The 139,760-nt window shown below is 47.7% G+C and overlaps 11 protein-coding genes, 1 non-coding gene and 1 pseudogene across 28 annotated transcripts in view; 4 read left to right on the forward strand and 9 right to left on the reverse strand.

The window, feature by feature from the left end:
• The first annotated feature begins 7,373 nt into the window (after positions 1–7,373).
• LOC117843301 (uncharacterized) lies at positions 7,374–10,198 on the forward strand. Of its 2 annotated transcripts, none has more exons than XM_072291500.1 (5): positions 7,374–7,625; positions 7,775–7,944; positions 9,072–9,147; positions 9,566–9,633; positions 9,712–10,198. In XM_072291500.1, exons 1-5 carry the CDS (start codon positions 7,457–7,459, stop codon positions 9,832–9,834), a joined length of 606 nt encoding a protein of 201 aa, XP_072147601.1. In that variant the 5' UTR covers positions 7,374–7,456; the 3' UTR covers positions 9,835–10,198. The 2 variants fall into 2 exon arrangements, with proteins under 2 accessions (XP_072147601.1, XP_072147600.1); XM_072291499.1 differs by having other exon boundaries at positions 7,376–7,625; positions 9,563–9,633.
• Positions 10,199–13,334: 3,136 nt separating this feature from the next.
• On the forward strand, positions 13,335–17,052 carry LOC117843300 (subtilisin-like protease SBT3.6). Its single transcript, XM_034723870.2, has 11 exons — positions 13,335–13,750; positions 13,852–13,946; positions 14,034–14,131; positions 14,262–14,417; positions 14,516–14,627; positions 14,744–15,287; positions 15,384–15,481; positions 15,556–15,795; positions 15,894–16,008; positions 16,093–16,297; positions 16,363–17,052. The coding sequence occupies exons 1-11, from the start codon at positions 13,676–13,678 to the stop codon at positions 16,929–16,931; spliced, it is 2,307 nt and encodes a 768-aa protein (XP_034579761.1). The 5' UTR covers positions 13,335–13,675; the 3' UTR covers positions 16,932–17,052.
• Positions 17,053–17,096: 44 nt separating this feature from the next.
• LOC117843302 (uncharacterized) lies at positions 17,097–21,796 on the reverse strand. Of its 14 annotated transcripts, none has more exons than XM_072291508.1 (11): positions 21,622–21,793; positions 21,442–21,521; positions 20,820–20,933; positions 20,070–20,338; positions 19,810–19,966; positions 19,576–19,617; positions 19,373–19,443; positions 19,199–19,301; positions 18,847–18,968; positions 18,546–18,746; positions 17,097–18,475 (listed from the first exon to the last, which is right to left on the reverse strand). In XM_072291508.1, the coding sequence occupies exon 11, from the start codon at positions 17,721–17,723 to the stop codon at positions 17,313–17,315; it is 411 nt and encodes a 136-aa protein (XP_072147609.1). In that variant the 5' UTR covers positions 17,724–18,475; positions 18,546–18,746; positions 18,847–18,968; positions 19,199–19,301; positions 19,373–19,443; positions 19,576–19,617; positions 19,810–19,966; positions 20,070–20,338; positions 20,820–20,933; positions 21,442–21,521; positions 21,622–21,793; the 3' UTR covers positions 17,097–17,312. The 14 variants fall into 14 exon arrangements, 9 of the variants coding, with proteins under 9 accessions (XP_072147609.1, XP_072147606.1, XP_072147608.1 ...); XM_072291505.1 differs by having other exon boundaries at positions 19,369–19,443; positions 21,622–21,792; XR_011897380.1 differs by lacking the exon at positions 19,576–19,617 and having other exon boundaries at positions 18,172–18,475; positions 19,198–19,301; positions 20,070–20,135; positions 20,240–20,338; positions 21,622–21,787.
• A 3,571-nt stretch (positions 21,797–25,367) lies between these two features.
• Positions 25,368–26,878, forward strand: LOC140222005 (small ribosomal subunit protein uS4m-like; annotated as a pseudogene).
• Positions 26,879–34,433: 7,555 nt separating this feature from the next.
• Positions 34,434–34,919, forward strand: LOC117844356 (L10-interacting MYB domain-containing protein-like). The gene is made up of 2 exons (XM_034725080.1): positions 34,434–34,739; positions 34,833–34,919. The coding sequence occupies exons 1-2, from the start codon at positions 34,434–34,436 to the stop codon at positions 34,917–34,919; spliced, it is 393 nt and encodes a 130-aa protein (XP_034580971.1).
• Positions 34,920–47,724: 12,805 nt separating this feature from the next.
• Positions 47,725–48,243, reverse strand: LOC140221932 (uncharacterized). Its single transcript, XM_072291888.1, has one exon. The coding sequence runs from the start codon at positions 48,241–48,243 to the stop codon at positions 47,725–47,727; it is 519 nt and encodes a 172-aa protein (XP_072147989.1).
• Positions 48,244–64,927: 16,684 nt separating this feature from the next.
• Positions 64,928–68,516, reverse strand: LOC117841949 (uncharacterized). 2 transcript variants are annotated; one of them, XM_034722274.2, is made up of 12 exons: positions 68,355–68,516; positions 68,177–68,256; positions 67,552–67,657; positions 66,987–67,085; positions 66,817–66,882; positions 66,561–66,674; positions 66,130–66,204; positions 65,924–66,026; positions 65,777–65,824; positions 65,569–65,690; positions 65,275–65,472; positions 64,928–65,201 (listed from the first exon to the last, which is right to left on the reverse strand). In XM_034722274.2, exons 1-11 carry the CDS (start codon positions 68,430–68,432, stop codon positions 65,371–65,373), a joined length of 993 nt encoding a protein of 330 aa, XP_034578165.1. In that variant the 5' UTR covers positions 68,433–68,516; the 3' UTR covers positions 64,928–65,201; positions 65,275–65,370. The 2 variants fall into 2 exon arrangements, with proteins under 2 accessions (XP_034578165.1, XP_034578164.1); XM_034722273.2 differs by having other exon boundaries at positions 64,928–65,207.
• A 6,603-nt stretch (positions 68,517–75,119) lies between these two features.
• LOC117842708 (uncharacterized) lies at positions 75,120–77,995 on the reverse strand. Its single transcript, XM_034723212.2, has 4 exons — positions 77,127–77,995; positions 76,874–76,987; positions 76,645–76,786; positions 75,120–76,544 (listed from the first exon to the last, which is right to left on the reverse strand). Exons 1-4 carry the CDS (start codon positions 77,993–77,995, stop codon positions 76,398–76,400), a joined length of 1,272 nt encoding a protein of 423 aa, XP_034579103.1. The 3' UTR covers positions 75,120–76,397.
• Positions 77,996–108,122: 30,127 nt separating this feature from the next.
• Positions 108,123–110,155, reverse strand: LOC117842586 (protein SHORT INTERNODES 1). The gene is made up of 2 exons (XM_034723066.2): positions 108,936–110,155; positions 108,123–108,814 (listed from the first exon to the last, which is right to left on the reverse strand). The coding sequence occupies exons 1-2, from the start codon at positions 109,498–109,500 to the stop codon at positions 108,411–108,413; spliced, it is 969 nt and encodes a 322-aa protein (XP_034578957.1). The 5' UTR covers positions 109,501–110,155; the 3' UTR covers positions 108,123–108,410.
• Positions 110,156–123,550: 13,395 nt separating this feature from the next.
• Positions 123,551–123,689, reverse strand: LOC117846707 (small nucleolar RNA Z247). Its single transcript, XR_004638434.1, has one exon. It is a non-coding gene; the product is annotated as a small nucleolar RNA Z247 (small nucleolar RNA).
• Positions 123,690–124,861: 1,172 nt separating this feature from the next.
• LOC117845504 (PTI1-like tyrosine-protein kinase At3g15890) lies at positions 124,862–127,231 on the reverse strand. Its single transcript, XM_034726562.1, has 4 exons — positions 126,815–127,231; positions 126,446–126,611; positions 126,048–126,325; positions 124,862–125,968 (listed from the first exon to the last, which is right to left on the reverse strand). Exons 1-4 carry the CDS (start codon positions 126,892–126,894, stop codon positions 125,344–125,346), a joined length of 1,149 nt encoding a protein of 382 aa, XP_034582453.1. The 5' UTR covers positions 126,895–127,231; the 3' UTR covers positions 124,862–125,343.
• Positions 127,232–133,082: 5,851 nt separating this feature from the next.
• LOC117843797 (polygalacturonate 4-alpha-galacturonosyltransferase) lies at positions 133,083–137,389 on the reverse strand. Of its 2 annotated transcripts, XM_034724513.2 has the most exons (10): positions 137,089–137,251; positions 136,531–136,603; positions 136,383–136,408; positions 136,254–136,298; positions 135,538–135,733; positions 135,417–135,457; positions 134,982–135,316; positions 134,536–134,893; positions 133,841–134,428; positions 133,083–133,711 (listed from the first exon to the last, which is right to left on the reverse strand). In XM_034724513.2, the coding sequence occupies exons 1-10, from the start codon at positions 137,119–137,121 to the stop codon at positions 133,436–133,438; spliced, it is 1,971 nt and encodes a 656-aa protein (XP_034580404.1). In that variant the 5' UTR covers positions 137,122–137,251; the 3' UTR covers positions 133,083–133,435. The 2 variants fall into 2 exon arrangements, with proteins under 2 accessions (XP_034580404.1, XP_034580403.1); XM_034724512.2 differs by lacking the exon at positions 136,531–136,603 and having other exon boundaries at positions 137,089–137,389.
• A 1,209-nt stretch (positions 137,390–138,598) lies between these two features.
• LOC117843798 (protein STAY-GREEN, chloroplastic) overlaps positions 138,599–139,760 on the reverse strand; it is a 2,330-nt gene continuing 1,168 nt past the window's right edge. The window contains exon 3 of the mRNA XM_034724514.2: positions 138,599–139,376. Coding sequence (XP_034580405.1) covers positions 139,038–139,376 — 339 coding nt within the window. The 3' untranslated portion in view covers positions 138,599–139,037. The remainder of the gene's footprint in view (positions 139,377–139,760) is intronic.

The raw sequence follows: 139,760 nt of genomic DNA on the forward strand, positions 1-139,760 counted from the left end.
GACATTCTTGATGGGTCGTCAAGCTCAGAGTACTCGTACCCCTAGGTTTGACGAAGCTGCAACGGCTGTACCTGTCTCTTCAGAAAGCTGGTGGCTACGACTACTCTCGTCAACCCATCCTTCTTCAACTCAGCAATTTTGTTTAGCAACTCAGGTACTTGCATACTCTCAGCAGTAGTCGGCTCGTCGAGCCACCTACTACTATACTTTGGGTGGTGTCCAGTGATCTTGGGCAAGGATGGCTCGTGATCCTCAACATAAAATCATTTTTCTTTCCAGCCACCATGGGACTCAACCAGCTTATACTCCAAATACATATCAGAGTACTGCTCACGAATTTGAAAGCCGGCCCCTCCAATGACTTACATGTTCTCTTGACTTGGCTGTGGCTTCAAGCAAAACAACTTGCGGAACAAACTGAAATGGGGTTGGATCCCCAAAAAGGCCTCGCACAAGTGGATGAAAATCGAGATGTGCAGAATGCTGTTTGGGTTCAAGTGGACAAGTTGCAAAGAGTAGTAATCCAGGAGGCCTCGGAAGAAATTAGAAGTTGGGATGGCAAACCCGCGCTCAACAAATCGGGCGCCATCTCCTTGGGGTGTACCTCGAACATCCATGGGTTGTTGTAAGACGATCTGCAATCTAAGATCGCTTTATCTTTCAACAGCTTGGCATCGACCAACTCCAGTATCTCCACCTCCTTCATCATCGACCTTTTCGTCGCCAGGGCTTGATTGGGTGGTACGGTCTGGTTCGTTTCTCCACACTTTGGTGGTGGTAGTTGGGGCTCTTTCCCTTTCCCGGAAGTTTCCTTCTTGGATTCACCTTTACAAGTCTCTCTCTTGGAAACCTGAAGCTTCTTCCCCATCCTGGTCTTCACGAGCCGCTTCACGCGCATATGCTCAGGGGCTAAGTGAGGGAGGCGGCGCGGGCGATTCACGAATGGTGTGGGGTGGCACTCAAGGAAAAATTAGGGTTTTCTGAGGAAAAGGCTAATAGATACAAATGACAGCGTAAGAGGAGGGGATAACTTTCCCCTATCCCTTATAACCGTGGTGGAGTCTCTGCGGGTAATAGGCCGATGTTTTCGCTAATTAGCAGCAATTACGGCCTTATCCACACAAGACAGATTTTTTCAAACTGGCAGAAGCTAAAAGGTCACGATAACAGATTGAAAAGCCCTTATACCTCCCGAAACTAGTCGGGTAACGGCTCGAGGGCTGCGTATACCGTGCCCATTGGATAATAATTTCTTTTTCTTCAAAGATCAAGACAAAGATGGAACAAATGCAGATTGACCCTCAGCCTGATTCTTCGATTCAACCTAAGGCTCAAGGGCTACTCCATATGGAGTGCGATTTTCATCGCACTTCCATATAAAGGTTTGAAGACACTCAAAAACAACGTTAGATGAGGCTAGAGTACCTTCCAGCCGCATGACAGCACTGAAGTACTTGAAGACTTGGCCACGACCAAGGTACTCAAAGAGCACCAGAAACCAGTCGAGCAACGTCTGCAAAAGTACTCGAGGCTATTACATTTGACTACAAAGTACTCGGGGGCTTGTCAGGCATACATCCATGGACCCACCAAAAGTTTTGTGCAGATCCATATGAGGAGAAGTACACTGAGATATATCAGGACATGGAGACTACGATACAGGGTGGCATAGTCTACATGGACTACCAGGAGACTAGTCATAGACAAGAAAACTACTCTTCCGAGTTAGAGTAGAACTATGTAGTCGTATCCGACTAGTACTCTTGTAAAACAACTACCCTATAATCCTGCTCCCTCGGTATATAAGGGCGGACAGGGACCCCCTCAAAACAAGTTCACTCCAATACAAGCAAACAACACACAGGACGTAGGGTATTACGCGATCTAACGGCCCGAACCTGTCTAAATCGCGTGCCTACGTACACCATCGAGCTCCTGATTTCGGCGACACCCACCAACCAAAACTCTACCTCGGGTACTCCCTCGGTAGGTTGTCGGGTTAAAACATCGACAGACGGGTTGGTTATATATTTTTTCTCATTAGTCTAGTTACGGCTGTTAGCCTAGCCCTACTCGCTAGTAGCGGCAAAGGTTGGTATAAAAATACAATACACTATTGCATACATAGTTCATCCTTTCTTGCTCTCTCATGGTGCATGAAAAAATTTAACCCATCACATGGTGATTGTTGTGCTGGTTAAGGTGATCCTTTCTTAATGTGGATGTGTGTCAATGAAGTTGGTTGCAATGATGATGCTTGTTGATCATTACTATAGAAAGGGTTATAACTAACGGGTCATCACTGGCGGTTTGATCCAAACCAGTGATGATACATTTTCAGAGCCGGTTTGTGAGTAGCTATGCATGGTGGAGATTGAAACCTGTGGTGAAAATGTACACCACCGTTAGTTCCATCCACGAACCCGATGTGAAAATTAGAATCGGTTTTCACTACCGGTTTTCATGGTATAACCCGTCAGTGAACCGTAGCCCATCTATATCTTATCGACATCCGTCCCCTTCTCTCTGCCAGCCTCCCCCTCCTCCTTTCTATCTCCACCTGTTTACCTCTCCCTCCCCATCTCCGGTCCCTTCCGCCTGCATCTCCCTCTCCACCTCTCTCGGCTCTGCCCTCCCCCTCTGCTCCATTTGCTACCCCCCCCCCTCCCTACTCGCCCCTCACTGGCATTGTGGAGGAGCAGTGGCACACAAGGAGCCGGCAGGGATGGTGGCCATGAGTGCTGGCAATGGCGGCAGTGAGCGCGGGTGTGGGATGCAGCGATGACGACAGGCACAGGTGTCGAGCTGTGGTGCGGGCGTGAATGCAGGCATTAACGGCGGGCGTGGGCGTGAGATGTAGCGGCAACGACGAGGCTTCGTCTCCCCCACAATACTCTCTCTCTCTCGCTCGCTCGCTCTCTCTCTCTCTCTCTCTCTCTCCCCCTCCAAGATACTACAGCTGGTGGCGGGCTCCAGCAGCGTGGCAAGGCTCTGGCGGTGCCTTTTTTATTATTTTAATAGGCTTCACTGGCGGTGGTGGGACACTATCACCGCTGATTCAAATCCAACGGGAGGCCAAACTAGCAGTGATGTTGGGTTTAGGGCTGGTGGTGGTAGGCCAGTATGGAGTAGTAGATGGAAATGCGTGAGGCTAGCGCAGTGGTCTCATCATCGTGCAACCACCTAGCGAAGCTGTTTAGATTTGTCCTAAGTGTTCTCCTCCTCACACGTCCCATTGATTATGGTGGCTGCCTCACTATCTCTAGTGCCGGCATGGCCCTCTTTCATGGTGATTTTGTCATCATGATTCTTCATATATTCTCCTTCTACTTTAGTGCCTACAAACTATGGCTTTGCAGTCTCGCACAAAGCAGCGATTTTGCGTCTATTGGTGTTGCACAAAGCTAGCCTGTGTTTGTGGTTCAAGGTGCTCCTACCTGTATCTGCACTTCTATTGCCAGGTGTCTGATTTATGCACTTTGCCCTTGATGGCGCATGACTTGTACATCTCTGCTCTTCCATCTCACTATTGTTCTGTTTTGTGGCCTTGAGATGCTAACTGAAGTCCATCAGAATGCTAAGTTTGGTCTCGTTTCGAAAACTGCACGGACTTAAATTGGATGAGTGTTGGTCACGTCACAAAAGTTACATACTTTAGTTGAGAAAAGAACAATTTCCAAACAATTTTTTTGCATCCCATACTATATCCTATCAACATGGAATTCATGGATGATTCAAACATGTTTAATTCGCATCCCATACGATATTTTTTAGAAAATTTTCTTGTTTTAATTCCAAAATTACATAATTATTAATCACATTGATATGAACTCTTTGATCGAATTAGTCTAGACCATTAGATCATAATAAATTCTAACAATTTATATTCTTTTTTGACCTTAACATCCCTTTTCTCTCCTTGATTTTAATCGTTCAGTCAAAGCTGGTCGGAATCTAGAATTGTTTTCCCTATATATCGCCTCTGCTGAGCATGCGTGCTGCAAGCAAAGCAGGCAATTGGCTAGCCAATGACGGTGAATAAATATGAAATCGACTTTCGTCCACTCTTAATAAATATATAAGCCAAGCAAAATTGGATCTTGGTGCCATCATCGAGCTTTTGCACGAAACTATCCGTCATTACCATCAACCTCATGGACAAAACCATCCGCCAGTACTATCGAGTTCATGTATATGAAACCATATTACCATCAACCTCATGGAGCTCTTTAGGAAAATAAACCCTCCCAAACGGGCCCATAACCCTACCCCTATTTTATTCTATCTTTTTCGTGTGCACTTGCTCTACGAACTTTGTTATCTGATACACTAGCTTAAAGTACTTATTGGTTCAATTTACCCCTTAAACTATACTATTTGCTCAATTTGTATCCCCAAATACAATTTATCTTTTTTTTCCATGCACTACTACGAATGATAAAATTTTAGCTACCAAACTTTTGTTGACCTGGCTTAGTTTGACATGTGAACACTACTACCTGCTGTTAGCTTAGCTAGAGCGTTTATTACAAAAAGTTTATTATAAATTTTCAATATATAAAACACATAGTTATTATTCCATTAATAGGAATTCCATATTCTAATATTGTAGCAACAATGTAAATTGAACTATTTGAAAACATTTTAGTCATGTGCTTGAACCTTGGTAATTGGTTCCTAACAACTATAGCCTACCCTAACTTTTTGGGACTGAAAGGCTTTGTTGTTGTTGATGATGATGATATAACTTGAATTAGAAATTTATTTTATACCATCGATCCAAATAATACTGACTTAGCATCGACACGTGACTCATTGCATTAGCCATCGACGTAACTGTTGAAACAGAACTTCACGTGTTGGTGTACAAATCAGAACATATTGTTTCGCTGTTGAGGCAACTTTTAGAAAATTTGAATGCTTTAAAGGTAATCACCAACTATTATCATTGTTGTTTTTGGTTGAGAAAATTTTTCTCTAGATTAATGAGCCATAATGTCTGTGATGGCACACGTTAAAAACACAATAGTAATGAATAGACCTGAGCAAACCTCGGTCGGGCCGGCAAAAAGCCTGGTTTCTTTGGGTCCAAAATCTCCACCCAAGTCCGCCCATTAACTCCACTAGGCAAACAAAATCGGGCCCAATTTGGGCTGGGTTTGGGTTGGGCCACCCATCATTTTCTAGTGCAAATTTAATTCATTTTATTATTCAGCTCGGGCCTAAGCCCGCCCATTTTTTGGGTCATGAAAATCAACACCACGACCGGCCCTAAATGGATGTCGGGTCGGTATTAGCCTGTCGGGCTTGGGCTGGGCTGGACCTATTTTGCTCAGGTCTATTGTGATCTGAAATGGATATGTTTTATGATGCCACCTTTCCTTTCTTTTTTGAAACTTTTTTCACTTAATCGAAATCATGCTTACGAAAAATGAGTCCAATTCTGGTAGGAAATAGAGCTGGGTCTTTTTACGTTATGAAAATAATAAACTCAAAGTTTGACTGGAAATACCAAATTTTCAACTTAAAATCCAACGGTGTATATTCTTCTCTTTTTTTGATTAACGTGGAAATCTCTCGGCGTGACTTCTTTATTTCCTAACGATGTATATTCAATATTTGTCTTTAAATACATTTAATCCTCAATTATGGTGTAACAAACACTCACTTCTATTTTAGCCTAGTGGTCGATTGGATCTGTCCCGCTTGACGGAGCTCTTGGCACGTTACCTATTATTGTGTTATTTAAGGGTGCTTCTCGATCGGCCTGTATTGTGTAGCTTCATGGCTAGTCTTAGCTTCATGGCTAGTCTTTTTTTTTTTCAAATTACGTACTCATATACACGTACGCACACTCGCCCCTACGAACACACGCACGCAACCCTATCTCTATGAGCACCTCCGAAAGATTGAGCCGACAAATCCTCGAGATTGACTAAGTCACCACTGGCGAGATGCACTAGTACCGAGTCGAAACTTACCAGCTGAGCTACGCTCAGTTTGCACTTAATGGCTAGTTTGACTTTGCATACGATTAAATATTATTTTTATTTCTCCCTTCACGGTAATAGTGCTTGACGCAATGCTGATGCTTGCCGTGTTGCTAGCTGCGATGCTAAATACATAGCAGTCTCACTTTTTTTAAACTCTCCAAGGGATCCACGTTTCTTTATTTGACTTTCAACGATAGAGTTCTAATCCGATACTTACATGTTAGTAAACCGTGTATTTCTCAATTTTGCTATTTAGTAATTGTATTTTGCATAGTACTTATTTTGGTTCTTTGGATTAGTTTGCACTATTAGATCTTCATAAAATCCAACGGTGTATATTCTTCTCTTTTTTAGATTAGTGTGGTAATTTCTAGGTCCTCTCGGCGAACGTGGTGCATAATAATTATGTTGGATCTTTGGATTAATTTGCACCATTAGATCTTCATAAAATCCAACGATGTATATTCTTCTCTGTTTTAGATTAACGTGGTGCCTTCTTTTAACACTATTATATTAAGATAATAGATTTGCCTCCAACTCCAATCCGGCGATCCCTCCACGGAATCTATGATTTGTGTATGAAGAAGTTGTGGTGTGGATCAAAATTCTTTTTATTATTTTGATTTTCGAGCTGTGGTGAATCAGAATTCAACAACACCTGAGCAGCAGAGAACGTGTAATGGCTGGACAGGCACAAGTCAAGCACAATGGAATGCTGCTGCAATAAGCAAAATAAAATACTAAAAAACACACATGGATCGTAACTTCCATGAGCTTTGTATTGCAACAAACAGAAAGCACTGCTACAACAAATTTGAAATGGATGAGAACCAGAGGTGCAACAGGTAAAATGAACCACTCAAAAAATAAACCACACGTGTTGCAGCAATGATAAAAGCACGAAATATTACATAGGGCTGAAACATTCGTAAACAAGATATTTGATGCAACAATGGATATTCTCCACAACATTTAGGGATGCAGCAAATCCTTCTCTGTCCTCCTCCCTTTTTGTTGCTAGTTCTGTTCCTTGCTTGGATGGATTTTTCTATTCAGTGCATCATTGAAACTTGGCCCACTTAATGGGCTTGGAGGATCTTTCGGGTGGATCTGTGCTTGGAGGATTAATGGGCTTACGTGGCCACGGCAGAGATCGTGCCTTGTGAAGGCCCGACCTGGCACAAATACCCTTCCTGTGCCGAGCTCAGTCAGAGTTTGGCACGTCGGCCCGCACGGACGGCAGACAGCCCAATCATTCACAATGGGCCGTAATGGGCCCCTCCTACGCCAGCCCGATTCGGATCCGTCGGCTACCTTTCTTTCCTGAGCGCAAGCGAGGAACCCAAGTCGTGAAGGCGAGCGGTCCCACATGGCAGCCAGCGCGGATTTCCCATTGGACAGCTAATTTCGTCGTCACGGTCTCACGGAGGTAGGAGAGGAGGGTGGGGAACAGATCGACAGATATGGGTGAGGCATCGCCGGAGTCCGGCGCCGCGGCGGCCGGAGGTGCCGCTGGTCCGGCGCCGCCGCGAAAAGGGAAGTCTTGCAAGGGCTGCCTCTACTACTCGTCGGTGCTCAAGTCCCGCGGCTACAACCCCATCTGTGTCGGGATCCCCCGCTCCATCCCCCAAGGTCACAAAATCTAACCCGATGCGCCTCGAATCTGCAATCTATAGACCCATACTCGCTACCCAATCCACAAAGTTGCCTCCTTTTGGATGCTAATTTAGTGACGCCTGATCCGAAGATCTCACGAGGCTATTGATGATTTGGTGTGTTAGTTCCGAACTACGTGGTGGATGAGCCTAAGGAAGAGGCGATGTCTCAGGGGCATGATCTGAGGCAGTTCAGGTACGGGTGCGCGGGTTACTCCATGTACGTGGACAACAGGGACAGCAGAGGTGGCGAGAGCGAGGGCAAGACGTTGTTGCCGTATTGCCGGGGGCTTGAGGTTAGTTTTTCTCTCTTGTTTACAGTCTGAAGCTCTGAAATTAGCTATTTATGTTATGTTTTTTTTCAATGGCCCGATGCAGCTGCCGGCATCAGTATTTGATCTGTTTCTGTTAATTTTCGTGTATAGAAACATACCACAGCATATGTAGTTAGTGAATATGACATAATAAGGCTTACCAAATTTCTTCATACTTTTGATTTTGTAGATACTCATAGCCAATGTGTATTTTTCTGCATCCTTCTTTTTCATGCAAGCTCTGAAATTAGCTATTTATGTTTTTTCCCCAATGGTCCGATGCAGCTGCTGAGCTGCCGGCATGTGTATCTGATCTGTTTCTGTTAATTTTCATGTATAGAAACATACCACAGCATATGTAGTTAGTGATTATAACATAATAAGGCTCACCAAATTTCTTCATACTTTTGATTTAGTAGATACTCATCAGGCTAGCCAATGTGTATTTTTCTGCATCATTCTTTTCATGCAAGCTTTGTCATTTTCCCGATATATATCTCAAGTAGGAATAGAATTTATAGCTTGTAAAAGATATGTGAGCACTAAGTCCCCATTAACTGCATCGTGCCAATTAACTGTTGCCATTAGAGTTGCTTTTCTACTTGCATACATGACGAGGAGAATTGTCTTTTTACCTGATAATTTCATTTCGTTGTAGTGGATGTTGTTGCTTGTCCTTTTTCACGCCGCTGCTCACATTTGATTTATAGTGGTTTTTTTCTTCCTACCACCAGCAATCATATCAGACATGAGGAAATCCGAATCTTGACCTAACCCTGTAACTTGTAATGTGATCTCACTTTTGACTGCTTTGATTCCCAATCTCCCTGAAAAGATTCTTCTGTATACTCTCATGGATACATACGGGCATCAGCCCATATGACTCTTGTGAATCCTTGTGGCTCAATCCCACTGGATATCAATGAATGGTAGCTCTCTGTCAAACTCTGTTCTGGAGTATGCAGTGCTCTCTGAACAATGAATTAACTTTCTGCCTCCCAATAGTATACTTTACTTTTATGATTGCTATTAGGCTATGCTTATGTACATTTATCTAGTTGTGGAAGTTCTGTGCATGGTCCTAATAGAAGTGAGAAATGTACCTGCAGCTATTGGTGGACAGCAGATTGGTCGAGAAACAACCGTCAACTGCACAACAAGCTCCAGCACATGTTTCAAAGGATGGTATGTGGAGTTTTTTCTTTATGTTATATCCAGTCGTCAATTCTCATCTAACTTCATCCCTGGTAGCCTGATGCTAAAGTTGGAACTGATTGTGATCCACCAAACACATTAGTTGGGAGTTGGGACATGGACATACTTTAGAACCACAGCCAACTGCAGTGCTGTATTCAAAACCCAATATACATATGTGACCCTTTCATTTCTTTTGAATAAAATTACAGGGCATGAGCTGGTAGGATTCATGCTAAACTATTATGCCATATTGTTATTATGTTTAATCAAATTGATCTGTCATCTAGAAAGTTTGATTTGTCCTGTCTCTTTGTTTTATTGATATCAGCAAAACATATCTGCCATTGATCATTTGTAGCTATCGAACTTAATCCTAGTAATGCATTCATGTTTCTTTTCGCAGCAGCTACCACCCGCTCTCACCAGGAGGGACAACAGAGACCCGCGCACTTGGCGAGACAGGAATTCTTGGGAAGGAAAGCTACATTCTACATCTCACTCTTCTTGGTCCCCACTTTGTTAAATTGACTTGCTGATGAATAAGGATGGTGCAGGTTTAAGAGGAGTGCCGGACTGGTCGCTTCAGGTGTGGCCAAGAATCTAAACAAAACGGCCAATTATATCAAGGAAAATATCCAGGACATATTTTACCCTGATCGCCGCCCACCGAAATAGTAGCCGTGCTGATGGTCATCCGTGCACAGGTTGAGAGCTGGAGAAAAATGTTTCATGATGCAAACACTACAAAAGGCCTACCTGACAGATCATAATTTTACCATCCCAGTGAGAAGCAGCTCCAGTTTCATTGATAAGAAAGAAATGGTGCCTTGCTGGGACACCAAATTTCCTTTCTGTACCTGCATGACTTTGTAGTAGCCCGATGGTGTACATGCAAATAACTTCTGTTTGGATGACGTGAAAATGGAATTTCGGGTGTACTGATGAATAATGTCAACCGGTCACAATGGAACTCAATGGGGCAAGTTTCATTCTTCTACTGTTAACAGGAAGGCCATGGTATGTGCTATTGTTCACTTCAGCTGTTGAGTGTCATTTTTTTTTTTTTTGCCACATTCAGAATCGCATCTCATTTTCAGAGTTGCAAAAGGTACGTCGTTCCGTATTTCGGTCTATACTGAATCTGTCCGCGTGCACTTTTTTACTCCTTGTAGATACGCATACCGCATACGCCCCCGCGCACCTTTTCACTCGGATCTGGCATCTCATCTCTGCTCAGCTGCTAGTCTAGTTGAATGCGTTCAGAGTTGAACGGTCGTCTGCGCTGCCACCTGCCAGTGCCAGAACCAGAAGCCCAGAACCCACGCGCACGCACATGCTCTCCGGTCACTGTACCTCCCTCCTTCAGAGCTCATCATCTCACAGGCGCGGAGTGAGACCGGTTGCAGCTGCACCGGATCTGGTCCTTGTTTACTCCAATTGACCACCGGCCACGGCTCAAGCCTGAAGCAACTAGTGTCCAGTGCGACGGGTCCGTGTGGTCGTCCTCGTCGGGGCGGGGCGATTCAAACTTGGGCCGGCAAGCCCGGGGGCAACGGCCGACGGGAAACGGGCGCACGGCGCCAGGCGGGGAGCCTGCCCTGCCCTGACATCGCGTCACATCACATCAGTCGCATGAAATATCCGTGCCCAGTAAAAGTCCCACCTACTAGTGGCACCTGCCTGCCACAGCCTTCTCGCCCCGCCCGGTCGCCCCTCACGCTCCTGCTCCTGCTCCTCCCGTAGTCCCGTTCCTCGGCCACGGCTCAAACGCCGTGCTCCGGACGTGGCTCGGCCATTGCCCGGCGTTCTGGATCTCTGAATTCTGTGCAGGAAAAATATTATACTACGAATACGAACTGCTGGGTGCAGGGTGCTGACTGGTGCGTTCATGCTACGCTGAAGCTGGCCTCTGAGGATGAGCATTGACCTGAAGCTGGCCATGCACACCGTATCCTTTCAAACTTGTGCTGCCACTCTGTACTTGAGGCTGCAAACACAAAAGAAAAAAGGAGGAAATATCCCAAATGATTTGCTCAAAAGGTGCCAATTATTTGGCCTTTGTCAGTCGGCACTCGAGCTGCAGCCAGAGCCAGGCGCCAAGGAAAGCTGCCGGTCTTCCAAATTGTGAGGCGGCCGCCGGCCGGTGATCTCATGATTCTCATCTCATCCGCTCCCCCCAGTTCCTGGCGGCAGCCCCCTGCCCTCCTGCGGCTGCGGCGCACTGCCGGGCCACGCTCCTCCTGGCTGCCACCCATCAGCGCTTGGCAAAGGCATGGCATCACGAGTTCACAGACCCGACGCCATTAAAGGGACCTGCGGTTTTGAACATTCAAAAGGGGGGCAAGATCTAGCGGCGAGTGCTGCTGTAAAGTTCAAAAGGAGAAAGCATCAGAGCAGGGCTCGGTCATCATCTAAAGGATAGTTTGGCAGGACTCCAGCTCCTCCGAAAACAGCTTCGGCTCTAGCTCCTCGGCTGGAGTGGTTTCTTCGGCTCTAGCTCTTTTTGGAAAACCGTTCGGCAAAACGGCTCTTCCATATAGTTTAAAATGATTAGATAAGATGAAATACCCATAATACCTTTTCATTTTTCTTTTCTTTTTTTTCTTTACTTCTTATTTATTTTCCTTCTTTTCTCCTTCTATTTTCTTTTCCTATTTCTTTTCTCTCCTCCTATTCCTTTTCCTTTTCCTATTTCTTTTCTCTCCTTCTCTCTTCCCTATCCTCCCACGCCGACCTCCCATTCTTCTCTCTCTTCCCTATCCTCCCACTACCGATCCACTCACCGCCGCCGGAGCTCTCCTGCTGTCGCCGACGGCCGCCCCCCACCGCCTCCGCCCCCCGCCTCCCACTTCATCCCGGCCGTCACTATCTCCGTCCCCACCTCCCGGTCGTCTCCGCCCCCACCGTCGCCGTCGGCCGCCGCCTGCCTGTGGCCCCTCCCCCCGAGGGCAACGGTGGGCAACGACAAGAGGAGCCGGAGGAGCCACTATTTTTGACTCCTCCTCGGCAGTAAAAAAAAGGCTCCGGCTCCGTGGATGCTTCGCTCGCGGAGCCATTTCGTACGTTGCACTTTGGTAGGGCTCCAGCAGAAACCGCGGCCGGAGCCGGAGCTAGAGCCCTACCAAACACGCCCTAAAAGAGAAACCAAAGCTGCCGGGTATGGACTTGAAACCAAAGCACCACCCAAACTGATGAGTGATGACAGCATCAGGACATGAAAAGAGGTGCCCACTGATGATGAAGTCCACGCGTAGGTCAACTGGGTTGTCTCTTCAGTGCGTCTGTGTTATTTTCTACTTAATCCGTAGTTACCAGATGTGTTAGTGAAGATCCAAGTGGTGCGTTGGAATGTTCCTTCTTGAAAATGTATCTTAAGAGCCAGTGGTCTTGACAAGGAGATTGTTGTATTGTTTAGTTAACCTCTGTTCATCCAGATCCTGATCCTCTGCGGTAATGCAGATGCAAGCAGTGCTTTGTGCCTGCATGAACAGCAAGCCTGCATGAAAGGCCATCATACGGCTGTACAAGTTTATCTGATTGGATCTTCAGAAAAGGATCATTAAGCTCTCTGGCAGGCTTGCCTAATTATCCACTGGATCTTTTTTCTTTACATGAAAATAAAGAGTACGCCAGTCTTTAGACCGCCTGTTTGGAGGGTCGTGTTTCTTCCAAGGCAAAGCTAGAGAAGCGCTAAACGAGGAGGCAATGATCACACGTGTGGTCCGAGGCTCACGAAGCAACGATCCTACAACCCGTCCATGTGTCGAGAGATTCCATGGCCTTGTCGGGCACATCCCGTCTTCGGGCCGGGAAGCAAGATCCCCAAAACACCCAACCCTAAACCAAACTTACAAGGAAGATAACCAAGGCACTCAACCCTCACCAAAGCACTGTAACATTTTAACAAACGTGCCGGCGAGCCTACCGCAACGCATGCTTTCTTGTAATTTCCCTCCCCCCACCCATCACGAAGATCCGGAGAGAAAGCAACACGAGATGGCACCGAAATCCCTCCACCACCCAAGCGAGGAAGCATGGGGGAGCAGAGCACTCGGCGTTCCGGCAACGAGCACGACGCGTTCGGCCGAACGCCACACCACACCAGGGGCGCGCACGCAGAACACACAGCGGCCTGTGGCTGGCAGATAGGACGCACAGTCACTGAGCGAGCATCTCCATTAAAGAAACCGAGGCCAAGGAGCACGTCGTGGCGTCAGGAAAGGAGGGGAGAACAAAGCGTAAACAAACCAATCCGCGCCGCAACAGTACGGTGGTAGTAAGCACGGGATTTGAATCCAATCCAGCCAGGCAGCCGAGACCTGAGAAAAGCCTCTCCTTGTTCCTGTAGACTGCTGTAGTGCGAGCGAGGAGGCGGCCACGGCCCACGGCCGGCCACCCACACACCAACCCCTCTACCTCCTCCCTTTCAAACCACTCCACTCCGGCTCCGGTACCCGTCTGCGTCAGCTTCGTCTTGCTTTCATCCGCCTGCGAGCTGGTAACGCAGCGGCCAGACATGGCCGCCCTGCTCGGCTTCTTCGTCCTGCTGCTGCTGCTGTTGCTTCATTTCGGCCCCTCTGCCTGCAGCAATGTGAGTGAGCCCGAATGGCGTCCTCCTCGTGGTTCGGCTTCCCGATCCATCATGGGCGGTTCTTGCCTTGACACAGTTTCGTTGCCTTGGCGTCGCTGCAGGTGTACATTGTGTACATGGGGGAGAGGAGCCCGGAGCTGCAGCCGGCGCTGGTCCGGGACTCGCACCACGGCATGCTCGCCGCCGTCCTCGGCAGGTGAGTGAGCCCACCATTCATCGGCCTCATTCTGAGCTTCGCCTATGGATTAGCTGCAATATATCCTCATGGCGGCGAGCTTTGCAGCGAGCCGGCGGCCAAGGACGCCATCCTCTACAGCTACCGGCACGGCTTCTCCGGGTTCGCCGCCGTGCTCACGGACAGGCAGGCGGCGCAGCTCGCCGGTGAGCTCACATTTTCACTGACCTCGTCTTCTGCTCAGACCTTCGGCTTCCCTATGTGATGCTGACGAAGCCCCTGCTGCTTTCTTGTGTCTTTTAATTTGGCGGCTCCGATTAAATTGCTGTGTTGAAGATTGGCCTGGAGTCGTGCGAGTGGTGCGGAATCGTGTCCTCGACCTGCACACCACCAGGAGCTGGGATTTCATGCGACTGAAACCGTCGCCATCGGGTGGAATCCTCTCGGAGAGTAGATTTGGGGAGGATTCCATTATCGGCGTGCTAGATACTGGTGAGATTATTGTCTCTCCATTTTCTGTGGTAGCATTGGGATTAGGACTGGCATTGCACCGGTAAGATTGAGGCGTCCTGTTGGTCTGCACTTTTCAGGGATATGGCCAGAGTCGGCCAGTTTTAGAGACGACGGCATCGGCGAGGTTCCACGGCGGTGGAAAGGGCGGTGCATAGCCGGAGACAGATTCAATGCTTCTAACTGCAACAGGTTGGCCTGCACTTAATTTTCACCTTACTGCAATACTGCTTGCCTGTAAGAGATTTTGTCCCTGCTTGAATTCTACTGGTTGTCCTGGTAGTGACTTCAAATTCATGATAGGATAGGAAAATAATAGGCGCAAAATGGTACATCAAAGGGTACGAAGCTGAGTATGGCAAGATGAACACAACCGACATCTATGAGTTTATGTCCGCGAGAGATGCTGTCGGGCATGGCACACACACGGCATCCACTGCTGCTGGTGCTCTGGTAGCGAATGCGAACTTCAGGGGCCTTGCCAGTGGTGTTGCAAGGGGAGGGGCACCGAACGCTAGGCTGGCCGTTTACAAAGTGTGCTGGGCCACCGGAGATTGCACTTCTGCAGATATACTTGCTGCTTTTGACGATGCTATACATGACCGCGTCGATGTGCTTTCAGTGTCCCTGGGTCAAGCGCCACCCCTCCCTGCTTATGTTGATGATGTCTTGTCCATTGGATCCTTCCATGCTGTTGCAAAAGGGATTGTTGTGGTCTGCTCTGCAGGAAACTCTGGGCCTTATTCAGAGACCGTGATCAACTCGGCACCCTGGATTGTGACTGTTGCTGCTGGCACACTTGACAGGACTTTCCTCACAAAGATCACCCTTGGAAACAATAGCACCTATGTGGTAAGAGTTTCATCTGAATTTTGGGTTGAGACTTGAGGTTGTAATGCAAGCACATGATATGCCAGTATTTGTGCCTCACATTCTGATGTTATGCAGGGTCAAACATTGTACTCTGGAAAGCATCCTGCCAAAAGTATGCGTGTAGTCTATGCTGAAGATATTGCATCCAATAATGCAGATGATACAGATGCAAGGTAAGCTTTATCGTCCTCAGTCTCATCTGATAATTCTTTGAATTCATCTTCCATATTGGCTGATGTCTTTGCAGAAGCTGCACTGCAGGATCTCTGAATTCTACACTAGTGAAAGGAAATGTGGTGCTTTGCTTCCAAACAAGAGCACAGAGATCAGCATCAGTAGCAGTAGAGACTGTCAAGAAAGCTCGTGGCGTTGGAGTCATCTTCGCCCAGTTCTTAACCAAGGATATCGCATCTTCATTCGACATTCCCTGTGTTCAAGTAGACTATCAAGTTGGAACAGCTATACTTGCATACACTACTAGCATGAGGTATCCAAACATTGACCTATATATTTCAACAGTTGTAATAATCTAGCAACATGCTGTTATTGATGGCAAATTTCAAATAATTTCTTTTTTGTACACAGGAACCCAACAGTTCAGTTTAGCTCAGCAAAAACAATTCTTGGAGAACTGATAGGCCCAGAAGTTGCATATTTCTCATCTCGGGGTCCAAGTTCTCTGTCCCCCTCTGTTCTGAAGGTAAAACATCTCCTCCAACTGATCAAAATTCATCCTTAGTGCCTGTCCTAGTTGGTTGAGAAAACTCTGCACCTTCTTCTGCAGCCAGACATCGCCGCCCCAGGTGTCAACATTTTGGCCGCATGGACACCTGCTGCTGCCATATCATCCGCCATTGGATCTGTGAACTTCAAGATTGATTCAGGAACCTCGATGTCCTGCCCACACATTTCGGGCGTGGCTGCTCTTCTCAAATCAATGCATCCTAATTGGAGTCCTGCTGCAGTAAAATCAGCACTTGTCACAACAGGTAATGCTTCATCTGCTTCCCTAATCAAAGATGTTTTTGACCCTTACCAAGTCAATACCTTGCAGCCAATATCCATGACAATTATGGATTTGAAATTGTATCTGAGGCGGCACCCTACAATCAGGCAAACCCATTTGATTATGGAGGTGGTCATGTGAATCCAAATAGGGCTGCACACCCCGGCCTTGTGTATGACATGGGAACATCTGACTATGTGCGCTTCCTTTGCTCCATGGGCTACAACAGCTCGGCCATCAGCTCCATGACTCAACAGCATGCAACATGTCAGCACACACCGAAGACGCAACTGAACCTGAATCTGCCATCCATCACCATTCCCGAACTGAGGGGCAAGCTTACAGTGTCAAGAACAGTCACCAATGTTGGCTCAGTCATGTCAAAGTACAGAGCTCACGTGGAACCTCCGCCAGGGGTGGATGTGGCCATCAGCCCCTCACTCCTGACCTTCAACTCGACTGTGAGAAGGTTAACGTTCAAGGTGACGTTCCAGGCCAAACTGAAGGTGCAAGGGAGGTACACCTTCGGTAGCCTGACATGGGAGGATGGCGCCCACACGGTGAGGATCCCTCTTGTGGTTCGGACGATGATCAGCAAGTTCTACGTCGATGCATAAGCTAGTGTGCGTGCGTGTGTGTTACCATTCGACCACCACTGGTGATGGTGAGACGAACAAGATGTAACCTGCTAATTTCTCCCGATCCTAATGGCATTGGTGATTGGTTGGGGTTCCTGCTTGACTAGAATTCAGCTACTGATTGAGATGAATAAATCAATAAAATGCTCAGAGAAATTGAATCTTTCTTTTGATTGCTAATAATGAGTTTATCTTGTTACACAACAATAAGGGTGCGGTGACAAAGCATCTCAATCTAGCACACACCGCAGCAGGCAACAATGTTAAGAATTGGTAGCGGCGTATCTGACTCTGATGACTGAGGCAGCCAGTAATCTAATTCAATTGGGAACAGAAGAGGGCATACACATGACGGGCGGTTCAGGACTTGGCGCCGTCACTGGGCTTGGTATCAGCGGAGTCGTCCTTGACGCCGGAGCCCGAGGAGGCCGCCGCGTGGGCGGCGAGGGCCTTGTCGTACGCGTCGAGCTCGTCGAAGTAGATGTCCCAGACGCAGCGCACGCAGCCGCTGCCGCAGCAGTCGCCCGGGAGCGGCTTCTCGGGCGGCTGCGGCACCGGCGCGGGCGCGGGCGCGGGCGCCGGCGATGGCGATGGCGCGGCGTCGGGCTTCGTGGCGCCGCCGCCGTCGCGGGGGCCGGCCGAGGCCATGGGCGGCGTCCCAGGCGGGATGCAGTAGCTGCGGCAGCGGCGGAGGGTGAGGAGAGGGCGCGGCAGCGTGGGGAGCAGTGGCGGCGGGATCGGGGCCGGGACGCGGAGGACGGCGCCCAGCATACAGCCGAGAGGTCGCGTCGTCGGAAGGGGGAAGGCACGCGGAGGAGGCTGCTGCGTGATTGGGTCGGGAGTTTGGAGGGTCAGAGTCCAACTGCCTCAAGCCAGCGCGGACGAACGAACTGACACACGGCACGTTGCGTTTGGCTTGCCATCTCTCTCTGCCCATGGAAGAAGAGACTGAAGAGTCGAATTTCGATCGGTGTGACTTCTTTTCGAGGAAGGTAATTAGCAGAGTCGAATCAACATCTGAAGATAAAAAACGATCGAATTCATAACCACGAGGCCGCACACATCACACAAGAAAGATTCAGATCCACAGCCACAGAAGGAAACATGTGAGTTGGAGAACAGGTTAGATAGCCACCGAGAGTTCCACAGAAACTTCAGTATCAGGATTGAATCTTCTCTACCTTATTGCCACAAAAAGGCGAAAGAAAAGAACAGAGTATAAATCCCCAAATCTGCATCACTGAGTATATTTGATCATGCAATTTCTGTGTAGTGTCGCAGTTTTTCAGCTGACAGAAACTTTCAAAATTTCATTACCCCAACAGCAAATCTAGCTAGCCGTTAAAGGACAGGGAAACTAGAATGCGTGCCACTCAGGATAAGCGCACGCGATACACTGCAATCACGCACTGCTCCTGACTCCACATCGTTCGTTCTCGTGAGAGAGTGGACTGTCGTTTCAATCCATTGCGATCACTGATCACTTGATCAGGAGCCAGCATCAGGTGTATGTATCTGAAATTCTGAACTCAAAGGCAGAATCTGTTAGCGCGCACGAAAAAGGATGTATGCGGAAAAAAAGGTGGTACCTACCTGCTTCTAGTTTTCCGTCAAACGATTTCTGATCTTCAGCCCATCAGACTATGCTCAAAGAGAGCAAAACCTGTATCCTGTAAATGGGACCATCAGGCCTTAAATCGTTGGTCCTTGAAGCACTTTAACAACTTCCTTTGCTCTAGCTTGTATCTCTTTTAGAAACTCGACAAGAACGTGTTGCTGATAAGAACCACCTTCCTATAAAAAAGGAAAATAAAGAAGAGGGGAAAAGATGTTGAGAAAGATGCTGATGACAAGGCCCTGCTCTTTGTAGAATCCAGAAGTTTGTGAATCTTACGGTTCGAATTAAGACCCTCTCAGTTCTCTTACAAATAACAGCATAAAGTTCGTCGGGTGAAACATCTCCTTTTCCAACTGTAAGTCCATCAAGTAGCACCTTGTTCCACTCATTCTCATGTGCTGCATTGCACAATCTCTATTTATAAGATATCATAACTAGTAAATGCAAAAGAAAGAGAGAATTTCTGAGCAGCAACCAGACCCTGCATTACAGATTCAAGAAACTTTTCAGAAGCTACAACTTGCCCCCTTGTAGAAAGAAGAAAGGTACTCAGGACAACAATGAAGTGTAGACCTTCCCCAACATCTCTAGTTGAACAGCCTAAAAGTAATGCATAAAGAAAGAATACCTTTGTAAGCCTAACTCCGCTTTTGGAGAGATGTGGCCGCGTATAACTGCAACACCTTTTGCAACATAGCTTGAAGCCCTGGTTTATCTCCATCTTGTTTAGCCTAAAATAAAATTTGATCAATGTTGGGAACAATACACACTTGCTAGCATAAAAATCAAGATACTTACTTGCCTCAACTGAGCACTGACTTCCGACAGAAATCCCTCATCAAGCTGCCCCTCTTGTTCTCGGCGTGATATTTCCTGGGATGGCATTTCAATGTAGATAATGTGACAGAAACAAAATACAGTTTGACATCAAATCTCTCAAGCCTGAAAGAAATATTGGTTGAAAAGCAGAGACAATAGTAACAACAGGCATGAGTAAAGCATAACCTGAACCACATTCTCTCATAAGAGATGTGGACCTTTGCGGCCCTGACCATCACATTTGCACAACACATTTTGTCAGTTAATGCATATGAGTGTAACAAAGCTCTAGCTTTCAAAAAAAAGTGTAACAAAGCTCAACTTTACAGACACTGCAAATACAGAGACCATGACAGAATGCATGTAAAGGACAGCACCAACAGAAAGGATGCAGAAACATAGGAAGAGTTGTGGCCTTACTTTCTCCATCAATTTGAGAGTGTCTGGGTCTCTTGGTGGCCACTTCACATCTCCTTCATGAATTGCCGGACTGATGATTTCCTTCAGCACATCAGTTGACTGTTCAATCTTTTGCTCCATAGAATAAGGGAAAAAATTATCCGCATGCAACACATATCTGTGTAATATAAAAAGAAACACGAAAGGTTTACATGCTTCGCATCAAGACATAGGCAGCTGTATTATATGAGGACTTATGCATGATGGAACGTGGTTCTTACATCAGTCTTGTGAACAAGCCTGTCAACAATGTTCATGACATTTTCAGCCAGCTCTTCGTAATCTTTCTGAAAAGACAAAAGCGAGAAACCAATCACAAAGTTAGATCAATATATATAGAAGATAATAACATCCACAGGAAGGCAAACTGTATTCGTATGTGAAACCATGCTTTATCATCATCTGATTTGCAGATGTCAATTCTAGCTGCCAGCCGAACCCAGAAACCAGCATCGAATGCCAGAACATTTTCAACCACTATTTGATCAAGCTGTTTACAAGCAAGAACGGTGCATTAGTAATTTAATCAGGTGAACTCATTAATGCAAAAGAAATAAGCAAACAATCAAGGATTATTCCAGTCGATTTAACAGAGAATAAGAACTTGGTATTTGTAAAAATATAGTAGAAACATTAGTCTAATATAGTGAGACGTTTAGGCAAACTTCAAACACTGTACAAACATGAAGAACAGGAAGAAAACTAAAAGCAATCTGTGTAAGTCAACTAGCTTCTATAGTTCAAAAGTGTTCAAACAAACTTAGGTCCAGTCATAGGTTCATCAATTATTTCTCAGTTTGCCTCTGAAGATTTTGAACAAGATAAGAAAGCAAGGTCAAACTTGGCATGATGCAGACTAGTAAGTTGGAAGATATTAATAGAGTGAAGTCTGAATTGCAACATAGTTCCGCAATAAATGGTAATGTGATCTAATTATGGCCACAGGTTAGCCAGACAGACATCACATCTACCTCTCTAGGATTTGCATCCCTCAGCATATCAATCAGCCTATCCACTTCAATTGTCTTCTTCAGGGATTCTTCAGGAGCTTTATCAGCAGCGCATAACAAAGTGCTTCATAAGTTCTGAATTAAGAATATTCAACTGTCATACTATTGAATTCGATATACTACCGAATTACATATCGAATTCAATATAGAAATCTGAAACCATAGATCCTGACGATAGAAGGATTGTAATAACATAATCACAAATTTGCATCAGCAGCCCTTATCCCTTATCACATCCAAACTTTTAAACTGTAGTTCCAATTGAACGGTTACACTGTCAGGATCACAATTCAATGCTGAGGGGGGGGGGGGGGGGGGGGGGGGGGGGGGGGGAAGAAACCCATAATGACAGTTCCACTGCGATGCTTATCTTGTGTTAAGTTCTAAAAATTTTTAATCCCTCAATAAGAAAAATGCCCAGCAAGGCTAAGGATATGAGCCGAGAAAACACATTGTTCCCAATTAAACAGAATCAAACAATTGAATAAAACGCCATCACTTCTAATCCAGAAGCACCAACCAGGCAACCAAGTGCGTACAAGTAAATGCAGCTAAAAGCACAAATCAAGCACAGAACACGAACCGCCTCCGCCGCTCCGCATGGAACGCACTCAGCCCAGCGGGATGCACCAGAATCCCCCAACACCACCGACGGGGCAAACTCTGTTGGCATAAGCGCGGACAATTGAAGGATGAACGAGGTCGAGAAAGTCACGATTTCGTTGGGAAAAGAAATCAGGATGAACAGGGTGAATAGTCTAACCGCGAAGCGAGGCGGGGATGGATACGACGGCCGGAGCGACGTGGAGGTGGCGGCGGCTGTCACCATCGCCGGCCGGAGACGGAAGCTGGACGGAGGGGCAGAAGAGAGGGGGGAGGGAGTGCGCGCATGTGCGGTGTGCTCCACAGATGACAGACCACAGGTATGGAACTCGATGTCGATAGAGCTACCATTCCGCCTCTACGGACCAAAGTTTACGCCTCCAACACGGAGTAGCAGAAGCAAACTGCTTCCGCAATTCTCGCTTGTACGCGGAAAGTTGAGTTTACACACTGATTATGATCCACACTTCCACTTGCACCGTTGCACGGCAAAAATGTCCAGTTGAAGTATAAAGGGGGAAATTGGAAAATGATGCTCTACATGCTACTTGAAGATTTTTTATACTTCACCACATAAGATGTTTTATTGCAAAAATCGACCTCCTATTTAGTTGTGTTGAGAAAAATCATCCACCACATATGTACTAAGATTCCACTTGACCGCGCACTTCGTGCCGACCAAAGAGGGCAATCGGCGTGACCTACTCATGGGAGCTACTTGCATGCATATGCATTCCTCGGTTGCACCTGTGTACGCCTCCTACGACCCCAGCCCGTGTCGCTCAACCGACCAGGGCAAAACAAAGTTTTCCACGGACCAGTCCGGGGACTTCGTTGCGTAGGAAAAAGGCAAAGGCAAAAACACGTGCAAAAGAGAAACCCATGTCAATACAAATCCGCGACAAAGCCACGGCTAAAAGCATTTAAGTTCATTACATAATCCGGACTTAATGCAAGAAAGCGAAAACTTAAGCAACTACTCCGCAGGGGCTTCGGGAGGGACTTCGTCTCGGATCACGGCTGACGAGATCTGCCCGACCAGCTACTGCGCGCCAGGGGCCACCATCTCTCCGAGCTGCGTCAGCTCCTCGGAGGTGCGGTTCCTCGCGTAGCCGCTCCCAACGGCGGCAAAGTCCACGCCGTCATAGTGCGTGGCCCTACTCCCCTCGTCGAGTGAGTTCTGGGACCCTACGGTTCAGCTAACATACAGTCTCGGGGACGCAGCCCAGCTCTTCCAGATGGGCTTCGAGCGCAGGCTCCGCCCTGACCCCGCAAACCCTATGTTCGTTGGTGCGGCGGAGTATGCGCAGGCGTCCTTCCACGACCTCATGGAGATCCACTCCACGAGCAGCTCCTTGTTGGAGGTGGAGCTCGTCCACCGCGATATCTTGTCGAGAGAGTGCTTCATGGCGGAACTTGCCGAGCACACCCCTCCTGACACGCGGCGCGCACAGCCGATCCAGTGCACGCCGGAGGAGAGCGAGGTGTACCTCCACGGGAAAGTGGAACGCCTCGCTTTGAGGCGGCGGAGCTCGACGGCAAGCGCGCCCAGCTGGAGCGCGAGCGCACCGAGCTTGGCAAGCAGCGCGGAGAACAAGCGGCCGGAGCAGCCTGCGACCATTCCCATCGCGTGCATGAGCAGACCATGTACGACGAAGATGGAGTCCACTGGTTCGCCCGTGCCAGTCAGAATGTTGCCGCCACGGCAATGATCCTGCGTTCAATCCTTGAGCTGTAGGATCCCGAGGGCTTGCGCATCCATCGCGAGCTTAAGGGTCTGCTCGAGACCGCGATGGTCCATCAGGCGGGGAGCTTCCTCCAACGGAGACAAGAAGCTAACAGCAGCCACCGGAAGTGGAGTACAGGCGGCCCCTAGGGTTCCCACGCGCCCGCCGCACTCATAGATGGCTAGCAGGAAGCTGGCCAACCCGCGAGAGGGGCGCTAGCGCATTGTTTTAGTCAAAATGAGAATGACATCATTGCATACTTAAAAGACTTTTTGAGATACAAAGTTATATAACATTTCGGCAGTTAAACTGTAGCGCAGAGCCCATACATAGAGCTTATTCGCGCTATAGATCATTTGGAAGAAGTATCCCCAGCCAATGGAGGTCAAGGAGGCGAGCAAGCAGCGGGGAGCACAGGAGAAGCCAGCCCAGCCAATCCAGTTGATGCCCCCTCAGGTTGCTATTCATCATGACGCTCCTCGCCCTTTCGAAACCCCTCAGGCTATGGATCATTTTGCGGGAAGCACGAGGGTCGCCCACAAAGCGATAAACAGGAGGATGGGCATGCACAACGGATTTCAATTAGAAGAGAAGGTGCAGTTAGTTAGATGAATTGCTTTCGCATAGCAGCAAATGAAAATCTGAGTTAAAATAGGAATAGATAAGTTCCCGAGGTCATTGAAATGGGTGAAGTTCAATTTACTATGGATTTTTTCCATTCTCCTCTTGAAGCACACAAGCAGGAGCCTTTCTTCCAGGAGCCTTTCACCAAAGAGAGCAAAACAGTTCTGTAAGTGGCAGATCAAAGCCTGAAGTAAAGTCCCTGGTTGTCTTAGTATTCTAAGTAAAGCATTTCATTCTCCAAGCTTTCAGGATATATCTTCGTTAGCCTTTTGAATTCAGCTATCAGTGTGAAGATGAGCATCTATCTTTCTTTTAAGGATTTAGTGTGTGTGCTTGTTCTTAAGGGAACGTGCAAATCACCCAATCATATCAGGATGGATCCAATGGGTGTGATTTTTGTCTGTATTGATCACTTACCTACGCTATAAGAAGAAGGGCGTCATGAAAGAGTTTGGTGTCCAAAGCCACACCTTCTTTCCCCCATAGGAACAGAGGTCAGGAGCTGTCGGCAGGGCGCTGCATTCAATCTGACTGATGGCTCAAGATAAGTTGGAGACATACTTTAGATAGATAATTTATGTATTTCGCTATTTCGAATACCTAAACTCAAGCAGTGCTAATTTGCTAATCCAAGCCTTATCAATAATACCAACACGCCGTCTGATCCAAGATTAGCAACCTCTCTTTCTCTCATAGAGAGAACCTCACTGACGCATTCAGGGCTCTGCAGTTGAAGTGTTCCTACCATCCATATATAGGGAATCCACACCGTCGGCTTGTCGATCCGGGATCGCCCAGGATCGGGTGGAAGGTCGGAGAAGCCAGTCTTCAGTGGTGCTTACTTGGTAGGCGGATAGTAGATCAGAGAGGTAGGCCAGTAGAATATGGAGGTATTTTCGTTCTCTTGTTATTTTTTTATGGCTATAAGTCTTTCTGTCTTGGATTCGTAATGTTTGGCCATTAGGTTTGAATTGCCTTCTCTTTCTGTCTTGGATGTGAATTCTTTTACTTATCCTAAAATTAGGAGAGTCGTTGATATGGTCTTTCTTGGCTTTGGCTTTCAAAGTGCAGGTTGAAAAGAGTGCTCCATATCCATATATGTGCTTGGAGGGAAGGCCACATCTTTAATTGTATTCTTTTTGAGGTCATCCTCTTCAGCCTGTGTTAGTAGTGCTAGTTTTGAGTTTCTTTTTAGTACCTTCCCTACTTAGGGGTTCTATAGAAAGGCTTAGAGGATCCTATAGTGTCAGTTTATGTTGGAATTGCTTTGCTCTTTTCTTTACAGCTTAAGCAAATAAGCTTGAAAGAAAGTGCTTTTATTTGAGTTGAAATGAAAGAAGAAATCGTCTATCTAGACAGAGTATGTGTATTATTCGGTCCATGCTTGCCCTTCTAGGCCCTTTAGAGTAACTAGCAAGATCCACCAAAAAGACGGAACTACGGGTGAGAGAAGGAACTATGATAAAGCTTTAGTGGAGTTTCCTGGAATCCCTTCTGGCGAACAGAAAAGAGAGATACGAAGGAGTAATGACGAAAGGTTGATTGTTCGTCGTATGTTCAGTGATGGTGAGCCTTCAACCAATAAGAAATACCTGAAAGAAGATGCGTAGGCCTTCAATCATGGTGCAATGAATATCGTAGATAGAGTGATGGAAGAAGTTCGATCTCATATAGCTAGCTGGAGTCTTTCCTTTCAAAGTGAAACGATTTTCCTTTTACGTTGAGATATTTGAATTGGATTTTCTTTCACCACTACTATCGTAACGCACAGAAAACACTGACGTTTCCGCTCGCTTTCAACCACTGCCACTTTACCTGAGCACTGTGACGCAGTCGGTCAAGTATTGATTTTCTACTAGTCAAGGACTTATGAGAACTGAAAAGAAAAAAACTAGGCAAAGGAATTCTCAAAGTTCATTGAGTTAAGGGAGGACCATTCGTGGGGGGTTCGTGGAAGAGTTGGGTTCGATTCCCTTTATACGCGATGTGGCGAAAAAGACTGATTCAACGAAATATGCCATGCCTGCATTAAGATTTAAAACGTGTCGTCTACTTCCAGGAAATGTTCGGAACAGAGAACTTTCTCTAATCTAACGTCGCATTCTCCGAAGATTGAGGAACAAGAGGAGATCCATTAAAAGAAATCTTTCTTAGAGAGAAAATCTAAACAGTAACATCAAATCACAAACTACACGAAAGTTGTCCCTTTATTATGGGGATTTACCCATAAGGGAGATGCACAGAGGAAGAAAACGAACTTCATATATCCCTTTTTTACTCAATCAAGAAACAAGATCGGACGTGATTCCGGTTCGTCTCCGTTTTAGTGACACTCTTCCTCAAGCAAGGCAGCCGATAAGTCATCGAAGGGTTTGTTTGAATAATGGACTGGTAACCATTACTCATTTGAAAGTTTCCCACGGTGATCTAATATCTTTTAAAGAAAATGACACGAGAACCCGCGGTGAAGAAATAAGGAGATCTTTCTATATCGACATATCAGTTGGAAAAATCATAGGCAAATTCCTACCGGTCAGAATCTGGAGAAGAACAAAAACGGAATGGTTCCGCTTACTCACAACTCAGAGGGGATGCCGCTTACTACTCAAATCCGGGTTTTTGCAAGAGTTGCGTTCTTATATGCAAGAAGAAGACTTAGAAAGAACAAAGAAGTTTGGATCCGCAAAAGTATGCTTAGGCAGTTCCTTCGCTGAGCACAACAGAATGAAGAGGAATTTGTTTCATTTCAAATACTTCTTCTTATTGAAAAGAAGGAAGGAGGAAGAGGAAAACCGAAAAAGATCAATAAGTCCTTTTGTTTACAAGTCTTCTTTATATAGAAATTCGACCTATTGCTCCGGATCCCCGTTTACTAGGAAGATAAGAATCAAAAGGATCGAACTACCTACTCATTATTCGGAGGTGAATCATAGAACACTAAAAGCTGTGGTATCTTATGGACCTAACATAGGTCACATCCCTCACGACATAAGATTGAAAGATCCAAACCTTCCTCTTCGGAGTGGAAACGGACGTGGCCAAAACATATAAAAAAAGATCGGCCTAGTCGCTCATAGGGACATATCTATCCGGATAGAGGATAGTCTAGATCAATTTTTAGAAAAATCTCTCTCTATATAGATAGGTATCTCTATGGATAGAGATAAAGATAGGGATCCCTATAAATCGAAATATATGGAAAAAAGTGCACTTTTTGACTACTACTATTTCTTAGACTTTTTCAAGGAAACATCGTTTTTTCGATTTTGACTGAATTGGTCGGAGCGTAGACGAGCGAGCAGAGCCCAGGAAAGACCGCTTATCTTTTTTATATCATATTCTTTTTTTGGCAGAGTGGGAGCACTCGACGAGGCCTCTACGACAGAAGAGATTCTTCCCCGTTTCTGACCGGACGATTCCATCAAATAAATGACACCCTGTAGGCACGGTATAAAGAAGATACTACTTACAAAAAGCACGTTAATAGAGATTAGAAAAAGCATGTTAATAGAGACTGTCATTGCTTTGCTTAAACAAGAGATTCTCATGATCGGGCCTGACCTGGTTGACCCGATCAAACTATTTCACTTATGATCTGGCCTGGTTGACCCAATCATGATATTGAAGGATGGGACCTTTTCTCAAAGGTTGGAACCGTGGCCTCGGCACACAGCCGCTTGGGTAGGCCGAATGATGCACGTCGCATGATCCTAGCATGGCGCCACAAACGTGCGGAGTCCGATATATAGCATCGTCATGACCGCGATGACCACCGCGGCCGATACTGCGAGCGCTCACGCTCCCCGACCCCAGACGGCCCAGACCCAAAGGCATTTGGGAGAAGGATACGCTCCGCACCCTTCCTCGAGCGCTTGCCGGGGTGTCGGGGATGCTCCTAGGTGAGCATGGGGCCTCCTCCCAGTGCCACCTGAAGCTGGGAGGCATGGTCGGGCGCGACCACCTTGGGTGGCGCGGTCCGCTCAGATGCTGCCTCCACGCCGCCATCACCAGCGGCCAACTCCAATAACGAGGAGTTCGCCAGGATCATCACCTTCGGAGTCACCGCCCCAGCCGCCAAGCTCTCCCACTCCTCCTCTAAAGGAGTAGCAAAGGGCAGTAGAGCGATCAGCGGCGGTGGGGGAAGGGCCGCAGTGACAAGTGGGGCGCTTGTGGGAGCAACTAGAGCCGTCGGAGTCACTGCGCCAATTCCTTCACCGGTGGCCAGATGATTGGCTCCACAAAGCCCACCGACGAGGGCGACACTGCTAGACCGGGAATGAACTCCCTACAACACGAAACCGCGGATCAATCGGAAACTTAGGTGAAAAACACGAAGTTAACCTCCTAACCTGTCATATTGCCACAGAGGAAGGCGCGTCGTACGGCGCTGCAAGGCTAGCAGCCCCAGCTGAGGGCGAGGTGGCGGAGGTGGTGGGACTGGGATGTCCTGGGCCACGGCATCACCTTGGGGAGCGTCTTTGGGGACTTCGCGTGCAACCGCCTGACTTACCACCAGTTGAGAAGCCGCGGCGGCATCCCTGGGCTCTTGAGAAGGCATGGCCGCCAGTGTCACCACCGACCTTGGCAGGAGGGTCACGGCTCCTACACCCTCCAACGCCTGGGGTGGTGGCGCTGTTGCCACGCCTGCCGGCACAAGGTTCGTCGCCGAACGCGGTGCATCGACGCCAGGTCACCGGGCTGGCGCAGAGCTCCTACCAGCACCAGGAGCTTCATTCGAGCCCCCATCCGCTGAGGACGCGCTCGCCGCGACTGGTTGTCGGTCACTAGCCTCCAAGCTCGACCTACCATCTGGAGATGGGAGAGACACTAACCTTTGTGCTGTGCTAGGTGGAGCGCCAGGTGATGGCAGTGGCAGCTGCTCGGGGGCTCTCGAACCGTGACCTCAGCCAGCAAGCGACCACGATCTCCCGGAGTGACAGCCATCTGAGCGCAAGGAAGGCTGATCGACCCCTCGGCTGGAGTGGGCTTGAGCGTGCTTCGTGCTTGTTTTGGTAGCCGAGTCGTTGGTGGCCTGTTTCTAGGACGCACGGTTCTGCGCCAGGGCTACGCTCCTGCCTCCCTTCGCTCCAATCCCGACGGGAAGTCCAACCTGAACACCATGAGAAAGCTTCGGGTTAGATGAGAGGTCAAGGACGGCACGGCCTCACTCCTGCTCTCGTCCTCATCCTCATCGTCGTCCTCCTCCTCTTCTTCATCCTCCTCGTCTTCGTCAGACAGCAACCCCTCGTCGCGACTCGTGCCGCGGCACCTCGCGCTTTCGCGAATTTTCTCCTCCCAGGCACGGACCTCCCTATCACGTTTACGCCTCTGCTCTTGAGCAGCACGGAGCTTGGCAGCGGCCCGTTCGGCACCCCGAGGGTTACCGTCCGGGTCGAGAAACCTAGACACCAGCCGCTCGAGCCCCTGCGCACCAACAGCAGTTCGGGCCTCTACGCGCTCGCAAGAAAAATGGAAGGATTTGCATATTAAAGACCCAATACGTTGGTGCCGAGCTTGGTTCAGGCTTGGATCGATCCAATTGTGGATTTGTTGATAACGGCATTGGTAAATCATAGTTGGATTATAGAAGCCAACTAGATGGACAGGCACGAAGGACATGTGCAGCATACATTTATGAAGGTAGAAGGGCAGCATATAGATGACTAGACGATGACAAGGCACGTCAACGTGGCATGACGTATATGATGAATGATGAAATTGAGGCGCATGGAAAGGTTTCACTAGTAGAGAATTGGCTTTCCATGCGCCCCCTTTTGTCCCGGTTTAAAGTTGGCCCGGGATAAAAGGTTCACCAACCGGGACTAAAACTCGGTCACTGGTGGGGGGCTCACCAACCGGGACCTTTTATCCCGGTTGCAAAGGCTAGTGGGAAAAAAAGACTCTGAGAGGCCTTTTATCCCGGTTTGAAACACCAACCGGGATAAAAGGCCCCCCCCCTTTAATCCCGGTTGGTAACACCAACCGGGATAAAAGGGTCAAGAGCCTTTTATCCCGGTTTGTAATACCAACCAGGATAAAAGGGGGTCATTTATCCCGGTTGGTATTTCAAACCGGGATAAAAGGGTCCCCAACGAGGTGACTGGAAGGTGACTAGAAGGGGATTAAATCCTCGAACCCTTTTATCCCGGTTGGTGTTTCCAACCGGGATAAAAGGGTCCCCCACGAGTTAATACAAAAGGATAGCATCCCCTACATACTCAGATGTTGTGTGTAGGTGGGAGGGTAAGGAAGCTATGCGCGAGGCTGGAGGTTGTGGGTTCGAATCCCACGAACCGCGCACGCGCAAATTTCGCGTGAAAAATCGCGTGACTTGTGACTCGAGGTTTCTTTTTTTTTTTGCAGCGTCGACCGTGCTGTCTCGTTTTATCCCGGTTGAGTGACCCGGGATAAAAGACCCCCCCTTTTGTCCCGGTTGATTTATCCCGGATGCATTTTCGGGAGATTTGCACCCTACCAATCGGGACTAAAGGTCAATTCTCTACTAGTGTTTGAGGACCAAAACGGTCAATTTGGTAATTCAAGGACGAAATTGAACTTTGGTTCAAAGTCTAAAGACATAAATGGCTATTCTGCCTAACTTAGCACGATCTATCAAGGGCAGCAGCTTGGTGTTGCACATGAAATAGCGCTAGAATTCTAACTTCGCTTATGTGCGTGTAATAGACGTCGTAGTAGAAGGTAACAAAACAATATGGTAATTCCTCCATTCATAAATGTTAGGCATTTCTTTTGAGAGGGAAATGTTAGGCATAATTTGATCATGCAAAAAAAAAACAAATTTTATGAATTTTGACCTATAATTAGTTAAATTATAAGCACATTTAGTGTATAAAATTTGTATCAATATGTTTATACTAAAAACCATTTTAAAATGATATTGAGTCTTTAGTAATTGACATATTATAAGAGAAATTAAGAGTAAAAATCTACTTTGGAAGATTTTTCCCTATTTCAAATATGACTATAAATTTCTGGATGGAGGGAATAAGCACAAATAATCATATTGGTAAAGGACATGTTAGTGCTAGAAATTAGTGTTAGCTAAGTCCATTCGATAACTAATAAGTTTTTTTATTGAATTAGATTATAGTCGGAAATAGTACGTATGTATACATGTACACCGTACACGCGTCCAGTAGTAAAGCGCGTGTGATTATGCAAAGTGAGGGCAGACCGTACCTCCATTCTAGTTTATTAGAAACGTTTTGTCGTGCAGCCATGTGGCTATATGTTGTCTGTGGACTGACTTTTATTTTAAGAAAGAACTAGTTATATGTATGAACTGTGTGACCTTGATGATCTATGGCCCTTTATATAGCTGTGGATAATGTATTAAACATGATCATTGATACACGTGCCATTTGAGTACAATTCGAGTACAACAACTTTTGAAAAATCACATTTTTAAAACCTCACTATTTGTATTAGATGGGTACATTGAATTATAAAAAAGGCCCAAACTTGATTGACAGTTATCTCTCCAACTTCGCTGTTGAGAGGATGCTGGGCCCAAACCTGCATTTCATAGTTGCAAGCTGGGCCAAGCCGCGGACGATGCAGAGTTGCTGCAGATGCTCTTGGTCCTGCTTCCTCAAATCGTTTAATTACTGCATGCGGAGTCTGCTGGCGCTGGCTATATGCCTGGGCTTGTTTGGTTTGGATCCTGAGAAAGCTGGTGAGGTGTTGGATTTTGGTGGCCTGGGGTCGGATGGTGCATGGCATCTGCGAGATGAGTACATGTACAACAATTCAAGAGCCTACCGCAGTCCGGAGCTGCAGTTGGTTTCTTCATTTCTGGCAAAACGATCTGTACTGTTGCGGGACCGGAGGTTTCTATCAGTTTGGCTCCAGCGTAGTAAATGCCATCTACTCTTTCTTTTTTTGCGAGTAAATGCCATGTACTCCCAAGACTCCAAGAACATCAAACATGGCGAGGTGAACTTTTTCATGGGTAATTTTCCCCATTGGCCAGAACGATCACCCATTAGAGCCATCCAACTCCCCAAATCAAAGTTTAGCAACCCAACATCAAAATCGTGCTTCAGGAGATTTGCTATCCCAATAGGAAAAGCTAAATCTCACCTGAGTAAAATAGAGCTCCTCCTCACCTAATTTTTTCTTCACCCCATCTTCCACTAGCATGTTCTTGTGTTGCCCATGGCCAGTAAATAAGGCCTTGTTTAGTTGCCAAAATTGGGAGCGCCAAAATTACTGTGCAGCACTGTAGCACACTGTAGCATTTCATTTGTATTTGTGAATTATTGTCCAAACATTGACTAATTAGGCTTAAAAGATTCGTCTCGCAAAGTACAACAAAACTGTACAATTAGTTTTTAATTTCATCTACATTTAGTACTCCATGCATGTACCGCAAGTTTGATGTGATAGGGAATCTTCTTTTTGCATAGTGCCAAAGTTAGGAGTTGGGAGTGAACTAAACAAGGGCTAAAATAGCAACCGCAGTGTTTTCATGTCCATCCGTTGGCCTACTACCCGTAAGGCAAGACTACCAGTGCTTCAAGGAGCCCGTTCGGCAGGCTGCGGCTTCTCTTTTCCGGCTTAGCTTTTCAGCGGAAGCCGTTCGGCTGGCTGCGGCTTCTAGTCACGAGCGGAAGCCGTTGGTGTGACGATAACGCCGCACCGACGCACCGACGCGCCAGTGCCTCCCTCCTCTCGCCCCCTCCGTCGCTTGCTCCCCTCCGTGCCTCGCTCGGATCCGCCGCCGCGGCTCCCTCAGCTCCCCGCTCCGTCCCTTCCGCCAGGTCTGCGCCGCCGGCGGGCCCTCGGCGCGCCCGCTCCGTCGCGCTCGCCCGCCCGACGCCGCCGTCCGTCCTGCTTGTCGTCGCGCGGTCCGTCCGGCGCGGTCCGTCCAGATCCGCCTCCGGCGCAGCTTCCGCTCCGCCGCTCCCTCGCTGCCACGCGCTCCCCGCCGCCGGTGAGGCGTGGAGTGGCCCTCTCCCTCCCTCCAATCCGGCCGGGCGACGACGCCGTTCCTCCCGCTGGACGCCCCCTCCGTCCCTCGGTCCGGATCCGCCGCCGCCCGTCCCTCCGGATCCGTCGCCGCAGCTCCGAGCCGGCGCACGCGCTGCCGCCGCTGGTGGGCCGTCGGGTGGAAGGACCGTCTCCCGCGCCGTCGCCCCCTACATCCCCTTCGCTCACAGGTATGGATGCTACCCCATCCGTATGCCGCTAGTTAGCAAGTAGTGTCCTAATTACTACTAAGGCAGGTGTCAATCTCGATTCAATTTTTGCACCCAACAGCAAAAAAGTGTAAAATGCTTCCTGTTTTTAGACATGCTGTTGTGCAACTGACTTGTTTGAGTAGATTAATCAAGACTATAGAATGTCAAGTGCAATTGTGAGATCTTGCATTTTTTTCTGATCACGCAGGAGAAAGAGACCTTGCATTTGGAGCTTTTAGTTCTAAAGCTGCACCGGTGCTTATCTTTTTAAGATGCATCTTGATGGAAGAGCTAGTGAATTTAGGTTCCATCTATGTTTGCCATTTATTCAATGTAGATGAAAGATAACAACTGTAAGGGGCAAGTCAGATGGATTGTTTAGAATTAACACCTTAGCAGAAACTTGGTATTCCAAATTCGATTCCAGTTCCCATGTTGGTCGAGGTTTCTTTATCTTGTGGATTCTTTTCACCTCAGATATGTGTAATCTGCCTAAGTGGCTTGTACATCCACCATGTTGAACCTAGGTAGCATAAATCTCTTATGTTCATTTAACAATATGATCTCAGCATTATGTCAATCTCCGAAGTCTGAATTGTATTAGAATTTAGAACTGAATGGGTGGTATGTTCCTGAAGATGAGAACCTCGAAAAAAGTATTGTAAATTAAGTAATTTATTTTGGTTATCTAGGTAGCCGTTGAACCATGATCTTTTATGTTGTTCCCAAGTACATGTTATCGACCTTTTGTGCTCTGATGCAGAACTTGGCCATTGATTTATAGCAAACAAAGAATGATAGCTTTCTATGTCTAGGTCAATATGAAAGTGTTTTGGGATGGCAGGATCCACTTTAGGTAATTGTCATTCTTGAATGATCAGTAAGTCATTCTTGATCAGTAGGATGCCAAAAAAAAAACCCTTGTCTGTCCTACTGATCAAGAATTCATTGTACTGATCCTGACTTTGAACAAAAAAAATGTGGTGTACCCAAACATCAAGTCTAGGCAACTCTTGATGTTACTGTCGCCTAAGTTATTTCCCTTATCTGTATTTTACTCTAGTGTTATCGAACATGCAAGATTGGAATAGCAATTTTTTGCCACTGATAGTCGAAGATGCAAGCTGAATGTCACATTGTGCTGACCTTGTGATTTCTTTTTGTCACCTTTCAGGCTTCAGGAGGAAGGGTGCAAGGAACACAACACTGAGACAGATTGAAGGGTGCCCACACTGGCATCGTCATCGACTGGTTCCTGCTCCCCCCCCCCTGTGTGCTCGTACAATTTCCGCCACAAACGCCACAAAGCACCTGCTAAGGCAAGTAACAATTTCTTTATTTTACATTGCTTAGTTGTGTACGTAGGTCGTAGTTGTCCATAGATCGGTGCCATATAATTGCAGCTCCTGTGTGCTCAGATGAATAACCGTGCCAGCTGGGATGAGCCCACGACAAAAATTTTGCTGGACTTGTGCATTGAACAGAAGAACCAGCTCAACTGGAGCGATAGATGCCTCACTAAGTTGGGATGGAGGAATGTGCACTCCAGGTTCCGGGCAAAAACTGGATTGCAATTGGGAACGAAGCAGCTGCAGAACAAGCTCAGCAACTTGAGGAGGCAATTCTTCGGCTGGCGGGCATTGCAAACCTCATCTGGTTTAGGGCGCGACACACAAACTGGTGGTGTGTCTGCTGATGCCACGTATTGGGAGCAGGACCAACAGGTACGGACTTTGCGACGGCCCTAAGTTACTGATCGTCTTACTTGTACTGTTTTGTTTGCGATGCTGATATTTTACTTTGATGGGACATTGCAGGACACCCAGGCGAGGTCCCAGTCGAGTTCTGTGAAGCCTCCACCTTTCCTCAACGAGTTGTTTGAGTTGTATGGCCACGAACCCTAAGACAGGGGCACATTGCTGTCGGCCGGAGGTATTCGAGAGGACACACCTAGCATGGGGACTGAGTGCAATTTCGTGGACTTGGAGGAGGACCCCGCCCCTGCTAGTAGTGCTCGTGTCAGTGCTCGTGCCAAGTCAAAAAGGCCGGTCCGAGAGTTCTCTGTGGACAGTCCCACCAAAAAAAGAAGTGACAACTTGGAGCAGTACATTAGGGAACTATCTGAGAGTGTGGCCAAGCGGAGCCTGCTACGTGCGCCGAGTCTCCAGGAACAAATATCGCGTTGTCTTGAGATCCTAAAAGAAGATGGTATAGAGCAGGGGTCGGAGCTTCACAACCAGGCTATGTTTTCATTTGGGCAGAGCGCGGAGTGTCGGACCACGTTCATGGGGTTAGACACAAAAGATGCCCGATTGAGTTGGATCAATTTCTACTGGAACATGATGCACAAGAAGTGATGGTGCCCTGGTTATTTGTTAGCTTAGTTGCACTTGTGTTGTGTTGAACATTATTGTTAGCTTCTGTAATTTGTAGACGAGGTTGAACCTTTCTATGTGCGCCGAGTTGAACATTTTTAAGTTAATGATCGTTGAACCTTTCTCTGGTATGTTAGTGGTTGTTTCTGTTCAGGTGTATCTGACTGTTGACCATTTCTATTAGTTAGTTGTATCTGTTCTGTTGTACGTATAAGTTTTGTTGCTAAGTTACTTTGAAGTTAAATTACGTTCAATTTTTTTGCAAACTAGTTGTACCTCCTCTCAGTATACAGAACGTTGTTCACCTTGTCTTATAAGCTGTGTTTTCATTTTCGACAGGTACTTGAAGTATGAGTGGTGCAGAGGAACACAACAGTGACACCGGCAGCGACAGCAGCTCTGTGTTCGATATGAAATGTTTAGGAGGAGCTGCAGCCGCATATGCGGAGCTTCGCACCATTCATCGGGCTAGACGGAACCCGCCTGTTGAGCTGCCAGTTGAGCTGCCACGCCTGACGGGTCGGCAATGGGTGGAGCTGAACCTCCGGGACAGGAGGCGGTGCTTCGATAATTTTCGTATGTATCCCGACACGTTCCTTCAGTTGCATGACATGTTGGTTAGCAATCATGGGTTGAAAATGTCGCAAGGGGTAGAATCTGTTGAGGCGTTAGCTATGTTTGTGTGGGCATGTGCGACACAACAGGCTTGCCGTCAGATTAGAGAAAGGTTTGACCGGAGTTTGGACACAGTTAGTAGGAAGATGGCGCATGTGGCGAATGTAATGTATTCGTTTGCCCAGCAAGTCATCGCTCCAAAGGATAAAGCGTACTCTACGGTCAATCACAAGCTGACCCAATATGCACCGTTCTTTGATGGGTGCATAGGTGCTCTAGACGGTACGCACATTCCAGTAATTGTCGGGCGTGAGTCCCGTTTGGATTTCCTAAACAGAAAAGGATTCACGAGCTTCAACGTGTTAGCCATATGCGATATGGACATGCGATTCACGTACGTAGGAGCTGGGATGGCAGGCTCGTGTCATGACATGGCGGTTTTGCGTGACTGTATGTCGGCAACGACGTACCCACATCCACCTGCAGGTATGTGACTTCTAAGAGTGGCACATGTAGCTGGACTTGGAAAATGTGGTGCACTAATGTTGATTTTTTGTGATTACCTGCAGGCCGCTATTATTTGGTCGACTCGGGGTACGCCGTTCGCGAAGGGTATCTGGGGCCGTATAGAAATACCAGGTATCACCTCGAGGAGTTTAGCAGAAGGGCGGCGGACACATTGGAGGAAAAATTCAATTTTCACCATTCCAGTCTTCGCAATGTGGTGGAACGCGCATTTGGTGTCCTGAAATCGAGGTGGCACATTCTGCGGGAAGTTCCACTATATTCAAGAGAACGGCAAACCAAGATTGTTATTGCTTGTTTTGCACTGCATAATTATTTGCTGGACCTTGCCAATGACAGTTCTGCAGGATCGTCCAGGGCGCGAGAACCGGACTATGCGGTGTCCGAATGGGTGGCAGCTAATGCTACACCTGATATGGGCAGTGTCCGAGATTGGATTGCGGCGGGAATCTCGTTGATATAGACGCGGGATATATGTTGTGTACGTTCATGTTGTAATTTGTATGTACGAAATTGTAATATGTTGTTTGTACGATCGTACTCTCGAGTGTGTTTGTTATGTTTGCCGGCCACCATTTAAATGGTGTAGTTGCATTTACCGCTACAAATTTTATTTTCGAACGTAGCAGCGCATCCGTAGGGAAACCACTTTGGGAATTGCTAAGGATAAGCTGTCACCGCTCCCTCCCTCCTATCGGTACAGGAACAATTTATTTTCTATTTTTTTAACAACCTTATATTTTTTAAGTATCAACAATTCCCTTATGATTTGTAGTCCCACACCTTGTAATTGTTCATTTTGTAGAAAAGAGTACGTAAATTAGACTTGATTAATTGGTTTCCTGTATAAATTTCATTTGTAACCGGACTAAGTTTAACCTTGGAAGTCATGTGGGCCAAACGGCCCGTTACCAGGCACACCAGGCGGGCCAAACGGCCGTTAGCAGGCTTAGCGGCGGCAGCAGCAGCAGCTGTAGCGCTGCAGCAGCGGCAGCGGCAGCCAGCAGCCGCAGCCGCTATAAGCGCTGCCGAACGAGCTGAAGACCTCCCAAGCCTCTAGTCTCAACCACTCTCGTATCACTCAACGAATTTTTTTTCACCAGAATTTCCCTTCCATGTACTTCTATGCAGTACTAGAATAGTATAGTACTGCACATGTATATGTTCTTGGTGCTTGTACTTGGTTCAAACTCTACGTCAGCCGCGACTAGTGGAGTGTGCTGCCGTTCAGTTGCTCCGCAGCACCACTGGCCTCTGGCTAGGGCTCTGGAGTCTGGAGGAACCCTCAGCAAGCAAAGTCCCAGTGCTGTTGCTAATAAACGACAAGGCAGACTGGCCGTCGAGTTGCAGCTTGCGGCCTGCGGCAGGCGCAATCGAGGCGGTGCAGCGCGCGCCCGGCCTTCGCGAATTCCCAATGCGTTCCACCTTCGTCACTTCACGGTTTGCCTCGCGGGGTGGCCATACACCTAGCCAGCAACCGCCCTACTCCGTACGTACACGTACGCCTAGGGTTCGTTCGACGGCTCATGGCTACAGGCGCCAATGGGCTGCAGCCTCCGGCCTGAGGCTCGGACGGAGCAGGGAGGAAGCACGCACCGCACAGGGACACATGACTAGTACATGAGGCACAGTCACGTCGCGAAGCAGGACGTTGTCCTCAACAGCGCTCGCTACATTGGGCAACGGGGACTGAAGAGACGGGCATTTGCAGGGAGAGAGAGATGGCGTCGTGGCGATGGACATGGACAGACACAGAGAAGTGCAGTGAGAGAAAGAGGACGGGGCTATAAGGACTGATTGATAGCGATGGAGAAAAGCAAAGGGCCGATTGATAGCGATGGACAAAAGCAAAGGGCCGGGGGCCCAGCTGGAGTTTCGTCCTGCCCCGGCCTCATCACATCCCATTAATGGCAAGCGCAAGCATGGCACGGCCGACCTCATGCACGGCCGACCGTCAGAGCTGTGTACTCCCGCAGGGGGAGATGGCGACGACCGATGAGCACGGAGCACCAAGCGGCAACAACTCTTGTACTGCCGACCTATTCAAAAGCTGCGACGCCTTTTCATTTCTCGACAGGAAGTTTTTTTTCGTTTTGGCCCTACGCAACGTTGCTACTGATCGATTTCAAATTTGCAAGAAATTCTAAGAATGGATTCAACAGTTGCATCAGCAGCCCACAAGTAATGTGTGACTTGGCAGCCCCATGAATTCGCAACCAAGGTATATACGATGCCATTTTCATCCTCGAGCTAAAGTGTAATCCATGTCACATCGAATCTTCGAAGGCTAATAAGAAAGATTCATGTTAATTATAAAATTAATTACACAAATGGAAGCTAATTTGCGAGACGAATTTATTAAGCCTAATTAATTCATGACTAGCACATGTTTACTATAGCATGTCAAATCATGGATTAATTAGATTTATAGATTCGTCTCGCAAATAAACCTTCATCTGTACAATTAATTTTTTAATTAACCTATATTTAATGTTTCTAATTAATATCTAAATATTCGATGGGATAGGAACTTTAGTCCGAAAAAAACACCAAATACCCCCTAAGAAGGCAAGAACCGATAAAAACACATCTACAAATGACTTTAAAGCAAACCGCCGTTACAAAGGTTAACACTATTATTCTATGGATACTCTTAGGACGCTGGAAAAGTAGTTCGTAACGTAATTAAACCTCCCGGTAATATTGTGTAAGTAGTTCATATGAAAGAAATATATATAACAAAAGTCACATATAGCACTGTAGGCAGCCCATAGACATATAACAAAATTATTTGTTTTTCAAATTTTAACAAAAGTGAAGATAGATATCCTTTTCTACTTCGATGGCACTCTTCTTTTTCATACCACTGTGGCTCTTTCCACAGCTAAAAATTACCTGTTGTATGGATCCTATTCCTATGGATTGGTTTACTAAATACATTGTAGTCGCCCTCGTACAGATCAAACAACAGAGACTCACTAAATCGGGTGCACTTGCATTACCCATAGAAATTTCATATAAAGTTGCTGCCTTAATTTCAGAGAGTATTTTGTAAGTAGTTATCGTGGCAACAGAAAATACCTAAAATCATAGCATAAAATAACTTTGAGGAAAGTGTATAACCGGCTTGTCCAGTTGTATCATTTAGAATCCCATTCCACTTATGTCACTTAGAATCCCATACTCTTAATATGCACATCTAGCTCCTTCAACTTAGATTCGGATGTCGAAATGCACATCTAGCCCCATAAAATTCGCTTCAGGTGTCAATCTAGGTCCATATAATCTCTAAAAGTATTGTCATCCTAATTGAAATGATAAACCTTTATTTTTATATAAATAAAATTTAATTATAGTTAAATAAAGTGAAGTTCAGCTCAAAGCGTGCATAGAATATTAATATGTTGAATCTAGAATAATTGATGTGCGCATGACAGTCAGTGCTTATATTATTCTTGGAAGATTATTCAAATTTGAATAATCTGTAATTGCACTTAGGAGCTTATAATAGTCTCCGTAAATTACAAGGAAATTGGAAAAAAGAAAGCTAAAGAGGCAAGAAAAAAGTTTAAAAAATGTGCTAATAAAACAAATGGCTTGCTTGAAAGCATAAAATTTGATCCTACATCGTGTTCTATTGGTAGGATGGTAGTGCATTTGAAGAGTTTAGAAACCTAAATGACACACGGAGTGAAGTTTAAATAGGCAATATGCATTTTAAGAGTATAAAAATCTAAATACCATCCAAGTCAAAGTTTAAAAATTAAGATATGCATTTTAAAAATATGGGGACCTAAGTGACCGTGCACTTTACTTCGAAAAAACTTTTGATACAAATCAAACCGTTCACATCATTTTCACATGTATAAATCTATGCATACGGCATATCCGAGTTTTAGAATGCTGTGAATAATCTTCTAAGACAATATTGGCTAAGTTGAACAAAATCAGTCCGTTGATCTACAGAAGATCCAATAGTACATTAGTTCAACATGATCTGCAATAATTCAACGATTGAAGCCAAAGAAAATCGTGTTGTGCCTTGTTACTAGTAGCCATTACCACTAGCACCACCATTACTACTACTACCACGACTCCTACATTGCTAAAGATTGCTAGTACTTGTATTCAACTGTCAAGTGCAGGATGGTTTATTTTGCTCACCAATGTATATCCTCGAGCATTCAAATAAAAGTGCATGCTACAAAAACATTACTAGATATACCATATCATCATCACATTACACATAAAAGACTTCCAAATTATTTCCATGAGCCATAATAGCAAGTTTAACTCGTTGAACAATTCAGATCGCCTGGTGGAGCTAATCAGCTAATATTACCCGTTCAAGCTTACAACACTCAAGGCATCCACTACTTGGATCTCACACAACTAGTACCGTGAACTAAAGCGGCCCGGGGACATACTACACAACAGTGGCGCGTTAAGCTTCCGTAATGCTAAGATTCAACACAGAAACACACATGATAACGAAAGGAAAACACAGAGGTACTCTAGCCAGGTAACCTGAGCCGGGGCACATCCTATCTCCCATTCTATCCGATCCTCCAATGAATCCATGAACCGATAGAATGCAAGATAAGGCAGCCGGCGGCGCTCAGCAACGAGACGGCGATGGCTTCATCAATCACGTGGAGCGATGCGTAGCATGCGGCCGACGAGATGCGGCACGGTAGTCCGGCTACCGTCGCGGGCCGGCTCGAACCACACGGGGAGGAATTCCTCGTCGGCACAGTCGAAGCGTGAGTCGGAGAAGCGCTTCACCAGGTTGTCCAGTCCCTGCAGTTTCAGTTTCATGGGCCAAACAGAAACAAATGAGCCAAGCACAGGGCGGCGCATACGAAGAGCCGGAGGTAGCGGACGACGAACTACCTCGATGGCGCCGTGATCCACCTCACACGTCTTGCCTGAGCGGTTCACCTTCCAGCGGTGCCCGTGCAGGTGGTGGTGGAGACGCTGCGCCGCCTCCGGTGTCGTCATATTAACAAAGGCATAGCCCTTGTTTGCGCCGGTGCTGGGCAACACACAACGAGCAATTAGGTCCGGATGGATCACCAAAAGAACCCTAAGCAAGAAGAAGGCTGAGTGCTTGAGTAGCATGGGGGAGATCATATACCTGAAGTCCATAGGAAGATATAAGAAGTCATATTCAGACTTCACGCCGCCGGATTTGATGTCATCGTTTTCAATCGAGCAGTGCTGATCGATGATTTGCATAAGCCTCGTCCGCCTGCGTATGAGGGATTGAAGAAACCATCAGTTTCAAAGAAGGGATCCATTAGTGGAGCAGCAGTTGTGTCAAGTAGAAAAGAACAGCAAATCGAAGCTTCAACCGAAACGATCGAGGGGGAAGAAAATAGCAGCCTCACCTAAAATCGTTTGGAATGTTGCGGATCATGACCGTAGTGCTGTTACAAGATGAGTCGAAAAGCCGCCGTGCCTTCGGCTCGGCGCGGCGCACCGTGCCTCCGGCGGCCTGACGGTGACGACCAGTCGCGCGCCCGCCGGACCGCCTCCTCCGTGGCGGATAGACGTGCTTGTTGCCGGCGGACGGCGGCGGCGAAGGGGAACCGAGCTCCGGGTACGGAAACGTCGTCGGCAGCGCTGACGGCGTATCGGGTGGGCTCGACCGGACAAGCACCGAGCGCGGCGAGGGCTCGATCGCCGGCTCCCCCTTGCCGGCCCCGGCGACCTCCGCGCCGCTGGATGACGGCTGGGGCGCCGCCCGCCCCGCCCCTCGCTGCCTCGACGGCACGTCGAGCCGGGGCAGCGGCCTCGCTCCCCGGCGCGAATGGTGGTGGCGACCGCCCCGCCGGGTCGCCGCCACGCCCGGAATCTGTGGCTGCGGGGGAAACGCCGCCTCCGCCGGCGCAGCGGGCATGCCCATGGCCACCGGCGTCACCGGTGCCCAGCCAGCAGGGGACGGCGACGCGCCCGGCATCCCCACGCAGGGGCTCTGCGGGAATCCCCAGCAAGCCAGGGATGTAGCTGGTGGGAACCCCGGCGCCGGAGGCGCGACCAAGACCGGCGCCGGGTAGTAGAAGCCCACCGGCGGCACGGCCGCCACAGGGGGGCCCATGTAGAGCTCGAGCGTGGCCGGCGGCGCGACGATGGACACCTTCCTCACGTAGGGCGGAGCAGAAGCGTCGAGGCGCCGGGAGGACTGGGAAGCGGCCATGGTTGATCTCTTTGTTTGGGGAAATTTCTCGGGGAGGAGACCGGACTCAGGACTCTCCGGACGCGGCTGCGGCTTCTCTTATATCTGCTTAAAAATAAAAATGTTTGCCAAAATTGTTTCTAATGATTTTTTGAAATGGATGAAAACAGGAAAGAGTATACTTATCTTTTTTCCTTTTCCTTTTTTTTCTTTTTCTTTCCTATTCTTCCCCCTCCTTACCCTTCTCTCTCCTTCTCCTTATCTGTTATTGCCACGGCCACCCTCCAACCTCCCCTTTCCTTACCCTTCTCTCTCTTCCCAATTCTCTTCTTCTCCGTCCCGTCGCCCACCCTGCGGCCTCACGCCATCATCACTGTCGCTTCCTCCGGCCGCGCCCCGCCGCACCCTTTGCCCTCTCCGGCCCGGTACCGCTGGCACCCCCGATCGCGCCTCGCGCTGCCCCATTCGCTAGCACCCTACGACCTTGTAGCGTGTGCGCCACCTGGTCCGCCGACGCCCCCGACCGCGCCTCTTCCCCCACGCCGCCGGCGCCCTCCAGCCACGGCTGCTCCCCCCATGCCGCTGGTGCCCTCCGAACCCGTCACGGAAGGGGCAGACCGGGAAGTTTGGCTCTACGGTTGAGATGGAGCCACAGGGAGCCGGTATTTTTGGCTCAGGTCGACCGATTTGCTCCAGAGAGCGAGATTCATGGGGCTTTCTTGGTGAAGCCATTTTGCTCGTCACCCTTTGGCAGAGCTTCACTTGAAGCCGGTCATGAAGCCAGTGAGGGAGCCCTGCCAAAGGGGGTCTCAAGACGAGAGGAAGGGCGTTGAGAAGGCCCGAGCCGGCCGCAAGTTTTAAAAGGAGAGGGGAAGATGGGGCTTGTGTGCATACGGGGTCTGGATTGGTGCCGCGTGGAAGCTCGGGCAATCCAACGCCTGCTACGCCTACGCATGCCTGCTCTTTCGCCTCGCATGCTGCAGGACCCAGCGCCGTCGCTGCCGTTACTGGACGGGTCCACGCCACGTACGATCGAGGGTTGGGTATGGTGCGCCGGTGAGCAAGGGATAGAATCGCGAGTCCCAATTCCCAGGCGTAGGGCCAAACGGAGCAAGAGCTCAACCATGCCACCGTCGGATCCACTGAGTGGACAGGTGGCGCGCATCGGGCAAGAGTATGCACAACAGGGGATTTGTAGACCGGATGCACCAAAAAATGTTTTCCCCGAAAAGTGACTTAGAAGGTGTTTGGATCCTTGGCTAAAGTTTAGCCCAGGTCTTCTCGGATGTTTGGATGCTAATTAGAAGTATTAAGCATAGGCTAATGATAAAAATAATTGCATAAATGAAGGCTAATTCGCGAGATAAATCCATTAAGCCTAATTAGTACATGATTAGCACATGTGATGCTATAGTAAACATGTGCTAATTATGGATTAATTAGGAGTTGTGGAATTGGCCCAAGATCGCGTGCCGGAGGGACTGTTCCCGTTGGAATGCTTCCGAAGGTTCGAAAGCCCCCCTTTTCCCCGCATTGAGATCATCATCCTTTCCTAAGCCCTCCCCGGATGCAGAGACTCGGAAGGCAAGGGGCCATGGAACCAGGGGGAGCATCGGAGCCTCCGGGGGTCCTTCGGAATCTGTGTTCAGGTGTTTGTCGACTCCAAAGTCCCTGGTAGGGCATGACGGGAGCGGGACCGCTAGCAGAGTCGCAAAGAGGGTAAAGGGTCTGACCAAGCCATTCGGGACCCCTCCGGAGGTCTCCAACCCCTCCGGAAGCTTCGCCCCTCTGGGAAGGACAGGTAAACCGGGGCCTCTAGCTCCATCCCCCAGAGGAGGGGGAGCAGGAGAAAATAATTTTAACTCTACGCATCACCTAAAGGGAAAAGGTAGGCCCCTGCGTTAGCCCTAGGTACAAGGGAGGGCCATGCCTGCCCCCATATGGAAAGTCCTCGTACGGAGCCGCCACGTTAGCTCTGGGTACGGAGGACCTCCGTACTCAGAGGGAGTTTTGACCTCACTGCCCCTAGGGTCATAGCCCAAGGGGACCAGCTCAGTGAAAGTCGTACCGGGGGCATAAGGGTCTTTTGCCCGAAAAGGTCCCGTCCTTGAGGCTACAGATAGAAGGGCTACAGGCTCAAACAAGACACAATATTCTAGGCACTTAATCTCCTAGAAGCTCTTCTAGACAGTAGTCTTATCTAAGAACCACCCTTTACTGTTTGGACATTTCGTAACCACCAACATTAGGTTTAATGGATTTGACTCGCGAATTAGCTCTCATTTATGTAATGATTTTTGTCATTGGCCCATATTTAATACTCCTAATTAGCATCCAAATATTCGATATGACACGAGCTAAACTTTAGCCAAGGATCCAAACACCCCGAGCTAAACTGACTGTAGGACAAAACAGGAGGCCGGGAAAGTGACTTCGCTAGAGGACCCTGACATTGACGGTGGGACCAAACAGGGGGCAAAGTCTAGGGCAGAGGCCGGAGAGTTTGTATCTGCTGCTATTTCATGTGACCACAAGAATCGTCGGTCGTACGCATCGGTAGCCGAAGGTCTGTACGAGATGGATCTGATGTTTGTTACCGTGTTTTCATTTGGACGGTTGTGTTGTTTCAATAGATTTTCATCTGATGTGTGCACCTATTCAAACTGGACTATAATTCATGATCATAATCCAGTCTTCGCTTCTGGGCTGAGATGGAACGTGAATTTAAGAACGGGCTTCTGGCCTGGGTTCTGGCCGCCAGGGAACAGCAGGCGCGAATGATTACATATCCGCTTCATTTATTGCGCAAGATTTGCGTGGGTTCGAGCCGTACCGGAGCGGCGCAGCAAATGTTCCACCCCAGCTTATTCCTATATTTGACTGAAATTGAATCCTTGGCGTACCTAGATTTAGTAGTCAAGCATGGAGATATTAGGCCTTGTTTACTTCCCAATTTGGGAGTGGCAAAATTAGCATTTTGCCATAAATGCGCAACTATAGCGTTTCGTTTGTATTTGTGAATTATTGTCCAAATATTGACTAATTAGGCTCAAAAGATTCGTCTCGCAAAGTACAACAAAACTGTGCAATTAGTTTTTGATTTCGTCTACATTTAGTACTCCATGCATGTACCGCAAATTTGATGTGATGGGGAATCTTCTTTTTGCATAGTGTCAAAGTTGGGAGTTTGGAGGGAAGTAAACAAGGGCTTAGTGCAGTCCCAACCTATAATGTCATGGGTAGTGTCTAGAAAAGAAAGAGAGTAACTAATGTACATCTAGACACTACTTCCCAATCCCATGGTGTCTTTCCATAGAGAAGAAAATTTAATTTCTCGTTGCATTTCATGCAAATGGAGAAGGATCAAGTGTGGCATGCATTCTATACACCCAGAGATCAATACCAGAAAACTATAGCTACTAATTTTTGTAGCATGCAGTTGATCTAGCAGCAATGTGCAATCTGTTCATCCATAGCACCACAACAAAATGGCTTGACTGCCAACCGAATCATCTGTGAGAAAATGGCTGGACGGTTGTTTCTTTTTCTTTTTCTTTTGATCGCATTTGTGCAGCATCATCAGCAGAATTCCTAGTTGTTAATGGGATCCCTTTAGAATATGCAGCGGTTGGTGAGATAGCATAATGGCTCATTGGTCCACCAACGAAATGAAAATTTTCAGGCAGCTGACTTCCATTATGATAGTTCACAAATGGAACATTTGGACTCCTTAGAAGATTCATGAAACCATCCTGAAAAAATTAAACAACAAAAGGAGTCACTGTGTGAAATCTGTATTCAGTGACAACAAAAATATACGATCCTGCAAAATTCGATGCACACATACAAGATGCAAGATATTTAGAAAAATAAAGCAGACATAATATTGCCATTGTTGTCTGAAAATTAGCTCTTAACAGGCACATGTATTCATATGATTAACAAAGAGTCATTTAACAGGCACACAAACATGCAGTGGAAAAAATGGTGCTTGTGCGTCATCAGGGAACAGCTGCAGCCAGTTGAACAGCTTGCTGCATCCCTGCAGCAACTAAAAGTTGTGGTAAAAAATAGCAGTGGCAAAAATGGCACTAGTGCTAGTATGAAAGGGAATTATTCAAGACTTAATGTACAAACATTATTTACCCATCGCTAGAGAGTAGTACAGCAAACTACTGAATTGGAATTTAACATCATGGAAGACAATACACAATGGAGGGCAAACACGCAGATCTGCAGGTTCGTGTGTATGTTCCTGCAGCTCAAGCAGTTGACCTTGTAATCCATACATAGAGACTAAATTAATCATACCATTCAGACCTGTTAGGAGATGGTTGAAATGCCGGTGGCCACCACGGACCTGCAGCATGACCTCTGTTGAGAAGTAGATGGAAAAATAGCACACACCCTAATGAGGGGGTGATCTCTATATATATGACCAATATAGCTTGGAATACAAGAAAATACATCAAGTGTACAAGAAAAGGATAAATACATCCTAATATACACATATACTTCCTAATACCCGCCCGCAGTCGAAGCGGGGTGGAGAGCGACGACTCGCCCGCAGACGGAGCGGGGTGGTAAGGGTGGAGTTGCCACGGCACGTGACAGGTAGGGTGTGACCTTTACCGATAGTACTGGAGGAGTGAGAGGGAGAGAGTCGGGAAAGAAGAATACCATCCGAGGAAGACATGTGGCCGGATGCACCTGAGTCAACCACCCAACCGCCGTTCTGCAGCGCAATCTGGTTCAAGGCAGCAACTAGACTCGCCTGGTCCCAGGTTGACGCCTGAGTGGGCGCCTGAACAGGGGCCTAGGCGGCGTGAGCCTGCGGAGGGGGGCTAGGAGACCAAGGGCGCTGGCACACTAGCTCCCACCGCCCGACGGATGCTGACCGCCAACCTGCTGGAAGCCCGTGGCGCCGTAGGAGTCGGCCCCTGGACTGAAACAGAACCACGGGCCGGTGGGCCGTGGGGGCCCGCCGGCGTGAGAGCTGCCGCCGCTAGGGGGGGCCTAGAAGCCACCGCTGCCCTTCTTCTGCCACTTCTTCTTGCTGCCACCGCCGCTGCCAGTTTGGACAAAACCAGACGGTGGGCGACACCCGGCCGTACAGCTCGAGGACGAAGACGACAAGGAGGTCCTGGCGAGGAGGGCGGTGGAGTTGGAGGTCTTCTCCTCGTTGGTGAGGTGAAGTTCCTTCAGGGCGAGCATGCCCCGCACCTCGGCGAAGGATAGGAAGCCGGCGATGGAGTTGGCGGTGTCGTCGGCGGTGCTGGAGATGTTGGAGAAGCGCGGGTTGAGGCCGCGGAGAAGGTTCAGGACAAGCTGGGAGTCCTGAACGGGATGGCTGACGTCGCGGAGGACGTCGGCGAGGGTTTTCATGCGGCTGCAGTACTCGGCGATGGAGGAGTCGCGCAGCGTCATGGAGTGGAAGTCGTGGCTAAGGAAGATCCCCCGGGACTGCTTGTTGGCGCGAAAGAGACCCTCGATGGAGAGCCAAAGATCCCGGGTGGTCTGATCATTGTCGATCATGGTGAGGTCGAGGACAGAGTCATTGACGGAGCCGAAGAACCAGGAACGGATGCAGCAATTCGCTTGATCCTAGTCGGAGTCATAGGGACGGGCCACTGTGCCATCAATGTGCGACTTGAGACCGAACTTGCCGCACATGGACTTAAAGAAGGACGCCCATCTGGAGTAGGCGTTGGACTTCATCGTCAGCGTCACGGGGACGTGAGACCTAACGGAGACATTGGTGTAGGAGTGGACGGCAGGCGGCAGCACTGGGTACACGATGAAGCCACCACCGTCATGTTGACGCAAAAAAATTGGGCGGTGACTTCCACGTGCTAACACATGAAACCCGAGAGAATCTGCTTCGCTCTTGTGCGGGTTGTAAATCAGCGTGCGTGGTGAACGTGGGCGTGCCAGTCAATCTAACCTGCTGATTGATAAGGAATCGTGATGGCTAGGCAGCCGATATGAATAGATATGATCGGCTAGATTAGCCGATGTATGCGTAATCAATGCAGAGGAAACGCTAAGAACGTAACCTGAACAGTGCTATGCGAACAACACTTGAAACAGATCCGATCGGCTGTACGATAATCTCTTGACAGAAGAACAGGATAAAAAGGCGATAGAAGCTACTTCAAGCTGGATAATGGTGATAAAAGCTAAAATGACAAGATGAACTTGCAGATCTAGCAGATATCGATAACTTGATGAATAAATCTAGGAGAAACCACAGCGATGCGCCTGGAAGTTAAAGCCTAGAAATTACTCGGTAGACGCGGAACTCACAATCCAGCCGGAGATCAAGTTGATGCAGCCCCGCTAGTTTGGAAGAACTCGTTGAAGAAAAAGATAACTTTGGCGAAGTCGCCGACTTGAAAGTAAATTGCGAGTAAAGTAGATTTGTATTGATGTGTGTACATATCCTTTCTAGACCTCGCAGGGCCTCTATTTATATCCTAAAATCCCAAACTCCTTGTCCTGGTTGATTACGACGAAATACAAGATTTATTTGTAAGAAACAAACTATTTAAATAAAACGACTCGTGCACGAGTCGGACACGAATTTAACCTTTATTAACTAACTCTATACGTAATATCTAGAAAGATCTTCAGCCGAATCTCCAAAATCCCCGATCGGATAGAATCTCCTTTCTTGTATTGGCCAGGCCCTTCTGTCTTCATCGGCTGGGTCTCCATCGCCTTCCATCGGCTGAATCCCTCTGTTCTCATCGGCCGATCGCTTGTGACTTCATCGGTTGGACCACTGTGGCTCCATCGGTTGGGCTACTGTGACTCCATCGGCTGGGCTACCATGACTCCGTCGGCTGGACTGCTGTGACTCCATCGGCCGATTCCACCAGCCGTTGTTCCTTCGCCCTGTACCAGCACCTTCGCTACCTTTTGACGCCAATTGCAACACGTGTCAAAAAAGGGTGTCAACACATGCCCCCCAGTTTCGAAGTGAAATATATTTTTTGCTTCGAAATTGTCTTGGCCTCATTGTCAGGTAACACTTGCTTTGCCTTCGATATTTCACTATGATCGGCTGGAGCCATGAACTCCCTCAGCAGGATGAAGACCATGTTGACATCTGCAGCCGATTTATGATTCACCCTTATCATCGGCTTTCGCTTTGACGCGTCATACTTGGGATTTGACCCTTTTCCTCTCCAGTGCATGTCCTTCTTCTTGTTGTTGTTCCCATTGTCGCAAGCGCTGGATCCTCCTCTCCTGGGATCTGATCAAACCTTCAGGGCACCCGCTTTGAGTACTTCGCATCATCATCGTACTAAGGTGCACGCTGTCGTTCTGCCTTGCTATACATCGGTTATTCATCAGAAACTCTTTCACCGCCCCTTTTCTCCAACCGATCATGTGCATCGACTCTGTCCTTCAGCCAATTATGCACGTTGACTCTGCCCCCCAGCCGATCATGCACTGGAGCACGTTTGTCACCATAATCAGATCTGTCTCTGACAATTGGCTTCCGATTCCTGTCATGAAGGAGTGTCCTCTTGAACAATCGGCTATCTGGATGCAACCTATTGCACTCAGGACAGTTATCAGCTGATGGTAATCTGATGCCTTCCTCCCAGCAGTATATGAAGAATGGGCACCTCCAATGATCTTCATGGCGCTGCATCATCGCTTCCTCGTGCCTCATTTTTTCTTGCTGCCTTTGGAACTTGTTGAGAAACTCTTGAGAAGTAATCAGCCAGCGAGATCCCCTTGAATTCTCTCCTTCTTCTAATCGGCCCTTCCCCTTGATGTCATCAGCCGATACCTAAACTTTAGGATCCACGGATTCCCTCTTCTTGGTCGATTCTGAGGTCAACACTTTAGCATGGAGTGCATCCTTACCATCACCTTCGACCATATTGGTTGGGAAAGAACGCCGGGCAATCCTCATCGACTTTGCTGACTTTGTAGTGATTTCAAACTTAAGTCTCCCTTGCTCAATAGCCGATTGGATTTGCTGGCGGAAGACCTTGCACTCGTTTGTATCATGAGACGTTGCATTGTGCCATTTGCAATACTTGATCTTCTTGAGTTCCTCGACCGATGGGACAATATGATAGGGTGAAAGCTTAATCTGCCCTTCTTGTAACAATACATCAAAGAATTGATCGGTCTTGGAAGTATCGAACCCAAACTTTTCAGGTTCTTCCTTGTCAACTGGACATGAAATCGGCACCTTGTTTCTGACCCATTCAGTCAGGCTGGTTTCCACTTCTTCATCTGAATCAGAGCATTCTGTATGCACAATCCTTTCCTAGAAATCCCTTGTTTGCTCATACGGACGCACTTCCTGGCTTGACACCCGATGCACAAGTTGACTTAAACTTTCGAATTCTTGCGATGCATATTTCTCTTTGGGGTGCGGCAAAAGTCCTTGAAAGGCTGTTTCAGCTAGCTGGCTATCACTCAGGACCAAACTGTAGCATTTGTTTTTGGTCTCTCTGAATCTTTGTATAAAGCCAACCACTAACTCATCACTTCTTTACCTCAAACTAGTCATATCTGTGAGCTTCATCTCATGAACTTCAGCAAAGAAGTATTTGTGAAACCCCTCGTCCAGATCAACCTAGGAAATAATGGAATTAGCCAGAATTGATGTGAACCACGCAAAAGCTAATCCAGACAAAGACAATGGGAATAACCGAACCATCAATGCATCCTGCATAGCTGCTTCCCCACATTGAATAATGAATCGGTTGACATGCTCCACCGTAGAAGTATCATCTCATCCAGAAAACTTGGTGAAGTCAGGTATTTTATACCGATTGGGAAAAGGGAGCAGATCATAGGCAGGTGGATACGGTGTCATGTACTCGTAGCTCTGCTGCTTGGGTTCTAATCCGAACTGATTTCGCATCACCTCGGTTATTTACGAGGCTCAATCTTCTTGTTGATGTGCAACCTGCGGCTACTGTGGCATGACTGGCTGAATCATCGATTGAAAACCCAACGCTTGTTGTTGCTGTCGTGTCACAATTAGCGGCTGAGCAGCCAAGGCTTGTTGCTACATTGTGGCTAGACTATCGACTGAGCAACCGACGCTTGCTGCTGAGGTTGAGACTGAATTATCGGCTGAGAAGCCGATGTTTGCTGTTGAGGCTGTAGTTGAACTGTCGGTTGATAGGTCGATGCTTGCCACTGAGGCTACGGTTGAACTATCGGCTAATAGGCCGACACCTGCTGCTGGAGTTGAACTATCAGATGATAGGCCGATACCCGCTGCTGAGGTTGAACCATCGGCTGATAGGCCAATACCTGCTGCTGGGGTTGAGTTATCGGCTGATAGGCCGAAGTTTGCTGTTGAGATTGAACTATCGGCTGATAGGCCGATACCTGCTGCTGATGAAGGTTAATATGTTGCACCATGTTTCACCCTTCACCATACAACCCCATCGCTGATCCACCCTGATGAGGAATCAAAGTGTTGGCTCCCCCATTGATCTCTGAAGCAGCTTGGAGTTGATATTGAGGAGTCAATGTCTGTGGTACTTGTACCGTAGATGTGTATGATCCTGGAGGCATCCCAAACACAGTGATCGGGTTCCATCCGACTGGTGTCCCTGCTACCCCCCAGTGCACCGATGATGAAGTCAACGGTGATGGAGCATAGTACATCGGGGCCATCTGGTTCACAATATGCGTTGGTGGAGGTGGCGTGAATCGCATCAGCTAAGAAACCGAATAAGTCGTCCTATGCGCCATCATGATGTTTCCAGCTAGAGCTTGATAATCTTGGGGAGCCCTCCCAGACACAGCATTAATGACAGCGTTGCGAACGGCATTGGCCATTACTGCCGATTGATCGATCAACGCTCGATGAACGGCCTGATCTAACATCTTTTGTATCTTCTCAGGATCCTCAGTAATCTCCATGATATTCCTGTTTGACATATCAGCAAATTCCAGAATAGATACACCAAAATTGTTCGTTGTCCCACCGGGCGTGCCAAAAGTGTGTTGAAGCAAAAAAATCGGGCGATGACTTCCACGTGCTAACGCACGAAACCCGAGAGAATCTGCTTCGCTCTTGTGCGGGTTGTAAATCAGCACGCGTGGTGAACGTGGGCATGCCAGTCAATCTAACCTGCTGATTGACAAGGAATCGTGATGGCTAGGCAGCCGATACGAATAGATATGATCGGCTAGATCAGCCGATGTATGCGTAATCAATGCAGAGGAAACGCTAAGAACGTAACCTGAACAGTGCTATGCGAACAACACTTGAAACAGATCTGATCAGCTGTACGATAATCTCTTGACAGAAGAACAGGATAAAAAGCCGATAGAAACTACTTCAAGATGGATAATGGTGATAAAAGCTAAAACGACAAGATGAACTTGCAGATCTAGCAAATATCGATAACTTGGTGAGTGAATCTAGGTGAAACCACAGCGATGCGCCCAGAAGTTAAAGCCTAGAAATTACTCGGTAGACGCGGAACTCACAATCCAACCGGAGATCAAGTTGAAGCAGCCCCACTAGTTTGGAAGAACTCGTTGAAGAAAAAGATAACTTTGGCGAAGTCGCCGACTTGAAAGTAAATTGCGAGTAAAGTAGATTTGTATTGATGTGTGCACATGTCCTTTCTAGACCTCGCAGGGCCTCTATTTATATCCTAAAATCCCAAACTCCTAGTCCTGGTCGATTACGACGAAATACAAGATTTATCTCTAAGAAACAAACTATTTAAAGAAAACAACTCGTGCAAGAGTCGGACACGAATTTAACCTTTATTAACTAACTCTATACTTACTATCTAGAAAGATCTTCAGCCGAATCTCCGAAATCCCCGATCGGATAGAATCTCCTTTTTTGTATTCGCCAGATCCTTCTGTCTCCATCGGCTGGGTCTTCATCGGCTGGGTCTCCGTCGCCTTCCATCGGCTGAATCCCTCTGTTCTCATCGGACGATTCCTTGTGACTTCATCGGCTGGACCACTGTGGCTCCATCGGTTGGGCTACTGTGACTCCATCGGCTGGGCTACCATGACTCCGTCGGCTGGACTGTTGTGACTCCATCGGCCGATTCCACCAGCCGTTGTTCCTTCGCCCTATACCAGCACCTTCGCTACCTGTTGACGCCAATTTCAACATGTGTCAAAACACGGTGTTAACACGCCGTTGCCGGGTGCATCACCGGCAGGGGGAGCTTGGGGTGCACCGCCAGAGGAGCCGCCGGTGCTAGGTGGCGATACAGATGCACCACGATTGGCAGCAGGGGGCAGTCCAGGAGGCGGCACAAGATTAGCAGGAGGAGCGGTGGTGTTGCTGGACATGGAGGAGTCGGTGGAGGACATGGCGCACGATCGGGGTGGGGGAGGGGGAGCCGGTCGGGGAGGTGCAGCGGAGGGTGGGTGGCGTGTGGCGGCATAGCAGGGGGTGTGCCACCTAGGGTTGCGCGGAGCAGGGGAAGGTGTAGGGAGAGGAGGCCCACGATCTAATCTCGTGATACCATGTAGAGAAGTAAATGAGAAAACACCACACACCCTAATGAGGGGGGTGACCTCTATATATATAGCCAATATGGCTTGGAGTAGAAGGAATACATCAAGTGTACAAGGAAAGGATAAATACATCCTAATATACACATATACTCCCTAATAACCTTGAACGACAGGAAAAACACCCATGGCCAGAGCACGAGGTGTTGGAAGACCACCACCTTCTGGAGCACCAGCAGCTTCAGGAGAACCCCTAGCTCGTGGAACACCACCCATGTCAACGGCACGGAGTTTGAAGCACCGCCGGTGACAGGAACAGCGGCGGCCGATTTACCGGCAACTCGATTGGATTTTGATTGGCGCTTCTTTGGTTCAGGCCTATTCATTATTAGGCATGGCCTGTGACCGATTTCTTCCTCAGGGGTGCACGATTTGGGGATGGATTTGGCTACTCGTCGATGGTTTGCTGAACCATAACCCTAATAGATGCAAGATAGGGAGGAGGAGGGCAGACTTGGTGCTGGACTTTGCCGCCGAGAGGAATTGGAGCGCGGAGGAATTTTGCGTTGGTTTGGCTCACGAGGGAGAAGAAGGCTCGGGAGACGCAGGCGCACAGGACGGCCATGGCGGTGGAGAGGCGGGTGCACATGATCAGCATGAGGAGGAAATTGCGTGGGGGAAGAAACGAAGGGGCCAGCCCAACCCCGAAACCACTAGTTTCCAACGCCTTGAAACGGCTGCCAAGTGATGTCGTACATGCGACCCGGTGTCTTTTTTTCCTTCCCTCTCTTCTTTAACTATCTTGCCACATCACCAGTTTGCTGACATGGCGGCCTATTAAATGCTATGAACACCATCTGACCTGGAGGGTTGGGACTGCCCTTAGTGTTCATATGGTGTTCATGTCATATGAGCCGAATAACACTACAAGTAGGTAGCAAACTCCATGTGTAACGGCAGCAGCCAGGTGCCCAGCATTGCTGGCTTGCTGCTCTTCTAGCTTCTTCTTTCTTTGGGTACCCTAGAGCTGTTTTCCGATTTGTCCGTCCTTTTTTAAATCTGTATCTGCAGGATGTGATAGCAGAGTGGTCGTAAGGCTAGTCTCAGTGCACAATTTCATTGCACTGAGAACTAATTAACTGTGCCATATAAGTGTCATGGGGATGAAACTCCTCTCTCGTCAGATGAAACTCTCTCTATTAATTACCTTGCTAAATCAGCAATTTTGCTGATGTGGCATTGAATTTAATGACATGAAACTCTCCATTGAGACTTGCCTAACAGGTCACTCCACAAATTTTTAATTTACACAAATTAGTTATGATTTTTTTTAAAAAAATGGACCAATCACATTTGACACTAGCTAGAGGACTATATTTGTCCAGTTTTAACGGGTAGATGGTGGTGTAAGTCTGATTTTGATAGTTGGAAAATATATTATTGAATTTTTCAGTTTTATGGACCGTACCGGTAAAACCGTGCACTATATTTTGAAATGAACGCAGTAATCCGGAGCTGAAAACATGCTTCGCCGATCATTTATAATTGGAACTGCTTGCTGCATGTTTTACTCCTAAATTGCATCATGTTTTACTAAGGACAGTCTTAATAAAATTTTAATAGAAGTTTTATGAGCATTAAATTTATTGTCATATTTCAAAATTATTAACTTGGTAAGGTTATTATAAAGGGAGTTTCTTCAGAATAAAGAGGAGTTTTATCCTCGTAACTCTCATCGGTCAATTTCGTAACTATACAGAGACTGGCATAAGCATGTCATCATGTCATCTTTGTTTGATTGGGCAGCCGATCCCGACGTAAACCGCAACCGAGATGTCACGGCCTTTGCTGGGCGTGTGGAAGCGTGCCGATATAACGTGGCGTGCAGTAGATACTAGAGCCTACGTACAGGGTTTAGATCAAGAATCCCCCGCAGTTTGCAGCCCCTGCAGCGATACCTCCTGCGGATCCACCGGATTTCGAAACCGTGGGTGCCTCTGTGTGATTCTAGCTTTTTTTTTCTACTCCCTGCCATATTTTAATTTAAATAAATTTTTACGATGATGGCGATTTTGAAAGGTTCAGTGAAACCCACTAGATCCCACGTGGACACTTTAGAAAAGAGAGAAATCCTAAAAATTCTCATAAAACAGCAAAACATCTGAGCATCAATCAGTAGACTCAAATCATCATAACCATTGGATCTATTATATTTCTAAAAAATTATCCACCTATGCCATTACGAAGATAGCATAAAGTAACCTCTAAATCTATATCTAAATTACCCACCTCTGCCATTATATGAAATAAACTAAAGTAATTCCTAATCTTTATCAAAATTACCCACTTCTACCATTATAAATATAATTTAAAATAATCCCCTAAATTTGCAACTAAATTGCCGACTACTAATACATAAAAAAAACTTAAAATAATCTCTTAAATTTGCTATTATTAAAAATAACATGAGGTAACCCTAAATTTGAATTGAAATCGCGTTAATTAAAATATACATGAAAATATGATTCTAAATCATCTATTTCTTACATTATTGGCATATTATATAATAATTAAGGTATATACGCATGATGTGTGTTATCATTTATAAAGATATAGAGGAAGTGATGAAAATATAGATTTCTATGTTAAAATTATAACTCAAATTTAGGGTCCATTAAACAAATTCAAGCGCATACTTGCGATAAAGCGTGAAAAGTTAACCATTATAAATGTGGATGGAAACTTTATAGATTAACTAAAATCTATCACAATCGGATGAAGATATAAACTCTAAACCTATATCTAAATTATCAAGCTCTGCTATTATAAAAAATAATCTAAAATAACCCCATAATCTTCATCCAAATTACTCATGCATATCTTATAAAGCATCACTTAAAATGCCATTCTAAATTTGTATATAAGTTACCCACGTGTATCGTTACTGAAAATAACCTAAGTGAACACCTAAATCTTAATCTAATTATCTTTATGTGCATCATATAGAAGTGCCCAAAGATGAACTAATATATGATTCTAAATTACCTATTTATGTCATTATTAATATAGAAATAGTAAGGTAAGGTATATACGCATGATGGTGTTACCATGTAGACCATTTATATATGTATGCGAGGAAGTAATGTGATTTTTATGCTAAATGCAATATATGGAGGTGCCATACAAAATGAGAAAAGTGTGAATGTGGATGAAAAATTGTATGGAGTAATTACTAATTAAAAATCAATTACGACCGGACTAAAGATAAGTACATGTTTATATGAGTATTATGTTAAAGTATAAAAAAATGAAAGAGTAGTATGTTAACAATTTTAATTATTAGTTACAAGTTTGATTTCTAAATAATTTTTAAATATAATAGCATATAAAAATATTAGTCTGTGCAGGAGCACAGGTTGACGGACTAGTGTTACTAATATCTTTGTGTTCTCAAATAGCCCGTAGACTCGTGCAACTTTGCTTCGGTCAAACCAGTGACACGATTCAATTCCTATAATCTGCACTGCTACATACAGGATGGTAGAGCGCACATCCTTTTTCCCCTAGGTATGCGAAGCTGTTTACTGCTTCTCGATGCATTGGGAAGGAACCAAATAATCGTGTAGAGACCCCTAAAGATAGAGCCACAGGAAGTATAATCATGAGGATACTGCCCCAGCTTTCCCTCTCGTCAGCACGAAATGTAACGATGATGGACCGAGACCGACCGATTGATTGGATGTGTGGAAAATTTTGCACCATTTCTTCTCTTCCCTTCTCCATCTGTAGCATTTGTTTCGGATGGAATAGTGATGCAGTAACATTTGCTTCGGATGGAAGAAACCTACGCTTTATGAGCATTTGCTCTCTGATTTTTTTTTCCGAAGTAGTTAAGGGACATGATCATTTAGCTGCAGAGACTGAAATGACGGTGACCTACAGTAGCCCCGGCGCCAGTGCCATATGCTCGCAACAAATGAAGCAGCGGTCGTGGCTGCAAATCCGCACGTGAAGCCTTATGAAGTTTAGCACCTATCACATCGAATGTTTGATGCTAATTAGAAGTATTAATCATAGTCTGATTATAAAACTAATTGCACAAATGGAGTCTAATCCGCGAGATGAATCTATTAAGTCTAATTAGTTCATGATTTGACAATGTGGTGCTACAGTAACAATTTGCTAATGATGGATTAATTAGATTTAATAGATTCGTCTCGCGAATTAGCATAGGGTTCTGCAATTAATTTTATAATTAACTCATATTTAATCTTTCTAATTAGTATTTGAACGTCCGATGTAATACTGCTACAATTTAACACCTGGTATCGAACATCTCCGGGTGGAGATAGAGATGAGGAAGCAGCGCCAGGGGCCAGACCAGACGTGGCGGGTTTCGTTTCTGCCGGCGCAGCGTCGTTGGCGCGGGCCGCGGAGTGGGGGTGGCGCCTCCTCGAACGGGCCAGAGCTCTATCCACTGCCTGACAGGGCTGCACCTGCCTGGATCGTCGGGCTCGAGCGGGAAGACTGCGCCAGGTCTTGCCGTATCCTCTGTATATTAGCAGTGAAAGCTTTACATGTCTGCTCTTTTCAAAATAGAAATGTTGAATCGAGCAATCTTCCTCAAATGGGTGTTGGGAAGGGAAGAATATTGTACATTTGTACTAGCCATGACCTTTAGAAGTCATGGAAATCTGATGTTTTTCTAGCTAAAGTTATCTGGAATGTCTAGTTTGGTTCAAAGCAGCGAGATCAATACAATACAGAGACCGGTTCTTTCAAATAAAAAAAATACAATACAGAGACCAGCGGGGGAGCTCGACTGCTGGAGCTCACGCCACGCCACCGTGATCCACGGCCACGCGCCCTCCTACCGAGCCGCTGCCGGCAAGCGGCACGCCGAGCACGCCGCGGCGCGCGCGAGACAGCTCCGGCAAAATGCGGCCAGGGACCGACATGAACCACGCCACCCCCATCAAATCTGGTCGCGTTTTGAGCCCGTGCTGCGTACGGCTTGTCGCAAGATCGCCGCATGGCACAAGGCCCGGAGGTCGCCCTGCCCGTCGTGAGCTTTGTGTTGTGTTGTGGGAGCACGGGAGAAAGGAGCCGGCGCCGGGTGGTGGTCAATTCAGCGTGAGACCGTGAGAGAAGCCGATCAGAGGTCACACTTTTTGCTTCGGTTGGGTACGCGTCGCCGGCCGGCACCCGGCAGGCATATGGCCCAGATCGGCAAACGGGGAGCAGGAAAGTTTGGTTCCTGCTGGGTGCTTGTTGCCATTGACCATTGTCGTCAGGTCCTTCCGAATGTTTTATGGAACCTTGAGACGTGGATGCCGTTGGACGTGGAAAAGATCGTAGCGACGCTGGCACACCCTAACATCCGCACATGTATCTGTGAGAAAGATGTACTCCCTCCTATTCCTAAATAGCTGTCGTTTTCGCTTTCCGAAAAATAACTTTGACTAAATATATAAAAAAATTAATATTTATGATACAAAATTAATATCATTAGATAGATATTTGAATCTAGTTTAATAAATTTATTTGAAGATATAAATGTGCACGTATTTTTTATGAATCCAGTCAAACCTGCGTCACGAAAACCAAAGGCGACAGTTGTTTAGTGATGGATCTGCGAATGGACCATGGCCCCTTGATCCGAAATCCACAGTGCGTGAGAACTGAGATCGATCGCGAAAACGTGTTGATATAGTTTGTGCGATGCCCGGAGTTTTTTTAAAAAAAAGTAAACAAGAACGAAGTGACGTTGCATGGTTGCATGCAGCATGCAGTGGTACGGGTCTCTCTCTCTTTTCCAACTAGCGAATGGAGCCAGGCAGCATCGTGCCAGAATCGAGGTCAGAAAGGTCCTTTCTCCCTGCCGCGGCTGCCTGCGCGAAGCGCGATGAGCTCTTTGAAGCAATCATTTTGCCGCCTGCCGGGCGCCTGGCCGTGGCAGAGCTTCGCCGCTCTTCATGTCAACTGCAAAGGACAAAAGAGAGAAGGGATAGATCATAGGTGCGCGTATTTTCCATACTCGTGTATTCCACAGGCCCACTATTTTGGATAGTGTATTTCAATCCTGTATCTGAAGGTGTGCTAGTTATACTAGTAGTATCGCGGTATATACTACTACTAACAGTATCTGGTTTGGATATTCTTGTCTTTGCAGCTTGTCCGCACCTGTAAAAGGAACCGGAGAGGATTGCTACCTGTACGTAAGGCCACTCCACTATCCAGTTTTTAATCTCGATCAGTCACAACTCACAAGGACGGCCTTGCGATTAGTGTGTGTGATGATTGCTACACGCTTCTTGTTGCAAACCCTTTTTTAAGGACTAGCATCGCGTTGTAGCCGTAGTACACTTCACAGAGGTTGAGGAAGGACTAGTGCAATTTTAGCCTTGTTTAGTTCACCTCCAAATCCTAACCTTGGCACTATACAAAAAGAAGATTCCCATCACATCAAACTTACGGTACATGCATGGAGTACTGAATGTAGACGAAATCAAAAACTAATTGCACAGTTTTGTTGTACTTTGCGAGATGAATCTTTTGAGCCTAATTAGTCAATATTTGGACAATAATTCATAAATACAAATAAAACGCTACAGTGTTGCTATAGTAATTTGGACACCTTAAAGTTGGGCAACTAAGGCCCTGTTTGGCACAGCTCCACTCCATAACTCCAGCGACTCCAGGAAAAAAAATAGCCAAACACCCCAACTCCAAAACTCCATGGAGCTGCCAACTCCATGGAGCTGTAGTACAAATGGGGGTGGAGTTTTGGAGCACCTCTTTTGCTGCTCCAAAACCCCCTCTTTTGAACCTCCTCGTGGAGTTGGTGGGTAATTACCCACCAATGCCACTGGTTATGGAAAAAAACGGTTCGATTCTATTCTACAGTCACCCCGCGCATCTCATTTTCCTCATCCCGCGCCTCCCTCCGTCTCCTCATCCTGCGCCTCCCTCCGTCCCGACGTTTCTGCCGCCGCCGCCAAGCAGACCGGTGGCCGCCGTCCACCTCCGCTGCCGGCTGGACCAGCCCCGCCGGTAGCCGGCCCAGCCCCGCCGCCGGTCTCCTTCCCCAGCCCGGCCTCCTTCCTCCGCCTCCCGCCCGATCTGCACGAGGCCCGCCGTCGGCCGCCGCCTGCAGCAGGAGCCCCAACGCCGGCTGCCGCCTGGCGCAGGACCCCCCGCCGGCCGCAGGCTCCTGTCGCCGGAGGCCCCCCCCCCCCCCCCCCCCCCCCCCCCCCCCGCCGGCACCAGCCCCCCGACACCGGCAGCAGCCCCCCGTCGCCGGCCGCAGGGCCCGCCACCCGGAGACCCCCCCCGCCGGTCGCAGGGCCCTGTCGCCGCAGGGCCCCGGCCGCCGGCAGCGGGCCCCCGTTGCCGGCCGCAGGACCCGTCGCCGGCCTTCGCGCCGCTCCGCCGAAGGCCCGCCGCCGGCATTCGCGCCCGTCCGCCGAAGCCCCTCCGCCGGCCGCCCGTTCGCCCCGCCGCCGAAGATCCCCCGCCGGCCTTCGCGCCCGTCCGCCGAAGCCCCTCCGCCGGCCGCCAGTTCGCCCGTCCGCCGAAGCCCCTCCGCCGGTGAGCTGCTTGCTTGCTTCTGCGAGGCGATGGGAGCGCCGGGGCAAGGGAAAAAAAGAGGAGGGAACGGTGTGTCGTGGTTGCCGGGCAGCCTTTCTTAGGAAGAAGGAGATGTGGATGGAGAGAATGACAAGTGGGACCTAAATTGGGGGTAACAATGGCAATCCACACTGAAAATTGATTTTTTTGGAGCTGAGAGCACCCATCTAGCCAAACACCCCATTTTATTCTGGTGTTCTGGAGTGGAGCTGACTCCACCTGGAGTTCTGGAGTGGAGCAGCTCCATCCAGAGCTGGAGTCATGCCACACAGGTCTAAATAAGACTTATTTCGTTGGTTTCTCGTTTCTCAGTACGATGGTCCTGGAGTTGGCACGCTAGATTTCGAGCAGTAGGACAGTGACTTCTTCATCTCCTGATTTGTGCAGACTCCTGCAGGCTGCAGCAAATGCACACGACGGCCACGCAAATCTTGAGACTTGAGCGTCAGCTGCGGAAGTCCTGAAGCACGGGCACGCCCATGCCCATGCACGGGGCAGGCAGCTCGCTTGCTGCTGCCTGCTGGCTCGGCTTGCTGTGTTTTTTTTTTAAAAGCAAGGAGCCATTTTTGGGTGCTGCCTTTGTACTACAAGTAGCATCGTACAATATTTTTAGTGAAAGGACTAAATGGTTGCACGCATAAATGGCACTGGTACTTTATGTCGATTCTGATTTTGAAATGAATGTGTATTTGACCCTGGTGGCTTCACGACGGCCGCCCATATCCACCAAGTTATAAATGAGAAGTCAAATACATGTGCCACGGCTGCTCTCGCTGGATTCTGGAAGGATAGTGCGGTGTATCCGGCACACGCTTTTTGGCGCTGCCTTTTGAACCATGATCCCAAGTTCCCAGCAGGGTCGCTTTTTTATCGCTTTGGATGGACTAGCCGTAGGAGTATGCCCGTATCTGGCTCAGGGAGTAGTGCCAGGTGCTAGGATCTACTTTCTCAACAGCCGAGGCGGTCGCCGATCCTGTCATCGCGCCACTGCCACTTGATTGCTTCTTCAGCTCGGTGCTCGTCAGTCATCATACCCTATCCCTTCTCCTATACAGACTGCAGAGGGCAACCAGAGTATCAACAGTCTACGGTCTACCAAACGATGGAACTGCACGCAGCAAGAGATCAGGCTCGTAGCGTCGAATTTTACAGCATGGACATGACGGTATATGAATTGTGGAGATGATTGCGACGTACAAGCAGTGGACCTAGACATAGGCCTTATTTAGACCCCGTTTTCTTCAGGTGACTTATTTTTAGCACCCGTCACATCGAATGTTTAAATATTAAATTAGGAGTATTAAACGTAGACTATTTACAAAACCCATTACATAAGACGAATCTAAACGGCGAGACGAATCTATTAAGCCTAATTAGTCCATGATTTGACAATGTGTTGCTACAGTATACATTTGCTAATGATGGATTAATTAGGCTTAATTAGGCTTAATAGATTCGTCTCGCCGTTTAGATTCATCTTATGTAATGGGTTTTGTTAATAGTCTACGTTTAATACTCCTAATTAGTATCTAAACATTCGATGTGACACGTGCTAAAAATAAGTCCGTGGAAGAAAACGCCCCCTTAGTTACCCAAAATCACAACTTTGGCACTATAAAAAAGAAGATTTCCCATCACATCAAACTTACGATACATGTATGGAGTACTGAATGTAGACAAAATCAAAAACTAATTGCACAGTTTGGTTGTACTTTGCGAGACGAATCTTTTGAGCCTAATTAGTCAATATTTGGACAATAATTCACAAATACAAATGAAACGGTACAGTATGCTACGGTGCTGGCGCAGTGATTCTGGTTGTCCAAAGTCGGGCAACTAAACAGGCCCATAACCAGCACGCTCGAGTCCAGATTCAGACGCTAGTAGAAATCCAGTGAGCAAATAAAGTTTGGCAGGGCTTCGGCTACTACAACGACTCTATATGGAGCGGCTTCTCTAATGTAGATGGAGCCATTTTGAAAAGTGGCAAAACATATTTTAGGAATGGATGTAAGAGGTCAAATGTCCTATATGCCATTGGATATAAATTTTTAATAGGTTAATTAAATGTTTAATATTACTTTATAATTTAGGTCCATTTGAATTAAAAAAAATGAAAAGGGGCTCCTCCCTCCTTTTCTTTTTTTCTTTTTTTCCTTCACCTTTTCTCCTTTCTTTATTTTCCTTCTCCTTTTCTTTTTTCTCCACGTTCCCCTTCTGCCTTATCTCATTTTCCTCGTCTCCTTTCATTTTCCGCCGCCCATCTCCCGACCACGCGCGCCCCGCCACCTAGCTTCCTGTCGCAGCCCGGCCCTCGGGTTCCTCGGCGCCGCATAGCCTTGGCTCGCTGCCACCTCAGGCTCCTCCGCCATCCCCGTCGCCGCGCCGCCTTGGTTCGCCGCCCGGCCCCCCATCGCCCAGCTCTGTGTCGCCTCGAGTCGCCACCCGTCCCCGTCGGCCCGCCTCCCGCCCGTTGCCGCCGGCCCTAGTTCATGGCGCCGGCGTTCCTGCTAAGGTCATGTGAGGTGGGCCTCCCGCCCGTCGCCGCCGGCCCTAGTTCATGGCGCCGGCGTTCCTGCTAAGGTCATGTGAGGTGAGGAAAGAAGCGGCGCATGCGAGAGAATACGTGCGGTGCAAGGATAGAAGGGGCGACGGGCTTCTGTTGCGGAGGCATTTTGATCGTAATATTGACCAACTCGGTGGGCAGTTTCGTAACCGCGAGTCTGGGCGTGCGGGAGGAGCCGCCAGAGCCAAAAATAACGGCTCCGTCCTTCACGTTGAAAAACGGCTCCAGCTCCGGAGGGCTTCTCGCTAGGAGCCATTTCGTTTTTACCCTTTTGACTTGGCTCCAGCAAAAACGGCCCCAGGAGCTGTTTTTAAAGCTCTAAAGGGGCCCAAACAAGAGCTAGAGGCTGGGGCGTGCGATCTTTGGCATCCCCGCGGCACGCCAGCACAAAATCCACGGCCTTTGTATGGCACGGGAACGTATATTTGTGCGCTTCCTTTGCTCCATAATTCAAAAATGGAGAAAAAATGTGTGCTCCTATGAGTCTACTAGGACAGATTAAAGCATTCGCATTCAGGTACCTCAAAATGAGATGGACACCAATTCCACTGAAACTTCGATATCAAGATTTCCACTTCCCCACCTGTGTAGTATATTAAGCTTTTAAGTCAGACAAGACCCACAAAATCCCATTGCCCCGACAGAAACCACCCAGGCCTTCGAGATGAAAGCTGAATTCATACTGAAAATGGGCCATCACTCAGATGAGCACGGGCAGTTTGCTGTAATCGCGCATTTCTTCTGGCTCTGTATCTCCTCTCCATTTCCTGCGCTCCCCTTGTGCGATCTGGTCCGAGGTTCCGAGCATCAGGCGTATCTGAAACTGAAAGGTGGAATCTGTTTAACATGCAGAGAGTTCTCAATTGCATGCAGAAAATGGGGAAACGTACCTGCTCCTACATCAAACACCCTTGAAGCCACGTGGCCCATCAGACTATGATCAAACAGACAAAAAAACATGTATGTGTAAAGTGGATCAGCAGATTTTAAATTGTTGGTCCTTGAAGTACTTTGACAACTTCCTCTGCTCTAGCCTGTATCTCTTTTAGATACTCAACAAGTATGCGTTGCTGGTAAGAACCACCTTCCTGTCAAACAGAAAAAGAAATGAAGAAAAATTTTCAGTGTGAGAAAACAAGACACGGCCCTGCTCCCTATAGAAACCAGGTGCTTGCTACTCTCACCGTGCGAATCAAGACTCGCTCAATTCTCTTGTTAATAACGGCATAAAAATCATCCGGTGAAACATCTCCTTTTCCGACTGTAAGTCCGTCAAGCAACACCTTGTTCCATTCATTCTCAGGCGCTGCATTGCACAATCTGTACTGATCAGATATGATGGCTAGCAGATGCAAAAGAGAGAGAAAAGAATCTCTGTGTGGCAATACAGACCCTGTATTATGGATTCAAGAAACTTTTCAGGAACTACAACTTGGCCCCCTGAAAAGGATGAAACGTACTCAGGACAAAATGAAAATGTAGTCCGTTCTCAACATCGCTAGTTGAATAGCCTTAAAGTCATGCATAAAGAAAGACTACCTTTGTACGCGTAACTACGTTTCTGGAGAGATTTGGAAGCATATAACTGCAACACCTTTTGCAGCATAGCTTGAAGCCCTGGCTTATCTCCATCTTGTTTAGCCTAATAGCAGGTAAATATATACTGATCACAAGAAAAACAAAATTTAATTTACATTGAAATGATACACAACTTGCTAGCATAAAAAGCAGAAAATAACACTTACTTGCCTCAACTGAGCACTAACTTCCGACAGAAATCCCTCATCGAGCTGTCCTTCTTGTTCTCGGCGTGATATTTCCTGGGAATATCACGATGGCATAACAAAATCATATTAGAACTCGGGAAGAAAAATTGGCAATTTCTAGGTACACAACATCACACAGAAAATTGCATACGATCAATCAAATCTATGAAGCCCAAAAGAAATGTTGGTTCATAAATAGAGACAATGGCAACAACGGCATGCATAAAGCATACTCAGAATGAAATTATTGAAGAAGAGATGTTTGGATCTTTGTACTGACAATCACATGTTCACAGCGCATTTTTGTTAATTATTGCAGATAACAATGTAACAAAGACAATGGCGAAATGCAAGTAAAAGCCAAGACCAACAGAAAGTAGGCAGAAAACTAGGGAGAGATGTGGCCTTACTTTCTCCATCAATTTGACTGTCTCTGGATCTCTTGGTGGCCACTTCACATCTCCTTCATGCATCACAGGACTAAGAATTGCCTTCAGCACATCAGTTGACTGTTCAATCTTTTGCTGCACACCATAAGGGTAAAATTAGCAGCATGCAACACATATCTGAATCACAAAACAAATGCAAAAGTTTCCTCTCTTCACGTCAAGACACAGTCAGTGTTACTGTGTGAACACTTGTGCATGATGGAAACATGGTTCTTACATCAGTCTTGTGAACAAGCCGGTCAACAATGTTCATTACATTTTCAGCCAGCTCTTCATAATCTTTCTGAAAAGGCAATAAAGAGAAGCCAATTGCAAAGTTAGACTAATTGCGATAGAAGAAAATAACATGCACAGGAAGCAAAACTGTCTCCATATGTAAAACCATGCTTTATCATCATCCGATTTGCAGAGATCAATTCTAGCTGCCAGCCGAACCCAGAAACCAGCGTCGAATGCCAGAACATTTTCAACCACAATTTGATCAAGCTGTTTACAAGCAAGAAAGGTGTCTCATTAATTTATTTCCAAACTCATTGTGGCAAAAGAAACAAAAAAGGAAGGATTCCCCTAGTTGTTTGAATAGAAAATAAGAACTTAATATTTTAAAAGAATATAATAGACACATTAGTCTAATATAGTGACGTGATTAAGCAAACTCAAACACTGTGCAAGCATGTAGAATGGGATAGTAAAAACCAATCTGACAGTTTATAAGTCAATTTGTAAACTAGTTCTATACTCAAGTAGTTGATTAAACTTAGTTTGGCTCTGCGTATTTTGAAAAGGTAACACAGGAAGTGAACTCAAACTGAGCATAGTATAGACTAGTAATTTTCAAATTGGATTAAACCTACATGGTGAGGTCTGAATTGTATTGTAGGACAGCAATCACAGTTCAAAAAGGGTAATGTGATCAGATTACTAGCCAGACTGAAGATATAAATCACATTACCTCTCTATGATTTGCTTCCCTCAGCATATCAATCAACCTATCCACTTCAATGGTCTTCTTGAGGGATTCTTCAGGAGCTTTATCAGCTGCGCATAATAAGGTGCTCCTGTTTAACGAAATCATAAGTCTTTAATTACGAATCTTAATATTATCTTGAAGGAACCTAACATCCTGATGAATGCCGAGTAGTATTTTCATTAAGGCATACCTGAAATTTTTTTTTACAGCAAGGCATACCGAACATTAATAACAAATTTGTCTCAGCAGTTAAGCGCCTAAAAGTTATCATATCAAAACTTTCTAACAATAGCCATGCTAACTACTTGACAAATTGCAATTCCAAGGTCATTTAAAAGTTGAGCAACTATAAAACACAACGGCAGTTCTACTACAATGTTCAGACCGTGCTCACTGTTCAGTTGTAAAATTTCCCCGATTCGCTAAATTTCTTAATCCCGCACACAGCAATGCCACAGCAAGGTTAATCAGATGACCCAAGAAATCACATTATTCACCAAATCGTGCAATAGTGCAAAACGCCATTATTTCTAATCCAAAGCAGCCCACGAAATGCGCACAAGCAAATTTGACTGCAAGCAGAGATAGATAAGGACAGAACACGAACCGCCTCCGCCGCTCCGCATGGAATGCGCTCCCCCCGGCGGACCGCACAGGGATCCCCCAACACCACCGACGGGGCACACTCTGGTGAGTATAAACACGGATGATTAGAAGACGCCGACAACAAGTAGACACGAATTCGAGGAGGGAAATATCGGTATGCTCAGGGTGAAGCGTGTAACCGCCAAGCGTCGCTGGGATGCAGACGGCGGCCGGAGCGACGTAGAGGCCGCGGTGGCGGCTGCTGCGGCCGTGGCCATCGCCGGCTGGTACCGGAAGCGGAGTGGAGCGGAAACTGGCAATTGTGGCAGAGGGAAGGGGGGGCTTCGGGCGCGCGTGCGGTGTGCTCCACAGGTATGGAACTAGTAGATAGAGCTGGAAACTTCCGCCTCTTTGCTCTATCGTTAACGCCTTCTCAAGAAGTTTACGTAATACGCTAGCGCTGCTCGTTTGCGTAAACTAGAGCTTGTAAAGCTATCGTCAGCATATATTCTCCTTGGAATAGATGGAAAAAGATACCACCTACGCTGCAAATTGCATATCATTTTAGCTTTTCTAAGATCATAGTTAGTTGTACTAATCATACACTATATTCTATGTACCTAGAAAACTAAAACGACCTGCAATATAGGACGGAGGGAGTATTATTTTTCTAAATTTCCAACTATGCTTCACTTCGTCATGTTTGATTCTTCTAGAAATTATAAGGTATATGCTTCACTTAGTTAGAATAAGAACTTATCTAACAATTCCTTCACTCATATGTAATCTTTGTTTCGGAAGGTAGGCGGAGCAACACCTCCTTACTGCACAGAGACATTTTTTTCATCTAAAGAAATTTGGAGCTTTGATTTATACATGAAAGTGGGACAAATCAGAGGAGGAAACGGGAAATGTGGTCATGAAACTCTTGGATTCATGATAGTGTCAAATTCTTTATCCCAATATGTGACATCTACTTGTCTATTATCTTAATATTGAGTGTTAAAAGAAACCTCCAAATTTGCTGATAGGACCTAAAAATTACAACATATATTTGAAAAATTAAAGAATATATATCACCCATTTGGACTCGAGCAAGCTGCATGCTGCTGTGGTCGCGCAGTGCAGTTTGGACTTTGGACCGTGCTCAAAAAAAAGTTTGGACTTTGGACTCTGGAGAGTCTATCACAGAGAAAACAGTCAAAAGACTGCTACTGCGGGATCTAGCAAAAATAAAATAAAACCAGTAACTCCCATACACATTTCTGGCCAAGCAAAGGGGCAATTGACATTCAGGCTCCATTTTCTTTCTGAAATAACTTTTGGGCGTTCACCTGCCGAGAGCATGAGATCGGAAGTCCCTGGCATGCAGGTGCCGACCCCAGTGTTTGCTCACAACTCACGTGTCATGTGCCCATACCCAGGAACGGGGATGACTTGGCCCTTGTTTACTTCACCCCCAACTCCTAACTTTGGCATTATGCAAAAAGAAGATTCCCCATCACATCAAACTTGCGGTACATGCATGGAGTACTAAATGTAGATGAAATTAAAAACTAATTGCACAGTTTTGTTGTACTTTGCGAAACGAATCTTTTGAGCCTAATTAGTCAACATTTGGACAATAATTCATAAATACAAACGAAACGTAATTTGTCACCTCCCAATTTGACCAACTAAACAAGGCCTTGGCGACTTGCATTGCATCTGTCTGCTTCCTGTTTATTCTTTCGTCATTTACGCAAATGCCAAGCAGGGTAGCAGTGCTACTGCTTCCAGAGTTCCAGCCCATGCTTCTTCAACAACCATATATCCATATTGTACTGTGTGCACATTGCACATGTACAGTATGTTATTGTACATCAATCAAATTTCGATCTCAAGAAATATGCACAAAGCGACAAGTTATTGAGAAAAGTTGCCGAGAGACGCATTCAGGTGCTCCAGGACAAAGAAGAGAAGAACACTCCTGGCTTCGTGGTGCAGTACTAGCACCTCGCTCGGTATTGAGAGTCAAGAGCCCTGCAGCACCAAGCAAGTCCGGATCCCTCCCCTCTGCGGCAGTCCCTGTGCCGTCACCGGCCGGCGTGGCAGCGGCATGCAAGCACCGCCAGGTGCGCGCACCTTCTCACCAGTACGTCAGCCGTCGCAATTTCTCAATGCGTTCCGTAGATGGCTGCGGCCTTGGTACGGCCGGGCCGGCCGGCCGGACATCGATCGGAGCAGTGCCGCAGTGGAGCACCGTCACCGAGCAGGTGAGCACGCCGCGCGCGGAGTCACACGTCGCTGGCTCGCTGCGAGCCAGGGAGTCACGGTTCCCGAACATTGGCTGCATTGCGCTTGGGCGACGGCAGCGGAAGCGACGGGCATTTGCAGTAGAGGGGGAGTGAGAGGAGAGGCCGGGACGGCGACGTGATGGACTGATGTAGACGGAGATAAACGAAAGGATTTCCTTCACCGGATCTCACGTCCCATTAATGGCAAGCGTCATCCTACCTCAGCGGAATAGCGCGTCGCGTCTTGCACAGGGACGAGATCGATGGGCAGACGGCGAGGGCACGAAGCAACGAAGGAAAAAAAAAAAGGGCGTACGGCAGACTTCAAAAGTTGCCATACTTTGCGAGAAGCAAGATTTCATGGCTTTTTGAAAAATATCATAGAACATCTATATATCCTAAATAAAACCCTGATCCATAAATTCAGAAACAATGGCCTGCTCTGTGTGTGAGAGAGAGGATACGGAGCAGTGCTTTTCTTGCCCAGTCTTCCTTCTCCCTGATTAGTTGCTAAAGTTTGGAGGTGCCAAATAGCACACTGCAGCGTTTCGTTTGTATTTGTGAATTATTGTCCAAACATTGACTAATTAGACTCAAAAAGATTCGTCTCGCAAAGTACAACAAAACTGTGCAATTAGTTTTTAATTTCGTCTATATTTAGTACTCCATACATGTACCGCAAGTTTGATGTGATGGGAAATCTTCTTTTTACATAGTGCCAAAGTTAGGAATTGGGAGGGGCCAAATCCCATTAATGGCAAGGGCATCTGCGTCACTTCACCGGCGCAGCCCGTACCGTCGACCCCCGCCACGATCGTCAGCTACAGGCTACAGCACCAGCCATACAGGAGGGGAGAGGGGACACCGGACACGAGATGGCAACAAGCAAGACGGCACGGAGCACAGGGCGCAACAAACTCGCCCGGTATGGTTGTGGACTTTTTTTTTATAGAGCTGATTATATTAAGGGGGTGTTTGGGAACAAGCTGTTAAAGTTTTTAACACCTGTCATATCGGATGTTTGGATGCTAATTAGAAGTATTAAATATAGGCTAATTACAAAACTAATTGCACAGATGGAGTATAATTCGCGAGATGAATCTATTAAGCCTAATTAGTCCATGATTTGACAATGTGGTGCTACAGTAACCATTTGCTAATGATGGATTAATTATGCTTAATAGATTCGTCTCGCGAATTAGCACAGGGTTCTGCAATTAGTTTTATAATTAGCTCATGTTTAGTCCTCCTAATTAGCATCCGAACATCCGATGTGACACTGTTAAAGTTTAGCACCTCGTATCCAAACACCCCCTAATACAGAAGATGAAGTGTAGATTGGACGAAAAAAAAAAACAGGTTGGATTGATTCCTCAACGCATGTCTCACTACGCCCTCACACGCAACTTAACTTTACAACATATCGGTCAGTTGGGTTGGGACATCAACCGTCACCGAACTCCACTCCTCACAACACCTCGACAACAGAACCGAAGCCTTACCGCAGCTCGTAGCACCATACACATGGTCACGAAGTCGTCAAAACCTTACAATGATTGTGGACCTTGTGGTACGGTGCACTGTGCTATTGCCGGTATGGTTGTGGACTGGTGCTTTCGCACTTTCTACTATCTGAATGTATTTTTGAATGCATTGGACTGTCCTTTGTTAGTGATGATTAATTTGATGAATCCTGGATCATTATAAATGTTACACTAATTTCATGGAGCCAATACAAGAGTTGATTCGTGTTAATCTTGAATGTGACTCTATACTCTAGAGTTGGTTTATCGCCATCCAAGTATAGTTTTGTAGTGAGAAATTATAAAGTTAGAAACGGACGAAATTGATATATATATATATATATATATATATATATATATATATATATATATATATATAATCTTGAATGTGACTTTGGAGTTGGTTGACCATTCCTCTTTAGATTTTTTTTCTAAAATAGTTAGTCTGATCTAAATGAGGTAATCCCAAGACTTATTCACACTTCACACTCACTTAGTATTACGGGTGAAAACAGACATGGGTAATAATGGTTTATGATATCCATGCGGGTATGAATAATCCAAATCCGCTTCTGGATGTGCTATAGAATACGGTATTGTAAAAATCCGATGGGAATGGATGATCCAATCATTACAAGCAGATACAGATTATTTGAGTCGCATAATAGAATTGTTCATGGATATAATGTTAATCATCAAGGTTCCGATGGTTTGGTATGTAGTGTCTTGTTCACTTTAGGTAGCTGGGATTTATTCTTTTCTATTCTAGCAAGGATATAGTTGTGCCTTATGAACAATGTTATGTCTACCTTAGAACTTCTTAGCTCTGTTTTGTAATATGCGAACAATGTTTTACATCTGCTTATATGGTTGCCTAGGCCGCCAGCTTTAATTATGAATAAGAGTATTTTGTGCCATATAAGTTACACCTTTCTAACTTTATTTTGTAATTTATTAACCTTCTCAAAATTATATATGAAGAGCATGTTACCCAACTATTTAAGCCCACATTTGTTCCTATTCGATCTAACTCCACATCATTTTCAACATCTAAAAAAATCCACATTAGTATTTGTATCCATACAATATCCACTTCCCTCCAAATCCGATAACAAAAGCTGATTAGACTACGGTAGTGGCACTATTTCCTCTGTTCCGGACCGTTTTCTTCTTACCTATGGTCCCATGGTTTTTTGGCTAAGTGGTTTTTTTAGCTGAGAAAACATAAGGCGAACAATCTATGAAGCATATTTCTGTAAGTCAGATTAAGCTAATTGTAAGAGTGGGGTTGCTAGTGAGTAATTTGTTTTAAGAAAACTTCAGAAATCCTAACAGCATACTATCTCCGTTCTAAAATACAGATATCTTAGTTTCAACATTCAAAGTAAAATGGTTCTTGTCTAAATTTATCAAAACTTAATAATATTTAGAATGCCAAATGAGCATCGTTAGATCCATTATGAAATATATGTTTATAATTTACTTATTGTCATAAGTTAATACACTTCTCTATAAAATTTGGTCAAATATAGATTAATTTGACTTAGGACAAACCTAAAAATTTTATATTTTAGAACAGAGGAAGCGTGTCTTTTTCTAAAAAATACTTGACAAACTAACGCTTAAAAAAAGTTTACTTTGTATAAGGAGTTTAAACGTGTGAGACAACTTGTTTAATACATTATCCAAGCGTAAAATACACTAGGTGTCATCTAGGTTTTAAAATCTCAAAATTCATTTTTAAGTACATGAACTTGTATCAAAATGGCTTACGGGTCCCTAATCTCTCAAAACAAATTATCAGGTCCCTCAACTTATCTCAGGGTGTCATCCGAGTTCTTAAATTCTCAAAGTGCATTTTAATATTCTCCAATTCAAGGGCCGAGCAAGACACGCATGTAAGGTAGTTGTGAAGGCAGTGAGCGAGAGGAAGCATTGCCATCAGCGATAGGTAACAAGTTTTAAATTTTGAAAATGTATTTGAGAGTTTAGAGACCCGTATAAAATCTGAGGGCAAGTTTAGGAGGCTACACTTTGAGAATTTAGAATCAAGATGACACCTTAACTAAAGTTTAGAAACTTGAAAATGCATTTTTAGAGTTTAGAGACTACATTTTGATATCACAAGACAAGTTGAGAACCGCTGGTGTAATTAAATTAGTAAGGTTCCCAACACGTCCGTAAACACATGAAGGTATATCATAAACCTATTTTGTTGGCATCTCCTGATAAAGAGCTTTTGAGGCACACGCTTCTAAACCAAACTTCTCTAGCTGGACAGAAACTGATTTATTTCCAAGATACTTTTTGACAACGCTAGCTTTTAGCCAAGGCAAGTAATCTAGATTTCAAACTAACTCCTCGTCAGCTCACATCCTTGTAATTTCGCAGTCAGGAAATACAAAACAAAAACAACAAAATCTATAGTCTTTTGGAGTAAACATGGATTGAGATTTGTGCAGAAGTAAAATACTATTAAACTGTTCATCTATTCAGGTGGAGAACACGGAGAAAATACAGCCCAAGTGCCAAGTGCCTTAAGGGATGTTTGGATACGAGGTGCTAAACTTTAACAGTGTCACATCGGATGTTCGGATGCTAATTAGGAGGACTAAACATGATCTAATTATAAAACTAATTGCAGAATCTTGTGCTAATTCGCGAGACGATCTATTAAGCCTAATTAATCCATCATTAGCAAATGGTTACTGTAGCACCACATTGTCAAATCATGGACTAATTAGGCTTAATAGATTCGTCCCGCGAATTATACTCCATCTGTGCAATTAGTTTTGTAATTAGCTTATATTTAGTACTCCTAATTAGCATCCAAACATCCGATGTGACGGGTGTTAAATTTTAACAGGGTTTCCCAAACACCCCCTTATTTGAACCGACTTTCTGATTCCACCCACATCCCCAGATGAGTAATAATTCAGCTGAAAATCCAAGAATCAGACCAGACGAACCAGTACGATCAAAATGTTGCCTTCTCGGCAATCAAGGCAACTAAAATTGCAAGATCTTTTGAAGATCACAAGTAAGGGTATTCATGACTGCACCCAACGATGCTAAACTATCTCAGCAGTGTAAATTCCAAAACTTTTCATCCCATGCCTCTATAACTTTCAGAATCATTTCCCACAAGAAACAAGAGGCAATGTGATTAAATCAACTTGAGGCTGTTGTCATCAGCCAAAAGGCCTTGTAAGATTTCAATTAATCCCATGTGCAGGCGACACAACAAGTTTCTAACTGATGCTACTGGTCAAGCTCAACATCTGATCTACCGAGAGCCTGGCTTGCAACACTCAACATCAGATCACACACAGATAGTACTCATTAACAGCCTAACACGGCCCAAACATATTACACAACAGGGACCGTTTGAGCTTCGACACTATGCTGAAAGAAAAACACATGCAAATTGAAAGGAAGACGTACACATTCAGATTACTCAGGCAATCAAGCCGGCCGGGCGGATCGTATCTCCCGTTCTATCTGTTCCTCCTATGAACGGAGGTGGCGTTTGGATATAGGGAAACGAGTGGTGGGATAAGGAAATGAGGTCACGGAGATATCTTATCCCATGTTTGTATTAACGGAATGGGAAATAAATAGGGAAAGGGAATGGGAAATGAGAGCCTCTTTTACCAACGGTGTAATCCCAATGGAAGGGGTGGGTTATGCCGGGAAATGAGCTTTGCATCACCTTCCACAGTCCCGTCGACACCAACGCCGCGACCAAATCTAGCGTGGAGGCTACGAGGGCGTCCTCCGCTGCCTGACGCCGCCGTGCCTCACCACATGTCACTGCAGCTTCATCGAGTTGGGGAAATCGCGACCGTCTCCAGATCGAGCTGCTGCTCGTCGCACTCAGCGCCGTCGCTTGATCCGCCGGAGCCATAGCTGCAGCCGCCTCGCTACGCGGGCCACTGGTGGAGCCGAAGGCAGTCTCCTACCGCGAGCACCAGGATATGCAGCTCACTCACCTCGCATTGCGTGCTAGAGCCGGAGGCTGCTCCGCCGTACGGGCACCCAGAGCCGCAAGTCGCCTCCTCGTGCGGGCAGGGGGAGCTGCTTGCCGGCGCTTCTGGCTGTTGCCTAGCGCTAGCGCTTGGGGGCTTGTGGCTCTGGAATACGAGCACTCGAGCAGAGGCTGTGGAATCTGGACGAGCACTCGAGCAGAGGCCCAGGAGAAGCACCGAGAAGAAGATAAGGTCACAGCATTTTTCATTTTTTCCTATCACCTTGTGGGTCCCACAAACCCAAACCCAAACCCAAACCCAAAGCACAAACATATGATAGAGATAAAAGTTTCGTAACCCTGTCCCTGTCCTGCCTTGGCATGAATCCAAACGCCACCGGATAGAATGCAAGATACGAAGTGGCCGGGGGTGCAGCGATGAGACACAGACAAACACTGGCCATGACGAGCGGCGTTTCAGACTCTCAGACGGCCGACGACGAGCATCACGCCCTCAGCTGGCCGGGTGCCGTCCCGCGGAGGCTCGAACCGCACTGGCAGGAACTCCTCGGTTCCGCACTCGAAGGATGACCCGGAGAAACGATCCAGAAGCTTGTCAAGCCCCTGCTAGATGCAACGCCACGAGCAAGAGCCACCCGTCAGTTCCAAGCGCCGCGGCGGGCAATGCAAGCGAAGAAGAAAGGCGCTGGCGGCGGCGACGTACCTGGTCGGCGGCGCAGTCCACGGCGCAGGTCTTGCCGCAGCGATTGACCTCCCAGCGGTGGCCGTGGAGGTGTTCCCAGAGCCGGCGAGCCGCCTCCGGCGACGTCATGTTGACGAACGCGTAGCCCTTGTTGGCCAAGGTCCTGGGCAAATGCGGCAAACGAGGAAATGGGTCGGGAAGCAGAAGAGAGAAGATCGAGTAGCTCGCGGTCAAATGTGGGAGAAGTTACCGGAAATCGAATGGCACGTAAAGGAAGTCGTACTCCGACTTCACTCCCCCTGTGGGGATCTTCTGGTTCTCGATGAAGCAGTGTTCATCGATAATAGACATCAGCCTCATCCTCCTGCGCGAAAAGGAATCAAATATCAGATTTTCATTGAGCTTCAGACTCATCAACGGAGCAAAAATTGTGTAGCGATTAGCGAATCAAGGCAGTTCAAAGTACAAACTACAACCGAGATGAGGAAACATCGCAGACTCACGTGAAATTATTTGGTATGTTCCTGATCATTAGAGATGTTCGCTTGGAAGCGGAGTCGAACAAGAGACGAGGCTTGGGGACGACGCCGCCAGGAGCCGGCCGCTGTACACGACGAGGCCCACGCGGGCGCCTCCTTCTCGGCAGACCGACGGTCGGGCTCGCTGTACCGAGCTCGGCGGTGTGGGGAGGCACCGTTGGCGGGGCGAGGGCCGCGGTCGCCGGCGGCAGGCACGGCAACGGGAACGAAGATGGAAGGGAGGTCGTCGGCGACACGGGCGGGCTCGAGGTGACGAGCACCGACCGCGGGGACGGCTCGTTGGCCGGATCCTCCTCTCCGGCCCCAGGAGCCTTGGCGCCACAGGACGCCGTCGCCTCCTTCGCAACCCCGTGGCCTCCTGCACCAGCGGCCTTGGCGCCGCGGGACGCCGCGGTAGCTCCCGGACGAGACGGTCGCTGCATCCGCGGCGGCACCTCGAGACGCGGTGTCGCCCGGGCGCCGGGCACACGCCCGGTGCGTACGTAGCCTGAAGGCTGCTTGCCGCCGCCCTGCTGCGGCATCGCCCCCGCCGTGACGCTGGGCGTCCCCGCCGGCATTGCAATAGCTCCGTTCGGCGGCGGCATGAGCGGCGCCCAGGTAGGGTACGGGAACGCGCCCTGCATCCCCACGACGCCGGGGGCCAGCGGCATGCCCCAGCAGCCGGGGATGAAGCCGCCCGGGAACAACGCCTGCGGAGGCGGAGGCGGGTACGGGCTCGGGGCCCTCAGCGGGAAGAAGTCCGGCGACGGCAAGCCCATCCGAGGAGGGCCTACGACCGTCGCAAACGGGATGTAGGGCTTGGCATCGACTCGAAGGGGCTGGGACGGCTCCATAGCTGCTTGGTTTCCTGCTTGCGGTCTTGTCTTTCTTAAGCGATTTTGGGGGTTATGGGGCACAACTGCAGCAGAACCAGTAGCCTCGATATAAACAGGAAGAGGTGCATGACGAAGGGCGTGTTTTGATCGTTGGGTTAAAAGGTAGTCCTTTATATACCTTGTTTGTTTTTTTATTCCTAAAATGTCTGTCCCATCAAATATTTAGACTAATTACAAACCAATTACACATAGTCTAATTAGTCCATGTAGTGCTACAGTAAACATGTGCTAATGATGGATTAATTAGGCTTAATAGATTCATCTCAGGGATTAGCCTCCATCTGTGTAATTAGTTTTATAATTAGCTCATGTTTAATTCTCCTAATTAGCCTCTGAATATTCAATGTGGCATGAATTTTAGTCCGGACTAAAGATCCAAATACCCCTAAAACTAATTGCAGAAGCCCTGGGCTAATTCGCGAGACAAATCTAGGCTTAATAGATTCGTCTCGCGAATTAACCTCCATATATGCAATCAATTTTGTAATTAGCCTATATTTAATATTCCTAATTAGCATTAAACATGTGACGGGGCAGAGTTCAAACAAACACCCCCGAACTCTCATCGGGAAGGCGCGAGTCTCTGACAGCTGGGCCCGGTTGAGGATGGAAGTAGTATTACTGCGTGGGTGTCTATTTCATGTGTTTGAGTATGACATTGATTCTCTTTATTTTGTTTTTTAAAATATCTCGGACTATTCCACGTGGATAGTGGAATAGAGGAAACAGCTTCATCCGAAAAATTGTACGAGGATATAAAAAATTTAGGACATCAACAAGACTACTAGTAAATGCTTTGACCAATAATTTTGACAAAAAATTAATATCTCTGATAATAGTAATTAAATATATATATAAAAGATATTTTTTCACCATGAATCTAAGTATAATAGCATCTATATTATACTGTCAATATACATATAATATCTATATTAATTATCAAAGTTAAAATGGTTGACTGGCAGAAATATCTAAATACGAATTAGAGAGTGCAAGTACTTAGATTTGTATAGCCATCAAGAGATGGTATGACCGATGTTGATTGCATGCCCTACTCTCTTGGCCTCTTTCCCTTTTTATGATGTGGTATCACCGATGTGTTTTCGAAAACCACACTTTCAGGAGTATATTATATTATTTATAAATTTAAGGTTAATATTTTAAGATAGTGTTTTCAAATATAAATTTGATTTTAGATTGAGTGCCGGACAGACTAATAAGTTTAAATCGTAAGTTACTTACGAGCGCTTAATAAGAGGTAGTATTTCTAGCAAATTAAAGCAAGAGCATAATGTAATAATGTAAAACTCCTTAGCTTTTCTTTGAAATAAAATGCTTGTCGGTGCGGAATTTGGCCCACAAGTAAATATTAGTAGTTTTGCCATGCGTTAGATCGGATATGGCCTAGCACAAAATGACACAGAATTTATACAGGTTTGGGCAACGTGCCCTACGTCCGGTTCGAGGTTGGTTGGTCGACTGTATTCCTAAGCCTAGGTGCTCAAAGTTTGCAGTGGGGGTACAAACGAGTGAGGGATGAGAAGGGGGTGTCCGAGACCCAGTCGTGCTCTAGTCCGAGTGGAGGGGAGAGACCGAGGCTCAAACGTGCGCTATGTGTTGGAGAAAGTGCTCGCTATATTTCTCGTGCGTTCTCCTCGGGAGAGAGGGCCCGCCCCCTTTTATAGTCCAAGGGGATGGTCTTACAAGTCAGAAAGAGGGGGGGAGAGAGTACGGGCGCTGCCTAGTCTTGTCGTTTCCCATGTCGCCAGGTACGATATGGCCATCGCCCTCCATTCCTATTCAAGATCCGTTTGTGATGGGCAGGTAGCACAGTGTCTGCCTGACATGGCATGGCGGCACTGTGCGGTGCGTGCGCAGGGCGTGGTGGGGTACGGTCTTCTGTACGGTAGTTGACCTGAGTGCCTTTTCTTATCCGTTTTCACCTACTCACCGGGCCCATACCGAGCGGGCATCCCCGGTCGGTCATCCCGGTCGGTCCTGACCGTGTTGGTCGAGGAGCGATGTGAGTCGGTCCGGCATATCCCCGGTCGGGGGAGCTCGGTCGGAGTCAGACTGTGGTCCGGGCCCCGACCAGGCCTCCTGGTCGGAGGCGTCGATCGGTGGCCGGATCATGGTCTCGGCCTAGCGTTGCACGTCTGGGTTGGCCCAAGCGTGCATTATCGCTGCGCCTCTCGTTGGGCCAGGCGTTGTGGAAAACTGGGCCCATTGGGGACCCTGGGTCTATGGACTCGTCAGCATCCCCCGAGACCCTTTGGGGCTTTTTGAAGATGTAAAAGGGCTGTTGGATTTTGACCGGCAAGTTGCTGCCCTGTTAGGAGGGACATTTGGGAGCGTCGTTCAGCTTCGTCTTGTTGCAAAAAGGACGAGCTGCTTGTGAACACTAGCTCTGGATTCCTGACGATAAGAATAAACTTCACGTGGATAATGTATCGTCGCCTCATGCCCAGGTACCTTTATTGCGTAGTCACGGGCGCGTACTGTAACTCTCCCGGACGGTAGCCAGTGGCCCGGCTATAAATAGGACTGTCTCTGCATCTGGAGTCCTCATGGCTCGAGTTATAGCACTAGTTGGCTTGAGGCTTTTGCTCTTCGCCAAGGGTAGCTTCGTCTATACTTCATGATGCTAGAAGATTTCTCGTAATAGGTACCCAGGTGCTCCTTCCCTTTGCAGTCTCTTTGGGCATGTCCGGAAGCCACGATACTAGAAGATTTCTCGTAAGGAGAGGGCATCATGCATCCCGATCGGATCCTTCTCAGATCCTGGATAAGAGGACGAGGGCACCACTGCAAAGGGAGGGGAGAACTTTGAGCGCAGCTTTCTTGTTTTGCATGCGCTATTTTCTCTTTTCCCATCTTGACACTTCTTGCTCCGAGGTGTAAAGCAGTCCCGGGGCTGTTCATGCACGCTTTGCGTGATATTGTAAAGGCCTGGGACTTCTGTTTTCACACGCTTTGCGTGATAATGTAAAAGCATGTGGCTTCTATTTTTGCACGCTTTTCGTGATATTGTGAAAGCCTTTTTTGGCTTAATGAAAGTTTTCATCATTATTTGTTTCTTGTGCCCATCGCGCCATGGAGGTGTGTTGTCGTTGGGACTTTGGCGTTTTCCTCCTTTGTTTGCAGTGTTGTGTAGGGTTGCCGAGTAGGATCAGACACCCAGCCCTCGAGGAGAAGAGTGGCGAATGCCCCGGAGGCGCACTGAGTAGATATAGGCGCCCAGCCACCAAGGAGAGGACTAGTGAAGGTCGCGGAGGCACGCCGAGTAGACATAGGTGCCTAGCCCCGAGGAGGGGACTTTGCCGGTGGTCCGACTTCTGCAGGGTTCACGCGAGCGAACTGATGGGTCTTGCCCCCGAGCCTACGGCCGAGAGGGGAGTCGGTTGGAGGCTAAATCTTTCCAAGGTCGTGGACTCCTATGTCCCCACCGGTCGGTATGAGGTGATCCTTTTTGCGGGTCGGGGCGTCCGTCTGTGCATGTTCCCGATCGTGAGCTGTGTCGCCAGTCGGATTCTCGAGTCGGCATCTGGTGGCCCGACCCCATTGGGCTCGGTCGGGGTCGGTCGCATCTTTTCGCGCGTCACCCTGTCCGCTACTTCCGTAATCGGAGGGTTTGAACTAACGCCACTTGCCTCGATGGCTCGAGTGACGGGCTCGGTGAGCTCCTAACGGGTATGTTCGAGTGGAATTCGGGTCCGTCTTTCATGAAGAGTTCAGCATAGCCCTCATGTGGCATTCCACTGCTCATTGACCGGCCTCCTGGCATATGCCCGAGCCGTCTGACCGTCTCGCGTGGCCCGCTGGCCTCTCCTTGACGGAGATTCTGTGGGCATGGCTCGAGGTCAGGATCAAATGAGAAGTTGAGATGACCATGTTCGCTTCTGAACGGGTCGGGTGGAGGCCACTAGGGCTCATCTACTTTTCCCCCTGGCTCCATTTGACGCGAGGCGGCCTCGAGTCCTTCACGGACTGGCCTTCAAACCTCGGTCGGTCGCGGCTCATTTCGAATGAGCCGACTATTGCTTTGTGACACGACGCAAAGCAATGTAATGCAATGACTGTATGTATGAGATGAATGGATGAATGAATGCATTTATGCATGAGATGGATGAATGAATGAATGCTCTTGCAATGGGAAACAAAATGGAGGGTCGGTGAAACTACCTCGGTCGGGTTTTTAGGCGCCGCCCCATCTGCGGTTTTCGCAATCGAAGGGGTTGTGCCGACGCCACTTACCTCGATGGCTTGAGTGACAGGCTCGGGGAGTTTCTAACGGGCATGCCCGAGTGGAATCCGGATCTGTCATTTGTGACGGGGTCGGCGTAGCCTTCGTGTGGCATTCCACTGCTCCTTACCCGTCTCTCGGCAAATGCTCGAGCCATCCGACCAACTCAGGTGGCAATAGAATTCCATAGAAGTAGTTAGTTCTTTGAATATAATGAATTTCGTGAGGGACTGAGAGCCCCCGAATGAACAATTTAAGTTCTTTGTCATCATATGTAATCGTGAAGGGGAGCTTGTTCTGCCCGTCCTCATTTTTTTCCCTTAAGTAATTCAGCTTTTTGCTATTTTCCTTTCAAACCTACCCATTGACCGTAGGCTGCAACCTTTAGAACCCGAGCATGGCCCGCGAGGCTCAGCTGCTCGTAACCATAGGTCATGGCGGGGTTTGATCGGTCGGGGGCTGAAGTGTAAGTTACTTAGGTAGTCAAAGGAACGGGACACCCTTTCGTTTGGGCGCAGTGCGTGATTGCACGAAAGTAAGAAGGGAGTGGTACGACACCCCCGTGGAGCCCCCAAGCGACCCAGGCCGAGAGTGCTCGGGCTGGGGCGTTGTAGGAGCAAGTGTCGAATGGAAATGACCGTTAAAAACAGAATCAGGGAAAGAAACGACGTAACTGCTCAATGTTCCATGTTTTGGTGAGGATGTTGCTGTCGTCATCCTTCAGTCGCTAGGCGCATGGTCGGATCACCTCGGCCACTGTGTACAGTCCTTCTTGTTCTTCTTATTCTGCCGCGTGAAGGGGCCCTCATCCTAGATCTCACGCTTGGCCTTGCCCTTATCCCAACCGCCGCTGAAGACCGCCCTAACCGCCTCCTCGCCGGAGGCGTGGCTTGTGGCGATGTCGAGCAAGTCGCGGGTGGTACGGGACTTCAGGCAGCTGAGCTTGTGGACCAGGGTCTTGCAGGTTGTTCCGGAGAGGAACGTGCTGATGACATCTGTGTCGATGACATCAAGAAGGGAGTGCCACTGTCTTGAGAACCTGCGGTGTAATCCCACAGGGACTTGTTGGGCTCCTGCTTGCAGCTCTTGAAGTTCCAAGAATTCCCGAGACAGACGTACGTCCCCTGGAAGTTCCCAATGAAGACCTTCTTGAGGCCCGCCCAATCGTGGATGCTGTTGGGCGGTAGAAATTCGAGCCATGGCCGAACGAACTCCCCAACGCAGATGGGGAGGTACTGGGTGATGAAGTAATCATCATCCGCTCCACCGGCTTGGCAGGTGAGCCAGAAGTCTTTGAGCCATACACCGGGGTTCGTCTCCCTAGTGTACTTGGCGATGTTGGTGGGCGGTTGGAAACGCTGTGGGAACGGCACTTTCTAGATGTGGCGACAAAAGGCCTGCGGTCTCGGACCGTCTAGGCTGAGGCTTCGATCGCCGTACCGGTCGCTCAGTCGGCCACTACGCCTGGGGTGGGTCTCCTCGTACTACTCGACGGATCAGCTGGGGCTCGCGCCGCCTGCGCTCACCGCCATTCGGTGGACATCGGTGTCCTGCCGAGCCTGGCATCGAGTGTTGATGACGCTGTGAGCGTCACGGTTTGGCCCAGGTCACTCGCGGACGTGTGGACGCCTTGGAGTGATTCGACTGGTGCGGCCCCAATGCCTCGATCGAGGAAGAGGCCGCGTGCCGCTGTCGTGATGCAGAGCTCTCTAAAACTTCTGGATGGTGGCGGTCTCCACCAGTGCTCGGAGGTTCCGGTGGATCGCCTGCTCTTGGGGGTTGGCGGGCTCGGGGAGGCTGCGCAGTGCATTGCCGCGACAGCGATGTTCTGGCCGGCGCGGGCGAACTGAGGGGAATCGTCTCCTCCGGCCAGGATGTTGTGCTGGACCTGGCAGGCGCCGCCTCGAGCGCTGCTTGCCGGGTTGCGGGCGTGCGGCTTAGAGCGCTGTGTGGGGCGCGCCAGCGCAGGTGGCTACCGGCTCTGCCGCCGCTATCACAGCTCATCGTCATGCACCTGCGCACGCGCCAGGGCCTCCTCATGAGGGTCCAGGGAGAGGGGTGTGAGTCTGCTGGGACTCCTCCACCTCCGATGGCTGCCTCAGGGCATCCGCCACAACGCACTCCTGCGAGTCGCCGATGCTGGAGCCGTTGCTTTCAACCTCTTCGTCGCAGAGATCATGGAAGGAGGCGGGGGCTTAGCTCGCCATCTACACGAACTCGGACGTGAGAGGGGGTGGTGTCATGGCCCTCTAGAGCCCCCGCGCGTCCGCGTCCATAGGGGATGCGAGGCCATAGGGGAACCGGCCGCGTGACGAGCACGGCGGAGACACCGGGGACCCTCTGGAGAGCTCGCGAAAAGTGTTGAACAATGAGTACAGGATGATGTCTACATCACTCACCGTGGGGTTCAAGCCCAATGTGGACTCGAGGCGGAGTGCGAGCACCTCGATGTATAGGTCGTCGAGTGGCCCGGAGTCTGTGGAGGGTGCTCCTCCTCCTGGGGATGTCGGGGCGGGCGCCTCCTCGCGGAGGCAAAGTACGTCGAGCTGGTCGGCGACGAAGTCCAAACTCCCGAAGCGGAAGGTCTGGGATGGCGTGAAGACGGGTGGAACCCACATCCCCCTCAAGCGCGGGCGCGGGAAACTCCAGCGAGCCGAAGCGAATCGTATCGGTCGAGCTCGCCATGCCAAAAGTGGCGGGAAGGTGGGTCATCCGATGACCGAAGACGCGAAGACATGACGTGCTCCCCACGGATGGCGCCAACTATCGGTGCGAAATCTGGCCAACAAGTAAATGTTAGTAGTTTTGCCGTGCGTTAGATCAGATATGGCCTAGCACACAATGACAGGATTTATACTGGTTCGGGCAACGTGCCCTACGTCCAGTTCGAGGTTGGTTGGTCGACTGTATTTTTGAGCCCAGGTACTCGAAGTCTGCAGTGGGGGTAGAAATGAGTGAGGGATGAGAACGGGGTGTCCGAGACCCGGTCATGCTCTGGTCTGAGTGGAGGGGAGAGACAGGGGCTCAAACGTGTGCTATGTGTTGAAAAAAGTGCTCGCTAGATTTCTCGTGCGTTCTCCGCGGGAGACAGAGGGCCCGCCCCCTTTTATAGTCCAAGGGGACGGTCTTACAAGTCAGAGAGAGGAAGAGAGTGTACGGGCGCTACCTAGTCTTGTTGTTGCGCATGTCGCCGGGTACGGTATGGCCATCGCCCTCCATCCCTGTTCAAGTTCCGTTGTGACGGGCAGGTAGCACAGTGTCTGCCTGACATGGCACGACGGCACTGTGCGGTGCGTGCGCAAGGCGTGGTGGGGTACGGTCTTCTGTAGGGTTGTTGACCTGAGTGCCTTTCCTTATCCGTTTCACCTACTTCCTGGACCCATACCGAGCGGGCGTCCCCGATCGGTCCCGACCGTGTCGGTCGGGGGAGCAGTGTGAGTCGGTCCGGCATATCCCTGGTCGAGGGAGCTCGGTCGGAGTCGGACTGTGGTCCCGACCCCGACCAGACCTCCTCGTCGGAGGCGCCGATCGGTGGCCGGATCATGGTCTCGGCCTAGCGTTGCATATCTGGGTCGGCCCAGGCGTGCATTATCGCTGCGCTTCTCGTTGGGCCACACGTTGTGGAAAGCGGGCCTATTGGGGACCCTGGGTCTATGGATCCGTCAATGCTACGCTCTTTATTTTAAAATATAAGTTAATTCTAAGTGAAATTTTCTAATTTTGATCAAAATTATAGAAAAAATATATTAACATCTATACTCTTATTTTTTAGTTTAGAGAATATTTTCTATTTATAAGTCAAATTATCCCTATTTTAATTAAGTTTGTTGGAAAATAATAGCATTTATGATACCTAAATAGTATTATTGAATCTATTATGAAATACGTTTTTATAATATATTATTGCTGGTATATTTTAAAAAAATGAAAATACTTATATTTTGCGACAATAGCTGAAGCAATGTTCTGATTGCCCCCAAGGCCCGAAGACGCTGGGGAACACGTCTGCCATCGCGACGAGACGGAACACGAAATTAACAATGGATTTCTGTCATTCGTGGGCAGGGACAGGAGAGCACGGCAGCCTAATGGCGTAGGCCTATAGGCGCGTATGATTACAAATCCGCCTCATTAATTCACAGGATTCGAGTGTATATTCTCGAGGATATTTTGGGCGGCCGGGCCATACCCTCTCTAGGACTCTGACTCATGACTCATCTCTTCGTTCCAGGGGCAGCAAAACTGCAAAAGCCGAAGCAAGCTTCACGCCGAGCTTCATCACCGGAAGATTCCTGCAAGGCTGGAACGGAGGGCGTGGCTACTTTGAGCAGTAGTTTAATTTGTGGGAACAGGCACACTACAAGTAGTAGCACGACGAGGTAGGTGTCGAGCGCTGCAAGGCTGCTACTCTCGCATTTTCCATACTTTGCCAATCATGTGTGAAATCTATACTCCTGCATGCAACACAGCAACGGTTAATGTTTTGTACACCGGTGTAGGACGAGACGAGTAGCTGACAGGTTTGCTCGCAGTCGCGGATGCAGCCAGTTTCACTAGTAGTGCTTTCGCATTTTATAAGTCTTCGTTTATTGGGGAACTCCCGATCCACCGGATTACAGGGATATGTCCTAGGTGACGCTTAGTTTTCGAGAGATATAGATATTATTATGCATCTAGATACATGATATATCTAAATGCATAACAAAATCTATGAATCTAAAATAGTCAAAACGACCTATAATTTAGAACGAAGGGCGTACTTGTAAACTAATAATTTGGAATGAAGGGAGTACTTGTGAACTAATGGCAGTTGTGAACTTGTGAACGGATCTCCAGTGCCATGTTGGTGCAATGCTAGAATGGTTACATGCCGATTATCATGATTGTTCGATAAATTTATATTTTATTAAAATTAAATAAAACCTAGATGGAATGGCACAATCCACTCCCCCTTTCATTTGGTGCTTTCTTGTAAACATACATTTTAGTTTTTATCTCAAATCATGGAATTTTCTTAAATATGGACTTTTTCAAAGGTTCAACATGAAAATCTATTTACTTTTCGATTTAACTAAATTTTAATAAAATATAATTTGGCCCAATAATCATGATATTTGGCATGTAACCACTTTACGTGTGCACCAACATGGACCAAAAATAATAAGACAATTTTGAGATAGTATAACAATACATCTTTCCCAAATGGATATGCAAGTCATAATCACCCTATAACTCATGAGGTGTTTCAACCCATAGTGACCTGTGAACTAACTAGTCAAAACATTTGTGTTATGCATGAAAATATATTTTTTACATTCACGATATAACATTTATGTTTAGGTGTAGAAGTTTTAAACAATTTTGAAATCATTTATCAAGTATTTAAATTGTTTGAAATTTGGTGAAAACTTTGTGCTGGCGGGTACTTCATGCCGCCCGCCAGCACATAATAGTTGTGCTGGCGGGCGCTAATGCCACCCACTATGGCAAAAGCTTTGTGCTGGCGGGCGGCATTCCCAGAGGAAATGTGCTAGCGGACAGAGTTAGCTCCTGCTAGCACTGATGCCTCCTACATAGGCTTGAGGTGCACATGAAATTCTCTAAGTCCCGACGTTGTGAACGGAAATAACGTTGTCAGGCTGCCCGACTCCGCCGCGGCCCCCAAGCGCCGTCAGCCTCCTCCCCGAGCGTCATCTGCTCCTTTTCCCGTCCGCCGTCACGCCTCTCGGACGACGCCACTCCACCTCCTCCCCGACTTGCATTGTCGTGGCCTCCCCGAGCGCCGCCGCCGCGGACCCTCCTCCCCGTTCGCAACGCGCGGCCGTCGAGCCGCCTACTCTCCCCGTTCGCCGTCGCGCCTCCGCCGCTCCACCTCCTCCCCGACTTGCATTGTCGTGGCGTCTCGAGCGCCGCCGCCGTGGGCCCTCTTCCCCATCTGCAATGCGCGGCCGCCAGGCCGCCTCCCCTCCACGTCTGCCGTTGCGCCTCTCGGACACCGCCGCTCCACCTCCTCCCCGACTTGCATTCTTGTGGCCTCCCCGTGCACCGGCGCTGTGGGCCCTCCTCCCCGTCCGCAACGCGGGGCCGTCAGGCCGCCTCCTCCACGAGCGTTGCCACTACAAGCCCTCCTCCTTGTCCACAACATGTGGGTGTCGGGCCGCTTCCTCCACGAGCCTCCGGCCGGTTGTCTTTTTTCCATTTTGTTCAAGTAAATTAATTAAGAAAAATTTTGACTTTTTTCCATTTTGATAACATGCAATTGCAACATGATAAAAAATATGTTATGATTAGTTTATATGCATATCACACTATACTTTTTAGATAGGGATTGTGTTAGAAATTAAAAATTGTTACTTTTTCCATTTTTATTCCATGCAATTGCAATATGATAATAAATATGTTATGATTAGTTATAACAATGTTATGAGATCTAAACCAACAATTGTAAATTTCTTCCATTATTTTGGATAATCTTTTATTTTGAGCATTTTGCAAATTAATCAATTTTTGACGTAATTATCATTGAAGTTGATGTTTGTGGAACCACCTATATCTTATTACAATTTTATGTGGATAGTTTAGGCTAACTATAGCAAGTGGAAGTTCTTTTCCTCGTAGCGGTGGCAACCATGGAGGTGGCCGCCATGGTGGTGGCAGCCGTGGAGGTGGCAGGAGACAATCCATATTCGATGACGCTCCCACTACTCATTCAGGACTTCACTTCCATGGCCCCATTGACTTGCCATTCGGCGATCGAAGCAGAGGAACAATTCCCAACATAGTAATATTCTTTCCTTTTTTAATTAATTTTATTACTACACATGAATAAATTCTAAATTTAGTTACATACAATGTAGCTTATCAAACCTATTAGATGGATCAAATATGTTATCAAAACTATAGGTGGTACTTCTCCTATAGTGCAAATCGAGGATGTTGGTGAACCTCATTTGAAAAGAGTACATCTTTCTTTTCAATTACCTGTTCGAGATACATATTTCACCTCGATGTCACCAGGAGAGGCCATCGTGATGGTTTCAATTGCCGGATGGGGTAAAATAGCACCAAATAGGGTAACTTCTGAGAGGATCGTCGTGGAGGCTTGCCTAGAGCAACTTAAGGATCTTGGTACTTTGTGCCAGACTTTTCATATTTTCGAATAAATCAGCTCGAGGAGGGAGAAGGCAATGTGATTGTGACTCCTGAGAGGCTTTCTCGACTTAATCAATATGGCATGGTATGGAACGTCCTTTTAGCATTCTTTTAACTTTAGTTATGTTACATCTTTTTAACTTTCATCATGTTATTATGATCTTTTAGGATATATATCGTACTGCCATTGTGAAAGTGAGCTTTCGTGCGATTCTGGATGAAGTCTTGGAAAAGTTTGATTTGACTTACATGGGTTGAAACCTGATATTCACCCTATGTTGAAAGTTCCAGGCTCATCTCACTTTCTATAGGCCACATCAGTTAACATCTCCATTGTTCAAGATTTATAGTAGTGTATGTGATCATCTATGTTAAGCGAAGGAGAGTGCACTCATCCGTGCTCGAACTTATTTTGTTGAAGTTCTAGGCTGGACGATTGGAGAACTTAACTGTGTTCCATATCTAAGAAAGCGAGCGGGATTATGAAATATGTAACATGCAGGGTTGTACCCCTGCTCTTTTCTTATAAGATAATTAATAAGTCTTACAAGATAATTAATAACTCTTACAATATAACTAATAAGAAATGTTAATTTATCCTTTAATGATTCTTCCTTCACAGTCACTACGTAACCATAACTTCATGAATTTATCAATGCTTGCTTCAACACGCTTGATTCTACGTTCATGGTCTTTGAACAGGTCCAATTTCTCATACTGATTGTAATCCTCAATGTCCACTACACCTTCAACTCTAAGGATCAATTGTTTTCCGGAGATGGTAATGTGCTTCTTTGCATTCATAGGGTCGGTTATGTAGAATACATGTGCAACACGCTTAGCGAGTATCCATGGATCATCTTTGTAACCTACATTAGCTAGGTCTACAAGTATCAATCCATAATTGTCATCTGTAACGCCATTCGGGTGTTTGACCCATTGGCACCAAAAGACACGGATCTGGATATTCTCTCCATCGTCAAGTTTCCATATTTCCTCTACGAAATCGTAGTAAGTTATGTTCTGTCCGGATGTATCAATCGCCTTTATGCGAACACCACTGTTTTGGTACGCCACGCTTTTGTTGTCCTTTGCGATGGTATAAAATGTGTATCCATTAAGTTCATATATTCTTGCCATGAGGTGACATTGCTTGATGGGCCAGACGTCAACCTGGTCAATGTTACTTCGACTGTGGAATTTCCTTCAAATAGTTGCATATGGTCCTTCAACCATGATGGGAAACGGCGCTTTTGCTCTTTGATGATCCAATCCTCCGAGGGACCATAATTTTGTCCACGGACCTCATTTAGGTGTTGCTCGATGAAGGGCTCCACTATTGCCAGCTATTGTAGAACGCTTAAATGCACTTTCTCCAATTGCAGGTTGCCCTTGTCTATGAATCTTTTCATTCCAATGGTACATCTCCCGGACAATCTGCCCTCATGTCAAGATTTCAATAAACCAATAACCCTCTTATCTTTTATGTAATCTATGAAGCAATCAACACTCCTTTTGTATGGTAACACTCGATCATGCTGTCCTCTGGAAATGCCTTGTTTCTCATGTATCCATTGAGAGTTGACATGAACCGTTTGTATGATCACATCTGATGGAAGTACATAGGCTCTAGTTCAATTATTTGCTGGACCATGAGATGTTCCATGCTATCGAAAAAGGATGGAGGGAAGCACATCTCGAGTTGGGTCTGAGTTTTCGACACAAACAGTTGAAGCCTAGCCAACTTGACACAATCGATCACTTTCTGCGAAATCACGTTGAAGAAGTAACACATCCATGTGATAACCATCTTTACGAATATTGGTTTGATAGCTCGGATTGCAATAGCGAGAAAAACTGTGATCATCACATGGCAATCATGAGAGTTATAGCAGGCAAGCATCATGTCCTTCAATGAAACTAGTGACCGGATGTTGGATGAGAATCCGGTCAGCACTTTCAACCCATGCAAGCACTTGCGCATAGCCAATCTCTCATTTGGTGTTAAGTTGTAGCTAGCCGGGGAAGGTATTACTTACCATTAGGAAGTTCTTGCAGGTGGAGCTCTGGCCTAATTTGAAGGTCAACAAGATCCTTATGTGACTTAAGCCCGTCCTTTGCTTTGCCTGATAAGCCCAAAAATCCGATGGTACCATCGAACACATTCTTATGAAGATACATCCTATCAATGGCAGGGGTGCAGCGCCAGCTCTCATCGGTATGGCAAATACTCAAAGAAGATAGACATCTTCTTAAACGGCACGACTGCGACGTCTGTAGTTTCAGCTTGCTTCCTTCCCCTTTTCGAATTATTAGCACCACCTAATGACTTCTTATTGAGTTTGAACTTAACCTTCTTGCACATTTCAAATACTATTTTACCTATAGCCGATTTTGGAGAAAAATCATTCTCATTGGTACCATCGAAAAAATTCCTCATCCTGCGGTATTTGTGCATCTTCAATAGGAAGCGCATGTGCCACATGAACACTGTCTTCATAGATCCATTAAGGTACGCATATGATGTACCATCCAAGCAAACTACGCATGCTGTCTTACCTTTTACCTGACCTGTCAGAACAAATAGGGTAGGATAATGATTGATAGTAACAAAGATAATAGCCCTTAGTATTAAGTGCTACTGTCTGTACTCAACCCACATCTAAACCCCATCTTTCCAAAGTTTCCGAATGTCTTCCATCAATGGCTCAAGGAAAACATCCATATCGATGCCAACAGGTTGCTTCAGGTCTTGTATGAGAATGTTTAGCAAAAGTAACTTTCTCTTGTGACATAGCCATGGGGAAGGTTATATATGGTCATCAGCACTAGCCATGTGCTGTGCGTGTTGCTTCTTTCACCAAACGGATTCATGTCATCTGTACTCAACACAAACCGTACATTCCTTTTTTCATCTTAAAACTCTGGATGATTGGCATCGAAGATCCTTCACTGGCGAGCATCGAAAGAATGTCGAAGCTTTCCACTAGGCTTTACTGGGCGATCAACATGCTAAGTCATCATTTTAGCGGTCTACGGGTTTAAGAATAAACGTTTCAGATGGTCCACCACCGGCAAGTACCACATCACCAAGGTAGGGACTCTGCACTGAGTCATCGTGTCAGTACCTATACAGGACTAGTCCTCCACTTGAGCATCATCAGTTTTTTTTGCACCGTTCTTCCTCTTATTCTCGATGGAGGAACCGGCACGGTCCTCACAGAAATCGACAATACTTTTGTAATGGCTAGCATCGTAATTTGGACACTTTTCCAATATTGCGTACTCACCACAGTACAATATGCAGTGGTTCCTGCACGCGTGTATTCTTTGCACACGCATCTTCAATGGATTAATAATCTTCTTTGCTTCGTATGTGTTTTTGGCACAAAGTTAGGCTTCGGGAGTAAATTTCCCAGCAGAGTAAGGAGATCATTGAAACTATTGCCTAACCAGCCGAATTTAGCCTTCATGATCAGAAGATGAAGGACGAAACGCAACACTGTCCACTCCTTCCCACATCCCTCATATATACGGTTCTTTGTTGCCTTCTTGAGTGTCTCGAAATTCTCTAACCCTTTAGCACTCCCTAGCAACACTTCCGATTTAATGTGGCGCAACATGTCCTCCATATCAACATCACGTTCCTCGTCCACCTGTGGTTCTACACACGTCTCTGTTTGATCACCATTTTGATCTCCACGGTCATAATCATCATCCATCATAACATGATCATTTTCGTTTGCATCATCACCACCCACTTCATTAGAGCCAGTATCGATATCTATGTTGTTGAAAGTACCTCCTGCCTTACCATGGTGGGACCAAATTGTGTATCCACCCACAAAACCTCGCTTTATCAAATGCCTCTTGATAATATCAGTATCCTCCCATATAATATTGTTGCTACAGTCAAAACACGGACAACGTATTTGCTTTGTCTTGCAAATACGAGCGTGCTTCTCCGCAGCCTCTACAAACTTTGATACCTCTGACATGAAAGCATGCGAATGTCTCCGTATGCCATACATCCATACTCTATGATCCATATTTAACAACTTATGATAAATTCTATGTTATATTAACTAATTTAATGAGCTATGGGTCATAATTCTATAAACTCAATTAAATTATGGATGTAGTAACTAATAAGTGGAAGAAATATAATAAAAATCAATTCTATATTACCCTAAATGAAACCCAATTAAACCGTGGATGTAATAATTAATAAGATCAAGGAAAAATCAAACTCAATTATATATTAATTCAACCAACTTTATTAATTAAAACTATGGATGTAATAATTAATAAGTAGGAAAAATATAATAAAACTTAATTCTACAGTACATTAAAATGACAAATATATGGTTATAATATGACTATAGAATTTTATTTAAAAAATAATCCATATCTAGTTATTTTCTCTCTCTTCCCTCTTCTCTTCTAGGTCTAGATCTAGATCTAGATGATAACCTAATGAAGCTAGAAATGATGGATAGAAGTTGAAAACGAAGGTTGGATGTGCACAAACTCACGTTATATAGCTACCTCCTCCAAATAAATCAAGAGCAAAACCTTCCCTCTTAGATTTGGTGTTTTTTAGCTCTTCCCGAGCTCCTCCCGGGCAAGCTCCAAATGGAAGGTTGGTTAGGGAAGAAGCTGTCCACGTCCTTATCTGGACGAGGTCTGTGCTGGCAGGCGAAACACAGTGGCATCTGTGCTGGCGGGTGCTCCCCCGCTGGCCAAGGAAGCTTTGTGCTGGTTGGTGCTAATCACACCGCCAGCACGCTAAATTCCCGCGAGCCCAAATCAAATCTGGCATAGTGTGTCTTGTATCGATGTAGATGGGGACACCTATCGTTATTGACTGGATATGTATTTTGAATTTTGACGCACGGTTAAGTTCAAGGGTAGCCGTGGTACTTTGCCCTAGCTTATGCACCAAGTTTTGAATCACTCCTGATAAACCCGTGTAGCGCGCGTCTGGCTCGAGTGACGGGTGATCTACATTCGGGGTACTTCACAGGTTTCAGGTTTGCATCTGAGCTAATAGTCATTTGCACATTGCTCGCTGCATCTGATCAGCTGATTCCATGATGCTCCTGTTTCTGCACGCGGAACATCCTGCACGGATCCCCTCCCGTGGACCTCGGTCGATCGAGGTACGTTCATCGATCCCACCGGAGCCGAGTCGCTGGCTTCGCTGTCGCGCATGGTGCGGGCAGCACCGCATCTGTGCAGAGAAACCTCCGGTAACAAGTGGATCGGCGCGGTCGGCGCGCGCGCGCCAGTGGCGACAGAGGCCTGCGCCGCCGGTGCCGCTGCGGCCCTGCTCTTCTGCCTCTGCTCCCCGGGAGGACAAAACATGCAAAGGGGGGCACTGGCCAAGACGGAGAACGAGACGCGCGTCAAATCTGGTCGACCGATCGCGTTTTGTCCCGTTCATGCTGCGTGCGGCTATGCCCCCCGCGAGATAAGCGCACGGCACGGCAGAGGAGGACGTCCTCTCCGCCGGCCGGGCGGTCTCCCCCGGCGTCGTACGATCGAGTCCGCGTCGCCGTGGTCGGAACCGGATGGACATCCAGCTGCTTCTTCGGATAAATGGTTGGTTTGCCTGTTACTATTGGTAGCAGTCGCAGGGACTACATAAAGCGAACTACCGTCTGAGTAGTTCTTCGTGAGAAGAATATTCGCCGTGAGCGGTGGAGGAACTGTGATCCCCTTCTCCAAAATCTACGTGTCGTTCTGTTGGAACACAAGGGATCGATCAGCAGATCAGACCTGCTGCTCCATATCCAAGCGATGGTATAGTTCATTGTATTATTTTCTTTAACGTCGATTGGTCGATGCATGCATGGCACGACCGCACGATGGACTGATGATGGACATGAATGGACCAGACCAACACAGCCGCGGCGAGCAATGTGCTTGGACGTGTCCTGCCTGTAGCTAGCATTAGCCCAGCAAAACAAGCAACGAAGCGACGTTGCATACCTTCATTGCATGAACGGCGAGCCCGATAGCGTCCGGCCAAACCGAGGGCAGGAAGGTCCTTTCTTCCAGCCGCTGTCCCCCGGACCCGGAGACAGAGAGAAGGAGAGGCCGCGTCGTTCGCGTGCGCAATGAGCTTTCGAGCCATCATTTTGCCGGCTGGCCGCGGCGGAACGTTCTTCTCCGCTCTCCAAGTCAAACCACGCGGGAGCCGGGATTTGTCGCTAGCAGCAGCGATCCTGCGCTATCAATTCCGGTGACCTCTGGGCTCTGGCTCTGTTCACGTGTGGTGTGTATGTGTAGTGTACCTAGTAGGATCCAGTAGACAGTAGTACTAACGCTCTACGGTATCAGGGTCTTGGTGCACGTACACGTACCACGTACGTACAGTATTTGTGAGCGGCACTTTGTATTTTTGTGGTTGTGAAAGGAACTGATGGAGAGCCGCCCCTCCACTTCTCTAATTTTTTAGCTCCGTTTGGATATCAATATTGGAGAGTTTGGTATTGAATTGGGTTTAATATCAAATCAGGCTCGTTTTGGAAATAAGCACAATACCAAAACTATTATTTGGATGTAGATGAAATTGACAGACGGAATTCAACGAGATAGTAAATACCAAATCATGTTTGGATGTGCATACAGTAAAAATTTGGCTTTGACCCACCTTCTCTCCAACCAGACAGCTGCTGCCTCTCATCCTCCTTTGCCGTCACGATAGCCGCACGGAAGCACACTATCCTACCTTCGCCAACGTCTTCGAAGCTCACGCCCTCTTCTTCCTCGCCAATATCTTCCAAGCCCGTGCCCTCCTCCTATCACCCGCGGCGCCCCTGCCCCCACCTCCGCCTCCTCCAGCTTTGGCCCGTTGACCAGGTTGTGCGGAGCAGCCAGAGAAGCAGCGACTAGGGGAGCGGCGCAGGGGTGGAGCAGCACAGCACGTCGGCGGATGGGTGGCGCGGCTAGGGGTGGCAGATGAGGGTCATGGGGGAGGAAAACGGAAGACGAGCGGCGCAGGGGAGGAAGGCGGCACGCCGACGGACGGGCAGCGCAGCTCGCGTGAAGAAGGGGGTGTGAGAGAGACGGAGAGATGCGGGGGATGACGATTCTAAATAATACGGAGGGGTAGAGGTCGGAATTGCAGGACTTTGTGTTTGCAGCGCTGAATACCACTTGGCATTGAAGCTAAGGGCACGTTTGGCCGGGCTCTGGGAGCGGCTCCTCGAGCGGCTTCTCTCGCAGCCATGCCAAAGGGCGCGGGACGCCTGAAATGGCTTCGGCTCCGCCGGCGGAGCCCCAGGAATCTCGCTCTCTGGAGCCGTTTCGGGCCGGCGGAGCCAAAAAAAAAGGCTCCCGCGGCTCCTCCTCCTCGTTGCCCACCGTTGCACTCGGGGAGGGCCCGCAAGCAGGCGGAGGGACTTTCGAGCGGGCGAGCGGTGGCAGACGGTAGAGCTCCGGCGGGCGGCGGCCAACGGCGACGGCGGGCGGCGGCCAACGGCGACGGCGGGGGCGAAGACGATCAGGAGGCGGGGGCAGGGATGGCGATGGCCGAGGAGGCGGGAGGCGGGGGTGGAGGCGGCCGGGCGGGAGGCGGGGGCAGCGACGACCGGGAGGAGGTGGGAGGCCGGGAGTGGATAGGAGCGACGGTGGGAGGATTGGGAAGAGAGAGAAGAGAGGGAGGCCGGTGGTGGGAAGATAGGGTGGAGAGAGAAGGAGAGAAAAAAATAAGAAAAGGAATGGGAGGAGAGAAAAATTAGGAAAAGGAAATAGGAAGAGAAAAGAAGGAAAATAAAGAGGAAGAAAAAAAAAGGAAAAATGAAAGGGTATTATGGGTATTTCATCTTATCTAATCATTTTAAACTACACGGAAGAGCCGTTTTGCCAAACATTTTTATACTACACGGAAGAGCCGTTTTGCCAATCATTTTTTCAAAAGGAGCCAGAGTCGGAGAAGTCACTCCACCAGTGAAGCTAGAGCCGGAGCCGTTTTCAGAGGAGCCGGAGCTCTGTCAAACTGACCCTAAGTTTCCGATACTAATATCTAGACCATCCAAATGGTAGAATTGAGGGCACCTAATTCTAATTCTGAATTCTTACCTCCAATATCTACATCCAACGGGTTGTTAAAAGAATCTCTATCAGTCGTGCCTTGCGATCAGTGTACAATGATTCGAACATGGTTCTGTAAACTCCCGTTGCAGCGTTTTTCGAGAACGAGCATCGTCGGCTCCACAAAATCTGAAGCACGCCGATGCTATGCACCTCATCGCTCGGTCTCGGTGGTTGGCTCTGATACTAGCCAGTTGCCACTGCATAGTAGTCAATCCACGCTTCCGTATCTACTACTATTATATAAAGTCCCTGGGATTGGCGCAAGCTCAGGGGGTCAGGCTCCTGTAGCTTCTTTTTTTAATCACTGTCAAGTGGGCCATGCCTTTGACGAAAGCATGCATATCTCAAGACGCGTTTGATACGAGGTGCTACATTTTACTAGGGTTACATTGGATATTCGGATGCTAATTAGAAGTATTAAACATGAGCTAATCACAAAACTAATTGTATAGTTGGAGTCTAATTCGCGAGACGAATCTATTAAAGCTAATTAATTCACCATTAGCAAATGGTTACTGTAGCACCACATTGTCAAATCATGACCTAATTAGACTTAATAGATTCGTCTCACGAATTAGACTCCATCTGTGCAATTAGTTTTGTAATTAGACTATATTTTGTACTTTTAATTAGTATCAAACATCCGATACGACAGGTGCTAAAATTTAGTAGGACTATCACCCCCTAGAGTTCTGAACCATCCAGAGAAATCGGTCCTTTTGCTGGCATAGGCTAATAAATAATTAAGGTCTGCCTCGCTTGAAGATTGGGTGACATTGCCAATTGTCATTAATATCCGTGTGGATGGTGTTCTTATAGAAAGATAAAAATATATCATTCTGGTAGCAGTTATTTTGTGCTTGGATCATTGGATGCTATTTGTAGAGGACAGTTGGCATAGCAGCCAATACATATGCTTTTATAACCTTTCAAATGAAAATCTTAGCAACTAATTTGGATGCCTGATTATCTTATTGGGAATTGCAGTCAGCAAACCATAAAAGTATTATGATTACACATTTTTCTTATTTACATTGAGTAGACGCCAGAGCACATGGACACGTATGGATGTTTTACCTATAAAAATTTAATTATGCGGTTTATGGGTTTACTCTAAGGACAACTTTCTCTATATCAAATCCATACTACCTTGAAAATATTGAAACTTCTTAAATGTGAAATTTCTATTAGTTTAAAGTACAATCAAGCTCCAGTGATCTACTAATTCAGGCCATGTGTGAAATGTAACCGGTTACACTCCATTTTTTTTTTTTGCGGAGTCTACGGGTTTACTCTCCGGCATAAAAAATCTATATTTCTACTTGCAACCATATTTCGTTGTTTTTTCATATTACAATACATCGTTCAATAACGTCGACTGCTTCAGAATGGGCGTAGCGTAGCATGCCGATCCATCTAGTAGTACCTATGGGCTATAGCCGTGGCGTAATGTGAGCGTGGTCTCACTAGTTGCTTCTTCAAACATCAAAACCACAGACTTCCGACGACCAACAAACTCGTGGTCATGGGTAATGGCTAATGTATGCCGAGCGGCAGCTCTCCCTAGTTTGCAAGGATACGTACGATGTATCAGGCACCGTCTTTTTGCCGCCTTTTGAACAGGATCCCAAGACGGTCGCTTTCGTCGCTTCTTGTTGCACGGTTTCCGATGAACCTGGATCGGATCGACGTCAGGCACCCTGCACCAGGATCTCCTTTATCAGCAATCGAGGGCGAGCGCAGGCCACCGATGCGATCCTGTCATCGTCATGCCAGATTTGCTTCTTCAGCTCGGCGCTCATCGTCATCGTCACGCCGCTCCGACCCGTATATCAACTTGAAAAGATACTGCCGCGATCGAGTATACAGATGGGACTGTATTGTTTTATGGCTGCTAGTATATGATTTTATAACCAGCATCTGTATACTCGATCGCGGCAGTATCGTGAAGCTGGAGAATAAGGTTTATTTTCTGCCGTACTTCGTCAGAAATCCAATGCACCAGTACAGCAGTACAAACAAGGGCTAGAAGCCAAGACAAGCAGACGGAGATCCTGTGGTCAATAACCAGCTGTGCAAGGCAAGATGTTCAGATGGTGAGACCGCATGACCTCTTTGCCATCTGCAGCACGGCAGCAACCACTGCTCGACACTGCACTTCTGTTTGCCCTGGCATGAGAACCTGCTCCTGCTGGGTGAGATAATCTTGGAACCTGCACTTCTGTTGACACGGTACCTGGCGCGGTTTGGGTGCAATCACCAGTCAGAAATGGGTAGTGATTTGGCGCGTGCCGGCGTGCGTCGTAATGAGAGTCGTACCTTCTCTATTTTGAAAACCGGTCGACTATGGCCCCGTTCGGAGAACATCGGATTCTCAAAATCCAAAATTCATAATCTAGATTGCCCTCCAAACATGACAGATTCTGACTCAGATTCTACAATCTAGATTTTGGATTCTGAGAACTGCAGAAGCTGCTCAAAGATTGATTCTACCAGATTTTGCATGCATATTTTATCATTTTTTCCATCGACCTTCTAGATAATTATCCAATCTGCTATTGTCCACTCTTTTCGATAGCAAGGACATAAAAGACATCTAGGCTCTATTCGCTTCAGCTTATCAGCCACCAAACAATATTTTTCTCTCATAACAAATCAGCCGTTTCGGCTTTTCAGCCGGTTTATAAGTCCAGCTTCAGCTTATCAGCCACCAAACAATATTTTTCTCTCATAACAAATCAGCCGTTTCGGCTTTTCAGCCGGTTTATAAGTCCAGCCAAACAGGCCGCTATTTAACAAACTACCATGCAATCAGATTTTGGAATCTATGATTCAAACAACACCATCCAAATTTTGCTTAGAATCTGGATTCTCAAAATCCCTCTAAAATCTAGATTTTCAAAATCCACAATTGGATCCAAACGTGACCTATGTGGTAATAGACTAGTTTGGCTCCCACGTGCTAAAGTTACTTGTCATATCGTATGTTTGATACTAATTAGAAGTACTAAACATAGGCTAATTACAAAACTAATTGCACATATGTAGTCTAATTCGTGAGACGAATCTATTAAGCCTAATTAGTCCATAATTTGATAATGTGGTGCTATAATAACCATTTGCTAATGATGGATTAATTAGCCTTAATAGATTCGTCTCGCGAATTAGCCTAGGGATTCTGCAATTAATTTTATAATTAGCTTATGTTTAGTCCTCCTAATAAGCATCCGAACATCCGATGTGATACGACTAAAATTTAGCACCTGATATCAAACCCCCTCTATAGAGGTGCAGATCGCAGCAGCTGACCATGCCCAGTCCAAGCTTCTAGCCTTCTATATATATATATATATATATATATAAAGCTTCTAGCCTTCTATTGCTATACCTTTTCTTTTTAAAAAAAAAAACAAGAAGAAACACAGCTGCTTATTTCTCCAGAAGACATGGCCGTTTCACGTTCTCAGCCCACGTGGCCCGTACAAGACAAACCTCAAGAATCTGTACTAGATTTCTCCCGGCCCGAAAACAGGTTACCTTGTTGGGCCACTACGCCAGACGAATCATCATCATCAGTCATCACCTACCTCCTCCTCGCTTCTTTCTCCGGCCTGGCAAGCAATACAGACGGCCTCGCCATATGTTGGGCCGTTCAACCCAACTCAAATAACACAAGCAAGGAGAGTGTGAGCAAGAGAGCGCACCTACTACTGCTAGCCAGCCGGGTTGTTTAGGTCAGCTGTGGTGCAATGCAATGATGCAGCGGGAGGGGCAAAAGCTGACATGGTGGGGCCGACACAATGAGTAGCGTATTTCCCTTTCCTTTAGCTCCAAGCTTTTGCACTCACTCGCGTGAGGCATATTTGCGAGCAGCAGCGGCCGGCTCCATATCATGTCATGATCCCGTGATGTCACGAGACGGCCATGTCGATCGGGGGCCATCAAGAAGAAGAGAACATGGGGCCATGATTCCTTGGAGATGGCGATGAATCCTCGCTTGCTTGGGATCCTCTTCTTTTAGCAACAGGTGCGGCGCCCGATTAGTAAAAGGAGCCAAGTGGTCTGGAGAAAGAAAGGCCGCACGGTACGTCCATTCATTCACTTCGAAACGTAATAATAAGGCTTGGTTTGATCAGCTGTGGACACTTCAAACGGTACTAACTAATCACATCTATGATATATAAACTCATGGCCAAATTAAACTTTAAGTCAAAGATTATTAAGTTTGAATCTTAAGACCTGTGCCGTGGTTTTATAAAAGGAAATGGAGCTAGTACTCTACTACTATACAACAAGGCGATTAGGTGAAGCACCCAGGGGCTGTCAGAAAGAAGAGGTGTTACGTAGAAGAGATGTGCATGGGGAAAAAGGCAGAGGGAATCCTGCTATTTATATGTGCAGAACAAAGGGCGTTTGGAACAAATTCTTATCGTACGATTTGGCCTGGGAAAAGGGGAGAGATCAAAAGTTTGCCAACATACACATAGGGCTAGCCCAATAGTCATGACTCATGCGTGCCCATCTATCTATCCTAAATGTTTCATTCAGGTCAACTCCTCGCCTGTGATCCAGACTGTACACGACTCGTTATCCTGATGTTTTCATCTTTGCCGCCGGCGCTAATTGCTGAACTTGCTGCAACTGCTGTAGAGTCGACTTCAGATAGTGTTTCAGAGATACAGTAGTAGTCTACACGGCAGATGTATGGCCATGGGCAGGCAGACCTTTCTATCCTCTTCTTTGGCCATGACAACTGACAAGGTGAACTGGATGGTCTCTGCGGAAACAAAAGCAAAGGTGACGTCGACCTGAAAGCCCTGCGTGTACGCGTCCTGGAACAAAAGGCGGCCATGGCGGCATGGATTCCCAAGCAGCCGAGCCGAACCGAGCTACAGCTGCATGGGTAAAGCCGAGTTCAGAACGACGAACGCGGCCATGCAGCACAGCCAGCCGCTTTACTTGCGCGTAGTAGAAAGAAGAAAGGGAAAAAAAAGAACTTGCAAGTTGCTACAGTTGATGCCTTTGTTCCTTTCTGTCAAACCAAAGGTCACCGGTAAAGAAAGCGCAGGGGAGCTTTTCTCCTGAAAAACGAAGCGATCGATGATGCCCCAGCATGGAGGCGGAGAGCAATGGAGCCCCTGAGGCCTAGAGATACGGGCGATCGAGGCCTAGCTCCGGGTCGCATATAAATGGGAAGAAAAGTTGCACAGGGCCAGGGCTAACCGTGGTGCGTGGATGCATGTATGCCTTGTCCCATGGGGCTTTTGGTGTGGAAGAGCCGGAACAAATTAAAGGAGAGCCCTAGGCGGCCTAACCCAACGCAACCTTTCCCTCGCTCTCGCAGTGGCTCTGGCCTCTGAGAGACTGGGGGAGAGGGAAAAGAGAGACCGGCCGGAAAGCGGATGCCCTAGCTCATCTAGCTCTCACAAACAATGCCGCCGCGTTGCATCTGCGTAAAAAGATCACTGGCCGTATGACCCCAATGGCCACTCGGAGCACACCGCATCAGAGAATCCCGAGCTGCAGAGATAGAGAAGCACTCGTTGCTGCCTGCCGGCGCAATGCAGAACGGATGGATGATTTCATGATCCAACACACCCATTCTGCCACCACGGATGGTTGGGCCCGTTGGGGTCATGATCCGCGATCAATGGGGGGAGTTTTTTTTAACTTCCCGTGCGTGCAAAGGAATTTTGCGTGGTGGTGGAGCCGTTGCGGCTGCACGGTGACGGATCGATCGGTCGGCGGCGAGTTGTTTTGTCAGTGACGACGGGTGTGACATGGCGGCCGGCCGGTGAGACAGGCGGAGCCAATAATTGTACACGCACCGGCGCGTCGATCCCGGTCGAGATCTCTTGCGCCTTCCTGCGTGCTGGACCAGGCTGTCCGGGATTTTCGCATGCCCCAGCTACGTCCTGGTTAGTTACGGGTAGACCGGTATTAGGCATGTGGTTTCACCAAACCACTGCACTACGGATTTACAGAAATACAGGAAGGATTCCAGCATGATTTGTGCATTTTTGCCATGGAAGGCCCCAAATCTGAGAATTGTTTTCTAGAAATTCTGGAAGAAAGTGTGAAGGTCTCTAGAGATTATTCGAAAGATCCCAGATTATTGTACAGCGAACAAATATTATAATTTTTTGATAAAATTCATATAAAAATGTGTACTGGTCAACTATAGGTATTATGTATTGTATGCAATCCTATCTATAGCCTATAGGACATAGTCTTACAATACCTATATTAATCGAGCAAGTTGCACGAATTAATTGATTATATGTCGTGAATGAGAGATCAAATCATTGCAACGAAGGGTCTAATGCACAGTGTTCCAGTCCTAGAGCACAGTAGCACACATGCTTCATCCCGGTCTGCCCACTGAACTCAGCAGTGGCACACACAGCTCAGAATTTCTATGCCGGGGCTTAACGCTTCTGTGGGATTTGGCATTTTGCTTGGGGTGAGGGGCACGTGACCCCCGTCTCACCAGCAACAACTACTCGATGCACGTACTTCATGGGACCATGCCCTCTCCTCTCCTCCCCACTCTAAGGATTCCCAATGAAGAGCCCTACACGTCTTAGCCTGCATGCATCCATGACGATTTTACCCCCCTTTCCATCCTCACTTATCATGAGCAAGAACAACAGGAGAGAGAAAGAGAGGAGAGAGAGAGAGAGAGAGAGAAGGGGATGGCCGGATGGATGGAAACAGTGCCGCACACCATGCCTATTGCCTAGAGCAGGAAAAGGGGGGTAGTGCACTGTTGGCTCATGTGCCATCCTCCATGTGTTGGCAATGATTTTCTATCTTGGAAGGGCATGATCCATGCAGCAAGGAGCAAGGTGTTAGGACTTAAGCTGCCGTGTTATTTTTATTCCCCAGGCAATGAGGCGTAGCAGGAAGAAACAAAAGCAGGCGCCTCCCGTAATTGTTACTGCTGCAGTGCCGCAACCGTGGGTGGTGGCCACGGTCCATGGAAAAGGGCACGAGAGAGGGTGTTACTGCCAATTGCTTTAGAATCTGTCACGTCTCATGTTTTCCCCTATTCCCCCAGCGCGCAGTGGTACAAACAATGAGTGTAATCATTTGCGAGAATTCCACACCCCTTTCTTTGAGGCGGGGCAAGGCGAGGCGAGGCGAGGCGAGGCTAGAGAGCAAATAAAAAGTGCCCGGCAGCTCTATGCAAAGTAGCATCCTGTTCTTTTGTCTTCTCACACTGCTCACTTTGTCCTCGAGCCCACTTTCAGTCCCCTGAGACGTGCCTGCAGCCGTTGCCCGCCAACGTCATAATTCTTGCTTTCTATACTACCATCCAGCTGAGTTAAACATGCATGGACGAGCTAGCACACCATCTAATTCAAAATTTGAGCTAGGGTATGATGCACAGATGCTTTCAAAAAGACAATCGTTCAGGGCTACTACATGCTTAAGTAAAATTAATGAACCAATAGCTTGCTTGAACCAAATAATTACCAGAAATCCTAACTCTCTAGATTCTGCATGATTTTGAGTTAACATGGCTTACTTTCTCTGAAAGTACCCCTGTTTTTACTTCCAGATTCAAGTGCCAGCCCCATCCTCATCTCCTGTCTACGGAGTAGAGAGAGGCAGGCAACCAACTCTACGCGTCGCTTCAACAACTAATGCGTCTCTCACAACTAGGCAGCGCCACCAGACATTGGCTCAGCCAAGCAGCAAGCTGAGGGCACGCGCATTTTGGTGCTATCTCCTCGCAAGTTATGCATGGCAGCGACCAGCCAGCGTTCCGGCCACCAGTAGCAGTGGTCCATCCCGTCCATGGGATCAAGATTCAAGATGTCGCATCGTTGTTCTTTCGTCCCTCGCAAAGTAAAACGATCGCCGATACTGGGAATGGAAAACGGCTTTGTGCATTTCCTGTTGCAGCGGCTAGGATAATCTTATTCTGGTCTTAAAAAAAACTGCCAATGGAATGAAGCACATTTGTGCCAGAAAGGGTGCAAGAAAAAGATTGAAAGGGACCAAGGGATGAGGGCCGGGGAATATGCAAAGTTATTTTTGCAGATGGATTTGCACGAAGCGAAATATATTCATCGTATGCTATTGCTAGGAGTACGAGATACCCGATACACTCTATCCACTAGCTAGGCTTCCACGTTTCACAAGGATCAATAAGTAGAAATCAATGTTTTAAATCTACGTCTATTGGGTTTAGCGACACAAGTCTAAAACAGCTACTAAAAATGAATACGATCACACATTTTAAAACTGGCTCAAACCCTTATATCTGTCGCTGTAGCCAGAGATTTAAAACAAGTAGAAATCAATCCTAAATACTATATATGGATAAACAGGGATGCAAAATGAACACATACGGTACTGTTCAGTTCACTCTAAAAGAGCTTGCCCTTTCTTCAAAATAAATGTAAATGGCGTGACACGTACATTTTATTTGTGGACAAAAAACAGTGCATGTCAGATACGTGGAACCAGCACTCGAACTGATTCAACGGATTCATTTCTTCAGCTACGTACTTTGCAGAATTTGCATGCACGTGCTTTCCTCTAGATTAAATGGAGAATCGGCTGAGATGACAGCCCTAGTTTTGTCAATAGATTTAGCATTTGGACATTTACAAATTTACGACAGAAACAAGTTTTCTAAGTCAAAGTATTCAATTTGTCCACCTTTTGGGGCCCATCAAACATCGAAACAGAATGGCGCATTTTCAATCCTCAAAAATGCCAAAAGAGAAACAGATTGAAATGACAGGACCAACAGAAAGACAAACATACTGCACACCACATGGTAAATGGATAACAAGCAGAAGGTAGGAACATACAAACTAAAACCTTCAAAATTTCAGTGTATCATACTTGACAAGATAATATATACTATAAGAAATGAAACTACGAAAATTCCAAGGACAATAAATTTGTAACACAATATCAGAAGGATATTATCACTGAATGTAGTCTAGGAAAGAAAAACAGAAACATATATTTATTATCACAAATAATTGGATATATATAGATGTCATAGTCTGTATGTTTTTTATAATATTCGTGTTCTGTATAATTGTTTTAAAAACCTGCAATTAACTTAGTATTCCTATTGAAGAGACAACATAAGTCCATAAAAAGGCTACTTCTCAGATAAAATGCAAACTTAAGACTCAACGCAAAAGCACCAGATCATCTAAAATGGTCAAGTTGTAGCTAGGAGTTTGCTTTGGTTTGTACTATCATTAAAAGGAGGATTAAAGCTGAGCTGAATGCAACATTGAACCCAGCAAGGAGCACAGGAGGTGAGAATTAGTAAAATTTTGCATGAACTAGACTATTTCTGAAACAGTATGAAAAATAGGATGAAGCCAAAATTACATGTCCAATTAATCTGAAGAATCCTGTGGATTTATTGAAAATTAATAAAGCATTGCACTCTATCTTAAAATATAAGATGTTCTAGTTTTTTCCTAAGTTAAACTCTTACAAGGTCAATAGAATAATATATAAACATATGTAATATATATTTCATGATGGATTTAAAGAAACTGATTTGACATTGTAGAAGTTGGTGCATTTTTCTATAACTTAGCCAAGTTCAAAGGAGTTTGACTTAGAAGAAACTATAATATCTTATATTTTAAAACATCTATGTATCTTTAGAACTCACAATTGGCACTCAACAGCCACACCTAGGGATATTTTCAATGTATCTATAAATATTATTTATCTAATTTAGCGCCTAACCCAGTTTTCCTGATCAAACAATAATGCCAATAGCATCACATGTACAAAGAAAAAGATCTACGCCATCAAATTATGCTAATATGTTGAGTAAAGATATACTTGTATGCATACATTTCCTATTTTGTACAAGAGGGTTGTCAATGCACACATGCCAACTAAAACCTAATTAGCAAAGTGCAAGGTACTGCACGGTTGGTCTAGCAATCATTTCTTGTGTGATAGAAGCAAATAATATAATTTCTTGTGAGAAGACCAAAGCAAAAAAGTTATGCCCAAACAGGCTAATCCCCTGTGCAACAATAGTCGGGATCCAGGATGCTTTGCAAAGGCCATGAAGAAAACAAATATTCTGGACCTGACGTGATGGGATCATCGAGGAAACAAGATCATGTCAGAGACGAAGAACACGAGAATGTGCGAGCTCTCATCTCCAGATCTCCTCAGAGGTTCTATACTCGGAAACATAAAAGAACTCCTGAATCAAACAAGGGATCGGCGCATGGCTCGATCGGTCACAGCTTCCAATCATCGGATCATTTTGTCTCTACCATGAGCATATGATGACTCCACCCTCCTCTCCCTCGTCTATCAACAGGCAATACTTAACACATCACCATATCAAGGATTCACGAGCTACCAATTAAAGCCCACTAGGTTTCTAGGGCTCAGCTTTTGAAGAGCAAAGGTGCAAGTAGTAAAGCAAAGGGGTCTCTCCTTATGGAAGACACATGCAGCATATAGAAGCTACATGGCGAAAAGAGCAAAGAAGCCATATAGCGTCATAATATGAGCAAAACTGCACCACAATAACAAGAATTACCAACATCATCAGCAAGAACAACAAAAACAGTGCAAGAAACCATCTCAAATGTCTCATCAAGGTCCCTAACTGTCAGATTTCAACCATTTGCAGTGACCGAGTATATTGCTACTCACCTCATCAAATGATCCCAAGAAGCAACGAGTCTAAGGCGCGCCTAAGCTAGCTAGGCTCTAGAAGGAACATCAATTTATGCATCTCAATAAGAAGCTAAGAATTTAGGGAAGCTAACGAAATTGACAGATCGAGCGAGCGAGAGGCGGGGGTCATGGTGACGTTACTGCAGCGAGACGGCTGGCGAGCGCGCGCGCCGCCGGTCACTGCCTCGGGTGGCCGTGGAAGAACGCCGCGCCGGCGGGGAACGCGCCGTAGGGTCCGGGCGTCGGGTACGGGTCCATCACCACAGCCGATGATACGATGACATTGGCCACGCCACCGCCGCCTACGTCGCCAGCAGCGGCAGTGCTCGGTGGCGACCCGTCCCCGGCGTGGCGGAAGTGGTACTCGATGGCGCCGCCGCTGCCGCCCGGGTTCCCCAGGCTGTGAGGTCCGACGTCATGAAGGATGCCCTTGAACACGTGGCCGCCGATGCTGACGGTGGTCTGGTACGCGACCTCCGCCTCGGCCTGGTCGACCGGCCCCAGCCGCACGCACCGGAAGACCGCCTCCGAGCTCACCTCCCGGGGGAACCTCTCCGCGACCGTGACCATCTGCTGATCCCCTGCAAGCATGAAGCAGCACAAGACAAGACAAGAATTAGATCACGAGATGGATACGATTAGACGAAGCGGCCGGGGCGCGCGCAGGCAGGCTGATAATTGACGTGCATGATTGGCATGTACCCGAGGATGTGGTGGGAGTGGCGACGGAAAGGCGCGAGCGGGGGCGCTTGGTGGGGTCGCGGGACGGGCCGGCGCCTGCGGTGGTGGCGGCGGCGGAGGCAGCGAGCGCGGCGAGCTGCTGCTGGCGCTCGCGCCGCTTGGCGGCGGGGACCCAGGTGGACTTGACGTGGGTGCTGCAGCTGTACCCGCGGCTCTTGCAGCAGGTGCGGCAGCGCTGGTGCGCGCAGTCCTTCTTGGCCTGGTTGCCGCAGTCCTGGCAGCTGACCCCGCCGCCGCTGCTGCCGCCGCCGCCGCCCCTGGTGCCGCGCGAGGACGAGGACGACGCGGCGCCCGTGAGCGAGGGCGCGGCGCCGGGCGGGTCATCGGAGAAGCGAATGATGTTGGAGGCGTAGAACGGGTGGTGCTGCTGCTCGTGCTGCTGCCATAGCTGCAGGCCTCCGCCCGCGCGCGTGGCGTAGAGGAAGGACGCGGCTGCGGCGTCGGAGGGGTGCACCGGCGGGACGGACGGCGCGGGGGCGTCGCGGCTGTGGCTGTGGCCTCCTCCGCCTAGAGGGAACCCCGCCATGCGCCCAAATCCATAGGCCGCCGTGCCGTGCGCCGTGCCCGGCTAGGTGAAGGCGCAGCCAAGCTCCGCACGCAGCGCCGCCTGCCTGTCGGCCTGATCTCTCCGCTACAGCCGTCTGCTCGTAGTCTGCGCTGTGGGCGGCGAGCTCATGCGCTCTGGCACGGGATTAAAACCTGCGCGCTTGGAGGCAGCGGTGTGGTTCGTGGTGCGCGCTGCGGCTGCGCGGCCGGAGTTAAGACGGTGAGGCGACAGAGAGGACCTGCCACGCCGCCATCAGCCGGCGCGCACCTAAACTGCCATTTATTGCCTGCCCTCCCCCCCTCTCTCTCTATATCTCTATCTCCTTTGCGCGCCGCGAGAGGCTCCACACCAACGCGGCTGCTGCTGCTGATAGTAGAGGGATAGAAGAGAGAGAGAGAGGGATAGCGAGGGAGTTGCGAGAGAAGAGACGGAAAAAGGGGCCAGGGGAGAGGGTACAGTCGCCAATAGAATATGGAGGCAGGGCAACGCGATGGATGGCATGGCCCTGCCCCTGCCGTGCGGTGCCGCCTCCTGGAATGGAATGTGCTGGAGCCTGGAGTACCCGCAAGGATTGCCGCATGATGATGGTGGCGTGCTCCAGAATTCAGTCCTGCATGCATGTTTGTATCTGGATCAGCCGGCCCCTCCATCCTCCATTCCTCCCCCCCCCCCCCCCCCCCCCCCCCTCTCTCTCTCCTTACCTCCCAGCTGGTCAATGCAATATTCTAATCTTCAGAGCCATCTCCACACTTCACGTAAGCAAATGTTCGTGAGATCCTCCCCCCTTCTCACGGGGGACAGAGAAATTCCAGCGTGAGAATCGTTGTTTTATCAGCAGCACCACGGTCACTCGGTCAGAATAACAAAAAACTTGCGCCGAGCAGGCCCTGTGCGCGTTGTTTGCTTGCGCCGCCTGACTGACGCGTCGTCCCACCGACACCACCATCTGATCGGACACGGGCCTCGGCCCATGGACGCACACGCCCACGCACCCCCGCCGCCCTGGTCCGCCGCGCGGGGTCAAGACCGGGAGACACGGGAGCTGCTTTTGCTGCCGTCTTTACGTGCCACAGACAGCTGCTTTCAATTCCGCCGGCTCTGCTCGTCCGGCCCGTCCCGTCCACGGGGGAGCTCATGCTCGCGGCGCCGAGCCGGACACGGCGACCCCTCCTCGTGTCTGTCCACATCACATCACCCGTCGTCGCGGACTCCTCGTCCTGGTTGGACGGGTCGCGCTCCAGCCTCTCCATCCATGGTCCACGCGGTCGTTGCCCCTCCACCGTTCTTGTGCAAGTAGTAGTAGCCTTGCCGCGGCCCGAAAGCGGCTGGCGTCGCTGTCTCCTCGCGGCACTTAGTTTACTAGCGGAAATCACAGGGGTCGCCTCGCCTGTCACCGGGCATAATCTTCGGATTGGCCGCTTGGGCGTTGAATAAACGGAGGGGGCGGCAGTGCGTCGATGTCTCTGTGTGTAGTGTATGTTTGGTGATCTAGTCGGAGATACGCGTGACGTAGCCGGAATCCATGTCCCGCGCGCGACTATAGCTTGCTCGTGTACGCAACACGCGTAGTGGTCCAGTCAGCCGTTAGTCCCCGGTTTGCAGGGAAATTAGGCATCATGAGGTATGCCAGGACCGACGTGGACTTTTTATCCGGAGGGAAAAAAACCGTATTCTTAGTCACAATTAGTGTGACATTCTGCAAACAGGGTCTTCTGTCTCTAGGACCCCTGCTTGTGCTTGAGGAGATGCTTTCGGGTTGACATTCCCAACCATATGTTTTAAGTTTGCACATTCTGCAAAGGCTACTTTATTAGTAGAACATTCTGCCGTGCAGACTTCAGCAAATTGAATAGGCCGAACGAACCAATCCGGCAGCCAAACAGTGCTGCAGATTTGTGCTAGCCGTAGCCCCATATGATTGCAGAAAAGCTTTGGCCAATGCAATCGAAGTTACGCGTCGAATTAAAGCTTTTCAGCTGGAGTAGAATCGGATGACCACCGAGGGCGCATGCAGGTGCTAGCTAGCATGGCGTCCACGATCGAAAAAGCGGCGCCGGTACTACGGCGGCGTCGTGCGCCGCTGTTGTAGAGATCGGGAACCGGCCGGGATGTTGGGCAGCAGGATGGGAATCCAAGCCCTCCATGCCCCACTACAGCAACCTTCCTGCGCCAAAGATGTGGATCGAGGTCACGTTGTCCACTGTACCGGGCGATTCGGGCCACTATTTGGTCCAGATCGGGCACTGTTCGGGTCCGTGGAGGCCAGGTCCGGCCGATCGGATCACGATCGCGGCGGCGCTGTTCGGCGCCGGGTGCGTGGCCAGTTGTGGTTGTGGTGGCGTGAACTGGTTGGTAATGGACAGTGAAGAATTCGAAGCCGGAAAGGGCAGCAGCAGCAGCAGCCCGACGAGATTTTTACTCTGGCCGTGTCGGACCACGTACCGACCAATGCGATCGCATGCATCAAAACTGCGAGCTGCGCGCATTGAAGGCCGGAGTGCGTACCCGTGGGCCGGCCGGCAGGCGGCTCCATTCATTGTGAGCTCTGATCGCGAGCAGATCCAGCGATCCACCTCATTCTCGAGTCAGAGGGAACCGGTGTACGGCGGCCGTGTTCTTGGCCTGCGGACTGCGAGCAAAACAAGCGCAAGGGACAAGCCAACCGGTGCAGGCTCCTGAAGCTCGCGTGGGATCAGGCTTTGTCCGTTGCGACGCGTACACACACGCACCTATAGCGTGTTTCTGCTTTCGAGCCATCTGCCATCACGCCCCGGCCGCGCCAACGCCTGTACTGCCAGCTAAAGCTGGCCGTGGCGCACGGCACGGCAGATGCCGAGACCGGCGTGTTGCGCACCACCGAACCGAGAAGGCGAGAAGCAGCTGCCCGCTCGTGCTGCGAACGGCTTGCTTTCTGATCGGACATGTGCCGAGCCTGGCACGTTTGAATGCGCTGATGTAGTGATGTGAACTTTTCCTGTATGGTCTGCATCATATACCGCTCGTACGACCGCTATCGAAGGTCTTCAGGACCAATCGATGGTCATGACAAATTATATGGAGCACTTTATATACTAGTATAATATGACTTGGACAAAGTAGCGAACCAATTCTACGGAGCACTTGCAAACCGTCTGGTGGCATTTCTTCTCGATGCACGAACTACTACCGTTAAACTTTGAAAAGTAAGACTGTTTTTAGAGGGTGTTTGATCCTTAGACTAAACTAGTTTAGCTCAAGTCACATTGGATGTTTGGATGTTAATTAGAAGTATAAAAAATAATTGCATAAATTAGGGCTAATTCATGAGACGAATCTATTAAGTCTAATTAATTTATGATTAGCACATGTTTATTGCAGTATCACATGTGCTAAGATTTAATGGATTCGTAAATTAATCCTCGTTGATGCAATTATTTTTATCATTATCCATATTTAATACTACTAATTAGTATAAAAATCCACGTAACCAAATCCATGTAACCGAGCCAAAGATCCAAACCACCCCGCAATGCAACCAGAGTCCGCGAGGTGAAGATGCTCGAGGCAGCGCCGTTCTGGTGGCATGTCACTCACGTCTCGCCGTGCAGCATCGCAGCACGACCAGGATTTACTGAGCTGAGGCGGCCGGGACCGTCCCCGGTTTTCACTGCCCCCACAAGTACCGCAGCGTTTAAAAGGGCAAAGGCTCGGGGCGGGCGCGGGCGAGGAAAAAGTTGGGAACAGGATCCCGATGCCGCCGCGCTGCAGTGCCTGCTGCTGCGCTGAGAAAGTCCGGGCCCCAATAATGAAGCGAAGCCGGAAGCGGCCGGCCCTGCGCGCAGGCTGGCTGGCCGGCTGGCCGCAGCAAGCAGCCCCGCGCCTCGAGCCGTGCGCCGCTGTTACTCGCTGTACCCGCGCGCCCAAGCCGAGTTGACCCCGCGCGACGGCAGGGCAGCCGCCCACTCGCTTTGTTCTTTTTTTAACTGTGCCGGCCACGTCCGCCGTGCCTCCCGCGTGGCCGGGGCCCCCTCGTGGTCCCGCGGGAAGCCTGCGCCCCGCCGCTGATTGCCGCGCGCCCACGTCCCATCCGGCATCCGCCTTCCGCCGGGCGGCTCGGGCGGGCGGGGGCGCGGGGATGCGCGCGCGCGCGGACACGGAGGGAACAGTGGGCAGAGGCGGGCAGGGTCGGGGGGCGCGACAGCGCGACGGGTGGGGATCCCCTTGGCCTCCTTTCCCCTCGCGCGGCTCGTCCGTTGGCCAAGGCCCAGCGGCCAGCGCGCGCCGATCCCGACGCGTAACGAACTGGTGGCCACAGCAGCGCAACTTGCACGGCGCAAGCGTCCGCGCCTGCGGCTGCGTGCCTGCGTGCGACGGGATGGGTGCGGGAGACACGGCCGCGAGGCCGGGCTGCGGCGTGCGGCTGCTCTGCAGTGGCTGCTGCATGCTTCCCTCGGGACGCGTGGCTGGATTTGCGGGGTAAGCTGTTCGTACTGTGAGTCTGTGACTGACTCCGCGTCCGCGGGCTCGCGACTTGCGAGCGGATGAGACCGCCGGGCAGAGCTGAGCAACAGAGCAAGCAAACATTTCTGATCTCTGGTTTTCTCTGACGCCGCGTGCAGCCTGATTTCAACAGGTTCAGAAAATTACAGCATCAATTATTTAGTAACAAACCTTACAGAACATGCATGCTAACTGTTGGCTACATGTCATCTAACCGGGTGCGCACAGGAAAATGGCCGACACGACACACCAGCAGAAGGTCCTTCCCTGCCCATAACTCCACACACACACACACACTGTGCACCAATCAATCGTAGTAGTAAAACCCTGTTGCGCCGTGCCGCGAACAGTTTGGCGTGGCTGCGCCTTTTATGAAAGCGGCAGAAAGTATGTACTGGTACGATTAATATATCGGGAAAACGTGGAGCAAGGATCCTGTCATCGCCGAAGAGTTGTCTGAGAGAATCGGGAAAGGGTACTGTGTACGTTAATCCAGGAACAGGGCCCGGCCGGCACTACGTGCTCAGGATGCAACAAGCAGGTCTCCTGTTCAACCGTGCTTCCAAACTTCCATTTCACCTATCCCGAACACAGGCCTCCTGTTTCCACACAAGTGGTACGCGTGATCATGGCTCCTGACGAGCTCGTTTAATTCTTGCTTTTATTTGCATGCCCGTCCAGAAAAAAAAATCGAAAAAAGCCATGTTCATGCATGTGCCTATATATGTTGCGTACGTCTGTCGGCAGCAAGTGCAGCAAAAGTTGATAGTGCATGCGATACAACGTTAAACACATGCTTACATGTACGTGACAATGCTTACGCTAGCTAGCCTGTCTACAGGCTACAGGTGCCAAACCTACTGGATTATTCGTCGGCTGTGAATAATCACAGGGAGATTTTGCTAGCCTTTAGTTTGCTGCAAATCCTCCCATCATTGACCGATCGACCAAATGCGACCTGCGCTTTTGTCTCGAGCATATATTGCACAGCCCCCGGCCGTATCCTGCCTACCCAGTTCTTCTTCGATCGGTTCGGTTCACCCGGGAGTCAAGGTGAAGTCACGGATGGCAGAGAGAGATAAGAGAGTGAGAGACATACATGCATGTACTGGTACGTGACAGGGACGCGACGGAGGAATCGATATCTCCCCATCGGTTGACACCGAAAGTGCACGGGAAAGCGAGATCATATGCTCCATATGGACGCCCGGCCTAGCCGACTAGTCAGCTTGTTGTCTCGATGACTATGATGATAGCTCGTGTGTCTTTGTGGGCTCTACTTTTAGTTTTGGCGTGTGATCACGACGGGAACCTGTCGCACGTATTGCTCCGTGGTGTTGCCTCTCGCTAGCTGCCTCTTGTTATTGGAGGACCGGTGCTAACCTGAGTGCCCTTTTCAAGCTTCTTTTAATGCTAAGTGCGTCGCTTTTTGTTGGTAGCTAGCACTAAGTTACGTGCTTATGCAGGGAAAGTACTCATTTCAGAGATGTCCGAATTTTGTACTACACACCTTGGTAAAGCTTGGGCCCTATTCCTTTAGCCCCGGGTCGAAATCTATCCACTTACCATTCAGAGAGTTAGGCCCATTAGCGGTGTTAACGGGCCTCACAAGGATAAATATATGAATATGATATGGCCCAGTTATATTCATTCATGAGTCAATCAATGTAACAAACAAATAGTGGAAGCAGCCTTGGACCTTGGTGGGCACAAAAGGTGCTCAATTCTGGGCTTTCAAGTCTAAATTAAAGTTTTCTTGTCCCCAAAGAAAGAACAAGCATTTGCTGATCTATGTAGGGCTGCCATTTGGACACCTGACAACAAAATGTACTTGTTGTTATCGAGAGATCTCTGTTGGAATTGATCGACATACTAGTATCGCCAAAACTTCACAATAAAATTACTTGTTGGCAGGAGGAACGCTCTGCTGGAATTGATCAATATATGGAGTTCTGCTGATTCTGAATTAAATATCATATGCACCTGAAATAAGCCCTACTATATAAAAGGCATACCAATAATGCTGGTGGTTGCACTTAACTAGTTTTATTGACAAAGTCATACTTCAGGTCAGACTGCAAGAGGAAGACCATAGAAAATTAATGCACTCTTTCAGGCAACTTTCCATTGCTTAACCAAACAGGAAGTTTAACTAGATGAAGAACATTAAAACCAATTGCGGCAAGTGCAAGAAAAAGGAGGAAACGTGGTTGTCTATCTTGACTCGCTACGGTTGCACGTTTATATGTGGTGAATAACACCAAGAGGTTTACATGAATACAATCGTGATCACCTAGGACTCGGTTTGCTTTATAATCTGAATTACAATCTCTAAACAATATCTCTAAGCAATCCGAGTCTATCTCTAAGACAACAATTGTCACGCTTCTACACGAGTCTATCTCCTGGACTTTGTGCCGGTACATGGTAGCCAAGCTACCTAAATTACAACCGAAACTCTAACATCCTCCCTCAATCTAAACTTCTCTTCTTCTTGAGATTTAGATTGTGCTTAAAATCTTCTAACTTGCCGGCTGTCAAAGCTTTAGTAAAGCCATCCGCAACTTGATCATGAGTGGACACTAATCTAACTTGTAATTGCTTCTTGGCAACCCTCTCTTGTACAAAGTGAAAATCAATCTCTATATGTTTTGCACGAGCATGAAAAATTGGATTTGCTGAAAGATATGTAGCTCCCAAATTATCACACCATAAGATAGGTGGTTGTGTCAACTTTACTCCAAGTTCAAGCAACAAAAATTCTAACCAAATCAATTCTGCAGTAGCATTTTCCATAGACTTATATTCTGCTTTAGTGCTAGACCTTGAAACTGTAGCTTGCTTTCTAGCACTCCAAGATACAAGATTAGGATCAAAGAATATTGCAAACCCTCCAATAGATTTTCTATCATCAACACTACCAGCCCAATTAGCATCAGAAAATGCACTCAATGTCATTGAACTAGACTTTCTCATATGCAACCCAACGTTCAAGGTAAATTTAACATAGCGAAGAATTCTTTTAACATCAGTCCAATGAACGGACGTTGGCGCATGCAAAAATTGACATACCTTATTAACTAAAAACACTAGATCAGGCTGTGCGAGGGTAAGATACTGAAGTGCTCCAACAACACTTCTATAATGTGTACTGTGTTCTGGTCCTAATGGTTCTCCTTCAAAACTTGAAAGCTTTTCGGTACTTGATAATAGCGCTGATGCACCTTTACACTTAGACATACCAACACGTGTTAGAATCTCACGTGCATACTTATCTTGTGACAACAACAATCTTTCTTTGTTTCTTTGAACTTCAATTCCCAAAAAGTAATTCAAGTCACCAAGATCCTTTAGAGCAAATTCTTTCCTCAAGTCCAATAACAGAGCCGAAACAGCTTCATTAGAATTGCTAGTGATAATAATATCATGAACATATATTAGCATATAAATCAACACTCCTGATCGTTGATAAATAAATAGAGAATTGTCCGACTTTGAGGCCAAGAACCCAATTTCAATAAGCTTTGAACTTAACCGTGCACACTACGCACGTGGGGCTTGCTTCAAACCATAAATTGCCTTGTCAAGTTTACATACCAAGTGTGATGCACCATTCTTTTCAAACCTAGGTGGCTATTTCATGTACACCTCCTCTTCCAGAACACTATGAAGAAACACATTCTGAACATCCAACTGTCTTAAGCACCAACCTTTTGAAATTGCTAAAGACAAGACGAGCCTTATAGTAGCAATCTTGACAACTGGACTAAATGTATCCTCATAATCAATCCCATATCTTTGACGAAATCCTTTTGCCACCAATCATGCCTTGTATCTATCAATTGTTCCATCAGCCTTCCTTTTGACCTTAAACACCCATTTGCAGTCAATTAGATTGCAGCCACTCTTGGGTAGCTCAACCAGATGCCAAGTATTATTTTTGAGCAGTGCGGTAAACTCCTCCTGCATAGCTTGCTTCCATCTTGAATGGCTTAGAGCTTCTTGCAAATTTCTAGACTCTCCAGTAGCACAAAAAAGTCCATAACGAATAGTGGCATCTGTAAATTTCTTGGGTTGAACAATGCCATGTTGAAGTCATGTACGGCGCAGCGGAGGTGCACCATTTGCTGTTAATTCCCGCGGCACAGCAGATCCATCAGAGGGCATAGAAGATCCAGTAGCGGGCACCTCTGGCGCGAACGGCACGGGCGAGCCACGCGTTAGTGCAAGAGATGCAGCTAGCGCTCACGCGGTGCGCGCTGTGGGCGAAGCGGGAGCGCGCCCTGGCAATGCGGAGACCGCACGGTCACGGTCAGCCTCCCCACGCGGCGCACCCGGGTTGGAGAAAACGAGCGCTGGCGGGCGGACATGCACAGGAGGACCAGCGCTAGAGGCCATGCTGGATGCGGGAGCAGGCGGATCCGGTTGGGAATCGGAGCCGGGATAGTCTGCGGCTAAAGCTCCAGCACCGCCAGCTTCGAAATCAAATGCACCACTGCCTTCTGTTTCAACGTGAGGTTCTGAGTTTGCTGGGGCTAGATCCTGTACAAAATCAACTTCTTCACCAAGAGAGTTAGTAGCATTAGTCACACAAGTAACATCCCCATGATTAAGCAAATGTGCAGGTAACAAGACAATTTCTTGGCGCAATTGAGCACCGGCATTGGGATTAAGTTGGGAAAAAGGGAAAAGCTCTTCATCAAAGACAACATCACGGGAGATATAGATACATCCTGATGACATATCAAGGCACTTGAAACCTTTATGCATGGCGCTATAGCCTAAGAAGGCGCGGTGAGTAGAACGGAAAGCTTGCGGGAGTTGTATGGTCGTAAATTTGGTCAACAAGCACAACCAAAGACAAGAAGAGATTTATAATCAGGAGTTTCATGAAGAAGACGAGTAACAGGGACATTATAGCCAATGACTTTGCTTGGGAGGAGATTGATGAGGTAGGTGGCAGTAAGAAAGACATGATCCCAGTATTTGAGAGGTATGGAAGCATTGGCAAGAAGGGAAAGCCCTACCTCAACTATATGACGGTGTTTTCGTTCGGCCACACCATTTTGTTGATGAGCATGGGGACAAAAAACACGGTGAGAAATTCCTATGCGTTGGAAAAAGGAGTTCAATTTTTCATATTCTCCTCTCCAATCTGATTGCATAGACTTAATCTTGCGATTGAATTTTCTTTCTACAAGTTTCTGGAAATTTTGAAAAACTTGGAAGATATCAGATTTTTTTCTTGAGCAAGTAGATCTATGTATATTTGCTTAAGTCATCAATGAAGCTAACGTAATGTGGCGGAACACCTCGAATTAACTTAGCTAAAGCACGATTAAGTCGCCTAACACACGAATCTCATGCTTTAATCAAGTTAACTCGACGATCCGTCGGATTTCATCTGATAAAACCACTTAGACAGGACCGAGTTAGCATAGCTCACACGAAGGTGAGTGGTTTCAGAGAATACAATAGATGAAATAATTAGTCCAACGATTTCTTACACACGGGTTCGAAAATCAGAGTTTTACAAGGTTCAAAAGCAACGGAAAGATAAAATAGCGGAGGCTAGCGCCGGGGTCGGATATCCCTGATGAGGCCGATCAGGACATCAATGATCCCGCTCCTCGCCGTCCGAGGAGGGATCCCACTCGACCATCCACCCAGGAGGAAGCTGGGACGGCCAAGTGCCAACAGTAGCTCACTCGGAAGCTTCAACTTCACCTGAAAAGAGATACCGCAACAAGGCTGAGCTTCTAAGCTCAACAAGACTTAACCGACCGGTGGGAAAACTACTCCACCACTTCTAGACATGCAAGGTTCTTTGGATGAGGGGTTTTGTTTGCCAAAAGCAACTATAGTAGGCCCTTACTTTCAATGTTTTAGCTTCGGTTCTAAGTTCATTAACCAGCCTACTTTTGCAACTTATGCTAAGCAAACACAGATCCAAACATTATGTGTATAAGCTCAACATCAAGTTCATATCATCATCATGTTCCATCTTTACTCAGTGTAGCATAGCGATCAAGCAGTCTCAAACTGTGAGAGGCAGATGAATCGATTCGAGTTCCTTAACCATGCATGACGAACCTAACCTCACGACATCCGCGCACCACCGAGGGTCGCTTCCTGTGTCGGCCGTCCCCATCAATCCCCTGACCCATGTCGGGTCCACCTCTCTTGGTGCAAGGTTCCACAGACCCGGCCTCTGCCGTTCCGTGACCACACTTGCTTCCACATGCGGCCGTAGGGGAAACTCTATTCCAGAGACAGTGGATCAAACCACTCACGTCCAGGTTCAATCAGGTACTAGGCTTCCCCATCCCATACTGGGTATGAGATTAGTACTTTCAAACACTTGATCACGAACACCAACACTTTCCGACCTTAAGCAACTTCTTATAGACAGACGGGGCGATCCACCGACCACCAAAGAGTTTACCAGGCCCTGCCCCGTCCACCGTCCTTATAGTTGTAACCAGAAGGAGAACAACCAACTCCTATAACTCGCGAGTGACAGGAATTCACTCGACTTTTACCGAGCCCTATTAAGCATTGCAACTACTCGGACTTATCAGGCTAGTGTTCAGATCAAGGAAACTAAGTCATGCACCTATGGTTTCAAACAACTCCTATAACGTAAATGCACATACATATGAAGGTAGGCATGTGCAAGTTTAGAAAGTTGGGTTCATGCTCCGGGGCTTGCCTTCGAGCGAGGTGGAGGCAAACTGGTCCTCTGCGGGTTCTGCTTCAGCTCCTGCGGTCGGCGGCTCAGCTACTGCTCCGTCTTCTAGCGCCGGATGCAGCTCGTATGTGCCATCGGCGAGATTTAGCTCTACACGGAAGTGCAAATGCAGGGGTTAAATATTTAGATGGTTATTTCAACAACACTTGCATGTTTTAGCTCAGACACTTGTAGCAAAGCTACAGGAAAGGTGGGGAAGTCCAAACTTCAGTTGATGGAGAACAGGACAAAAGGGTCGGATTGAGAGAAACTTATGATCTGACCCTTAGACCTAAGGAATAACTATACCGGGATCCTCAGACTTAACACAGAGAAGTCCCCAAAATTTTACACAGATACCCTCGGGTCAAAGAAAAAGATACAGCCGAGCCCTCGGGCGAGGCGGATAAGGGTCGGCGAAACAGACAGGGTCGGGCGAGACGGAAAAAGGGGTCGGGCGAACCGGGAAGGGGGTCAGCAGCTTACCTTTAGGCCTACTGGTGAAGTCTTGGGGTCAGGAAGGAACAGACTTAGGTGGAAGGACTAAGGCGCTAAGGCTTGGACGGCGGCGAGGTTCGACGGTGCTCCGGCGGCAACGGTGCTTCTTGTGGAAAACAAGCAAGCTCTAGCACCGTGCGGAGGAAACATGCGGCTGGTAGGTTGGGAGAAGCGGGTTTGAGAGGTGAGGAAAACTTCCTCAAGAGCTTAAGCGGCAGTGCTCAAGTGCGAGCAAAGTAAGGTGCAGCGAGGCAGCGATGGCGAAGGAAACTCCGGTAGGGGCTCTGGTACTCCCTTTTATAGTTGCGCAGAAGAGAAAGAGTTCGGGCAGCGCGAAGATCAGGTTGAAAAGGGTGGAGTGCTCTGCCTTGGTGGCGATTGGGTGGCGCCTCCATTTGCTGGCGAAGCGGAGCTTCGAGGATAGGGCCTTTGGTCATTGGGCAATGGAGACAAAGCCGGTGCAGGCGCGGTTTTGCCGAGATTAAGAGTTGGCGAGGGCGAGCATGGTCTGGTCGCGTCTAGTGGCGGATTGTGGGCGGCGACTTGACTAGCGTGTGACAGTAAGGAAGGCACTGCAAGTGAGGTCGCAGCAGGCGAGGTGACAGGGCGAGCGGCGGCACTAGCGAGCGCAAAACAGCGGCTTACCGGGGCACGTTACTGGCGAGGCGGAAAAAGGAGTTGTCTCTGCCAGAGCCGTGGTTGGCGAGGGCAGTATCATCGTGGAGCGCGCGCGTGGGCGGCGCGACTGTGGGGGAGACGGAAAAGCCGGAAGGCATCGGGGCGCGCGGCTGGGGATCCGGGCAAGGTGATGGGTGCGGGATGCGAGGCGGTCTGGCGCGGCAGCGGCAAATCCTCTGTCGCGGCGGTGACAGGGCGCTTTGGCGCGGCCGGCGAGGGTGCGAGCGAGATGAGGCGAGGCAGAAAGGGCTGCAGGAGCTTCCATGTGTGATTAGGAAGGAAGCGCGATGATCTATCTTGTCGCGGCCGGCGACTGGGCGAGGCGGCGCTCGTCAGGGAGGTCGAGCCACGCGGCAGAGAGGCTCTGAAGTGGGGCGCACGCTGGCTCTAGCGCGTTTGACTCGAGAGATCCGAGGGATCTGGTTGTGGGTCCACCATTCAGTCTCTGGCTCTCCCACAGCTCTAAGATTTTGGAGGAACACTGGTTTCGGGACTTAGAGAAGAGCTGTCGTTTGCCGGGTTGGTGCGATTTTTGGATTGTTTGCCGGGTTGGTGCGATTTTTGGATTTTCAGGGGTCGGGCTGATGGAGACTGCAGATTTGGGATTTGTCTTGAGATCAACTTGGCTAATTTAACCAAGGTCGTTACACGTAATAGCTGTGCGGACCAATAAATAGGGGCGCCGACCCCCACACATCCGAAAAGATCAAGTCAAGGGGAGATTCAGATGAACTATTTGATATAGAATATGGAAGTTGACGGCTCTTGGCCATCTGATAAGCATTACAAATAGTTTTTGAGTTTTGATCACTAACACAAAGGAAGCTTATTTAAACAAAGAACTTACTCTGTGATAGGAAAAGCAGCATGCCCAAGTCTACTATACCATCGTGTAGTAGAGGGCTTATGGATGACAAAAACTTGTTTGTTGGAATCTCCTGGTGCTAGATTAGATCCTAAGGGATAAAGGCCTCCTCGAGATCTACCTTGGTGGATGACTCTCTTTGTTTCCTGATCTTTGATACAAAAGAAGTTTGGATGAAATTCTATAAAAGCATCATTATCTCGGGCTAGTTTATGAATGGAAACTAGATTCTTGCTAGCACTAGGAACATGGAGAATATTTTCAAAATAATATCTTTCCTAGGGGTATGTAAAGTTGTATAACCAATGTTACTAATTTTCATACCTGTACCATTGGCCGCATGCACTTGATCACGTACATTGTACTTGTCATGAATTATCATCTTCTCAAGCTCACTTGTGATATGGTCTGACGTGCCACTATCAACATACCAATTTGAATCATACCCATAGCCGGCCATGGTTGCCCCTGCTGTTTTCTGACTTGGTTGCTCATCATCTTCATCATATCTATACCAACAATGATTTGCTTCATGCCCAACTTCTTGCAAATCTGACATACGATCTTGTTAATGCGGACACCTTGTTTGGGCGCACCAAAGTTGCTAGGGCTGGAGCTGTTATTTCCACGACTAGAACCACCACGACCATTATCGTTGCGACCACGACCACGGTTGTTGTTGCTATTACGACTGCGACCACCATAGCTGCCACGTCCTCTACCTATCATATTAGCTAACGACTGAAATTGTCCTCCATCTTGTATCATCTCCATGCGTTGATCAAATGTGAGCAATTGAGAATACAGATCGCTCAAAGAAAAAAACCCAACACGACCGAGCATAGATGTCACAAAGGGATTATAGTCAAAATCAAGACCATTCAAAATAAAGTGGATCATCTCGTCGTCATCTATAGTCTCCCCAACCGTGGCCAATTCATCTTTAAACGAGCACATCTTGGTGAAGTAAGCGGACGAGGACATGTTACCCTTCTTGGTCGTGGAAAGTAGAACGCGTAGATTTGCAATCCGCGCTTTGGAGTGCGCTGAGAACATCCTCTCAAGCGCGCCCCATGCTGCTGCTGTAGTTGTCATCGCCACTGGTGCTAATGCATCTTTGGTGAGAGAATTCAGTAGATAGCTTAGTACTTGCTGATCTTTCGCGATCTAGGAGTCGTACCCAGCGTTGTGGACGATCTCCTTCTTGCCATCCACCGTGACCACCTCCAGAATCTTGGATGGCGCAGGGGTAGATCCATCTAGAATCCTCATGAGTTAAGCTTCTCGTATAGCAGGAAGAAACTGGACCTTCGTTGTCTCAGGTTAATTTTTTCGAAACAACTCTTAGCGCCAGCATGGGTGTTGACGTCGACGCCATGAGATATTGGCGAGAGGTTTCTGTCTTGGGTTGCTGACGCAAGAAAAAATCTGCACAGGAGCTTGGCGCAGGAAGCAGGTTGTGGCGCTGGCGCAGGGAGGAGAAGATTCTGATGCAGGGGATTCTGGCGCAGGAAATTTCCCTGGCGCAAGAATTTCTGGGTAAGGTTTTTTTTTATATTTAGGAAGAGGATGCTTTGATTACCACGTAAAAAAAAAGGAAGAAATGTGGTTGTCTTTTATCTCGTCATGTTTACACGTTTATATGTGGTGAATAACATCAAGAATTTTACACGAATACAATCGTGATTACCTAGGATTCGGTTTGCTTTATAATCTGAATTACATTTTTAAAAAATATCTCTAAATAATTCGAGTCTAAGATCATAATTTTCATGCTCGTACACGAGTCTATCTCCTATACTTTGTGCCGGCGCATGGTAGCCAAACTACCTGAATTACAACCGAAACTCTAACAGCGAGACCCTGGACAATAATAAATTTACAAAATTTGAACATCTATACCACTTCTGAACACCAGCTCCAGAGGTCAGTCGAAGCTCAATTATATTTGGACTAAATAAAAAAATGTTTAACACCTGTATGATGTTTCTGACAGTCAATGTTCAAATGCTCTTGGACGGAACGCCCGTTGGACCACCTTTACTTCTTTGAGAATTCCACCATTAATTTGATAACTACAGAAGACCATATATATTATCCAAGCACCCATTGCGGCTGAATTCATCTGTTCTTCGGCGTTTAATTTCTGAGTCCACTCCTTACAAATGGCATCAGGCTGTGCTGTGCACAAACCCAAGCTACTAAGCTTGTACAGAACAAAGATTGATTGTTAGCTTAACCATTTCTGCACATCTGCTAGCTCCAATTTATTATATCAAACAAGAAAACAAATGTAATTAACAAAACCCACAACACAAGCAAACAAAACTTTGCAGGCCGACATGATTAACAACTCTTGATTTCTCCACCAAACATTATCACCGCCAATTGCGTAACCTCATCAATTAACTATGCAATCTAATTGGCACTAATCATTTGCATAATTGCACCTCGATCGCATGTGATAACATGGCTGAATCTCTGAGACTTTGATGCCTTTGGCTTTGATCTGGGTGGGCAACTAAGCATGCATGCATGGCGAGGAGCATGAATTCAACACACGGACGATCGATCACCTCAGCTTTGTCAGCTTCCAGCTGCTCCGCCTGTCCAGGGGCTCGCTGCTTCCGGTGACGTCGTCCAGGTCTGTTGTCTCCTCGCTGCTCGCGGCCGCCACCGGGACGATCTCCTTAGTCGGCCGCCGCTCGCCGCTGAACCTGAGCATCTCGACGACCTCGGCCATGGCGGGTCGGCTCTCGGCGTTGCTCTGCGCGCACAGCATGGCGGCCTCGACCACGGCGCGGAGCTGCTGCGCGTCGAACCGCCCGGCGAGGCGCGGGTCCGCGATGCGATCCCACTTGCGGCGCTCCACCAGCGGCGCCGCCCACTGCACGATCTCGCGCTTGACGCCCCCCGGCAGCTTCTCGAGCGGGCGGCGCGCGCTGACGAGCTCCAGCAGCAGCACGCCGAAGCTGTAGACGTCGCAGCTCTCGGAGACCTTCCCCCACATGGCGTACTCCGGCGCCAGGTAGCCCAGCGTGCCCTTCACCCGCGTCGTCAGGTGCGACACGCCGTCCGGGATGAGCTTGGCGAACCCGAAGTCGGCGACCTTGGGCACGAAGTCCGCGTCCAGCAGCACGTTGCTCGCCTTGATGTCCCGGTGTATGATGTGCGGGTTCGCCTCGTGGTGCAAGTACCTGTAGGGAAAGGACGGATTCTAAGCAAGACGAGATGGCATCGTGACCGTGGCCGGAATGTGTTCAGATGATGACTCACGCGAGGCCCTCGGCGGCGCCGATGGCAATGGCGACGCGGCGTGCCCAGTCGAGGGGTTGATGCTGCTGGGAGGAGGGGGCGCCGCGGTGGGGGTGGAGGTGGGTGAGTAGGCTGTGGTTGGGCATGTAGTCGTAGACGATGAGGCGCTCGTCGCCGCCGGCGTAGAAACCACGGAGGCTGAGGAGGTTCTTGTGACGGACGCGGCCGAGGATCTCCACCTCGATGGCGAACTCCATCTCCGCCTTCGCCGTCATCGCCTTCAGCCGCTTCACCGCGATCTGAACATGATGTGGTACACCAATTTTAATATTTCTAAGGATACACGCGCCGGCCGCCGGCGGCAACAAACGAATTACGACATGTAAATTGACAACACCATGGACGGATCGTGCATGCACCTCGACGCCCTTGGAGGTGCGGCCCCAGTAGACGGTGCCGAACCCGCCCTCCCCGAGCTTGTTGCTGTCGTTGAAGTTGTTCGTCGCCTGCAGGAGCTCCTTGAGGCTGTATATCTCCCATGGATACTCCATGCTCCTGTTCTTGGGCGTCCTCGACGGATTCGTTCTTGAATTTCATCCGATCCGACCCAGGACGGCATCACAAGAAGGTTCATCAGCCCAACCGAACGCCTCATCAGAGACACAGTCGTGTGCATGCACCGGCACACATATTGCACCGGCACACATATGCAATTTCTAGTAAAAGCTTACCAAGAATCACGAGGTACACTAGTAGACACGCATGGTTCATGATGCATATATGCGTACCTGCGACGACGACCGGCGGGCGCGGCGGCTGGTTCCGGCTCGTCATCGCCGGCGACGCAACAGAAGCACCTGTTGATCATCTCCACAGGCCGATCGACGGGTCACGCGCGCCGCAGAGGCTGGACACGAGCTGCAACCGGGAGCCGAGGAGGAGGACGACCGATCTGGATGCGGATGTGGATTGATGCAGGTGAGAAACCGAGGCTGGAAGAGGAATGTTTCCAGGGGCGCCTAGCTCGCTAGGTCTGGCCTGTTGTTGTTTGTCTCGCTGGCTACAAAATTGTCCTCCTCGTGTTTGCCTCTCCTTGGAGACTTCACTCCTCTAACAGTGACCTCCCCCTCCCGTGTGAAGACGTGGTGAAGAGTGTGGTCTCTAGAAGCCAGAAGAGGCATCACCTTAATCTCTTGTAACCTCAAACTAATATAATGGCAGGTGTACGGGGACTGAAAGATACTGGTATATAGACCTTGCAGTTCCATTCATATGCCTGGCCGCTACTGTTCGTCTGAATATCAGATGGATTGCATGCCACGTGAGTACATGACCCGTGCGCGCTAACGACCAGCGACCAGGTCAGTCAGAGAGTTGAACTTGGCAGAGCAGTAGCACCACGTCATGATTCATGGCAGGGGTCTCGGTTCAGACTGCCTCTGAACTTTCCTTGTTCCTTTTCATGCGGCTCGGTGCATTTGTTTGTTATATAGTATCCCTGTTCCCTGGCTATTCAATAAGGCGGCAGTTTGCCTCTTTCCCTGAGCAGACCAAGTGAAGCGATCTAGCGCAGGCAGCAGAACAAAAACAAAGGGAATTAGTAGTACTTACCACACCTAATCTGCCAGTGACTGCTGCCGCTTCTATTTGTTTATGGATGAAGATGTCAATTGGATTGGTCAATGAAATGAAAATCCATGGAAAGCTCGCAGCAAGACCTGCCAATAAACCACTTGAGAAAAAGAAAATGAACCCCATCTGCAGAATGGAGAGGAAGCAACAGATGTTAGGTTCAGAGCCAAAATTCGGTGTTATTTTGTCCGCTTGCTTGCTTGATGATAATCGTCGTACTCTAGTGTCTCTATGCAAATGCACATATCTTAACTCAGGATTATGTCAATCAGGCTGCATCAGCAATCTCACTCTAGCTATCAATGACTAAACAAGAGGAGACAGCACATTATGCATAAAACAGAAAAAAGCACCAACAGTTATTTGGTTGCCAGATGCAATAAGAAAAATACGGGGTGATACTGAAGCCCAAGTGACTGAAAACGATGTTTGCTTGACTCTACATTTCATAGCCCTTGGATCACAATCACGCATGCCCAGTGGCAAAGCTAGAGCAATTAGAGCAGTGTGCGTTTGCCTTATGTGTGCATAGAATTGAGCTCTAGGTGATGCTTATGTAAGGAATCGGTGCTCGTAGCTTAAGAGGGGGAGGGGGCGAATTAGGCAACTTAAAATCTTAACCTACGGCTTCCACTACTTTTGCATCAAACTTAAACTAGATCATGCGATCAAGATGTGTGCAACTATGGTTGATCTAGTGTGAAACCTTCATCCCAAAATAATTTTTGCAACCTAGAGCCAATTCTAGCAAGATAGTACACTAAGAAAGTAAGGGCACGCAAGTTGCAAGTATGAAATATGGAAACGTAAGAGCTAAGGATGAGGGGAAGCAAACCCTTGACACGATGATTTATCCCGTGGTATCGGTAGGCACTAAGCCACCACTAGTCCACGTTGTTGAAGCACTCACACAAGAGTATTGCTTCCCAGTCACCAAGTCTCTCCCGGGACACCCCTTGACTTGCCACAAAGGCTTGGCCACTAAGGCTCACACTAAGTTCCCCGGTCACCTTGATGCCGTCTCCACAAAAGAGCTTCTCCACTAAGGAAGGGGGGTCTCCACGTTCCCCGCACATGGTCGTCGACGCCGCTCCACACCAAGCCAGAGGATCGAAGACTTGCTGGCGTTGTACAACTGTGGTTCACTCCTGCAACCAATCACAAGGTAGGCACACCTTGCACTCTCCCTTTCTCTAGGCCTATCCTAGCACTAATCACTTTCCTAAGCTTGTGCGAAGCCTTAGAATAATCACTTAAGCACTTTTGGTGGCTTGGACGTGTTCTTGATCTCCGATGGATTCCTGCACACTTCAGATTCATCCCGCCACTTCAAATGGGTGAGTAGAGGGGGTATAAATAGCCCAAGGCCTTAAAGAGACGTTGCTCCAATGGCTAGTTAAAGTGTACGATCGGATGTTCCGATGGTATATTTTTGGGTAGCATCAGAACATCCGGTACAATTAGCCGTAGGCTCCCCCGCGCCCAAGTTCTTCACTAACACATCAAAATTCATATGATGCTTCATCCAATGGTACCATTGGAACTTCCGGTGCTGAATGGTTTTTGCCCAAAACCTCTCCAAAACTTTCCAAAGTAAATTGCTTCGTCCGATGCTTCTAACTTCTGACCATCGGATCATCCGGTCCTATAGGATTTCCTCTGCCTCCTCTGCGAATTGCTCTGATGCTTGTAAAATGATCCTCGAAGGATCATCTGGTGCTTCCTAGAACTCAAGTTGATTTCCCCGTTGTACCAATTGCTCCAACGCTTGCTCGTACGGTTGCTCCGATAGACCGTCAGATCATCTTTGGATTTTGTCTATCATTTGGATGCTTGAATACCATAGAATAATTCTAAATAGCATGGCTTGGTCACTTGAATACCATAGCTTGGATACTTAAATGCTATGATTTGAACCTTGCTATGGTTTGGTTTGCATACTTGTAACCTAGAAAACCTACAAGGCACATGCTTGACAGGCTATTAGTCCTTATGATTATATTGTCACTCAATCACCAAATTAATAAACTATGGTCTAATGAGGTCATATTTACTACAGCTTATATGGTGAAAGTTTAAACCTAATCACTATTTTTGCAAATTTTGAGGGGTTGCATCAGCACCCCTAATTACAATGTAGCTTCGTCCCTGCGCATACCACGATCATGTTCCTTCTTTGCGTGTCTTCCACCTCTCAGGAATTTGAGGATTTATTCCTCTCGTCAAAACCTGCACCCCCCACACGTCTCGGTTTTCACCAGTCTACAACATATTCAACATTTTTAAATTGTTTTTTCAATTCCTAGTTCTCTTAATTATTTTGTCAACTGATCAAAGTTTGTTTAGTCGAATTTGGAAAATCCTTGAGGGGAAAAAATTCATAACCAACATTTTTTAATAAAAATTATGTTGGCCACTTAGTCAGTTAGACCAGATTCATATAAACTTGGCTATGTGAATAGAGAAGGCTGATAACAGTCGGACCATTCGTAAAGAACACTCGAGAACAGTGCCCTCCATCATGCTATCCCGTTCCTTTTGACTCTCCACCGCCTTCACTGCTTGCCACCGGTCATCTATCAATGGACGTCCTTTGAGCTTAGGACGTCCAATAAATACTATAATGATAAGATATTTGAAGTTTAAGGTATGATATTTTAATAGCCATCAGCCATCTATTGATAGAAAAATTCTAATTTTCAAGCGATTGAAAAATAAAATATACTCCCTTCATCCTTAAATATATGATGTATATGACAAGTTAATTAGTTTAGTGATAAGTTCTAATTAGCTTGTCCTAGACGTCATGTCATATATCTAAGGATGGATGGAATATTTAAAAATACCCGTTGCCATCATTTGACCTTCAATAATTTCTCACAAAAGCCCATTTAACCTATTGAACAACATGTGCAAATATGCCATGCTGCCCAAGTCGCCAAAATATGATCTAAAATACTTTAGCATAACTCTCACTCTCTTCGCATAATGAACTTATTTCTCATTAACGTTGATCTTGGCATATTTTATAATGGCAGACACATCATACACATATCATCACTGGCCTTTATATTTTACTAGCATTACTCTCGATCTCTTGGTTTGGTACTTTGGTGTAAGCAAAATAGACCGGCCGGCAGCACTGTTTAATCCGAGAGAAAGCGGCCTGACTATTGTTTGTCTAAGAATGATGCGATCAACGTCCATACTACGGTTGGGCCATGTCATGTGTGGAAACCAAAATCTCAAGCCTCACATACGCTGCGTCGCTGCCTTCAACCGTGACGACTGACATCTCGACTTAATATAATCTGCAACTCGTTTCGTACAAGTCACGAGCACGTACTCCTTTATTCGGAGATCGGAGTAGGAGAACCCAAGGCAACCCAAAGCGTTACCCCAAGCCTGCACGTCTCGAGCCTCTTGTGCTACGGCTGATGCCGCAAGCCCCTGCGCGCCGCCCGCTCAGCACTACCCGCGGATTGGCAGCTGACGCACACCGTCCTGTTCTTTTCCCCGGTGCTGAGCGGCGCCAAGCGGCCCAAGCCACGGCCTCGTTCTCGACGAGGAGTGGGCCGTCGCGGCCATGTTCACGGCGGGCGCGTCGATCGACATTTCAGCGCGTGCGGCAGCCCTGCTCTGCCTCCGATACCTGACGTTCGCAGCTGCGCCGTGAGGATCTCCAACCCCCTCGCCGGCGGCCGTTCGATCTGCCGCCGCCGGGCACGATCACGCGGCACGACCCCCGCGCGTACTGCCTCGACTTCGACACAACCGCACAGCGCTCCGCATCCACAGGGAAGGGGGTGGAAAATGGACGTTACACCTGCCAGACATGCTAGAACTTGTTCGGATCGTCGATCTGTTCCGGAATGTTTGTTTTTTCTTTAGTGTCTTTTAATTTTTTTTAGTTGTATTCTGCACTTCTCTGCATTTGGCGATGTTCCGGAATGTTTGTTTTTTCTTTAGTGCCGTCCAATTTTTTCTGAGTTGTATTCTGCACCTCTCTGCATTTGGCGCAGTATGGATGGGATATAAAGTTTCTTTACATCCTGTATGGATAGATATAAAGAAGTGTTGGTTTCCACAAAAATTGTAAGTTCTAACCCTGCACGTTGACAAGCTCCTTTTTGACTTTCCTGCACATCTGAACTGGTCCCCCTCCCACCTTCACATGAGATGTTGCAGCTTTTGGGACTTCCAACCAATTATTTAACATAATTTTATACTCACCGTAATAGGCATTTCTGCTTCTGTATGTAGGTGTACCGCATGTTTGCAGTTCTGTTGTACATTCAATGTACCACCAATGTACATTGTTGCCCCTACATGTTTGCTCCTACCATCCATGTAACGTTTTCCTCTATTGCACCGAGCTGTGTACTCTCTATATTTTCATAGTATATAATTTAAAAGGTAATCTTACTTGGTACATCACTTAGGGAGTGTTTGGATCTTTAGTCCGGACTAAAATTCATGTCACATCAAATATTCGGAGGCTAATTAGGAGGACTAAACATGAGATAATTATAAAATTAATTACACGGATGGAGGCTAATTCACGAGATGAATCTATTAAGCCTAATTAATCCATCATTAGCACATGTTTACTGTAGCATTATATTGTCAAATCATGGACTAATTAGGTTTAATAGATTCGTCTCGCAAATTAGCCTCCATTTGTGCAATTGGTTTTGTAATTAGTCTATGTTTAATACTCCTAATTAGTATCTAAACATTCGATATGATAGGAATTTTAGGAGCTCCTAAAGAACCAAACACCCCCTTATTATAATCATATTCATGGTAGTACCACAAATGATGAACAAATAATAATTATACAAAATGGAATCCAGAACCCACACACTTTTACTCACATATGTACATGAGATGTTCATCGATGAAATTTGCACATAAACACTATCATTTGCATGTCAATTCTTTTTTTCCTATATATGTGCAAGAGGGCAAATAGTCGAGGCCCGTGCGTTCTCCTGGTGCCGCACGACCTGACGTGAGCCGCGCCATTCGCCGCGTCAGCTCCAGCGACGACATCGACCGCCTCGAGGAGAACGGCCACCTGCTGCTGCAAAGGCAGGACGGGGCACTGTGACGCGCACGGGATCAAGGACCGCGGCGTGGCGAGGGTCGAACGCGCCGGGGAGAAGATGCCAGTCGAAGGCTCGTCTCGCCGCCAGTGGCGCGGCGACACCAAGGTGCCACTGCCACCTGCTGACGCAGTTTGGCCTTGCGGGGGAGGCGAGAACCGGCAGGCACGGGTTAAGAGGGAGACGGCCGTCCTGATCATGGGCATCATGGCGCCGCTGTACAGTGACAGGACGAAGAAGGGCGATGACGAGAGGTTTGAATTGTTACAGATTCAGGAATCATCACAGAAGAAACCAAGCTTTCTTCTTAAGATAGTAGAGAGAAACAGATCTATTTTAGTTAACCCATTTGATTCATGCCTTTGACTTTGGCTTGTACTTTAGATCATCTAATACATAAGGCAATGCAATTGCGACAACACTCGGTTCTGTAGGCACACCGGCCCAAATCAGCACACGACACCAACCCCAAATGCACATTTTAACAGCTATTCTCCTGATAATTCTGACGGCCAAGCAAAATGCACGTATAATTGAATAAAGAAACCGCTAGCTATATACATCACTCAATAGCTCCAGGTTTGCTGAGGTACCGCAAGGACATGGGAGCGCAACACTTCTGTCCAGCTGGCTCCTCTCCGTCAGTTCTTCTTCACGTCTATCTAGTATCTACTCACTCAAGTTGCATCCACGGATGTAAGGGTGGTCATACTTGATATACTTGGTCCAATATGGTCGGTACTTGGTCATTGCTAGCTCCAACCATGGCTTCATGTTCCCATTGTAATGGACAACAGCAGCACCATCTATCTCCGAACGGTCTATGCTTGGGTTGTATCCTAATCCAAGAACATGCCAGGACTTGTCCAGGGGATGCGTCAACTTGTAGAAGGTCAAGAGGCCCGGTGGAAGTGTCCCAAGCTTCCAAAGAACTCTGTCTTCATTCTGAAAAAACAGAACAGAAAAAGAATCGTGTGAGATATGGCCTAAACTAAGAACGTACAGATTTGCAAACGAGTTCAGTAAATCAATTTGTAAATCAACGCAATTCAGTAACGAGTTTTGAAATCTCACCATGTTTTGCCATTTGTGGTAGATCCCAGTGATATCTTTCTTCTTCCACTCCTTCAGATCAAAGATGTTCATCCCATAGGCCCAGCCGCATGCATTCGGATCAAAGTTCCGAGCAATATGTGGATTTGAAAAATTAAGATACTTGTCAAAACGGTGGAAACTCTCCCCACAGGTCTCCACAGCACCATTGACCTTCCCATTAAGATCAACATCCCACAACCCTGTCAAATCTTTCTGCACAACTATGTCATCATCGAGGAAAAGTATCTTATCCAACTTTGGATAGACCTCTGGGAGATAGAACCTCAAGTGGTTCAGCATAGAGAGGTACTTGGGGTTCCGATACTTTAGGTTTGAAGAACCTGCTGAGAGAGTGGTAGGACGATCAGCTTTGAAATAGTACTCTTTCATGGCAGCAGACTCAAGTTGCCGCAACACAGGACAGTATGATGAGTTCAACCACTTAAATTCGTCCACATTCTCAACATGGATGGTGGCCTTGCCAGGTGGGTTCAGCAGAAACCACATGTTCATGGCTCCAAAGTTTAACTTATCAGTCACAAGATGGAAAACATGTTTCTCTGGTTCCTGAAACAGTCATTTCAAGCATCACTGTTAGAAACCACCATTGTAATTTGTAAGTGTAGTAGTGAGAGCCTGAGAAGTGCAATTGATTAAAAGGACATGGCAGTTACCTTGGCATTCATGATGGTTGAGTTCACAACAACAGAGGCTGCCAAGACGTTGTCTGAGAAAAGTGCATAGTGGTAGAGACTTGGGTTTTCTAAGTTTTCACTCCTTGGGAATTTCCGTTGCTCCAGGGGGAGGAGATAGTAATCAATTGTCAAACGCATAGACAAGCAATGAATGCTATTTGGAATTGTCTTTGCAGCCAACTGGCTAAGAAATGTACTCTGCTTCTTCAAACTCCTGACCTGTTCATCTGCTGACTGAAGCATAGCCCTTAGTCTCTGAGTTATCGCTCTGCAATCATACAATTCTCCTCTAGCCTTTGATAAAACTTGACCCATTGCTCTGACTTTCTCAGGAGCGCTGCAAAGCAGATGATTTGTATAAGAAGAAAGCAAAAAAAGAAATGGAATTATTCTAGAATAACGAAAGAAGTGAAACAAGTTCACACCTGTGATGCAGGTCAGCATCTGCAGCAGCCTCTCCAACAGCCCGCTGGCTTTCCTTGATTCGGGTCTGCAGTTCTTGAAATAGACCACTCTTGTTCTTTGATTTAGCAAGCGCAGAATAGACACGAGCCATAATAAGTTGGTCCCTCATCAACCTAACTGTGGAGTCTGAATTCTCATTCTCATTCTCTTTTCTCCATATGCTGTATTTCCCAAGCACAGCAGAATCGACAGCCTTTGATCGCTCAATAGCGGCATTCTCCAGCTTAACACGCGCTTCATCATCTTTGCGCACCAACTCCATTGCTCTCTTCTCACGCCTTTTCTCCCTTAGTTTCTACAGTATCCAGGCAAGTAAAAAAGATGTAAGAAATGCATACCAAGCTACCAACAGAGACCAGAACAAGGCAATATGTATACAAGGTTAGTACTGTTACCCTTCGAGCTATTTTTGCTGCTGTGTCAACTTGATGTTCATCTGCATCGAGAAAACTTTATTCTGGTGCACCAAACCAGAAGATGGAAAATAGCTTCGGAAATTCATGTTTATATTTGTACCTGAATCTTTGGGTGATTTATTTGTTGGTAAATCATGTTCTGGCACACTGTTTTCATCATTAGCCTTGCCATCGACATACATGCTCATGTCAGTGACTAGATCATCAGTTTTCCATGAGGGGGATTCATGATTCCTAAAGAAGTCGAGACTCAAAGTGCCTGCTTCTTGCTGACTAGCAGTTATAGCGTCAATCACCTGAAGACCAAAAAAGTGCAAATACAAAGAAATTGAGGACAAATAAAAAAGATAAATGGCTGTTTCATATGCAGCCAACATAATCAATCATAGTTACTGAATTACGATAGCCATGCAATAAACAGACTGCAACATAAAGCCAGTAGCCAATATGCTAGGTCATGAAAATTATTTTCTTTACCAGATAAACTATATGAGAAAGGGAAACAACAATACTTGACAAACATGAGATAACACACAGAGAGGACAACTAGCTATAAAGCTATTGTTCATTCACCGCATTCTGGCATGGTCATTCGTTGAAACTACACATAGTTTAGCGCATAAGCTACATGCGTGTCATTCAAAAGTAGAAACATCTGGTCTTAGTATTAAGTATGATGGGAGAAGTGGACATCCACGGACCATGGTGAATCAACCTAAGGAGCATGTGTGGCAGTGTGAAGAAAAAAAAGGAACTATAGCGCTATAGAAATATCAGGGAAAAAAAATTGCACCACTGATCGCAAAATGTTCTGACCTCTTTTGGCAAAATAGATTTCAGATTCTTCATTGTCACTGCTTCCTGCAAGGGAATTCACAAAGTGAAATGAACCCTCAAGAAATATGATACTGAACCAATTGAATCCCTTTCTGGTTTGATAGGTACCTGATCGCCATTCCTGCCCTTGGGATCTGCAGGTAAACAGAAGATGTCATTGCTTTTCTATCTCAAGTAAAACAGTGAATTCAAACAGTACAGTATTCTCACAGCTAACAATGACATAATGTGGAATTATATACAATGTTAACAGTACCTCCATTACAGGTTTCAGCCGATGTTAATGCCCTATGTCGTTCAGCGTGCTTACAGCCACCCACTACATAGTTCTGTTTGCACGCGAATCCGTATAGTTTTGTTAGACGACAGCAATGTTATATGTATGCACTTCAGTTTCTATAATGGCAGCCTACTGTCACCCTCTTATATACATCAAACCAGACCAACCTAGCAACGGCAAAGTGTAACATCATGTGCTAGAGGATAACAATTCCTAAAATCACTAGGGCTACAACATCCTTTGACACAGAGAAATATGCTCTACCTACACAGTTTCCATCCAAACGGGCAGAACAAGCAACAGCACAACGTGTGCTAAAATTGACAAATCCCTAAATCGCTCAAAGCTACACAGATGATGCCTTCTCCAACTAAACCGCGTCGAACTACTGCTGGAAAGCGCATTAATCCCACAATATACACGAATTTCAACCGATATCCACTCAATCTAGGTGCTCATCGCGCAACAATAACCCGAAATTAACAATTCACAGCACCAGACATCAGGGGCTAAGGGAAGGGAGGCGAATCGGACCGGAGGCGACGTGGACATGGCCGCGACCTCCATTGCGCACGACGAAGAAGAGCGAAGGCGCGACCACGAAGAGGAACACGAGGACCACCACGGGGGGCAGCACGCCGGAGCCGGAGGCGGCACGCCTCCCTCCCCCGCCCGCGCCGGCGGTGGAGTAGGGGAGGCGCTGCTTCGGGGTCGGCATCGGCGGCGCTGCGATGCCAGTGCGGATCCGGATCCGGTCCGATCCGCCGGCGGCGGGCGGGGGCTCGCCGGAGGGCGGGGCGCGTACGCTTCGCTTCCTTGGGAGAGTGGGGAGTGGGTGTGACGAGGCGAGGAAGCCAGGAACGTAACGGAAAGCACCCGATGCTGAATCCACGGGCCGCGCCGTGGAGTGTGTGTGGCTCAGGGCCTCAGGGGGCCTTTGGGCCTTGTTGGTTCGGACGCTGCTGCTTCTAAACTAAGGGAGCCCGTTTACCCGTAGGCATGCATGGGCTGACGTGTTGTAAAAAGTGTGAACTGCAGATGCGCAGACGCTCCTAATTAAAAACTCGTAAAAAGGAAAAAAAACATGCGGATGCAATGCTTTCTCCCAGAAATGAAATTCATGCAAGCTCTTTGCAATAAAAACTAAACTACATGTCCTTGATTCCCCTTCCTCGTTTTCATCCGTCAGTTAATCGTCAGAATTGAGCATGAAAAAAAAACACAGCCATGAGAATATAGATGACAGTCAAGGAGGAACATTGGCACTTGATGAGCTGATGTGTGCTGAAAAAAAAAGACTGCACGCGTTATAATCGCCGCTTGCAAGAGCATAGCATCTTTATTCTATTTTTTCTCGTCGGTCATACTAGTGGGTTTCCGGTGATTCCTTGCTTCCATCGTTCTAACAAGCAGAAAAGCAAGCAAATGCACGGCTGCCGTCTGCCGACAATGTTGCCGCAATCAGGCAAAGGCAAGATGATTTTTCGCCCTAAACGATCCGGTGGTCTTTGGATATAAGTTGCTAAATTTTAGCAGGGTCATATTGGATATTCGGATGCTAATTAAAAGGACTAAATATGAGCTAATTACAAAACTAATTGCACAGGTGGAGTCTAATTCGCGAGACAAATCTATGAAAGCTAATTAATCTATCATTAGCAAATAGTTATTGTAGCACCACATTGTCAAATCATGGACTAATTAGGCTTAATAGATTCATCTCGCGAATTAGACTCAATCTGTGCAATTAGTTTTATAATTAGATTATGTTTAATGCTCCTAATTAGTATCAAATATGCGATGTGACATGTGCTAAAGTTTAGCAGGGCAGAGAAACCTATCAATTTGGGAGAAACTCCATAGCCAATTTTGAACCGGCACGCAAACGTGAAAGCTACCGGTAACTCCACACCGAACTCCTGGCAGCTGGCACGGCCTCGCCGGTGTCTATTCTCGGTACACACGATAATCACCAAATTCGCAACGACTCCTCCTCCCGGTTCCAGACTTCAGACGCATCTTCACACCCCTCCTGACAGAGACATTGACGCACGACCGAGATCTTTACGGTCGAATAAAATAATTTAATTTAATTAATCGTCTCCATTTACATGTGTTTATTTCACTACACAAATCAATCTAGTGGAGTTCCAGTCCAAGAACTGATGAGAGTGTACAAATGAAACTTGCCTGCTGGCCTCCTTGGACTTGCCATCTTTGCAGCAGCATGCACACACAATCTTGGCCAGTTTGCCATCCAGATCAAGCGTTCTACTAGTAGCTATGTACAAGACCACCATGTCCATGAGTTCATCATTCCCTGACCTCAACCAAGCTATTTCTAACGCTACCAATTAAAGAATAGCGCAGGCATGCATGCGATTGCAGCAGCTGCCCAGCCAAACAACAACACGCTAGTCTAGCTACGGCTTACATTTGCGCGGCATGCGGCGGTGATGGTGCCTGCGCCCGTACATGCAGTCTCACTGCTGCTGGGCCTGGCCGGCGGCGGTGGCGTCGGCGGCCATGTCGTGCTCGTGCGGCCAGGGGATGAGGCTGTGCGGCGGGAAGCAGCAGTCGCACTGCTGGGGACACCGGTGCGGCCACTCGCCCACGGGCATCGTCCGGCCCGCCTCGCCGGAGGCCGCGGCGGCGGGGTCGTCGTCCTCGGCGGGCGCGGCGGCGTCGCGGAGCGGGCCCCAGTACTCAACGCGGTTGAAGCGGGGGAGGTTGGAGTGGAAGTAGACCCACACCGTGGCTTCCTCCAGTTCCGGGTGCCGGCTGAACAGGTCGCCGTCGCCGTGCACGAACGCCTTCAGAACCTGCAGCACACAGACACAGCAGAGAGTCTCAGCCGCCCACATCCATGAACACCACGTGAAAGCAGAGAATTTTTTTTTTTTTTGAACGGGAAAGCAGAGAATGCCTGATCAAATATCTAGCGAGACAACGATCGAGCCGTACTGACTAGTACTGAGCTAATGTTCCCTTCCTGAAATCTACCGCTAGTGCGCATGATTCACAATTCAATCGTGGCTCGTGGGCAAACGACGGGCAGCGACGAGACGACAAGACGCAAAGGATGTCGAGCAGTGGTGCCGTAGCGATCGACGTGGGGTCTCGCTAACCAGGCGGTTTCTTTGAATTATTGGCGAGCCAGGCAACCAGCCAATGTGAATTCGAGGAATAAAATAGATGGGGGCACT

This window comes from Setaria viridis, chromosome 2 (assembly GCF_005286985.2).
Source record: "Setaria viridis chromosome 2, Setaria_viridis_v4.0, whole genome shotgun sequence".
Taxonomy (NCBI): Eukaryota; Viridiplantae; Streptophyta; class Magnoliopsida; order Poales; family Poaceae; genus Setaria; species Setaria viridis.

Excerpts from the sequence above, each read along its gene's own strand:
- LOC117843302 (XM_072291509.1), bottom strand. The coding sequence starts at position 17,723 with ATGCTGGGCGCCGTCCTCCGCGTCCCGGCCCCGATCCCGCCGCCACTG.
- LOC117842586 (XM_034723066.2), bottom strand. The coding sequence starts at position 109,500 with ATGGCGGGGTTCCCTCTAGGCGGAGGAGGCCACAGCCACAGCCGCGAC. Across the intron at positions 108,815-108,935 it reads CACTCCCACCACATCCTCGG|GGGATCAGCAGATGGTCACG; the intron begins GTACATGCCAAT and ends TCATGCTTGCAG.
- LOC117843797 (XM_034724512.2), bottom strand. The coding sequence starts at position 137,272 with ATGCCGACCCCGAAGCAGCGCCTCCCCTACTCCACCGCCGGCGCGGGC. Across the intron at positions 135,317-135,416 it reads CAGCAAAAATAGCTCGAAGG|AAACTAAGGGAGAAAAGGCG; the intron begins GTAACAGTACTA and ends TGGATACTGTAG. Across the intron at positions 134,429-134,535 it reads CAACCATCATGAATGCCAAG|GAACCAGAGAAACATGTTTT; the intron begins GTAACTGCCATG and ends TGACTGTTTCAG.
- LOC140221932 (XM_072291888.1), bottom strand. The coding sequence starts at position 48,243 with ATGATCGACAATGATCAGACCACCCGGGATCTTTGGCTCTCCATCGAG.
- LOC117844356 (XM_034725080.1), top strand. The coding sequence starts at position 34,434 with ATGAATAACCGTGCCAGCTGGGATGAGCCCACGACAAAAATTTTGCTG. Across the intron at positions 34,740-34,832 it reads ATTGGGAGCAGGACCAACAG|GACACCCAGGCGAGGTCCCA; the intron begins GTACGGACTTTG and ends GGGACATTGCAG.
- LOC117843301 (XM_072291499.1), top strand. The coding sequence starts at position 7,457 with ATGGGTGAGGCATCGCCGGAGTCCGGCGCCGCGGCGGCCGGAGGTGCC. Across the intron at positions 9,148-9,562 it reads AGCACATGTTTCAAAGGATG|CAGCTACCACCCGCTCTCAC; the intron begins GTATGTGGAGTT and ends TTCTTTTCGCAG. Across the intron at positions 9,634-9,711 it reads CGAGACAGGAATTCTTGGGA|AGGTTTAAGAGGAGTGCCGG; the intron begins AGGAAAGCTACA and ends TAAGGATGGTGC.
- LOC117841949 (XM_034722274.2), bottom strand. The coding sequence starts at position 68,432 with ATGGCCACGGCCGCAGCAGCCGCCACCGCGGCCTCTACGTCGCTCCGG. Across the intron at positions 67,658-68,176 it reads CATGCGGAGCGGCGGAGGCG|GAGCACCTTATTATGCGCAG; the intron begins GTTCGTGTTCTG and ends TTCGTTAAACAG. Across the intron at positions 66,675-66,816 it reads GGCTTGTTCACAAGACTGAT|CAAAAGATTGAACAGTCAAC; the intron begins GTAAGAACCATG and ends TATGGTGTGCAG.
- LOC117842708 (XM_034723212.2), bottom strand. The coding sequence starts at position 77,995 with ATGGAGCCGTCCCAGCCCCTTCGAGTCGATGCCAAGCCCTACATCCCG. Across the intron at positions 76,988-77,126 it reads AACATACCAAATAATTTCAC|GAGGATGAGGCTGATGTCTA; the intron begins GTGAGTCTGCGA and ends CTTTTCGCGCAG. Across the intron at positions 76,545-76,644 it reads TGGACTGCGCCGCCGACCAG|GGGCTTGACAAGCTTCTGGA; the intron begins GTACGTCGCCGC and ends TGCATCTAGCAG.
- LOC117845504 (XM_034726562.1), bottom strand. The coding sequence starts at position 126,894 with ATGATCAACAGGTGCTTCTGTTGCGTCGCCGGCGATGACGAGCCGGAA. Across the intron at positions 126,612-126,814 it reads CCCGCCGGTCGTCGTCGCAG|AACGAATCCGTCGAGGACGC; the intron begins GTACGCATATAT and ends ATGAAATTCAAG. Across the intron at positions 125,969-126,047 it reads GGCGCCGCCGAGGGCCTCGC|GTACTTGCACCACGAGGCGA; the intron begins GTGAGTCATCAT and ends CTTTCCCTACAG.
- LOC117843300 (XM_034723870.2), top strand. The coding sequence starts at position 13,676 with ATGGCCGCCCTGCTCGGCTTCTTCGTCCTGCTGCTGCTGCTGTTGCTT. Across the intron at positions 14,132-14,261 it reads GCAGGCGGCGCAGCTCGCCG|ATTGGCCTGGAGTCGTGCGA; the intron begins GTGAGCTCACAT and ends GCTGTGTTGAAG. Across the intron at positions 16,009-16,092 it reads TGTCCCCCTCTGTTCTGAAG|CCAGACATCGCCGCCCCAGG; the intron begins GTAAAACATCTC and ends CTTCTTCTGCAG.